Below are 144,179 nucleotides of genomic sequence, written 5' to 3'. Positions count from 1 at the left end.
CTTTGTCATCTTGTTTATTGCATCGTGTTTTCATGTAACTGAATGTGTGTGGGTCTAGTTTCCTCCATTCGAAAACATATTATATGAATTTGTGCGTCTTTTCATTGTGCCTCGATGGTCAGCACAAGGCTATGTGTATAGTAGATGCTAGAAATAGATGCTTTTCCAATTTTGGGTGATGTATCAAGCAAGATATTGGCTTGGCTACCAAGAGAGGCCAAAAATAACAGTGGCTTAAAGAAAGTAGATGTTTTAATTCTCTATTATTAAGGATAAGTAAGTTTTATAATTACGGATGTCTTTGTTTTAGCTGGGGAGTGGTCCAGGGCAACTTTACCACCTGAGGGTAACCATGGACCCAAGGTTCTTTTATTGTTGTCTCATCAAGCTGTTGGTTTTGTCAGCATGGTCAAACTGACTTGCTTCTGAGATTGTGGCATCTGACACTTGGACAGTGGGAAAGAAGGAGTGAAGAGCAAGCAGCTTCCTTTTTTTACGAATGTGATCTGGAAGTTAGTTAGACAAATCATTTCTCAACTAGAATTTCGTCAAATGGCCACACTTAGCTCAAGGGAGCCTGGGAAATGTTGTATTTAGCTTTGTGGCTAAAATTTGGGATGACTGTTCTGAAAGGAAGAACAGAAGAGTGGATGTTGAGAGACAGCCCTCTGACACAGAGGGCTTACAAATCTAGCTTTACTTTGAATAACATATGCCATTGCAGCAGATCTGAATAGTTAAAATATTAACACATCCCATTTGCTTATTCCTATATTTCTCACAAACGCAATTAGTAATTACATTATGCTCAGATACAACGTGTAGAGGAATAATATTTGAAATTTTAATGGAAGTGTCTTCATTCTTGCTAATTAATCTACAGTCTTTCCTCCACTAAAATTAGACCATGAGGCGGGGGCTTATCTCCTCAGGAGTGAACTGAAATGTGGAGATAGAAATGAGCCAGTGCTCAGCTTTGAGTTTTGAAACAGACTTTTGACGCTCCCGGCAGATGCAGTAACTTTGAGAGATAAGACTTTTAAAGTTCTAGAGTGCTTGAATACCAGAAGCCCAAAGTGTATGCCCTAACCAATAATTTTTGAAGGAGTACATGATGATAAAAGAAATTGTTTTCCTACCCAAAAGGAAATATGGACTGTAGGAGAGGTGAGGAGGAGAGAGATACCTAGAGAGGGGCAATAGAGGAAAGTATTGGGGTAGGCTCTGAGCAGAGATTCTGTTTCTTTCCCCACCCCAGGCAGATTCCTGGTTTGGGGAGGACTCAGAGATGGGGTCATCAGACTGGGTGGTGGAGCCAGACCACCTGGTTTGAATCCCAGTTTCACCATTTCTTAGTTTTGTGAATTGGGCAACTTGTCTCTGTGTTTTAATTTCCTATTCTTTAAGATGGAAATAGTAACAATAATAATAATATCTACTTTATGTTGTTATCGTGAGGGTTCAATGAGTAAGTACCTGTAAAACACGTAGAGTCTGGTACATAATAATCACCAGTTAAATTTATTGTTATTATTAATACCTGAGAGAAGAGGGATCTGTGCAGGGTTTCACTTTGTCTCTAATTTTAAACATCTCTAATATCTAACATTTCTTCCACATTTTTTTTTGGTTACATATGATTCAGACTTTTTACATTTGGGAGTTTAAAATTTTATTAAGTAGTACTACTCATTGCTCTTTAATTATACAAATAAGCACTGAGAATGAAGAAATTCTTACAAACCCTGAGTACATTGCATGAGATCCAAAATCTGTAAATCATGTTTGATGATATGCTTTGTAGAAATTCTAGATATAATTTCAAAAAGATCAAGTGAATTAACATTCAAAGATGAACGCGATTATTATAAGCAGTCACAGCATCCCTGTCACCTGCCATTAGCAACATTTACAGGCAGAATACACATGCTATTCATCCATCTGTGGATACCTGCAGGTTTATTGGACTGAAAGATTATGAGGCAACTATATCCCGATAAAAACTTGGAGGAACCACACACTGAGGAGAAGATTTCCACAAGCATAGAGCTAATGCAGACAATTTGAAAAGGATTGGCTTCATACTGTTATGAAATTACAATTGCGATTGACTCTGGGGGAACACTTGAGTGGACTTGAGGGAAATGGCTTATGGGATAATCCCAGGGCCTTAGGTGGATTGACTAGCCCCTTCTTGGTAGTGATGTCATTCCTTTCCTCTGTGCTACACACATTCATGTGCAAACACAAACATATCCCACACTCCAACAGGAAGCACAGTTCCCCCAAGTGCAGCTGCTTAGGTTACCATAGCAACCCTTGTAGCCAAGTTCCCAGCTGAACAAGTTTCACAAGACACCAGAATGTTTTCTTGCACTGCTCTCCCAGAATTGGGCTGAGATGGATCCAAGAATGGCCTGCGGTGAGGACAGTGGGAAAGGCCCCCGAAAACACCAGACTGACATCAAGTGTGGCTACAGGGAAGGAAGACTGCCTGTGTACTTGGAATGACTTACCCGGGAAGGGTGAAATTACACATCCAGCCCCTCTCAGGGCACTCTGCAGGACTCATGGTTCGAGGAGGTGAGGATGGCTCTGTGCAGAACCATGGCTGCTAATACCCACGTTCCAGCCTGCAGATAGGTGCTCGCTTTCAGCCTTGTGGTTGGAGGGCTTGAGCTGAACAGAAAACCCCCATCTGCTTCTAAAAAACAAAACAAAACAACCTAAACAAACAAAACAAAAAATCTCTAATGAAATTCATGGTCAAAACAGATGATTGTCCCTTATACCTTGTCTCAAGGTTTATTGCTGCCAGTTGCCTGTTACTGATTTAAACCAACAGTCACCCCCTCAATTCCCAGCACATTCATTCTGTGAACTTGACCCTGGGTATGGGGACTTGGCACAGGAACTAGAACAAGGTAAAGGAGTTCACTGTGAGATCATGTATTCCATGGCCTCCTTATACTCAGACCATGATCAAAATCTATTTAGGCCTCTTTAGGGCTGGCCTATACCATCTAAGAAGCTATAGTCTTGTGATAAGGGAAGCTCTGTAAGCTCCGCAAAGTCATTTCCCTCAACAGTATCTTATTTAAACCTAGTAAGAAGTTTGCAAGAGTAGGGAAGATTTTCTTCTATCTGCTTGATGGAGAAACTATCCAAACTTTGGAATGAAGCCTAAGTGATATCTGAAGAAAATTTATACTTTTATTGGAAAACTTAAAAAGATTTTAAATAAATGAAGTAAGCTTTCTATTTAAGAGGCTAAAAAATAACAAGATAAACAAAGATTTTGAGACATAGGATTGAAATCTTGGTTCTGCTATTTATATTGGCTAAAAGACTTTTGGACAAGTTAATTCACCTTTTAGACCTAAGTTTCCTTAAATGTAAAATGGATGCAATAATAAAAATATCTATCTTCATAAAGTAATTGAAGAATCAAATGACATACTATATGCAAAAGTGCTTTGTAAATGGCATGAAATATTAAGGATGTTTATTGACATAGAAATGCAAAGTTTATATACATAATCCCACTTTTGTACAAAAAAACAGCATGCATTGGAAATTTTTACAAATATATAACAATATATTAAAATCTATATCAATGGCAGTATTTCTCAATTTTTTTTTTTAGTTTTCTCCTCCAAAAAGCCTTTTTACACCATTTTTCCTAATCTTATTCTCCAAGGAAATTTTTACCACCAATATTCTGTATATCTATCTGTTTATGTACGGTATGAACATTTGTGTTTTATATACATAAAGAATAATTTTTTTCTCCCCATGGGGACCAATTTTTGTCTCTTGGGGTTATATCGCCTCCACTGGGAATGTGTGTTCTATGGGTAATGGAAAAAGAGCAGATTGTGTGCTTCTTTTGCATTTGCTTTATTTCTCTTCTTCTTTTTTTTTTTTTTTTTAAGACAGAGTCTTGCTCTGTCACCCGGGCTGGAATGCAGTGGCGTGATCTCGGCTCACTGCAACCTCCACCCCCCTGGTTCAAGCAATTCTCCTGCCTCAGCCTCCTGAGTAACTGGGATTACAGGTGCCCGCCACCATGCCTGGCTAATTTTTGTATTTTTAGTAGATACAGGGTTTCACCATGTGGGCCAGGCTGGTCTTGAACTCCTGACCTCAGGTGATCTGCCTGCCTTGGCCTCCCAAAGTGCTGGGATTACTGGCGTGAGCCACTGCACCTGGCTCTCTTCTTATTTTTTATTGTTCTCTTCCTCCTTTTTCTTTCTCCTTGTGTTCTAATTCCAAGTAACCTGTATTCCTTGTGTAATTTAAAATATTGTAGCGATTTCAAAAAATAAAGGTGGGTGATAAATGTACAGGACAATCCAGACCCCTTCTTTAAGTGTTGAAAGTTAATTCAGTTTAAAAGCACAGAGTACCTAGAATCAGACTGCCTGGATTTGAATCCGGATCCCATCTTATGCTGTGGGACCTGGAGCGTGGTGCTTAACGTCTCTAAGCTTCAGTTCATTCTTTCGTAAAACAGCGATACCTGCCGTATACCTTCCTAAAAGTGACTGATGTTAAAACCTTATTCACGCCAAGATAGTGCATACATTTTCCAAGGCAGAAAATGCACATAACTGAGGCCTCCTGGATAAATTGCCTTAACCTACAGGATGCTCTAAGGAACAGAATTTTAGACACTACAGCAAAAAAGGACACTTGTCATGACTGCATCAAACCATGTAGGCGCTTATTTGCCTACTACTCTTCCATCCTTCCTCAGCCTTAATTAAAAACCTAATTTCTCTATTACCATAACAATGAGTGAAACAACAACTGATTTGTTTCACCAAATTAATTCTCTTTTTGGGAAACTGGGAGAACAATATTTATCAGAGCAGCAGGCAGAGATTTAAAAATGGGAACATTTTTCCAATATGTATGCCAAATTCAGAAAATAACAGGATGAATATTTCCAGGTTTGAAGGCATCTTGGAGATTTGTTCACTGCTATGTCCCCAGTGCTCAGGACAATGCTGGCACATGGAAGACCTGCAGTAATTACCTGTTGAATGGGTGAGTGAAATTAGTGTCACTAAGATCTCACTTTTCATGAGTTTTTGCTGTTGCTTACACAAAGTACTGTATTTACAAGCCAGAGCAGGAAATTAATTTGTTTTGACATTCCATTATATGTTTCATGTATTATCTTTTACTGGCAATTAAGAAAGAACAGGCTTACTTTTTCACGCACAGTCAAAATGAACAAACACCTCTAAATCATTCTATTTGCCTGTGATGAAATGTTTCCAAAGAACTAAAAACATATATTTCCAATGTAGGTTCTAAAGTCCCTCTTTTTTCCTGAGGAAACATGACTGTGTCATGCGATATGACCTTAGGAATAAACAGGCATGAGATGGTGAACTCACTAAATATTTTTAAACTTAAGGTAAATATTTTGATGGTTTGGGGGACTTCCCCACGTATTCATTTTATCCTTTAAAGGATCAAGAAAATTTACCTCAACCTCCAAGTTGTACCCAGAGTGAGAGAGGACTAGATACTTTTAACATCTCATAATTTCATCTTTATTTCTCATTTTTGCATATCTTAAGAATTATTCTGAAGAATTATTGAATGGAAATGAAATAAAAATATATACCACCGATGAAGAAAACTTCGCAACATGGGAACCAACACCTACTCACTTTCTTTTATTAGCCAAAATCTCCAGAGAAGGAAAGAGTGATGGGGGTGGGGGTGGGGACCAGCCGCAATGCCTACTTTTCTGTGTGTCATCTCTGATGGATAGATTCAGTAATTCTTATATTTTTGTGACTAGATCTTTCTGAGCTGGAAATTGCTGCAACCAGCTATGTTTGGGCCTTTGCTTCAGGCACTCTTAGGGTGTGATTTAGGAACTATTTTCAGTCCTAATGGGATAATTTAGCACCCAGTCCCCAAAACCACATGATCTGCAGTTCTATGTTGAAGCATTAGAGACTTTCACAGCTGAGAGTTAAACAAAAAAACCCCTCAAATTATTTAATCCAGCAGTATCCAAACTTTTTTTTAAGCAGCAGAACCTGTTGTTAAAATGAAAGTTTATCTGCAATTGATAGCAGATAATGTTGGTGCCCCATCCAGGGCCCATCAAATCCCCTTGCCATGGCTTAGGCGCACTTTTATTTTCAATGGCCAGCACTTACAGTTGGGCTGTTAGAGCTCACTTTGCCCACACTAGTGGAAAGCTGGAAAGGCCTGGGAATTTACATCCCTCTGGAGTGGCCCTGAGCCAATGATTCATCAGTACAGGAAGATGAGAGCCCACTTCTCTTGTATCTGGGTCAGGACAACTCTGAGATGTAACTTATACTCCAGAGCTCCCCATGGGATCAGGCAGAGGCCACCCCAGAGGGACTTTGCCTGAGATAACATCCTTCCTTATCTTCTTCCCCTTCCAAGTCTTGCTTCTCCATCTTCCTTATAAGTCTCCCTGGGAGTATTTCCTTACTAAATGACTAGCACATACAATTCTTTGTCTCAGGATATCTTCTGGAGAGCCCAGCCTGAGACAGAAGCCTGACATGAAAGTGGAATGTGGAAGTTCCCCAATAGTGGTCTGTAGACCACTATTGTGTCTGACTTTATTACTTTGTCCTTTCTCAATTTCTCACTTTCTCTCTTGAGAAAAATCAAGACCAGGGTGGTAGAGGAGAGGTTGGAGGGGAAAACTTAACATTATGAAGGCTCAGGGTAGAAAGGGCTCTTCCAAGCCCAGAAAAACACTTTATTATTCCAGGAAGTTTGTTCGTGACAGCAGGTGCTGCCAACTCTGATGCTATATCACTTCTGCCACCCTGGAGGTTAACTGTAGCTTCAGTTGATGGTTCCTGATACCCTGTTTATACCCTGGTGCCTTCTTATCTTGAGCCGCTGCACCTCTCTCCACCTGAAGGCTTTCTTGGCCACAGAAGTAACTTGCCAGCACATGGAGAGAGTAGGAGTTCTGAAAATTAACTCTCCCAAGATTAATCCTTAGGCCTAGTGGATGAATATCTCAGCCTCTTCCCTTCTTGGTGGCTCAGTTTTAAGGGATATGTTCTATACTGTCTCTCTGAGGATTCCTGGCCAGATTGAGTTCCAGGTGCCTGCAGTGGTAACCTGCTCATTAGCCCATGCTTTCTAGACTTTTCTTCCCTTCCTGCCTCCTTTCCCTACTCTCTCATTATGCTTCCTTGGATAATCTTCCAACCAAACTACCTTCCCCCTGGTCTTTGCCTCAGGGTCAGCTTTTGGCAGAAGCCAAAGCAAGACCTCCAGTTTGGAGTTGGCACAGTCCAAGACTGAAATGAAGGTCAAGCCCTAGGGACTGGACCTTGATTTCAGACTTGGGCTATGTATATGCCCAGTGGGGAGGAGGGAGCCTGGTAATGGGTGTATTCTCAGCAAACAAGAGCAGAAACCTCACTAGGGACTGAGTAGTTATGATTTTGATCACAGAAGGTTGTAGTTGGTTGACTTCAGAGCAGTAAGGCTAATTCCTGATACCATCAACTGGTGGGCTGGAGTTCCTAACATGTCCCTGTCTGGATCAGAGCTCACTCTGGAGCTGGTGATGAGACCTGCAGGCCCCATGCTAAGCAGAACTAGAAAGGCAGGAGAGACAATGGGTGGCACCCATGCACATGAGAATGCAGGCTTTTTAAAAGGGTGGGAAGCTGGATGGATAGCTTCTCCCGGATGAGAAGTGGGGGGAGCACTGGAGCTAGGGCTGTGGAGTTTGAGATCAAGAGCAGATGCTCTAAGGAGGCATTGTAAAGAGGCAGGGACACCTTCACCTGCTGAATTAGGCTTTTTGTTCTTATTGAGGGCAAGTCATCGCATTTCTCTATGGGCTCTGGAAACCTTCTTCTGTACAGGTCAATATCAAACTATTTAACAACCAGTGAGACCAACCAAAAGGACCCTTGTGTGATTGGCCAGAAGGCCCTATGAGTGCGCCTTTGATGGGCACCAGTCCTGCTCAAAGTCCAGTGGGGTCAGTTTCTAAAGTAAGATCCATTCACAGGTAGTAGAAGAATTTCGGTGGGATAAAGCTTTCTAGGTGCACAAGAAGTCACCGTCTCTCTCTTCTGCAAATTATTGGCATGATTGCAGGAACAAGCTCACATTATCTGGCTTTGTTGCCCTCTCTTTGAATCTCCACACTCAGACCCAGGAGAATGGAGCATGGGAGAAGGGAGGAGGAGGCTCTAACTTGGAACCTTCAGTGTTCCCGTGTGCAAACTGTGAGAGCCAGTTTCCTTAAATTTCTCCGTTTTCTCATTTGACGTGTGTGTGCGTGTGTGTGTGTGTGTGTGTGTGTGTGTACATCAGAGCATCAGAGTCAAGACTAGGGCAAGTGTCTAGGTTGCAAAATTTAATTAGGCACTCCTTCTCAGATTTGCACAGACCTGGGAGTGATTTTGCACCCTAGATTCTCAGCTTGCCTTTTCCTAATCCTGACCCTGGTGTGTGTGTGAGAGAGAGAGAGAGAGAGACAGAGAGAGAGAGAGAGAGAATGAGACAGACAGAGTAATGGTGATGGGGCCTTCCTACTCTAACAAGAATACTTATTGCTATCATTTGTGGAGCATTTACTATGGGTCTGACACGGTCTGAAGTGCTTTTCTTACATTATTTCCCTTAGCCCTCACAACAACCTTATTTGGTGGATATTATTCCTGTTTAACAGATATGAAAACTAAGGCTCAGCTAGAAAGAGATTTGCTGCCAGATACTGAGCACACTTAACCTCCGAAGCACACAGAGCCATAGCACTTTGTTTCCACAAACCTCTGTGGGTCTAAGTCCTCATGTGATGTACAACCCATCTGCCTCTCTTTAAGGAGAAGCAGAATGCCAAATTATAAACTAACATAACAGATCAATAAAGAGTGGATGATTTTATTTTGAAAGTATTCTCCAGTTTATGGAGCAATTCCCATAAGAAATTTTCCTTGTGAACCAAATTCAGAATCTGATGTGCAGTTCTGTTTCCATGGGACTTTATTTCTATCTCCCCTATCACTTATTCAAAGCAATAAGAATGATTTTTATATATGGACCTGTTTTGAGAAGAGTAGAATTTTTCACCATTTCTCCTCAAGTCTTCAAGCCTTCCTTCCATGCAGTGGTTATACTCCCCATTTAACAGATAAGAAATAGAGGCACAGAGAAACAAAAGGCTCAGACCAGTGAATAGGGGCAAATCTGGACTTAGAACACACAGATCCTACATACCTGCCTGAGCACCCATGGACTCTTCCTGGCTGCCTTTCCTAACCTAAGCCTTGAGGAAGAAGAAATTTCATTTGAGAAAGTTCCCTGAAAGTCTGCGTGGTCAGCATGGAGTAGCTGCCTGTTTCTCTTAAACTCCTCAAGGAGTGATTTTTCTAGTGCGCAAAGGGCATTTGTTTCTAGCTCAGCTTCACCCAGGCTTCCACCTATTCACATTTCCAGAAAGCTATGAAAAAAGGCTGGGATGTAGCATGATTTTAGGCAGCTCATTGGTGCTTTCCATCCCAATCTGCAGGAGAAAGCAAGCCTTTAGGGGGCAACTGTGAGTCACCCAGGAATCTTGATGTGTCTGTGCCTAGGAAAATCACAGAGCTCCAACTGGTGCCTGAAATTCTCATGTGGCTTTAAGAGCTGCTCCCCATCATTGCACATGTGGTTATGGCTTTCCTCCATGGGCTGGTTTATGTTCTCACTGGCGCCCTGTGCTCCAGGCAGCCATTGCTTTAGCCACTGCTAAAAGAGCATGAGCTGTTTAGTGCAAATTCTGCCCCTAACAAGCACACACCTTGCTCACAAAGGCTTGGGAGCACCCTCATTGAATAAGAAACTAGTTTTCAGTAGGGAAAAATGTTGTAAACAATGGCACCTTCTCTCCTGTGAAATGTATCTGCCCAAGCACCAGATAGGCCAGAGCAGGTGTCATTATTATTCTTACATAAGCTTTGTGATCAGCTGCAAATCAGGGCACTCCACCGATTGGTAGATTGTGACTTCCATTAAGGCTTAATGTAATAAATGGCCATCTGTGGAACGTCTTGGTATTTCATAGGATTACCCACAAAGACATGCTCCACAGACTTTATGTATTCTTATTTTGTGTCTATTTTTACATACTCAGCCTCATTCCACAGTGGAATTGAGTTAACATACGAAAGAAACACATACAATAAAATTGTAAAATATAGCTTAGAGTTAAAAATTCATGTCTAAAGAATATAAACAATCACCTCTTTTTCTTTTTCTTTTTCTTTCCTATTTTTTGGGTCTCTAAAAGTGAGCTTAATTTTTTTTGTGGACAATCGGGGCATAAATAAAATAGGCAGAAAAGCCAACAAGACCTGATAATAAGAAGTCAGGAATAGGAAGGAAAGAAATTCAAATACACAGGCTATCAGTGTCTCCATGTAAGTGCTGGAATCTTGCCTCAATTCTGGCTCTGAACTTTATGACAGCCCAAATAGAAAGGGAAAAAGAGTCAGTCATACGTTTCTTATTTATCAGAGAGAACATAATATATATCTGTTTTTTAGGAGGATAAAGATTTTGGTACTTGACTCTAAAAGAAATTTCTCAGGTGTAAGATTTCAGAGGTATCATTTACTGCTGGGGTGGGCAGCAGCTTCCCAGAGCAATTCTTTGGAGGCCAATGGAGGACAGGGAGTGGGAGCTGGGGACAAGATCAGCTTTCTGGAGACTGGTTTCATTCAAAGATGTCAGAAGCAGTGGGGAAATTCCAGCTTGTTTCCATAAATGTCTCTTGTTCTGGGGGGCCCTGGGTGGAGGTTGGGCAGCTCCAACTGGCTGTTGGAGGCAGTGTTCTCTGAGAAGGGCCTGGAGGGCAGGGTCATGCTTATGCATAAGGGTGGAGCCTCAGAAATGGAGGCAGGTTGTGGACCAGCATGGGCTGCTGTTTTCATGCCCCAAACCAGAAATGCCACAAGTACAAAAAAGAAGCGTCTGGATTTCAGGAACCAACACAGACGGTAGGAGAAAACCCTAGGACAGTGAAGGTGGTAGGGTCCCCGTGTAGGGTAAAAGTGGCAGGGCTGGGGCCACAGGTGGCTTTCCAGCAGTGCCCTTTTTCTCCCGCATTTCCTGGGTAGGGGATTGCTCACTGGGTCCCTCTCCCACAGGGCAGCAGGAAGGGATCCTGCCAGAGAGAGATTCTAGAGTGATAGCAGAGCAGTGGATGGTCCCCCAACCCAGCCCTGAGGGTCATCCATTTCAGCAGAGGGTGATCTGCTGGGGCAAGCTTGCCTGGGGGTTAAGCCCAGAGTGTGCTCTACAGACTCTACCCTGAAGAGGTGCCCTGGAGGAGCATTGGTGAGTGTTCTCCATTCCCAGCCAGGTGGTAGTCCTAGCTGTCAGCTGACAATCCCAAAGTGGGCAGGGTAGGTACTCTCAAGGAGACATCTGAGAGGAGTGTGTGTGCTATTAAGACAGCCAACAAAAGGAGCAACTTGTGCAGGAGGAGCAGAAATAATGGAACAAATAGAATAACAATTTAAAAAAAATCATGAATATCCTCAGGGAGATCAGGAAGTAGGAATAAGCAGTTATAAAGAAAACTAGGCCAGGCGTGGTGGCTCACGCCTGTAATCCCAGCACTTTGGGAGGCCGAGGCGGACGGATCACAAGGTCAGGAGATTGAGACCGTCCCGGCTAACATGGTGAAACCCTGTCTCTACTAAAAATACAAAAACTAGCCGGGCGTGGTGGCGGGAGCCTGCAGTCCCAGCTACTCGGGAGGCTGAGGCAGGAGAATGGTGTGAACCCGGGAGGCGGAGCTTGCAGTGAGCCGAGATTACGCCACTGCACTCCAGCCTGGGTGACAGAGCGAGACTCTGTCTCAAAAAAAAAAAAAAAAAAAAAAAGAAAACTAATTGGAGGTAATCGAGACAACAGTAGAATTAGCACTCAATGGACGGGTTGAAGAACACAGGGAATTCGACAGCAGCACAAATTAGTGAGACAGACATGTAGGTCATTCATCTTACAGAAGGTATCAGAAAGGCGTGGAGATGGGAAAAGATGAGAGAAAACAATATGGAGGTTAGAATTAGAAGTGTTTACTTTTTTTTTCTAAAACTTCCAGCAAAAGGGAAATGAGTCTATGAAGGGAAGAGAATACATATTTGAGGAACTAATGACTGGAGATTTTCCAGATTTAATGACATAATTGAGGCCTCTGATTAGATAGGTGGATGGTGCACCAAACAGGACAGAGTTACACACACACACCCTTAGACATATTATATTGATATTTAAATACATCAAAGACAGAGAAGTTTCCAGAGACAGAATGCAGCTTCATGCAAAATACTTCATTTAAAATAGATAATAAACTTGTCAATGGCCACCTGGAAAGCAGAAAGACAATGGAGTGATGTCTCCAGAGTGTGGAAGGAAAATATCAGCACATCTAGATACATATATACCTAAATGGTCACTTAAATGTGAATAGAAAAAAAGGCATTCCCAGAGATACAAAGTCACAGATACACACTACGTAAAGTGCCTTCCTGAAAAAACTTGAGAAGGTGTCTCCAGGAGGAAGCAAGGAGATGTGGGAGGAGTAAAGGTAAAGAAATAATCCAGTACAGTTTATGACTGCCTAGGTAAGTAATGACCTAAGCACATGTCCATAACATTGTGGACCTAAAATGCTAGACCACACCAACATTGCAGGGGTGTTGGTGTGGGCTGGAGAAGGGGGAGAGTGGGAGAGATCAGAGGGAAGTGGGAGAAGGTTAAGTTGCTGTCTTATTCCAATGGGACATACTTGTGGACATGTCTGTCCATGGAGTGCTCATGAATTGCAGCCTCAGGCAGTAGCCAGTTTCCACTCCCTAATCCTTCACCAAGGCACCTGAAGCAAGGCAGGCTTTCTTAACAAACACCAACTATTATGGACTGCTTGTGTCTCCTCCAAATTCATATGTTGACATCCTAACCCCCAGTGTAATGGTTTTAGGAGGCTCGGCTGTTGGGGCTATTAGGTCACGAAGGCAGAGCCCTTATGAATGAGATTAGTTACTTTTTTCCCAGTAAAGACATGAAAGCTTGCTCTCCCTCTCTGCTCTCTGCCATGACAATATACATTGAGAAGACAGCCATTTGCAAACGAAGAAGTAGGTCAGACACCAGATCTGCTGACACCTTGGTCTTGGACTTCCTAGCCTCAAAAACTGTGAGAAATAAATGGGTGTTGTTTAAGCCACCCAGTCTATGGTAATTTGTTATAGCAGCCCAAATGGGCTAAGACACCAGCCATAACAAGCATCATTACTCTCTTCTTCCTCCTCAATGACAGTGGCTCTGAATCATGCTCCTTAAATAAGGAAGACTCCAGAACAAATCCGTGGATTCCCCAGAATTGGGGCTGGGAAAGCCTCTTTTGTGATTAATTGGATTATGACATTCTTACTAGGTGAGGGCTGGGCCACTCCCTGCCTATCCTTTGCATCCATTCCCGGGAAGCTTAGAGCTTAGTCGTCTGGCTGAATGCAGTCCCTCAGCTTGGCTTCATTTTTCTAGGGTCATTTTTTCTCTCCACCCTCTCCATCCTCACACCCTCTCTGCCCAGCCCTTCTCTTCTACTTATCCCTGGACTTCACTTGTAAAAGTTGTTTTTTGACACACTTTTGAAGACTATATGAGGCAGGGCTAAATTAGAATCTGTGTCTACAATAATGTGGTCAGAGACTGGGTTTTGGAATCTTACATGTGTTGGCTGTGTGATCTCAGACGAGTTAGCCCCCTTCTCTGTGTTCCAGTTTCTGTGTCTGTAAAAGGAGGAATGCAAATAAACCTTATATCAGGCGGTTGTTGTGGGACTGAGATCATGCAAGGAAAGGGCTTGGCATAGTGCCTGGAACATGTTAAGTGCCCAATAAATGTTAAGTCAGGAGCCAATACCATATTCTTTCTCTGTCTTGTCTTTTGTTTTTCCCTGGTATGACAAAACAATTTTAAAATATGCACCAGTGACCATATAGAAGTCTTGCTGTTGGGTCTTTCTCCGCAAGATGGAAAGTGGTCTTCTCCATATTTTAGAGAAAAAAAATACACATATACACATATACGTATGTGTGTGTGGTTGTGTATATACACACACATATACACATACATTTTACATATGTGTGTGTGTATAGAAAGAGGGAGAGGTGGGGAGAAAGAGACAGAGCTGTGAGTTTGTGATAGTTGGCTGAAGTTGATACTTTGGCTTGGAGCCATCCACACATTCAGTTTGCAATTGAAGTTGTTGCCATGCATGAACCCACTAGATAGCATCTTGTCTTCCCAGCAAGGGCATCTTATTTTCATGCTAGTGGGTGCTTTATGAGGGACATCCTCTCCAGTCCCCCAAGCCTGTCCACCTCTCACTAACATGATGCTGGCTTTGGGCCACTTTCTCTGCTTCTCAAAGCATCCCCTTTATCATTCTATGATGAGGAATAACTTTGAACTTTGAAAAAGGAACATTAAACAACCTGTTTTAACTTCCTTCTGGCTTCACAGGGCTGTGGTCCCCCTCCGTTGTGGCCCCTCCCTCACTGCTGGATGTGGACCTCCTGGCAGGACCCAGATCTGGCCCTGCTTCTGAGGCTCACAGTCCCCACCACACACCACTTCCTCTGTAGCCTCTAGGGGCATGAAAGCTGGTCCTAGGCTGGCCAAGTGTGAGCACCGAGGCCCTTTGGAGAAGCTCCCATTGTGGTAGGGGCAGCAGAGATGAGTAGAGATGCAAGTTAAAAGGTGAGAGGGGAGGCACATGAGGCTTTGAAGGCAAAGGACTGCCTGCCCAGCAAATGTTCCCTCTCCACCTGCCAAGTGGAATTTGCTCAAACATATGGAGGCTACATTTGGCTGCACAGCAGGCTTCCTGGCCAGAATCTCCTGGAGAGTGGAGCCAGACTTGCCTCCAAATTGTACCAGTGTAGCTACTGCATCTCTGCTTGAATGTGCTGCAGGCATTTCACGACCCAACATGTGCAAACCTGAGCTGCTCCTCCTCTCATCATCCGCAGCCTTGTAGATGCTTCCCAGCACAGCTGATGGTTAGCTCCTCCGTGGGCAGGGTCTCACTGGAGCAGGAATCCAGCTGTTCTTGAGAGAACTACCGAAACCAGACTGTTTGTTGTGATTTCAGGGAAGCCAGGTATTATATTCCAACACCCAGAACAGTGCCTAGCAGGTGGCAGGGGCTCCATAATATAAGTTGAGTGAATGGGGAGGGCTTTACAGAAAGCAGGATCTCTCTTCTGTTCTCAGCAAGTCTCTTCTAGGTGGAGGCCTGAGAGAATTAATGTTTGCATTTCCCTGGCAATGGTGGCTGTGGTTCTCCCCTCCTCTAGCTACTGTGAGGGGCTATGATGACTCATAGCAGCCCCCCTTCTCTGGAGAATTACCCTTGGGCCACCTCACCCAGGAGGTATGCACACCCTCATCTAAGGCAGCCCACAGAGGCCAACTTACTGATGTTAAAGGGCTACAAAGCCCTTAACTGCCTCTGTGGTGGGATTTATGTTCCAAAGCCCCCTTAGACTCAAGCCACGGCTAAATTTTTTGAGACCAGATGTGTTTGGCCCCTTCCCTTTCTGTCCTGCTTCTCTCCTTCCCATGCACCTGAATCACCCTCTCTATCTCTGCTTCCAGCAAAACCCACTGGAGACATCCCCCCCAAGCGACTCCTGCCCTTACTCTGAGCTCAGAACTACTGAATTGGGAAGGGACTTTAGAGACCAAACTCCTTTAGTTGGAAGGCAAGGAAACTGAGGCCCATGTTTGGGGAAAGCCATGTGGTTGGCTAGGAGTACAGCCCATGCTGTGTTTAGTCTGGCAACTGCTCAAGAGCTCAGGGCATGAGAGTTCTTACTCTATCTCATAAACCTGTATGCTGTGGTGCTTGGGGGAATTCCCTCACTCCCCAATCTGGCCTCATCCTCTTCCTCACCCCTCAGGGTTGCCAGGGCTGGGAAGCTCCACCCTCTGTACCAAGACAGCTAGAGGGACTCTGTTCACAGCAAGGAGACACTGTCCTTGTCCTGCCTCTGCCTGCAGGAAGGATCCTGTGCACACTGACAAGGCTGTTGGTGTTTCCTTGACAACCTTGAGGAAGAGGTCAGGTCCACCCCTGGGTGACTGCCCATGGGGGGCCATGCTTGGGAGTGGGGCAGATCTTGGAGCACTCTACCTTTCTTTTTTTCATTATTAATATTGAAATTCTAAGTATTTCTGTTTATAATTATGCCCATAGTGGACTCCTTTCAAGTGTGATCCCTTTGGTGGCTGCTACAGTTTGGCTGTATCCCCACCCAAATCTCATTTTGAATTGTAGTTCCCTTAATCCCCACGTGTCATGAGAGGAACCCAGTGGGAGGTAGTTGAATCATAAGGGTGGTTACTCCCATGCTGCTGTTCTTGTGATAGTGAGTAAGTTCTTAAGAGATCTGATGGGTTTTTTTTTTTTTTTTTTTTTGACGGAGTCTCGCTCTGTCGCCCAGGCTGTAGTGCAGTGGTGCGTTCTCAGCTCGCTGCAAGCTCTGCCTCCTGGGTTCACGCCATTCTCCTGTCTCAGCCTCCCAAGTAGCAGGGACTACAGGTGCCCACTACCACGCCCAGATAATTTTTTATATTTTTGGTACAGACGGGGTTTCAACGTGTTAGCCAGGATGGTCTTGATCTCCTGACCTCATGATCCATCCACCTCGGCCTCCCAAAGTGCTGGGATTACAGGCGTGAGCCACTGCGCCCAGCCGAGATCTGATGGTTTTATAAGGGGCTTTTCCACCTTTTGCTTGGCATTTCTCTTTGCTGCCATCGTGTGAAGAAGGATGTGTGTGCTTCTCCTTCCACCATGATTGTAAGTTTTCTGAGGCTTCTCCAGCCATGCTCATCTGTGAGTCAATTAAACCTCTTTCCTTTATAAATTACCTAGTCTCGGGTATGTCCTTATTAGCAGAGTGAGAATGAACTAATACAGTGGCCCTGCCTGACTGAGATGCTGCGGGCTCAGAAAGCTTTTAGGGAAGAACCTAAAGGAGGCTGATATGGGTTATATTATGGCCCCGACAAAAGATATGATGAATTTATAACCCTAGTACCTCTAAATGTGACCATATTTGGAGCTAGGGTCTTTGCAGATGTAATTAAGGTGTAAATTAGGATGAGGTCCTACTAGACTGGGCTAGGTCCTTAATTCAATATGACTAGTGTCCTTATAAAAGAGGAGAAGAGAGACATGCAGGGAGAGCCCCGTGTGACAAGAGAGGCAGAGGCTGTAATGACACAGCTGCAAAGCATAGAGATGCCAAGGGTTGGCAGCCACCACCAGAAGCTAGGAAAGAGCAAGGAAGGATTCTACCCAGTGTCTCAGAGGGAGCACAGCCCAGGCGACATCTTGATCTCAGGCTTTGAGCCCACAGAACAGTGAGAAAATTGATGGCTTTGACATACTTAGTTTGTGGTACTTTGTTACAGCTGCCCTAGGAAATTAATAAAGGTTGTTTCTGGAACCCCAGGTTACCACATACTCTATTATCTTTTGGGAAGTGGAGCATCTGAATGGGAACCAGTAGGAGAACACCAGTTAGCCTTTGGTTCCACTTTGGACCCATAGGGAAGTCACAGTTTTCAGAACAAGAACCCAGGAATGAATGTTCTTGCTTCTCTCCATGGAAATGTTCTTGGGGATTGTTGTGAGGAAAAGGGGCTGTGGAGCAGAGTAGGGAGGAGGGTGCTGGGTGCTGTCTGGGAACCAAGTTGTCTGAGTTCTAATACAGGTTCTGCTACCAGTAGCTGGGGCCTTTGGGTGAAACCCTTCATGCCCTAGACTGCTCTCAGTTGTAAAATGGGGAATTGGGTCAAACATGTCCATCTGACTTGCTTTCTCTGGGACACCAGTGAGTTTGGTAATGAACTCTGATATCATAATGAACTCTGGTATCATAACATTCCCAAGCCCCACATTTTCCAGTTTGTCTTAAAGGACTTCTCCTGCCCTGCTCATCTTCTTGGGACCTGTAGGTGAGGAAAGACAAATGGTTCCCAAGAAGTTTTGAGTTCAGATTCTGAGTAGCCAGTGTTTCCTTCCCTACACTCAGTTCTGCTCCAAACTTCAGCTCCTTTCATAACCAGCCTCTCCACCTGCATTTGTGCCTCAATGGAGGGTTCCCATGAGGATCCTAAAAGAATCTCAGCCCTTCATTTTTTTTTTTTTTTTGAGACGGAGTCTCAAAAAAGCAGGGAGGCTCACTGCAAGCTCCGCCTCCCGGGTTCACGCCATTCTCCTGCCTCAGCCTCCCGAGTAGCTGGGACTACAGGCGCCTGTCAACACGCCCAGCTAATTTTTTGTATTTTTAGTAGAGACGGGGTTTCACCATTTTAGCCAGGATGGTCTCGATCTCCTGACCTCGTGATCCGCCCACCTCGGCCTCCCAAAGTGCTGGGATTACAGGCTTGAACCACCGCGCCCGGCCTCAGCCCTTCATTTTTAACTTTCCCACCTTTTTAAGCCTGGTGAAGCTGTTGGCTTATCAAGCTGTTCCATGAGTTCTATATAAAGATCTATGGAAAAATTGTCCCTATTATGCTTATTAAAATGTTTTTAACCAAAAGACATAGAATGGCTGAATTGATTAAAAAATAGATCTATTGATCTGTTGCCTACAAAAACACACTTCACCTATAAAGACACACTTAGACTGAAAATAAAGGGATGGAAAAAGATATTCCATGCCAATAGAAGCCAGAAAAGAGCAGGAGTAGCTATACTCGTATCAGACAAAATAGATTTCAAGACAAAAATCATAAGAAGAGCCAAATAAGGTCTCTATATAATGATAAAGGGGTTAATTTAGAAAGGGGCAATAGCAATTGTAAATATATGTACACCCAACACTGGAGCACTCAGATATATAAAACAAATGTTATTAGAGTTAAAGAGAGAGATAGACCCCAACACAATAAGAGCTGAAGACTTCAACATCCATTTGCAGCATTGGACAGATCGTCCAGATAGAAAATTGATAAAGAAACATCAGTCTTAATCTGCAGTATAGAACATATTCTATAGTGCAGGTAATATGTTACAGAACATATTCAATGACTGTGGAATACACATCTTTTCCTCAGCACATGGATCATTCTCAAGGGTAGACCATATGTTAGGTCACAAAACAAGTCTTAAAACATTTTAAAAATTTGAAGTAATACCATGTATCTTCTCTGATAATAATGGAATAAGATGAGAAATAAAATGCAAGATAAATTTTTGAAACTATACAAATACATGGAAATTAAACAATATACTCCTGAATGATCAGTGGGTCAATGAAGCAATGAAGAAGGAAATTGAAAAATTTCTTAAAGCAAATAATAAAGGAAACACAATATACTAAAAGCCTATAAGATACAGCAAAAGCAGTACTAAAAGGGAAGTTTATAGCTATAAGTGCCTACATCAAAAAGAGGAAAAACTTCAAATAAACAACCTAATGATGCATCTTAAAGATCTAGGAAAGCGAGAGCAAACCAAACCCCAAACTAGTAGAAGAAAAAAGATATTAAAAGTCAGAACAGAAATAAGTGAAATTGAAATGAAGAAAACAGTACAAAAGATTAATGAAACAAAGTTGGTTTTTTGAAAAGTCAGACAAAATTGACAAACCTTTAGCCAGACTATGAGAAAAAGAGAGAAGATACAAATAAACAAAATGAGAGATGAAAAAGGAGGCATTACATCTAATACCATATGATCAACTATATGCCAATAAGTTGAAAAATCTAGACAAAATGGACAAATTCCTAGACACATGTAACCTACCAAGATGGAACCGTGAAGAAATCCAAAACCTGAACAGTTCAATAACAAGTAAAGAGACTGAAGCCATAATTAAAAGTCTCCCAGTAAGAAAAGCCAATGGCTTCACTGCTGAATTCTACCACTTAGAGAAGAGATAATACCAATCCTACGCAAATGATTCCAACAAATAGAGGAGGAGGGAATGCTTCCAAACTCATTCTTTAAGGCCGGTTTTACCCTGATAGCAAAACCAGACAAAGACACATTTAAAAAGCAAAGGAAACTGTGGGCCAAATATCTCTAATGAATATTGATACAAAAATCCTCAACAAAATACTAGCAAACCCAATTCAACAATACATTAAAAACATAATTCATCATGACCAAGTGAGATTTATCCCTGGGATGCAAGAATGGTATGACATACACAAATCAGTCAGTGTAATACATCACATCAACAGAATGAAAGACAAAAACTGTATGATCATATCAATTAATACTGAAAAAGCATTTGATAAAATTCAATATTGCTTCATGATAAAAACCCTCAAAAAACTGGGTATAGAAAGAATAGACCTCAACATAATAAAAGCCATATATGATGGACTCACAGCTAGTATCACACTGAATGGGGAAAAACTGAAAGCCTTTCCTCTAAGATCTCGAACACAACAAAGGATGCCCACTTTCCCCACTGTTATTCAACATAGTATTGGAAGTCCTAGCTGGAGCAATTAGACGAGAGAAAGAAATAAAGGGCATCCAAATTGGAAAGGAAGAAGTCAAATTATCCTTGTTTGCAGATGATATGATCTTATATTTGGAAGAACTTTACTCCACAAAATTCTTAGTCCACAAAGAACTGATAAACAAATTCAGTAAAGCTGTGGCATACAATATCAACACATAAAAATCAGTAGCATTTCTATAGGCCAAGAACGAAGAATCTGAAAAAAATTTAAAAAGTAATCCCATTTACAATAGTCACAAATACAATTACGTATCTAGCAATTAACTTAACCAAGGAAGTGAAAGATCTCTATAATGAAAACTATAAAACACTGAGAAAGAAATTGAAGAGGACACCAAAAATATGGAAAAAATATATCATGTTCATGGATTGGAAGCATCAATATTGTTAAAATGTCCGTAACTACCCAAAGCAATCTACAGATTCAATGTAATTCCTATCAAAATATCAATGACATTCTTCACAGAAATAGAAAAACAACCCTAACATTTATATGAAACCCCAAAAGACCCAGAATGGCCAAAACTATCCTAAGCAAAAAGAACAAAACTGGAAGAATCACACTACCTGACTTCAAATTATACTACAGAGCTACAGTATCCAAAACAGCATGGTACTGGCATAAAAGCAGACATATAGACCATATGGAACAGAATAGAGAACCCAGAAACAAATCCACATGCTTATAGTGAATTCATTTTCAACAAAGGTAACAAGAACACATACTGGGGAAAAGACAGTTTCTTCAGTAAATGGTGCTGGGAAAAATGGATATCCATAAGCAGAAGAATGAAACTAGACCCCATATGTCTCACCATATACAGAAGTCAAATCAATATTGGCTGATGACTTATGCCTAAGGCTTCAAACTATGAAACTACTACAGGAAAACTTTGGGGGAAACTCTCAAGAACATTGGTCTGTGCAAAAATTTCTTGAGCAACACCCCAGAAGCACAGGCACTCAGAGCAAAAATGGACAAATGGGATCACATCAAGTTTAAAACCTTTTGCACAGCAAAGGATAAAATCAACAAAGTGAAGAGACAACCCACAGAATAGGAGAAAATATTTGCAAACTACCCATCTGACAAGGGATTAGTAACCAGAGTATATAAGGAAGTCAAACAACTCTACAAGAAAAAAACCTAATAATCCAATAAAGAAAATGAACGAAAGATTTAAATAGACACTTCAAATGGCAAACAGGCACATGAAAAGTTGCTCAACACCATTGATCATCAGAGAAATGCAAATCAAAACTACAATGAGATATCATGTCACCCCAGTTAAAATGGCTTATATCCAAAAGACAGGCAATAACAAATGCTGGTGAGGATGTGGAGAAAAGGGAACTCTCATACACTGTTGTTGGGAATGTAAATTAGTACAACCACTATGCAGAACAGTTTGGAGGTTCCTCAAAAAACTAAAAATGGAGCTACCATATGACTCAGCAATCCCACTGCTGGTTATAGAACTAAAAGAAAGTAAATCATTATATCGAAGAGATATCTGCACTCCCATGTTTGTTGCAGCACTATTCACAATAGCCAAGATTTTGAAACAACTGAAGAGTCCATCAACAGAAGAATGGGTAAAGAAAATGTCATATTCATACACAGTGGTGTACTATTCAGCCATAAAAAAGAATGTGATTCTGTTATTTGCAACAACATGAATGTAACTGGAGATCATTATGTTAAGTGAAATAAGCCAGGCACAAAAAGACAAACATTGCATGTTTTCACTTATTTGTGGGATCTAAAAATCAAAACAATTGAACTTACGGAGAGTAGAAGGATGGTTACTAGAGGCTGGGAAGGGTAGAGGTGTGGTGGGGCATAGGGAGGTGGGGATGGTTAATGGACACAAACGTTAGAAAGAATAAATAAGACCTAGTATTTGATAGCACAACAAAGTGCTATAGTCCAATAATAACTTAATCGAACATTTAAAAATAACTAAAATAATATAATTAGATTGTTTGCTGCAAAAAGGATAAATGCTTGAGGTGATGGATACCCCATTCTCCATGATGTGATTATTATTCATTGCATGCTTTTATCAAAATATCTCATGTACCCCATAAATATATCCACCTAGTATGTACTGACAAAAATTAAAAATATAAAATTAAAACATTTAAAAAAATTTTAAACTTTCCCAAAGTTATTTTAAAAATATTACTCAGTACAACTAACAAAGTAATACAAAGTAACGCATATATAGAGATAAAAGTTTAACCATTTTCACCTGCTTGCCTCTCCATTCCTCCCTTCTCTGACAATGTCACTTCCTTATTCATACTTCAAATCAACTATTAACTATTGTAGAGATTGCTGAAGACTTCTCAGTATCCATTCTGACTCTTCATCTTAGTTTAACAAACCCCGTATTTTTAGCTGGTACATTGCTTCCCAAATAAAAGACTACGTTTCCCAGCTTGCTTTGCAATATCATATGGTCATCTTTCTAAGTTCTGGCCAATGAAATGTAAGTGGAATTGTCACTTGGGGCTTCTCAAGCCCTCCTTTAAAAGCAAGACTTTCTTTCTAGCATCTTTTCCTCCTTCTTGCTTCTTTGAATGTCAATATGATGGCTGGACTCTAGCAACCATCTTGGACCATGAGGAAAATAGCCAGGCCACGAGGATGAGGACTATATCATGGGACTTTGCAGTGGTGACCCCAAAGAAGCCCTATCCCTGGTGACTTTGTAGAGCCACTATACTCGACTGCCTGGCTTTAGGCTTCTTTGTCATATGGAGAAATGAGCTTCTGTCTTGTTTATGTCACCTGTTGTTCCAGTCTCTGTTGCTTATGATCGAACCTAATTCTACTTGATAGCAAATATTGGCAACCTTGGTGTTTCCTTTCACATATTTCTGCAGGCCATACAAACATGTACAAACACATATACATATACGTAAAATTTTTTATGCCCATTGTTTAAAAATGGAGTCAATAAATGTCTCTGCTTCTAGCTTTTCTCTTTTGATAATGCATCGTAGATATTGAAGTATTGCTCAAGTGGTCCAGAAAGAAAAAATAAGCAAAACTTGAAACAACTTGAAAGCCATCAATAGGTGACTGATTGAATAAATTATGAGCCATCCGTACTATAGAATATGCCAACATTTAAAAGAATCAGTTGTATCTATATTTATTGATCTTTTAAAGCTTATCTCCCTTGATAAAACATTTTTTGATCAATAAGGTTCTAAAAGACCCACGAGGTTTCACTTTTACCACCATCTCAGGAAGCTCAAAGCTCCTGATTAAAGCAACTCTCTTCCTTGGTAAATGAAACAATGATCCTCTTTGTCCACATAATACCCAGTATCTTTCTTATCTTTATTGCAGTCTTCCCAAACTACCCTGTGTGCTTTTATTGTAAGTTCTTTTGAATCTTTTGTGGGAGCAAGTGGAACACAAACAATACATTAACCAGTAATTCAGGCGTTTAGTTTCCCACTGAAACTCTCCAAAGCAATTGGAAAGATCAATTGCAAAGTTGGGTGGATGGAGATATCTTTTCACTCTTGTTCTAAGAAAGTGAATTGGTTCATAGCCCTGGACACTCTACCCTGGACTCATCTGTTCATGAGATGAACAGTTCAAGAATAGAATGAAGAATTTTGACTCTTGGATATGGCCAATACCACAGTGGTGGTTCTCATTGGGAGGGTGGGATGCCTATGCATCAGGAGCATTTAGGAGTCCCTGCCTTGCCTGTGTGAGATTCTCGTTTGTGTCCCAGCTCTTACCTTGCAGAGAACCACTGCTGTAGTATGTTTTCCAGATGCCAAAAGAACAAGCTGAGGGCTTTTAGCCTGCCTCTTCATTCCCTCCTTCCATTCCATCCCTTCTTTATCCTCAGGCTCCTCCTGAAACTTCTCTAAAGAACCAGAAGAAGTTATTGTCCTCAGAGAGTTCTAGAACCAGAGCAGGTGGTCTTAGCTTGAATTATCAAGCCCATCCATCTATGTGGATCAGATTGACCAAATGCTTGCTGGGTCTCTGAATTGGTGAGGCTCAGTGGTTAGCAGAACACCCAGGCTTCTACATTGGCTAAGCCTCCCTTATTGACTCTGGACACTCTTCCCAATCTTGAGGATATTGGGTTACAAGATCCATTCTTGCTCCTTCCTTGGAAAAGTTGAAGTTTTGATCGGGTCCTAAAAGAATATACAAAGGCTGATAAGAAAGAAAAATACATGTGATCATCTCTAGTAAAGATTTTTTGATTAAAAAATTATTTTTATGAAAAGAGATGTGTTTGGCCCTTGGAAAGAAGAGAATTTAATTGATAGATCTGTCTAAATGGAGGAAAAGAAAGGCTTGAAGAAGAAGAAAAGGATTTTAGTGGGTTGATAGGGTGTGACAAATGCTTGATTAACTGAGTTGAGGGTTTCCAGAGATCTAAAATCAGCAGCTGCTAACTCGACATGTGACTCAGAGTAAACCACTTTCCCAGTAGGTCTCACTTTGCCCAAAAATATAATAAGAGGATCTCTTGGGACTCTTGGCTTGAATACTGTTGGGTTGTGAGTAAGCTGGACTCATTTCAGGACTCTGAGCAGAGTTCTCAGGTCTGTAAGCCAAGCCACTTCTGTTTCTCTTTGGGTTGCTATAAAGTACAGATGATTCTACCAGCTTTGATACAAATGCCCAGCTGCCCCCAGTTCAGTCCCACAGAGAAAAGCCTTGCAGGATAGGTTGAGTTTGTGGGTGGGCATGGGGTAGAAGGTATCATCTCTTCTCTATCAGTGACTTGGGTGATACTTCTGGCAACAAAACAGACAGGTAAGTGCTCCTAATTTGGTGTGATGTGAGATATGTCTAGGTATGGTGGGACCCCAGAGGGGATGCTGAGGATATATGTGCTGCCTCAGGGGAGATGGACCAGCTCATGAAGGGCTGTGCCAGCAATGGACAGAAGGGGTTTTCTTGTTGAGGGAGGCAGGAAGAGAAAGCAGTAGCAGGTTCACGACTGGGGCTCTTTGTTGCATATGGCAGAAATAGACTCTGAGTGATATGACCAGGAAAAGAAATTCACTGAAGGAATATTGAGTAGCTGACAGGATCCCTGAGAGCTCTAGAGACTCAGGCTTGGGGGTGTATGTGGATAGATGGTGGCTTCACTGACAGAACCACAGCCAGTTTTGTGCCACAGAAATAGGTGTGTAATGGGGGATGCCCCTGCTAATGTGAATGGATCACTGGCTTCTGAATTCTGCATTCACACCACCTCCACCATCATCAAAAGAAATTTTCCTCTGTTTCTGCTTCTTTGGGTGGCCAACTTCCAACTGAAAGTCTAGACAGTGTGGGTGACCAAGCCCTGACCACCTGCTTGTGCCCTACCTGCATGGCTTATTGGCTTCTATTGTGAGAAATAAAATGGTGGAGAAGACCCTAAACATAGGACAATGAGCTTGGGACACTCACAAGCTTTCTTCCTCCCAAAAAGAGAGAAGCGGCATATAGTTATTAAACATGTTAAGTTAACATGAACTTAGAAGATCTTTCAAGGTTTAGAGGAAAAAAAAATTGGAAGAGAATAAAGGTCAAGTTACAAAGAGGGGAAAAAGTGATTTTGAGGGTCCTCAAGTTTCCATACATTAGTGTCTCCTTAGTTCGGATTTAAAATCAGAGCTTGGATATAAAAATGTGATCAAACCTTGTGTCCACCAGTGTCCTATATGACTAGGGTGACACATGTTTTGAAAGGAAGTATGACCTGGGGTGCATTCCTGTTTGAAATGTTAGGGAATTAACAAGGGTGACCTGGCACAGGGACCTGTCATCACAAAACTTGGGGGACCCAAGACAGCTTGGCAGCAGGTCAGGTGTCAGGCAAGGAACTTTCAGCCACTTTCATGGGGCAGGAGGAATGAAGTAACTTCCCATCCAAGGGGCAACCAATCACATGCTTATAAACAGATAGCACTTTTATCAGAAGCATGACCCCAAACTATGCCTTTCTCCTAACCTTCTGATAGTGTGGGAAGGTCTTCAGGCACTGTGCTCAGGTCTCTTAGCAAAAAGAACCACACATATGTGTATGTGCCTCTACACACCCACACACATACAGCCAGGTCTACCAAGGTGGCCAGGTCTACTTCGGGACAAAGGAAACACGAAGATGGCAGGTTAGGTCACAGGATGACCTTGAAGGGCTGTACTCATGACCTTGGACTCCCTACTCACTCTCTGGATTCCTGAGACAGAGGAAGAGGACCTCCAACAAAGAAGACATCTGGTCCTGTCCAGGAGAACATGGATTGGATTAAGAAAGGTGCTATCTGCAAGTGAACCTTGAAAGAGGACAGGATATTTCTACTTGAGGGAGCAGGAGAGATGGTGGACCACATTGGGGGATGGGCATGGAAAAACTCCAAGTCCCCTGCCCTTCTCTTACAGTGATGTTCGGTGAAGGTCTGGGCCTTCCAATTATTCACTGAAATAATGAATTCCTGCTACTCTGATGGCTCTCCGCGCTATGATTTGAAGACAAGTTAAGCAATAAAAGGTATTTATGGCAGCATGAGATTTTATACTCGGAGTTGTAAGGGAAATCTTAAAAATGGAAGAGGTTGCTATGAGATTTTCCAAAGCACCTCTGAGTTTTCATGAGTCAAGCATGGTGATGGTGTGGCCCTTCCAGAGATAAGGGCTGTACCAAGAGAATTAACAGATCCAGAATCTTAATCCTGGGATTTTCTGCCATTTCTCTGAAGGGTGATATAGCAGTGGGACTCAAATTGTGGAATGTCCCCACTGGAAGAGGCCCCTGAGAGGCACAGCAGGAGTGGAGGTCTTGGAGGGTGGGGGTCAGGATTTTACCTAAGGTTACGCAGCTAGCTGTGGCAGGAGCGGCTATAATGTGAACACAAATATGCTAGACCCAATTCTTCTAGATGCAAGACACAGGAAGTCTTGAGGAAAAAAGGTTATTTGTTGGCTTACATCCCTGAAAAGTCTAAGGGTAGGCACAGTTATCAGGGACAATTGGATCAAGGCCCTTGAAAAATGTCCCTAAGAAGCTGCCTCTCCCCTGCTCTTGGCTCTGCTGCCTTTCAGATTGCATTCATTCTCAGGCAGGCTCTCTCTCATGGTGACCCCTGGAAACTTCACATGCTCATCCTTACAGCTCCAGGTTTAGCATAAACAAAGTGTCTCTTTCATGGCTGACTCAGTAGAAGTCCCAGGATAAACTCTGATTTGATAACTTAGGTCATGTGCTCATCTCTGAGTTAGTCATTGGTCTGGAGTTATGAAATATGCTGATTTGGCTGGGATCAGGTGGGCCTCACTGTCTCAAACCTTTGGGATTAAGAAGGGGGAGGTGTGAGATTTCCAAGGAAAATTTGGGAACTGTTTCTGACAAAAGGGCATCTGGCTACTTAGAAGATAAACCCATAGATGCCCACTACATTAGTTTATCTGCGTGTGAGCCTCATGGATTTCCTCTGTACCAGCTGCCCTTTCCAGTACCCTGGGAAAGCCTGGGTTTACTTTTTATGACCAGGTGCCCAGAAAGTTCAACCAGCTGTCAGTGGTCATTGCCAGGCTGTTCAGGGAAAGGGCGGGAGGTAGGAGAACAATTAAGTCTGCCCTAATGCATCATCCTACCCCAAATGAAGAGCTTAAGCAGCTTATTGTTTTAACTGCATAACTCATTAAAAGAAAATGCATAGCCCTCCTTGATTGAGACTACGTGGCTCATTAATGTTTGATACACCTGCCAAGGACTTAGAGGGAGGCAGTGAGCCTGGTGCCTCTGAGCCAGTGGGCTGAGAGCCCCACCCAGGATGCCCACCCTAGGGAGCCTGAGAGCAGTGGAGCACACTGCTTGGCGCTCTGGGGCAACACTTGCCTGAGCAAAGTAGCACCTTGCAGGGAAAGACTGGGTAGGGGCAACAGATGTGAACATTGGTACTTTCTCAAACCTCTGCTTTCTCAGAGCTCTGGTTGGGGCTGAACGTTTTCACAGGCTGTGACTGAATGTGGTAACTTGGATTTAATTGTCAGGCTGCAAGGCTTTTGTGGACAGAAAATTGAGATTTTCAAGACAGGCATGACCTTGGAAATCTTCTAGCTGGGGTCCTAGAACGGGTGAGAGATTTGCTTGAGGTCACACAACCATGAGTGCAAGAGCAGCTGGAACACTAGTGCTTTTTTGTCACTATGGTTTAGTGTTCTTTCTGCTTCCCTAACTAGGGTATTATGATCTGGGGCCACAGAGATACTCCGTTCCTTCAGGTGGTGTGGCCCCAGCACTCTCTGTTCTCTGACGCTCTGTGGCTCCTTACAGAGGTGCCTGAGTGCTCCCTCTGGCTGCAGGGCTATGCATGGTGAGTACACGAGGCACCAAGGAGTTAACCATCCCAGGAGCAGCCTTCAGCCAATGAGAGATGAGAAGTGGCAGATGAATATGCAACTCTTTACCCCTAGGCAGGACCACTCTGAGGCATGTGCTTCACTGTTACTCTCAAAAGTACGGTCCCAGGGCCAGCAGCATCAGCATCACCTCAGGACCTGAAAGAAATTCAGATTTTCAGGCCTCACTCACTTCAGACCTACTCATCAGAAACTCTGAGGGTGGGGCCCAGCAGTCAGTTTCAATATCCCTTCCAGGTGATTCTGACGCATGCACGAGTTTGAGGATCTACCCTTTACAGTCTCCAGCGCTTCCTCAAAGCCCTGTTTGCTCCTGTGATAACCTGCTTATTTATGTACCCTGCTTGTTCTATCTGCTTCTCTTACTTCCGTAGTTTTTCACTGGTGCTTTCTGAGATCATTTCCTGAATAAACAACTTTCCCTGAAATCCTTGTTCCCCTGCTTCTGCAGGAACCTGAATAGTACCAAGGGCTCCAAACACATCCGAGGTTTCTTTTTCTTTATAGCCACAGCTGGTCCTAGAAGCAATGCAGGCTGATGCAAAGCCCTTGATAAGTCATATCGTCTTGGGCCAGTAACTAAACCTCGTTGAGTTAAAGTTTTCTAACCAAGAGCCTAAATTTTGGTGACTGAAGGCCTAAGAATCAAAAGATGTGGGTGAGTGGAGTACAGTATTCTTTTCTAGTACACTCAGTATTTAGGGACTAAATGATGCCTCCTGGAGGAGGGCAGATCTCCTTTCCTAATACATTGCTGCTGCAAAAATTTTCCCAGAGGCCATGAAAACTCTGGGAGAAAGGGACTGGGATGCTGGTCACTCACTTGACATCGAGTTTCAAAGGTAAATCGAATTATAGGAAAGTAGTTACAAGAGAGGGCAGCAGCCTCCCTGAGGGCTTAGGACATCTATATCAGAAAACCGCATTCCCTTAAGGGTTCACTGGAGAGGACTGCTGGTCCCAGATATAGCATATGCCCAGATCCACCACCCCAAGGGCACATGCCAGACCAAATGGCCACGAGTGTATACTGTAATTGTTGTAACCTGTGTATGAGCTGTGACACTAGGGGCTCAGGCGGTCAGCTGTGGAGCACCCCTCCCCGAGGATGATACAGAGGGATGAGTGTCCTGTTTCTCACCATGGGAAATCCTCAGGATAAGAAAGAAGAGTCTCTACCTGAGCTTTCAGAAGCAGGCAGCTTAGCAGTAAATGTGGGGTTGAGGAGTAAGCTCTCAGTGCTAGTGGGAGGGGATGGTTTGGTAAAAACCAAATTCCTGTGATTCTGCAAGAAGGTTTAAAAAGCACCACAGATTGCTGGCTCTCCCTTCCCCCCAGCAGACTGGCAGACACTGAAGTAACTGAAGCCAGAGGCTGGCAAGGATGTTGGGAGCCAGAAGTTGCTGAGCTCAGTTTCAAATAAGGCTACCGCCATCCAGCCCTTCTACAGGCCAAAGCAGTGAGCACTTTGTATTTTGGAGAAAAATTTATGAGAATTTCTGGCAATAAAGTAGATAGAGTTGTTGCAATTTGGAATATTCATGTATACATACACACACAATATACATTCATGTATATATATTCACACACATACACATATATCTGCATGTATACATACACAACCCCACTGAGACCCTCAATAGATAGAAAGGCAGACAAACCTCAGCTGGCTGTAGTGGGAACTGAGTAAGTTAACAGTAGTGCAACAGCTCAACACAGTGCCTGGCATAGAGGAGACAATGTCAGGAGTATTTCCATAAAGGCAGAGGGGCAACCATATGGAATACAGTGAGGAGCAAGAATGTCTCAGACTCATGGATGCAGGAATCTGGAACACAGACATCCAATCAGCCAGTCTGACCTCTCAGCCCCCTCCCTCAGGTCCTCCATGGTCAGCCCAGCAGGCTCCATTCACAGATAAGGAATGCAACAGGCGCTCCTGGAGCGTACATGTGGTGACCTGGGCCCCCAAGATTTTCCACTTTAATCCTGGTTTCACTCTCCACTGGAGACACAGGATTCCTGGTGTTAGGTCAATGGTCATTGCTATCAAAGCCAAGAAAAAGGAAAGCTTACAGCTTCTCAGTGTTAGCCTCTAAGACCCTGAAGATACACTTCATATCTCCCAGGGCTGTAGTAATATGCTATCCCACATACTAACATTGAAACTGGCTGTTCCAACCAAAGGCACCAACCAGTACCAATGTGTGGCCAGGCCACTCTGAAAAATGTACCAGGGTCACCAAACCACAAAAATCACTTCCTTTAAGCAACAACAACAATGCTGGGCGCGGTGGCTCACGCCTACAATCCCAGGCCGAGGCAGGTGGATCACGAGGTCAGGAGATTGAGACCATCCTGGCTAATAGAGTGAAACCCTGTCTCTACTAAAAATACAAAAAAAAAATTAGCCGGGCGTGGTGGCGGGAGCCTGTAGTCCCAGCTACTCGGGAGGCTGAGGCAGGAGAATGGTGTGAATCCAGGAGGCAGAGCTTGCAGTGAGCTGAGATTGCGCCACTGCACTCCAGCCTGGGTGACAGAGCGAGACTACGTCTCAAAAACAACAACAACATTGTGAACAATGAAGAGTTGCTTTGTCACATTTTCAATTACAATTAAATGAAGAAATGGAATCAGCCACCACAAAATACTAACTATAAACTTCATATTTGCAGCCCTGCAAGTGTTGCTCTTCCTCAAAATACAACCTTGCTGGAATTTTCCCCTTCTCATCCTTCATTGGCGAGAATTAGTGATGGAACACTCCCATATGTTACTGACAAGAATGCAATCTTCTAAAAGGCTAGTATTCGGCCAGGTGCAGTGGCTCACACCTATAATCCCAGCACTTTGGGAGGCCGAGATAGGTGGATCACATGAGGCCAGGAGTTCAAGATCAGCCTGGCCAACATGGTGGAACCCTGTCTCTACTAAAAATACAAAAAAATTAGCCGGGCGTGGTGGTGCTTGTCTGTAATCCCAGCTACTTGGGTGGCTGAGGCACAAGAATTGCTTGAATCCAGGAGGCAGTGAGCCAAGATCGTGCCACTGCCCTTCAACCTGGGCAACAGAACAAGACCCTGTCTCAAAAAAAAAAATTAAATTAGCTAGAATGGGGATATGAGAATGAGGGTTTCTGCTGCACAACTGAAGTCCAGTGGACTCAGTAGCCCTGGGTTGGTATAAAAATGCTAATTGCCTTGATTTATTGAGTGTCAGACAGGGTGGTACATGCCTTCATACAGTATTGCTAGTTGTCACAGCAGCCATGCAGACTGCTAATTCCTTATCCTGTGATCTTAGGGTATGTAGGAGTTTCCAGATCTCTAACTCTGCTACTAGTGAGAGCCCACGATGTGCCACCCCCTGTACCAGCTATTAACAAGTGGTACTTCTAATATTGACCAATCTCATGGCTGCCAAACTGTAGTCTTACAAATGAGGAGAATAAAATGGAGCCGATATTAACTGTGTTGCTGATGAATGGTTACTGTAGAGGAAAGTTGTCCCTTCTATTTTTTCAAATCAGTAATTACAGGGCATACATTTCAAAGGAAATAAACTAATATGAATTACTTCCAAATATGATTGGTAAAATAGACAATTCTTTCTAAGAAAATATATATTTTGTAATCTTGGCTTTTTAAAACAGCTTTAGCAAAGTATATTTTACATATCATAAAATTCATACATTTCTGGTGTATAATTCAATGCATTTTTAGTAAATTTATAGAGTTGTACAACGATCACCATAAATCAATTTTACAAGGTTTTCATGCCCCAATATGATCCCTTGTGCCAACTTACAATTAATCTCCATTCCCACCCGAGCCCCAGGCAACTACCAATATACTTTTTTTCTCTGTAAATTTGAATCTTGGCTGTTCTTTACTGCAGTTCTTGGCCTCTGTGTTTTCATTTGTCCAACTGAAGATTAGACAAGAGGCAGCACAGGGTGGTGGATAAATCGTGGACCAATATTGAAGCAAAGATCTGCTCATCTGGGACACTCACCACGTAAGTGAGATTGAGAAGGGGACTCCTATTGGATCTTAGTTTCTTCACTGACTAGCAGGCATTGCAAGACCAGTTTTCCAAGGCTGTTGAGAGTCAACTGTGCAAACATGCTGTGAACTAGGTAAGTGGCATCATCCTTATTTATAGACGAGGCGATCAAGGCTTAGCAGGTTAAGTAATAGTCCTAATGTCACTCAGTTAGAAAGTGATGGTGTTGGGATACGCACTCAGTCTTTCTAGCCTTGAAGCACGTGTGTTTTCTAGTATACCTCACTGGTCCCCAAAACTCAATCCAATACTGAGCTGAGTGAATTTTCTCAAGTCTCTCAGCTGTATGGAGTAATTCCCCCTCAGCTTACTTACAGTCAACCGTCAGTGTGAACCAGAGACTGCTGCCTCCCCAACAGCTCTCATTGGCAGCACCCCTGGTGATGCATGTATGCAGACAGCAAGCACTTCGAGTCTCTTCTAGGTTTACAGCTTCATCCGTGGGTTCTCTAGGGTCCCAGGTATGTAGCTGCAGACCAGGCATCCAAGCTGCCTCTCATCCAGCATGTTTCTTCCCATCACTTGGAATTTCCATTTCAAAGTGGGTTCATGGCAACTGTTCCTAATCAAGGAGAGTCACTATTCTCATCTTTGACTCTCCAGCTCTGTTATCCAAACATACAGGACTCACCTTCCCACAAGCACAGGCAACTCTCATAAGAGGCAGACTCACATCCTGCAATTCTGACCTTGATAATCGGACTCTAAAGTTGTTCTGCTAATAGTCATTTGCCAAGGAGTCAATCAACAGGTTCTGCCCTGGGAAACAAAGGGGCCATGGCTCAAGGTTTCTGGGACTTGAAACCTCCAAAATGACTATTTGGCTCATTTCATTTTCCAAAATGGTTACCTGAAAAATATTAAAAGCCCTAGACTCAAGGTCTCCGTGAAATTCTGAACTTGCCTGCAAGGAGTAAGGTAGGAGGTGCTGAATTCTGCTGTTGATTCTATACTAATGTGCACTTCTTTGCAAAATAAGTTTGGTCAGGTCAGTTTTTGTTATTTTGCTTTGTTTAAGTTATTTTTCATAGCAATTTGCCCTCCACCCACCAACCCACACTTACCAAGTTCTGTTTTTATGCATTTTGTATATTTGGGTTTTATGTAAGACTTTATTCAAAAAAGAATTCCACTACAAAAAAGAATGGAAAAACACTGGGTTTGTTGCCTCCAGCTCTAACAAATAATTGAAGACTTTGTAAAAGATTTCTTTCAAAACTGAGAGCCATCCCTATGATTGATGTGAAGTAGCACTTAGTTGACAAGCATTCTATTACAGCTTTCTTTACAAACAGTGTTTTAGGAATTCACCAATCCGTGATCCTTCAGGAATTTTACTTGGAACAACAGATAAAGTAATAAACACCATGGACCTCTGTGCAGGACATTCAGCCATCACATTTGTTAATTTGTTTTGGTCCTGTCTCTTATGTGCAGGTTATTGAAGGAGGACTCAATAACAAGAGAGTCTCGAGAAAGCCAGTGGAAGGGATATAGCACAAAAAGCAGAAGGCGCTTCGATAAAGCTGTACTCATGTTTAAGCTAGGGACCTTGTTTATTTCTTCAGATCCAAGTTCATACACTTTCAGCCACAGGTGTGTGCAGGACTCCCTTACAGGATATCCTGGCTGTGCATGTGTGTATGTGTGTGTGTGTCTGTGTGTGTGTGTGTGTGTGCACATGTGAGACACAAAGGCAGACAAGGCTTGGGAAGGAGGGAGAGAGAAAGAGAGAGGAGAGTAAGATATGGATAAAGGCACAGAGAGACAGAAAAATATTCACAGAGAGATAAAGTTACACAGAAACAGACACAGACAGACAGAAACCAAGCCTGCAGAAACGAAGATGTTTATAGAAGGGAAGACAGAAAAATAGAAAGACACAGAGAAACAGAAAGAGATGTGGTCAGCCAAAAAATATTTGGTGACGATAGCCTAACGAGACTTATGAACACAACACAATGTATGAATCTTATTTAGATGCTGATCTGAATGAACAAACTGTAAAAAAAAAAAAAATGGAGTCAGTTGAATAAATCTGAAGCACTGATTCAACGTTTGATAATAGCAAGAAATTATTGCTAACTATTGAGTGTGTTAATGGTATTGTTATGTTTTAATTGAGCCATTATCTTTTAGAGACACTGTCTGAAATGTTTAGGGGTAAAATGATACAATGCCTGAGCTTGTTTCGAAATAACATGCAGGGAGGGGTGGGTGAGGATGTCAATGAAAGATTATTAAAACTGGGTGATGGGAACATGGGGGTTCCTTATGTTATTCTGTAACTTTTGTGTATATTGAAAAGTTCCATAATATGAAGTTTAAAAAATTGTTAAATGCCTGCCATGAGTCAGGCAATAGTGTAGGGAATGGGAAATAGGTTGAACAGGATAGAGGCAGAGATGAGAGGGACAGACAGTGGAGATGGAGGGATGGTGACAGAGGCAGACAAAAGTCCAAAGAGATAAAGGAGAAAGGGAGGGAGGGGGTGGGGAGGATGAAGGTGTGAGTGCTGTGCTCACAGCCATGTACAGAAAAGAGGCTTCATCCCAGTGATATTAGGGTAGTGACAAATATTTCAGCATTCCAGGAACCCCAGGGTTAAAAATGAGACTTCAGCAGAAATCACTCCACCCACCACCAGCCATGACAGGAGTTCGGGTCCTGTCAAAGCCTCCCATATTGTATTTATTGGAGTCTTTTGGGAGCTCAAGCTCAAGTCCATTCAGCTACCACACAACGTTCCCCCAGGCTCCTTTGTCTCTTTCTCTGGCTTATGGTCCAGGCTGTGCCTCTGCAGGGCTCTGCTTTTCTTTCCTCTCACTGGTCACTGGGGTTTCTCCTGGTCACCACTCCCACTTCCAGTGGGTCCTTCTCTGCATAGCCGGCACCTTCATCCTTCCCTCCTGCTGGGCACCGCAGCCTGTCCTGTGCACTGCCATGCTTGCTGGGCATGGCCACCTCTTCCATGTTTTGCTTCTGCCCCACACTGATAGCTGCCACCCTAGCCAGAGAAAGTGCTAGAGCCTTCCATATGACAAAATGCATAATGGCCTGTGGCAACATGGAGAAGATGAAGGCACCTCTCCACTCTGCCTCACACGGAGGCCAAGGACAGCCAGAGCTGGGTTGCTCATGCTCCAGCGCCTAGCCACTCTTCATTCAACAGCCCTTTCCATTTTCCCTCACAGCACTCTTTCTCGTAGCGATTACATGAATCCATGGGACTGGGTGGGGCCAGACCCAGGGCCAGCCACTACACTGTACTCCACATCACTCTGCTTCTACTAATCACTCCACATCACTCTGCTTCTAATAATCAAGGCCAAGCATGACCCACCCTGCAGATGGAGTAGTAGTCAGGGTTCTCTAGAGAACTGGGACCAATAGACTGTATCTAGATATACAGAAAAAGATGTATTAGGAAGGATTGTCTCATGCCATTATGAAGGCTGAGGAGTTCCACAATCTGCTTATTGCAAACTAGAAGCCCAGGTCACGTAGGTCCAGTCCAAACTTAAAGGCCTGAGAACCAGGAGAGCCAGTGGCATAAGTCCCAGTGTGAGTGAGAAGGCTCAAAAACTAGGGGGCACTGATGTCTGAGGGAAGGAGAAGATGGAAGTCTCAGCCTAAGCAAAGAGCAAATTCAGACTTCCTCTGCCTTTCTGTCCTAGCAGGGCCCTCAATGGATTGGATGATGGCACATTGGTGAGGGGAATCTTCTTTACTCAGTGTACTGATAAAAATGCTCATTTCTTCCTGAAACACTCTCACAGGCAAACCCCAAAGTGATGTTCTACCAGCTATCTGGGCATTCCTTAACCAAATCAGATTGAGATAAAATGAGCCATCACAGATGGCTTTCCTCCCTTGTGGTTCTGTGGTCTTCAGAAGGCCTGCCCCACTACTTACCATACCAAAATGTCTCCAGACATGCAGAGACCATGCTTGGCAGAAAGCAGGTCCCAGTGTTTGTTGCACATCTTCTATGTGCTAAGCATTATGCTAGCTTTCACATTCTATGAGATGAATATTATTTTAATAATAGTAATTATTATTACAGCAGCTAGCATTTATTGAGCATTTACTATTTGCCAACTGTTGTGCAATGTGCTTTACACACACTATTTAATTTTCATATAATCTGAAAAGGTATATACTTTTGTTACGCCCATCTTACCAATGAGAAAATAAGGCTTGGGGAGAACTATGAGTCCCAAATCCCACCTGTGTCAGTGCCTTATTGCTTTGGTCCTTTAGAACAGACGGTTTGCTATTGTGGCTCAAAGGCTCTGGATGTTGTGGCAGCATAACTCTGAGAAACCTGTTATGAGGCTGTGATGTTATTTGTATTTTTGAAGGCACTGACTAGCTCTGAATCAGAAAGGAAATAGGCAACGAAAAGGATTTCCCTGTTGTAGACAGAGCACGTCAGCTGTATTTGAAACACGGAGACACCCTGAGAGGAGGAACCACCTTTGCCTCATCCCCCTCATTGCTTGAGCACCCTGAGATCCCATGGCCCTCTTCAGGCCAGACGGTTTTTGACAATCCCAAATAGGGCTTTATGTCACTCAGGGTGTCAGCGTAAGACTGTCACTATCCTTAGCATCAGGCAAAGAGCTGGAAGGTAGGAGGTGATTTCCTGCCATGTCAATTTTCGTACCCAAGCTTTGAAGGGTGAAGTTTATATTTTACTCTATCCCGAATTCAGACACAATCCCACTGACCACCAGATCTCTCCACCATTGAAGAGATTTCCCAAATGCATGGATGGGACTTCTATCTCAGCAATCCCTTCAAGACCTAAAAGTCCGCAAGTCCTCTATAGACCCTCCCATCCTATCTCCTTATTGTTTCTGCCCATTCAACCAGGGAGAGGTACAGGGTATCATTAAAGACTCTTAGGCCTGGCTACTTCAAGTATGGTCCATAGATCAGCGGAGTCAGCACTCCTTGTTGGGCCTCCAGAATCTCAGGCTGAATCAAAACTTATGTTTTTAACAAGATCCCAGGTAGTTCACATATATATTAGAGTTTGAGAAGGACTGCTAAGCCAGTGGTTCTCAAACCAGTGGTTCTCAAACTTGGCTGCATGCTGGAACCATCTGGGGAGTTTTTTTAAAATACCAGTGCCTGGTCCTACCCCCTGGAGATTCTTATTTTCTTGGTTTGGAGGTTGCTTGGGTAAAGAAGTAGTGAAAGGTCCCCAGTGATCCCAGTGTGCCGCTGGGGTTGAGAACCACTGGCTTAGAGAATTGGGTAACACCTACTTCAGCTACACTGATGAAATCTAGATGAGTGACCACCTTGCGGGCGTCCTATCACTTAGAGTGCCGAGGGTGACTACCCTCCAGGACTCTGATTCCAGAGTCAGCCCTGCCTCCTCTCTCCCTGGCAAGGAGGAGCAGGGACCTCTCTATTCTGCAACAAAGGGGGCTTCTTTGGCTTGTTTCATGGGAAGATGGGAGGTGAGGGAGCAGCAGTTTCCAGCTAGAGTGCTTTCATTGCCCTGTGGCCAGGTAGCCACAGTCTCTGTCAAGAAAGAAGGCATTACTGGCCAGTGCATCTGAAGGTCAAAAGTACTTGAACACCTTTCCTGAAGGATGGAAAAGCAGTGAAAGGAGTCAGACTTGGCTGCTGCCTGGCCTTGCTTTTATGGGAAAAACAGAAGTTATGGGATGGGAGGAGCGTGAAGAGTGGGTGTTGCCGGCCCTCCTGGCATCACAGCTTGTGAACCGTAGCAGTGATGGGCAGTCTGCTCTCTTCACTGGCCCTGCCAGGTCCGGAGATCCGTGTAGGGGCGCTAAGAATTCACCCACTGCAGAGGCCCCACCTCGAGGCAGTTTCCTGTGGGCAGTTATTTTGGGAACAGGAACTGGATGTTTGGGAGGAAGAGGGGTAGCCAAGGGCCTGGAGGCAGGCGGTGGAGAGGTGCGGCCCAGCAGCTCAGCAACACTGAAAGGGCCCCAATGTCCAGACACCCAGGCAGCTTCCACTTGCCTCCACCCCCGGCACAAAGGCGCAGTCACGTGGCCGCTGGGGCTGCGACTTGAAAGAGCTCCCATTGTCCACGCTGCCTCAGGTTTCAGGGAACCAGACGCTGGGAGGACGGACTTTTTCTTCTTTTTTCTTTTTTTTGTTGTAAAGTAACAGGGGCGAAGGCCAACAGCATTTTCGACTCCGGAAGTGGGGTCTACACATGCACACACGCCAAACAGACTTCTCCAAGTTTGTTTTTCTAACACATTGGAAACCACACAGTTCAGGAGAAAATTCATCTCACATGCTGTAGCCTGCTTTCCCGGAACGTGTCCAGAGACTGCTGTGTCAACACTGCCAAACTCAGCAAGCCGCCCTCCCAACGGAATGGTGTGATTTGCCAAGGAAAAAACTCAACCCAGAGCCTGGAAGGAGGGAGCCGGGGGCAGGCGGCTAGGGGGGATTGCGCATAGTTCAAAGGGAGGGTGAGCTTCCAATTGGACAAGGCACTTCCCCGATTACACAGCTGTCACCCCTCCAAAGGCCACCGCTGCATCCCCTTGGGCTCCCTGTTCCCAGACAGGGCTGCATTTGTGTGCTCAGCTGCTGACTGTCCTACTCTTAAAGCACTCAGGGTGAGAGTGTGTGGAGGGAGGAATGAGGCTGGGGTTGAGGATGTTTCTCAGCCTAAGTTCTGCCCCGAGGCAGCTTGGCGGAAGAGGAAAGGGCTTTGGCATCACTGAGACCGGATATTAATGTAGCTCGTAGGTCCTAGCTGCATTTCCCCAAAACAAGGATGAGCTCTTCGTCTTTGCAGAGATATTACAAATAGAAAAGACGCTAAGGATGGCGAAGGTGTTTACTACAGGGCAGGGACATAACAGGTGCCCACTGAATATCCGTTTCCTCCCACCGGTTTGTCCCTGGAGGTTGAGTGTGGGGTTCTATCTCTCTTACTTGGCTTTCAGGAGATAGAGGACAGCTCATCCATAAAGGGAATGTCTTGGATATGGAATTTCACAGTTAAAGCAGCCCCCCAGACACCAAGTACAGTGACGAAACTCCTTTTCTTTCTCCCCATGGAATGTAAGCCCCAGTTCTACTGGGTGGCAGGAAACATCATCCAGTTTATGTAATGACTCCAGTCATTATTAGGGTTAACTTAGGATCTGCAATTTGCAATTTGGTCACAGTCTAGTCCAAAATGACTATGGGATTTCTTGCCTCTCCCCCTGCTTTTGTCCTAACTTAGTCTCTGAGGAGCAGGTGGTGAATGGAGGTCTTCGTTACTGGATGTGTGGGAGGGAGCAGCCACCTTGACCTCTTCTACTTTGGGTGCCTGCATGCAGGGTGGTAACCAGCTTCTCCATGCAGGTGGACTGGACGTGGGCAGCCTGCTGAGGAGTGTTGCTCATGTCATTCACACTCTGGGTGTGGCAAGTGGGTGGTCTGGTTTCCAAAAACTTCTCTTAGAATCAAATCAGTCATGCTTCCTTTCCTCTACCCATCCCAACCACCATATAAGCTGCACCGTTTTTTGGTGTTTGTCTCCCTGAATTTACCTCACTCATCTGGCAACTTTCAAGAGCATGCTGACTCTTTCTGCTGGCTATGTGGGACCTGCAGAGTCTCCTCCACACCACTTGGGGGCTGAAGACAGCCTGATGCCTGCCTCCTGTACCTCTCCTGTACCAGCTCTCTGCTGGCTCCAATGAGGTAGTTCCATGAGATTGCCACTGTCAGAACCCTCTGGAAGAGAAGCAGAGGCCTTCCTCTTCCCTCTCAGCTGTCCTCAACCCTCATGAGGAACCCTCTCCCATTTCTTGCTCCTTCCTTTGATGATGATGATGACAATGATGATGATGATGGTGATGATGACAACTTCTGTGTGTGTATGATGGAATATATTGCTCCTCATTCTTGATCTTTAAACTCTTATCTCCTCAGGCAGAGGGAAAACCTGTCTCTTGCTACCTCTTTGCATCAAGTCTGTCTAGTCTCAAACTCAGAGCTGTGTTCTTTAGCAACTTTAGTGTTAGGAGTCTCTGCTCTCAGTGCTGGGGGGATGTCTGCAGAAATGGATAATCTTGATTTTAGTTTCTATTTGGTGGAGAGTCCCAACAAGAAGCCACCAGGGATCACGAAGGGGCACATTTAATTAATATCTCACTTATCAACCTGCCAGTTACGTCATTTTAAAATTGACTGGTTTCAGGTCCCCTCTCAAGTTGTTCACTAGCTACTGGCAACCATCTCATGGTATGACCTTGAGCACATTGCTGCAGATTTCTGAGCTTTGATTTTCCAAGGCTGGATCATCTATAAGTCCCCTTCCAGCTCCAAACTTCTAACATGTATGTGTTTGAGATTCTGGACAAGCCTCTATGTGCTGAGCTCTGGCATCCATATGAAATACAGAGAGTCCCCATCAGACTCCAATTTCTCTAGTAATAGAGGGGAGGTCTGGTATAGATTAAATATAATCCACTGATAATCCAAAACCACACGTTAGCCTTTGGTTTTGATCTCATGTATTAGAGGAGCGAACAAGCTACAAAATTGACCAATTTGAATTCTACCTGTCCCTTCCCCTTCTATCCTCTCAAAGACATGCTAATTTGATCTGTAATGTGGCCAAAGGGCAGACAGTAGAAGGGAGGGGAAGCCAGAGGCATGAAAAATCCCCAAACTGGATCATCCATCCCCTGGATAATGGGCAGCTGCCTGAACAGAATGCTCAATGAGGGCTCATCTTTTTTCAAGCCAGCCCTGTCCCCATGCTGCAATAGCTATAATCTCCATGGCAAAATGCATTAAACCGTTGAGTTCCTTAGACAAATTCCACCATTCCTCACTCAATTCACAGGCAGGCTAGATTTATTGAAATTGAGAAACTGGTTAATTGTCATTTGGAAGTAGCAGACTATTTAAAAGACCTAACCAAAATGCCCATCTGGGGACCCAGGAACCCAGTTTTCTGCTATCTGGATAAGTACAAGCAAACAGAAACTTGCATAAATTTTTCGTGATTGCCTCCATAATTATAAATGTTTTTCTATGAATACTCCTTAAGCTGTAAATGTACCCGACTTGTAAATATTGCTAAAATCCCATATGACCTCCTCTGGTCTCTCTCTACCCCATAATCTCTTTGGAGTGCTGGGAGTACCCATTTTTGCTAACCGTAATCTCTCTATATATATCTCAGTTCATATCTTTGAAGGAGGAAATTTGATTGGCTCTTGGCTTGACAATGGATAGGCTGCCTTTGGGTCAGAGGAGGATATATTTATTGCCTGCTCTACCCACAGACCCTGCCTGGACAAGGCTGCTCCATGTACCTTAAAACTGTGACAACAGTTACTTATACTAGAAGTGGACATCTGAGCTGGTCTGTGCTTACAAAATTCTTGGACTCTATGGCAAGAGACTAAACCAGCATGTAGCAACATCCTTCCCTACTGCGAAGAACAAGTTAGACTACATGAGACTCTGAAGGTCCCTCAAGTTCGAATGTTCTATAATTTCTTTCCTAAGCCTAAAGATTCTTACAGCCTCTTGAAAACTGATCCCAGCAGAGATGAGGACTCACCAGGATATAGTGCCTGCCATGGAGCAGGCTGGAGGCCAAGAGACTCTAAGCCAAGGTTAAGGTGGTAGACTGGGAGTTAACAGGAATGCATACAAGTCAGGGCCAGAACTGTGATGACTGTGGCCCTCAGGAAGGGGGAACAATCAAAGATCAGGTCAAAAAAACTGGTGTCACAGGTGTCTTGCTGGGGCTGGACACCTGTATGCTTCTGGCATATGGAATTGGATATCCCTGGTCTCTATCCTCTGATTTATCTGGAGGTTGAGGAAACTCCTGGAAAAAGATTCAAACTCTGCTCACAGTTGAAGTTAGACCCCACTCAGATTTCCTTTACCTGCTTGTGCACTCCTCCCCCAGCTCCTATGAGTGGCTCGAGAGAATTGCCTTTGGCTGAACCAGAGGTTTCGCATCTCAGCCCCAAAATGCAGCATAACTAACTTCCATAGGGCTACAAAAGGCTAGCTCCCAGCCCATTTTTGGGACTAGACTGAGGCTGGTATCCATCTGAGACCACATCCTTGATTAGCTGCTTTCTCACTCCATCCTGTTCCCTTTCTCCTGAAGAGCTTCTTTCAATAAATTGTGTACCTCGAAATTTCTGTCTCAGCTTCTGTTTCTAGAAATCCTGACCTAAGTGATATTTTGTTGTTTAATACTGGGGAAAACTTGTATTTGAGAAATTCTAAGGAGACCACGTTTTTAATAACTGCTTCTTTTATGTCTTTGGGATCTTTTATTCTAATAAGGGGAAAATGTGTTAATTCACCAAAATGGTGGATTTGTTGACTGTTACAGAATAAGATAACCACTGCTCTACAAAGTTAATTTATTTAAAGCAGAAAGATAATTTTTTTTTGGTGTTAAGGGATGTTTTAATTTAGTATGCAGTAACAAAAATTTGTACACTAGCAATTGAGTTTAAAAAAAAGCATTTGTGTTATTTTGAATTGCTTCCCAAACACACAAATTAATAGAAATTGCTTAAAGACTTTAATACGGGCATTTGTTTTTTTGACGGAGTCTCGCTCTGTCAACCAGGCTGGAGTGCAGTGGCGCGATCTTGGCTCACTGCAACCTCTGCCTGCTGGGTTCAAGCGACTCTCTTGCCTCAGCCTCCCGAGTAGCTGGGACTACAGGCATGTACCACTACGCTCAGCTAATTTTTGTATTTTTAGTAAAGACGAGATTTCAACATATTGGTTGGCCAGGATGGTCTCGATCTCTTGACCTCATGATCCACCTCCCTTGGCCTCCCAAAGTACTGGGATTCTAGGCGTGAGCCACCATGCCTGGCCCTGTATAGGCATTTTTATTGTGGACACCTTCTTTTTTGTTTTCCTTATTATCCCCTTCCCCTCTCCTTCTTCTCCTCCTCTTCTTTATCTTTCTGTCCTTCAGGTTAGCTATTACTTTCTTATTGCTATACTCATCTCAAAAATTTCAGCTCCTTGAGTCATCCCAGTTGTATATTTTCTCACAAAAGTCCTGTATTTGCATCTCTTCCTTCAAATAGTGATCTCAAGCATAGTTCTTGCTCTTAAGAAAGAAGCCCCCTTTCCTGACTCACCCCACCAAGCTGCTGCCAAGCGTTCCGACGACTGCTTTGGGTTCCGAGTGGTTCCTCTGCTTGTGCAGCTGTTTCATCCAGTTAGCCAGTGCAGCCTTACTCTGCCTCCCCTTCCTCTTCATTTCAATCCCCTAATCCTGCCTCATACCCAAGGCTTTTCTTCCTACTTGGTTCTCCTTATAGTGGTAACAGCTGCTCCTTGATAGTCATTGGTGACCATTGGTGAGAACAAGTGCAAACAGGTCTAGAATTGCTTTATGGGTCAATGTATCAGTTTTCTATGGCTGCATAACAAATTACCACAAACCAAAGGATTTAAAATATTTAGGTTGGTGCAAAAGTGATTGCAGTTCTTGCCATTACTTTTAATGGCAAAAATCGCCATCAATTTGCACCAACCTAATAACACCCATTTGTTAGCTCATGGTTCTGTAGGTCAAAATTCCTGGCCCATCTTGACAGAGTTCCCTGCTCAGGTCCCACTTTAAGGGGTCCTTCTTATCTGGAGGTTCCAGGGTGGCGGGGAGGGGTGGGCAGAAATCCAAGCTCATTCTCATCGAACTCATTGGCAGAATCCAATTCCTCAGTTACAGGACTGAGGTCTCCATCTTCTTGCTAGCTGTTGACCAGGACTTGTTCTCAGCTCCTAGAGGCCAGCTGCCCATTGCATGCCATATGACTCCTTCATCTTCAGGTAGGCAGTGGAGACTCTCCCTTGCAATGATTCCCTCTTATATTAATATATTGGGTCTCTTAAGTCCCCTGTCTCTAATCTCAAGACCCATATTTAAAGGGCTCATGAGATTAGGTCAGGCACACTTGAATAATCTTCCTTTCTTAGAGTCAACCATGGCATATAATGCAACCTAATCACATGAACAATACCTGCAATCTTTGCCTGAGGACTTCAATCAGTCCATGTGGGAACAAGCAAGAAGTGTTAGGGACCCCCAAGAGCAGCCAGCAACCAATAACAGATGAAAACTCCAGCTTTCCTGCCCTTCAGTTCCTAACAGGGCATGGACTGGTACTGGTTTGTGGCCTGGGGGTTGGGGACCCCTGACCTAGGGTATCAGGTTGAAGAAATGGTTAAACAGCAAAGGATTCAAGATGTGATCTGGCTGCTTCTAATGGCCTAAATCAGATACAGGAGCAAATAAATGAGTTAAAGTTGGAACTTAAAGTTAAAAGAGAAGGAGAATATAAAAATTTGGAAAATTTGCAGACTGGCCATGTGATAGAGAAGGAAAAATCATTTTCAGGAGAGGAATTCAAGCAGTCTGTGGAGCAACCACTTGCTGGAGAGATCAGTGTAACTAAAAGGGAACCAAGTGTTAATATCCAAGACAGTGAGGAAAAGACCTCAAAGGCATTTCAGAAATCTTGGAGGCAACCCTTCCCATCATAGGCCCAGAGGCTTAGGTGGACTGAATGGCTTCCAAGGGCCAAGCCCTGGGTGCCATTGCCCTGAGCCGCTTTAGGAGGCTTCCCTCCCTATCCCTGCTGCTCCAGCTGCAGCTCAAAGGGCCTTAGGCACAGCTCAGGCTTCCACTTTGGAGAGTAATCCTTGGTGGCTTCCATGTGGTGGTAAGCCTATAGGTGCACAGAATACAAGAATGAAGTAGGGTTGGCAGTTTTTAATGTAAATTCCAGAGTATGTATGAGAAGCTTGGCTGCCTAGGAAGAAGCCTACAGCAGGGTGGAAGCCCCCACACAGAATCCTCACCAGGGCACTGCCTAGTGGAGTTGTGGGAAGGGAGCCATTGTCCTGCAGACCCAAAAATGGTAGAGCCACCAGCAGCTTTTATTCTGATCCTGGAAAAGCCACAGGCACTCAACTCCAACCTGTGAGAGCAACCATGGTTGCTGCACCCTGCAGCTACAGAGGCAGTGTTGCCCAAGGCCTTGGGAGCTCACCTTTTGCACTAATGTGCCCCGGATGCAGGACATGGAGTCAAAGGAGATTATTTTGGAGCTTTAAGGTTTAATGTCTGCCCTGCTGAGTTTCGGACTTGTATGGGGTTTATTGCCCCTTTTATTTGGCCAACTTCTCCCATTTAAAAATGGGGATATTTACCCAATTTCTGTTCCACCATTTTATCTTGAAAGTAAATAGCTTGTTTTTTACTTTACATGCTCATAGGTAGAAGGAACTTACCTTGATTCTCAGATGAGACTTTGGACCTTAGACATCAGACTTTGATTTGATGCTGAAACAAGTTAAGTCTTTGGGAAACTATTGAGAAGGGATGGTTGTATTTTGCAAAGTGAGAAGAACATAAGATTTGGGGCCCCAAGGGAAGAATGATATAGTTTGGTTTGGATGTTTGTCCCCTCCAAATGTCGTGTTGAGTTGAAATATGATCCCCAATGTTGGAAGTGGGGCCTAGTGGGAAGTGTCTGGGTCATGGGGGCAGATCCCTCATGAATGTCTTGGTGCCCTCCTTGTGGTATGAGTGAGTTCTTGCAAAATCTGGTTGTTTACAAAGGGTGTGGCACCTCCCCACTCTCTCTCTGTCTTGCTACGTGGTATGCTGGCTCCCTTTTCACCTTCTACCACGATTGTAAGGTTCCTGAGGTCCTCACCAGAAGCCAAGCAAATGTTGGTGCCATGTCTGTAATAGCCTGCAGAACTCTGAGCCAAATAAACCTCTTTTCTTTATAAATTACGCAGCCTTGGGTATTCTTTTATAGTGATGCAAAATAGATTAAGATACCTGCTGAGCCACCAGCTTGAGCAATGTGGATGGCCAAGCTCTACTTTCCAAAGGAAGCACTTTATTATAAGACAGAATTACATGCTAGAAAATCCTTCTTTGGAATGATCTGAAAGCTACCTTCCTGCAATTTCTGCTTGTTGGTACCAGTGCTGTGCCCTGGGTCAGAGGGAGGGGCAAATCTGTGTCCTCTGCCACACAGTCACTAGAGAAGACCCTGAAGTGCTGAGGGAACAATGTATTTAATCTGGGTAGCATCCCTTCCCAAGCATGTAGATCCTGACTGACTCTCTACTCTTCCATGCCATGTGATTAGCTGCACATAAGTCCCCATTGCTTTAAGTTCCTGGCTCAGATAATGAAGTTAATTCTTCCCTGGAAGGAGAGACAAGAAGTCATCTAATCAGGAAGAGGGAATTGTCTTTGGGTCCTCTGGAGAGGCAGCTGCAGAACATAGTGTGGTAATTAGACAGGAAATCTCAGTATCCCTAATGCCTAAAACAGCTAATTGAGGCAAAGGTGTATTTACTGAGCCTTAAATTATATACTTAATTTTTTTTTACCACTACATAGTAAGTGTAGACTTGGTCAAAATAATATATAACCTCAAGAGACAAAAATAATTTAATAAGCAATTTTAACTTTGTTATCTCATTTAAACCTTTTAACAACCCTGGAAGATAGATTGAAATATTTTCATTTTATAGGTGGGAAAAATCAACCCTCAGAAGGCAAGTGAAATCAGCATACTCTCAGCAAGCTAGGCCAGCCTTATTCTGGGCAAGCCGGAATACAGTGCCCACCTGCCCCTTGTGGAGAGGAATTTGGGAGAAGACCTGGATCCAGGGTACTAATCCATGTTCCACATGGACCATGCAGGGTAAATGGTGGCAATAGTTCCAGTTTCACTGTTGTAATTTGGACCTTTGAATATCGTTGATAGGCAAAATAACAACCCCTCCCCCCAAATCCATTTCCTAATTCCTGAAATCTGAGAATATGTGATCTTCTATGGCAAAGGGGACTTTGCAGGCATGATTAATTTAAGGATCTGTGAATAGGAAAATTATCCTGGATTATCTGGATGAACCCAACATGATCACAAGAGTCCTTATAAGAAGGAGGCAAGAGCATCAGAGAGAGAGAGATTTGAATATGCTATGCTGCTGACTTTGAAGAAGGGGGAAGGGATCAGAAGCCAAGGAATGCATGTGGCCCCTAAAAGCTGGAAAAGGCAAGGACATGAATTCTTCCCTTAGGCCTCCGGGAACAACAACAGCCCTGCCAATACTCTGAGTTTAGCCCAGTGAGAACTCTGACCTACAGAACAATACATTTATGTTGTTTTAAGCCAATTAATTTATGGTAATTTGTTACAGCAGCAATAGGAAACTAATACAGTATACAACCATGGTTCCGGCTTGCTTGGTATGAACCAAGGCACACATGAACAGATAACACATGTCAGCTTGTGTCTTTGTCTGGGTTCTGCAGAAGCAGACCCTCAAACTTATGTGGATGCAGTTGCTTATTTGGGAGTGTAAAGAAGCAAAGAAGACAGAGAGGCAAGGAAAATTATTCTTTCTGAGCAAGTTACCACTGTGGTTAATTGGGGGTGACGCTGATGGAGGGTCTTTGGGAAATAGTGTGGGATAGGCTGCTGAAATGTGCCACCTGAAGGGCAGGAAAGCTGGAGTTTTCATCTGTTATTGGTTGATGGCTGCTCTTGGGGGTCCCTGACACTTCTGGCTTGTTCCCACATGGGCTGATAAAGTCCTCAGGCAAAGAGTTGCAGGTGCTCACATTAAGAAGCCATTGGTGTACAGGGGAATGCTGAGTGCTGAGGCAATATGGTGGGCCCATTAAAAGTCTGCCGAGGCTGATTTCATTGAGAGTTTGCCAGAAAAAGACAGGCTGCTCCTCATTCTGCAGATTCATGTGGATCCTTTTGGAATTAACTTGGAATGTTGCCTTGGAGTCTGAAATCTCAAAGAACTGAAGGGCTTGGCCGGGTGCCATGGCTCACGCCTGTAATCCGAGTACTTTGGGAGGCCAAGGTGGGTGGATCAAAAGGTCAAGAGATCAAGACCATCCTGGAAAACATGGTGAAACCCCGTCTCTACTAAAAATACGAAAATTAGCTGGGCATGGTGGCATGCGCCTGTAGTCCCAGCTACTCAGGAGGCTGAGGCAGGAGAATCACTTGAACCCATGAGGTGGAGGTGCAGTGAGCTGTGATCGCGCCACTGCACTCCAGCCTGACAACAGAGTGAGACTCCATAAAAAAAAAAAAAAAAAAAAAAAAAAAAAAGAACTGAAGGGCTTGAAGGCTCAGCACTTTTACTTCTTCCACCTGTCATACCTAAGGAATAACTGGATCATGTGGGCTGTGAACAGCTGACTCCAGCCACCAGCAAGGAGAAGGCATTTTTTTTCCTGGACTGTGACCTTTGATGACCCAGCAGGGAGTTCCTGGCTAGGGATAGGGGGCATTTCATGAAGAAGAAAGGTGTTTCATAAGGACTTGCTTAAAGAGGGAGCTAGACTGTGTCTTGACCAAGGGAGGGAGGAATAAAGCTCAGGGAAAATCAAGATGACGTAAAATTTTAATGTAAAGAGGCAACAAGAGTCTCATAAAATATACTCAGCTCTGGTGAATAAATCACCTGAAATACAACTAGAAGGACACTGTGTTCAGAAGAAGGGCAGACAGAATCACACTATAGAAGATGACCCAGAAACTCATGGATCCATGTAGAGAAACACAGTGGAGACTATTCTGGTGAGACTAAAATGTGGGAAGAACAATTGTTTTAGGGGTTTTAGCAGTGGGGCTGGGGCTGGGGCTGAGGCTGGCGTGTCAGCTCTCCGGCATTCTGCACAAACCTCATTCTGCTGAAAACAGGGCACATTCCTACAGTGCCCTGCTGACAACTTCCACCCCTAGACAGGCAGGGGAAGCCACAAGGGAAGAAAGATTATTCTGGAATTGATTACGACCACCAACAAAAAAACTAATTGGTAAAATGGAAGCGATAAAAGCTTTGCATAAAGTGACTGTTTTACCCCAGGATTCATAAATGAAATATTGAGGATGGTCAGAAAATGGATTCTAGACTTCAGAAGGCAGATTTCCAAAACACTCCCCAAAAATGGATACAATCCTGTGTCTAGAAAATCTAACTGGTGATATGACATAAGAAAAAATGGAGACTTTAAATCTAAAATTATTACAATCCAAGAATATGTCACCTCCAGAAAGAAATGTGCCTGTACATCACACTTTCAGATAAATTCTACTCTAGAGTATATAAGGAAAAGCTAGAAGAAGGGGCACAGCCAAGGTATATGACAGAAGTAAGACATGGGCCAGGAGGGCTTCAGGGAGACTAAATTCCAGGAAAACTGTTGACTGCCCCACATGCTCAAAATAGTAATAACAACTGAACATTTATTGATCTCCTTCTATATTCCAATGACTGTGCAAGCATATTATCCCATTTTATCCTCATATCAATCCTATGAGGTAGGAAGAGGAAACTGAGGCTCCGAGTGACCAAGTGGCTGGTTCAAGTCACACAGCTAGTAAGCAGATTAAACAGAAATGTTGACAAGTAAGATGGACTGACAGCTGGTTCAAACTGGCTCAAAGGGCACTGCTTCCTGCCTCCACATGAACCTGGAGAAAGGTTTCTAGTAGTTGCCAACAGGCTCTGTCTTTGGCATAATTGTGGCTAACATTTGAGTAAATGACCCTAATCTACATATCATAAAGCCAGGAGGCACAGAGAAGGAATGTTGATAGATAAAGATTCAAAATTATTGCAAGCTGGACTTCTTAGACAAAAGTAAACTGGTGCTCATGCACAGGTTGAAGGGCCTCTCAGGAAATTTCTGGGGTGGTTTCCAGCGGGGGCCTGATAACCACAACCTCACATGAGACAGGGTGTTGTGGCTAGTCTCATGAAGGCCTGGTGGTCTGAACATCTGCTTGGAGCTCCTGCACTCACATTTGTGACAGGGTCACTTAGGCCTGGTGGTGGCGAAGAATGTCTGGGGTACCCCATGTGGTAGCTCGATGGCAGTATCCCAGCTAAGGGTCCCCCTTCTTGCTCCTGGATTCCACTATGTTGGTCTGCATTCTGCCTTCCCTTTCTGCAGCCACACTGTCTTGCATACCCTCCCTCCTGTCTTCCTTTTCAGTGTGATCCTCTACTTTCTGTTGTTGGTGAGTTTCTCATAGCTTTTTGTCCATTGCAAACCCCTCTTCTTATTTTTTAATGTGTTTATGTAGATATGTAATATATTATTTTTATGTTTTCTATCCTTTCTAGGATTTGGCCTAGGAAGGGCAAAATGTAATGTTTGCCCAGTCATTGAAAGCAGAAGTTGTTGCCTAAAATATACTGTTCAAACTGTCTCTGAAGTCTCTGAGAGCCATGGAAAATGGGAACATTAAGTTATTTAATTTCAAATCCAACTCACAAAGCACAGAGAGCTGCTTATGCTCATTGCTCAAGTGACAGCCTTTTTAACAGACCCACATAGGTGCCTCTCTAGTCAAAGACTGAAAAGACAGTCACTACAATATTTCATCGAACAACTTCTAGACCTGGGGCAAATTTTTTCTTCATGAAATCTTGGAGGAAGTATTGAAATATCCCCCAGAACAACTTCTTATAAAATATCCAGTGAAATTATAGTAACTGGAGGCTGCAAAAACCAATCACTTATTTTGATGATTACATAATGTTTTTATTTTGAAACGTAGATTACAAAAGCCAAAACTTAATTATTTCTGCAAACTTGTTTGAGCTATTAAAACTTCTTATAAATGCCTTCTTTTCCTTCCTTCATTCCTTTTTTCCTTCGTTCCTTCTTTTCTCTTTTTCTTTCTTATATTTACAAGAAAAAAATAAGAAAAGGGAAATTAAATCAAGCCTTCCTTATCTCATCTTATTATCAAGAATATGTTCTACAAATATAATGTGACATAGTATCCAAATGTGGTTTTGCAGTTAGTGGAACTAGCAACATTCCCAGAGTCCAATTTCATCCTTTGATATAAATTTCAGGAGATTTTTTTAAAAAGACAAAACCACCTTGGATAGCTAAATTCATCAGAATCAACCATGAAGGATAGGTAAGGAAATGTGGATAATGCAGTGAGGGCCAGAACTCTTGTCATGCATACAAGAGTTTGAGAACATCTCACAGTGTGGAGAGGCCTCTTGTTGCCTGCCCAGGATTTAAGGTTCTTGATGAGCCAACATCAACTTGCCTTTCAGGCTTATCTCTCATTATTTTATCTTGCTCTCACTTTTTCTCACACACTCTTTTTCTCTCTACTTATACGCGTGCGTGTGCACACACACACACACACACAGAGAGAGAGAGAGAGAGAGAGAAAGGGGAAGTTAAACAGTTCAGAGAACAGTCCTACAAATTAGGACCATATCTGCATTATGAGTATTAATATTCTGTGACTGTCATTAACCTTACTCATTTCAGGGATAAGCTGAAGTTCACCAAGATTCCCAAAATATTTTCATAGTTGATGGCAAGGCTGGGGTTGCCAGATAAAAATACAGGGTGCCCAGTTAAATCTGAGTTTCAGATAAACAATGAATATTGGGAATGGTTTATACTAAAAAAAATTATTGTTCATCTGAAATTCAGTTATAACTGGGCATCCTGTCTTTTGATTTTGCTAAATCTGACAATCCTAATAGGGGTGGTATGTCAATCAGGGTCTTGCCAGAAAAGAGATGAAACACTTAAACAGGATAGTTTAAGGAGGGTTTTGAAAAGAGATTATTTACAAAAGTGTAGTCAGCCCCAGGAAAACAAGGGATGATGCAGTACTTGGAGTTAGAAACAGCAGGTTCAGTTTCTGTTCCCACAGGAGCAAGGAGAGGGTGGGGCTTTCAGAACCGGAAGACAGGGAGGCTCCATGGGGACGGCTGCCTGAAGAGCAATGACCTCTGCATGAGAGGCTGGACCCAACTGGTGGCCAGCTGGAAGTAAGAAAACCCTGTAATGTGGCTCACAGAGATCAGTGTCTTGGCCAGAGAGCTGGTAAAGGCAGGTGGATATTGGATCTAAAGAGGCAAATAAAACACTTCCAGCATGAGACATCTTGGGGGCTCTGGACATCCAGATGACATGGATCCAGCATATAATTAGGCCACAACACTGGGGGTAGAACCCACTTGACTGTGAAATGCCTGCTTGGGAAGGATCCCTTTGCTCTGGGACAGCCTCAGGGTCCCACTCCATGGGTCTGTGTTTCTTGGGTTTTCCTTTTCTCTCTCTGTGTGTGTGTGTGTGTGTGTGTGTGTGTGTGTGTGTGTGTATGGAGTCTGGCAAATCCAAAATCTGCAGTGTGGGCTGGAAGGCTGTAGATCCAGGAAGAGCTGATGTTTCAGTTCAAGACTGAAGCCTGTCTGCTGACAGACTTTCTTCTTGTTGAGGGGAGTTCAGTCTTTTGTTTTATTCAGCCCTTAAACTCTTTGGAGGTTCACCCACATTTGGAGGGCAATCCATTTTAATCAAAGTCCACCAATTTAAATGTTAATCTCATCCAAAAACACCTTCACAGAAATATAAAAAGTAATGCTTTACCAAATATTTGGGCATTGTGGCCCAGCCAAGTTGACACATTGTGTTAGTCCATTCTCACACTGCTACAAAGAACTGCTTGAGATGGAAAGAGGCTTCATTGACTCACAGTTCAGCATGGCTGGGGAGGCCTCAGGAAACTTACAATCATGGCAGAAGGGGAAGCAGGCACATCTTACATGGCAGCAGGTGAGAAAGAGCAAGCAAGAGCAGGGAAAACTGCCTTATAAAACCATCAAATCTCATGAGAACTCACTCACTGTCATGAGAATAGCATGGGGAAACCGCCCCCATGATCCAGTCACCTCCCACCAGGTGTCTCCCTCAACACCTGTGGATTACAATTCAAGATGAGATTTGGGTGGGGACATAAAGCCTAAAGATATCACACATAAAACCATCGCAGCTGACTTTTAGTGTAGCCTTGGTCAGATGCGCAAAGGTTGTCCTTGTCACCCTCTTGTGGTCCAGCTCAGCTACCAAGGTTGAACTCTTCCTATATGGTTTTGGGGACAAAGCAAGAGAAAACCTGCATTTTTTTCACCCTGACCTCTTTCTTATCTCTCCTACAGTAGGTGCAAGCAAGTGGCCAAGGAATGGGGGATTAGGAGTCTTGGTCCTCTCTTCCTCAATTTTAAATAAATCAGAGGAATTTTGAATAAGAATCTGCCATGGTCAAAAAGCTTTATCTGAAATGGTTGTTATGACTTCTTGATCAGAGAAAATATTAGATGCCAGTGTCGTAAGTCCACTGGCATAAGATATATGCCTTGTAGGTGTTTGCAATATTGGGGTTAATAATGGGACATCAAGCCTAGGGTTTCTCCAAGCTTTCATGTGGACATTTCCTAGAAGGACCACTTGTATGATGGCTAGACTAACATGGTGAGTGTCTTTTGGAGAAAATGTGATGCTTTGGGGGCAGATATAAACTGGTTCTGATATTTAAGAATGACTCAAATCCTTTGTATTTGAAATAATATTCAAGTGACATTATGAACCAATTTTGGATTTCACAGAATTAACTGTGCAAAATGATCACCCTGAGAATATCTAAATCTGGGACATGCTGTGACCTTCAAAGTTTTATATTAGGAATTCCTCCTCTAAGTGTGTCACTAAGTCAAAGGATTTCAGCATTGCATAGATCACAGCAAAAATTAAAACTATGGCATTTTCTTTAGATAAAAGCTTGTGATCGGTGCTATCTGTAGTGTTCCAGTTGTCCCAGGAGCTACAGATGCTTTTAACTACTGAGATGAGAATGAAGGTTTACACTGTGTTCCTGAAGAATGAATAATGGGAGCTACATTGTCATTCTTACATTTTGTGGCAGGAACTTCCTGCCATCTTGCCATGAGCTAATTATTGGTTTACCTCATGAATGGGCAAAGTCAGTTAATACATTCCCAAAAGATGGTACCCTCCACCCCCTGCCAATATTCTAGATGGCAGGATGTTCATAAAGTATTAGAAATCCCAAGGTCAGTAAAATTCCAAATCGAGAACTCAGACTGTAGTATGTTGAGTTTGATTGTGTTTTCGCAGTAATATCATTAATAATCAGCTGTTGATAAGCTTAGCCAAGTCACATTTTACAAAGATTTAAATTCCCCAACAAGATCAGCAAGAAGTTCAATGACTCTCGGTAAAGGTAATGTGTAAGTGTCTCAGTTAAGTTGTATTTTCAGTCTCTATAGAGTCTTACCTCACTCAGACTAGAGTGCTGGAATAAAGTATGTTACCAGTTCAAGGGCATCTTGTTTGATTAAATGTTCAATCAATCTCTCATACATCGCAAGAGCTCCATTTATAGATTTCAAGGGAATTGGCAAAATCATTATTGAAGGCTTTAAGCAGAGGATTGACATGTTAGATTTGTATTTTAGAAAGGTCTTTCTGACTGTGGTGTGGAAAAAGGCTTGGAGGGATAAAGATTAGCAACAGGGAGACCAACTGGGGTTCTATAAAGAACGGAAGGGTCTGAACTGGGCCAGGAGCTGTAGAGTTGATGAGGAGCTACGTACCTGGGCATCAGTCTAGACTCACAGCTCCCGAGTTACAGGGCACATAATGGACCATGGGCACTATTGCTGTGATCTAAATCCAACCTCACGTTTGTGTTAAACCATGCTTCCCATGAACTAATGTCAGCCAGTTACCAAGGGTGGGAGTAATACAAGTACGAGGATGTTTCTGGGAGACCCAGAGCTCCCCTAATGGTGTTTGTGGCTTAAAACTCCCCAGTGGCTTTGTGGAACATTCCTTGCACTGCACAACAGTGTGACACTTCCACCCAACCTTCTCTCCCTCTTTTCTTCATTCGAGGCCACACTCATTGTGAGCTTCTTCTGGCTTCCTCCACATTTTCTCTCATAGATATTTTTCTTAACAAAAATCCTTGCATGTTTAACCTCACCTTGGTGTCTGCTTCTTAACAAAACTAGAACAACACAAGGGCAATTTCAAAAAAATTTTTTGTGTGTGACGGTCTTGCAATATTGGCCAGGCCTCAAGTGATTCTCTTGCCTCGGCCTCCCAAAGTGTTGGGATTACAGGCATGAGCCATGGTGCCCAGCCAAAAATATTTTAAAAGTAGAATTGGCAAAGGAATGAGGGAGAAATGAGTCTACTACCACTCCCCTGTTTCTGAGTAGCAGGAGGGGGGATGGTAGAACCCAAGAGAGGAGCAGATTTAGAGTTGAGGGTTTCTTTATGTCTCTATGGTTTCTGTGATGACAGAGGAGACACTAATGCCCGAGAGACCACTCTTTGCCTTTTCTTACTTCTAAAATGTATAAAAATGTTGCTGTTGCTGCTTCTTCATCACCTGAGGTTTGACTGTAATGGTGCAAGTATTACACTACTGTTATTCATTAACTTCATTCCACCCTTCAGTTGTAATCCCTGCACTCTTCCAAGAGCGTAACCATTCAGGTCTCCATGCTTTTTCTCTTGCTGTCCTCTATACTTTTTCTAGGCTGTCCTCAGCCTGGAAAGCTCACCCAGAATTGCCTTCTGAAATATTTGACTTGCTGGAAGTGGCTGTGTAGGAGAATGGGAAAGCATAGGGTTTCAGTCGCGAGCTGGGCTCTTCAGCTCCAGCTCTGCTGCTAAGAGAGGCAGCTGTGTTGGTCCTGGAGAGGACTACAGGGAGTCAAATTCTTGTTCTGTCACCCATGAGCTATATGACCTTGGACAAGTTGTGTCATCTGTCTGTACCTCAGTTTCTTCATCCATAAAATGGGGATGGCAAGAATCTCCATCTTGCAGGGTTCTTGTGAGGTTTAAGAAGTCAAGCTTACAAGATCAGGAGATTGAGACCATCCTCACTAACACGGTGAAACCCCGTCTCTACTAAAAATACAAAAAATTAGCTGGGCGTGGTGGCAGGCACCTGTAGTCCCAGCTACTCCGGAGGCTGAGGCAGGAGAATGGTGTGAACCCGGGAGGTGGAGCTTGCAGTGAGCTGAGACCACGCCACTGCACTCCAGCCTGGGTGACAGAGCGAGACTCTGTCTCAAAACAAAAAAAGAAGAAGATGAAGTCAAGCTTAACAATGACTGGCACATGGTCTGTGGTCAATATGTGAGTGGAGAATTTTTAACCTTTTTTAACCTGTCTGGGTCTTTAGTTGTAAAGCAAAGGTGTCAGACTAGATGACCTTATCAGATGGTAAAACCTAATTCACATGCTGCCTGTCCTGCTCCCTGACTCCCACTCTGAGAGCTCATCATTCCTTCCTAGGCCTTCCCACAGTGTGCTGGGACACCTGTAGTTGGTTCTCTTGCCAGTTTTGCTTTATGTTTTACTTGGTTGTGTGCAAATATGTCTACTCCACTGGGTAGGAAGCTGTTTGAGTGCAGGGAATATTTTTCCTTGTAACCCCAGAGTGACCAGCACAGCAGGAACACAAAAATTCTTGTGATTAATTAAAGGATTAAGAATGGCTTCTAGAGAGAGATGGTCAAAAGTAGGATTCTTTTTAATAACAGATAAGTTGATTAAATTTTCACTTGTACTAGTCACTGTGCTTGAGTACTTTTTAAACATTATTTCACTTAACTCTCATCAGCCCTAAAGATAGGCATTATATTCCCATTTTGCAAATGAGAAAAGAGGCTCACAGAGATTTAGGAACTTGCTAAGTGAGTGGCAAAACTGGGATAGAAACCCAGCTCTGTTGGCTTCTAAAGACCATGTTATTCACGCTACCTTGCCAGAGTCTTTGATGCTAAACATTCCACAAACTCTTGTAGACTAATTTGTGTTCGTTATGGTCTGAATGTTTGTGTCCTCCCAAAATTCATGTGTTAAAGTCCGAATCTCCAGTGTGATGGTATTTGGGAGTAAGGCTTTTGGGAGGTAATTAGGGTTAAAACAGGTCATGAGGCTGGGGCTCTTATGATGGGATTAGTGCCCTTGCAAGAAGAGAAAGAATCTTTCTCTCTTTCCATGCTCATACACGGAGGAAAGAACACGTGATGACACAGCAAGAAGGTGGATGTCTGTAAGTCAGGAAGAAAGTCTCACTAGGAACTGAATCTACCAGCACCTTCTTAGACTTCCCAGCCTCCAGAAATGTAAGAAATGTCTATCATTTAAGCCACCCAGTCTATGATAATTTGTTATAGTAGCCCAAGCTAAGACAGTGTTGTATTTCACTTCCACCTTGGCCACACACTCAATAAACACTGTGTTGTCACCTGCTTGCCAATTGCACACCTCCCCATCCATCCCTGGCAATTTTGGTTGTCATTCCAGGCTGGCTCTCTCCAGTGGTCCATGCACTAGACCTCTCCCTCCCCATCAAAAACATCCTGTATGCTCAGAACCTTGCCAGTTGGATGCGTTAGTGCACATTAAGGTGTTAAACACTTCAAAGGGTTGTTTCTTTGGGACAAGACTCTTGCTCAGGCTGTTGATAACTTGAACCCCACATAGCAGCTCTTTGAGTTCAAGGCGGGCTGGTGGGGAGATACAAGGGGAGCAGAAGGGCCTTTTTGTCCCTCCTGAATAAGAGCTCAGCTCTCAGACACTGTTACTTATGCAATTCCATCAGTTTCTTGAGAGAAGTATGATCCTGGGGGGAATCTGTTAATAGAAACATAAATCTAGGAAGGCCTCAGAGCCTCTCATTTCACAGTTAGGTAACTAAAGCCCAGCAAGGTTACTCACAATGACACATCCAAAGTGGCAGAGCCAAGGCCAGAAGGAAAGCTCCGTCAAGGAAGGCACATCCTTCTTAGAGCAGGGCTCACTCATGTATGTGTTCCCTGCTTCCCTTTCTTTCTCCTCCTCTCACATACTTCCTTGTTGCTTTTGTTGAGCAGGAGGGCTAAATCACAGCCAGTTTTCAGAGGTCAGTTTCCAGGGTAGGTAGGTGCTGAGGTTATGCAACTACATGGTGAATCATTCTGGAAGGACAGCTCAAGCACATCCTCATGTGGTCAGCTCCACGGGATGTGGCATTTTTCTACAGCTGCAGAGAAGCCAGAACAATCCTATCTGCAGGATAAAACCCCTCTTAAGAGTTTTAACTGTTTTAACCAAGCCTTTGAGGAGCTCTCCATGCAGCAACTACAACAATCCTTTGGGCAGCCACGGGGGATGCAAAAACCCTTTACAAAGACGATTTAACCCCCAAGTTTGGGTAAATAAAATGTGGATCTACCAGGAGAAAATAAATATCCAGGAAAGGAGCCATTCCTTAGAAAATTATAAGTGACCCAAATTGCCTCAAAATTAGAAAACCTGTTCAGACCAATAATTATGGAAGACCCAGAAACGTTGTCCAAGAATTAACTGAAAGAAAAGTCACCAGTTCCTGGTAGGAATATAATTGAGTAATTTAAAAAAAAACTTTTAAGGAATCATTTTTTGTTACTGTATAAATTATTTTAGAACATAAAAATGTGAAAAGCTCCTCTGATTGATTTCACAAAGCAAATTTAACCCTGGTACTAAACTATGACAACTGGCATTCCCAAAAGAAAATGCTGAACCAATCATCTCATTTACAAGTATAGATATAAAAATTCTAAATAAAGAGGCTGCCACTCAAAAGTATAGTGAAAAGAATATGCAGGTATGCAAGTAGGGTTCAGGGTACTAGGAATGCAAGAATGCTTCAAAATCAGGAAAGCTAGAAATAGAATGAATCACGTAAGTAGACCACAGAGCATTAACACAGTCTACATCTATTCCTGATGCTTAAATACGAGTAGAATGATATTTACTTGAGGTGCTGGTTATTCCCAGTTTTTGCTCCCAGATTTGTTTTTCTCCTCCCTTTTCAATTCCTGTTTTGTGTCCTTCTGTGGCTGACCTCCACAGACCACATCTTTCAGGCTCTCAGATCCCCTGTCTTCAGACTGTGCTCAGCCATTGGGTATGGGCAGAAGAAGGAAGGTGAAGGGAAGGATGCTTGGAGTGTTTGTCCCCTCTTTCATCCCCTGCGGTTTCAGCAGTGGCAGTGTTCAGCAGTGGATGTGTTCCTCCTCAACTGCAGCTCCTCTAGGCAGACCTTCTGGCATGGCTCTGACTCTCACAGGCTCCAGTGATATTTTTCCCTCCCTTTGTTCCTTCAGGTTTACGGGTATTGACAGATTCCCACAGGTGCTATTCCCTGGACACCTCACCATCTTTTTATGGTTCCCTTAACCCGTCCAAATCTCTATGCTTAGTTTCCTTGTTCAATTCTGTTTAGTTAAATATTTTTCGGCATATTGTCTTACTGCCAGGATCTTGACTAACATATCCAGCATGATGAATACTATTTATCATAGATCAATAAACAATATTATATTTATTAGAGTAATTAAATTATCTCATAATGTAATAACAGATGGAAAACCCTGAATTTTCCTCTTTGACAATTTTTGGGTCAATGAGAAAATTGAAGCTGAAATTTCAAACTCCAAGACTTAGCAATAATAAAATACTGCATGTCAAAATTAATGAAAGATGGCCAAAGCTGATTTCACAGAAAAATAAAGCCATAAACACATATATTAGACATTACAAATGAAAATTTTTAAAAATGTGCTCCAGAGGCTAGGAAAAAATATCACAGGTAGCATATGGAGAGCATAAATAATAAAGTAAAAGCAGAAATTAATGAATTACAAGACTGAAAAAGAAGAAACAAATTTTAAAAATTTGAAAAGCTCATATTAGAAATAAAAAATAAAAAATTAGAAAGAAGAATTAATGAAATATACAGAGGACATTCAAAAAAGTTTCAGGAAATGTTTGGCAAACCTGGGTACAAATTAAATTGAAACTTGGATGAAATAATTAAGTGTCTTAGAAAACATAGAAATTACCAAAATTCACCCTAGAGAAAATAAGAATTCTAAATAGACCAATAATCAGAAATTGAGACTAAAACATCCCCTAATCACCAGGCCCAGATGGTTTCTCAGGTAAATAATTTCAAATGTTCAAGGAACAAAGAATTCCAATACTTTAAACTGTCTCAAAGCACAGCAAGATAAGAAGAGCTTCCACGGGAAGCCAAAAATAACACCACCACTCAAATCAGAGTACAAGGAAGATGACCAAACTCATTTATGAATATTGCTGTTAAAAATGTATGAATAATAAAAATTAGCAAGTAGACTGAACAGATAAAAAAGAAAAGGTCTCTGTCATGAAAGCAAAAAAGAAGATGGGATACCTCAGGAATAAAAATTCTGCAAGTTACTGGGATCCAAGCAGTCCATTTTGATACCCAGAGATTTGCAACAGCTTAAAAACTTGCAGATGAATCATATGGCCTACAAATATGGAAAAAAATTAAGTAAAAGTTAGGTATATAATCAATGCAAAAAATATATATAGATGGTAGTCTATTTTTATCATTTACTATCATAAATTATGCTCATTTATTATTAAAAGTTTAAATTTATCAAAACTTATGCATAACATACAGACCAAACATGGTGCCTTTTGCAGTTGAGAGAAATGTAAATATACAATATTAAATCATAACTGCATAAACTTAATTATGACACATACTGTACTACTGTAATAATTTTGTATTGACCTCTTGTTACTATTGTGTCAGCTCCAGTGTTGGGAGTATCTGCTTAAAACACCATGTGCTGCTAATCATCTCCTTGTGAACAGTTTGTCTCTCCAGTAAATTGCATATCACATTAAAAAATGATCTCTTGTTGTTTGCATGTATTTTTCATATTGCAATACCATAAACCTTGAATAACATCATGGGACCCATACAAACGTGCCAGTACTTGAAGTGCTCCCAAGTGTCAGAGAAAAGTCATGACATTACAAGAAAAGACAGAGTTGCTGCATATGCACCATCAATTGAGGTCAGCAGTTGCAGTTGTCCACCATTTCAAGATAAATGCAATCAGTGTAAGGACAAAGAAAGAAAGAGAAAGAAAGAAGAAAGAAAGGAAGGAAGGGATGAAAGAAAGAAAGAAATGAAAGAAAGAGAAAGAAAGAGGAAGGAAGGGAAGAAAGAAAAAAAAGAAAGGAAAAGAAAAGGAGGGAAGGAGAAAGAAAGGAGAGAGAGAAAGGAAGGAAGGGAGGAAGGAAGGAAGGAAGGAAGGAAGGAAGGAAAAACAATTTCATGAAGCCATCACTGCATTAAAAAAAAGTACATGAAACCTTGCACTTTTTGTGAAGTACTTTTTATCACATATTGAAAATGTGGCTTTTCTGTGGGTGCAGGATTGCTATAAGAAAGGCATACCTTTATATTCTAATATGATTCAAGAAAAAGTGAAGTCATTATATGAAAACCTAAAGCAAATGGAAGGCAAAGAATCTAAAGCCTGAGAATTTAATGCCAGAAAAGGTTGGTCTGATAATCTTAGAAAAAGGCCTGACTTTTAAATGTTAGACCTAAAACCATAAAACCCTAGAAGAAAACCTAGGCAATGCCATTCAGGGCATAGACATAGGCAAGGACTTCATGTCTGAAACACCAAAAGCAATGGCAACAAAAGCCAACATTGACAAATGGGATCTAATTAAACTAAAGAGCTTCTGCACAGCAAAAGAAACTACCATCAGAGTGAACAGGCAACCTACAGAATGGGAGAAAATTTTTGCAACCTACTCATCTGACAAAGGGCTAATATCCAGAATCTACAAAGAACTCAAACAAATTTACAAGAAAAAAACAACAACCCCATCACAAAGTGGGCGAAGGATATGAACAGACACTTCTCAAAAGAAGACATTTATGCAGCCAACAGATACATGAAAAAATGCTCATCATCACTGGCCATCAGAGAAAATGCAAATCAAAACCACAATGAGATACCATCTCACAGCAGTTAGAATGGCGATCATTAAAAGGTCAGGAGACAACAGGTGGTGGAGAGGATGAGGAGAAATAGGAACACTTTTACACTGTTGGTGGGACTGTAAACTAGTTCAACCATTGTGGAAGACAGTGTGGCAATTCCTTAGGGATCTAGAACTAGAAATACCATTTGACTCAGCCATCCCATTACTGGGTATATACCCAAAGGAATATAAATCATGCTGCTATAAAGACACATGCACACATATGTTTATTGCAGCACTACTCACAATAGCAAAGACTTGGAACCAACCCAAATGTCCATCAATGATAGACTGGATTAAGAAAATGTGGCACATATACACCATGGAATACTATGCAGCCATAAAAAAGGATGAATTCATGTCCTTTGTAGGGACATGGATGAAGCTGGAAACCATCATTCTCAGTAAACTATCGCAAGGACAAAAAACCAAACACCACATGTTCTCACTCATAGGTGGGAATTGAACAATAAGAACACTTGGACACAGGAAGGGGAACATCACACACTGGGGCCTGTAATGGGGTGGGGGAGGGAGGAGGGATAGCATTAGGAGATATACCTAATGTAAATGACGAGTTAATGGGTGCAGCACACCAACATGGCACATGTATACATATATAACAAACCTGCACATTGTGCACATGTACCCTAGAACTTAAAGTATAATGAAAAAATATATATATATAAAAAATAAAGAACAAGTGAAAAATTATGACATGTATAAGGTATTAATAAAAGTGCTTCTTAACACCAAAAAAAAAGAAAGAAAAAGGCTTGACTTTACAAATGTCAAAATAACAGGAGAAGCATCTTCTGCCAACTAAGAGGCAGCAGACAAGTTCCCAGACACCTTCAAGAAAATCACCAAGGAGAAAGAACATTTGCCTGAACAGATTTTTTTTTTTTTTTTTTGAGACGGAGTCTCGCTCTATCGCCCAGGCTAGAGTGCAGTGGCGCGATCTCGGCTCACTGCAAGCTCCGCCTCCCGGGTTCACGCCATTCTCCTGCCTCAGCCTCTCCGAGTAGCTGGGACTACAGGCGCCCGCCACCGCGCCCGGCTAATTTTTTGTATTTTTAGTAGAGACGGGGTTTCACCGTGGTCTCGATCTCCTGACCTCGTGATCCGCCCGCCTCGGCCTCCCAAAGTGCTGGGATTACAAGCGTGAGCCACCGCGCCCGGCCCTGAACAGATTTTTAATGCAGATGAAAGTGCCTTATTCTGGGGGAAAATGCCACAAAAGAGATTTATGAGTAAGGAAGAGAAGTAAGCACCAGGATTTAAGGCAGAAAGAGATAAGCTAACTGTATGTTGTACAAATGCATTCGGGTTTATAATTAGGACTGCCTTTATCTACAAAGCTGCTAACCCCTGGGCCTTGCATTGAAAAGACAAATATGAGCTGCTTGTCTTTTAGTTATTCAACAAAAATGCATAAACAATGAGAACCCTTTTTCTGGATTACATCCACTGATGTTTTGTCCCTGAAGTAAGGAAGTACCTTGCCAGTAAGAGACTGCCTTTAAAAGTTCTTTTGATATTGGACAATGCCTCTGGCCACCCAGAATTCCACAAGTTCAATACCAAGGGCATTAAAGTGGACTATTTGTCCCCAGACACAATGTCTCTAATTCAGCCTCCAGATCAGGGGATCATAAGGACCTTTAAAAAATCATTACACATGGTATTTTATGGAAAGGATTGTCAATGCTATGGAAGAGAACCCCGTTAGAGAGAACATCATAAAAGTGTGAGAGGATTACACCACTGAAAATGCCATCATTGTCACAGGAAAAATCCATGAAAGCCATCAAGCATAAAATAATAACTTTCTGCTGGAGAAAACTGTGTTCAGATGTTGTGCATGACTTCACAGGATTTACAACAGAGTCAGTCAAGGAATTCATGAAAGAGATTGTGGATATGGCAAAAAAAAAAAAAAAAAGTGGTGGGTGAAGGGTTTCAAGATACGGATTTTGGAGAAATTCAAGAACTAGTAGACACCACACTATAGGAATTAACAGATGATGACTTGATAAAGATTAGTGCTTCTGAACCAGTGCCAGATCATGACGAAGAAGATGTAGAAGCACCAGTGCCAAAAACTAGACAATCTGACAAAAAAGTTTTAATTATTCAAGAGTACTTACGACTTCTTTTGTGACATGGGCTCTTCTATGATACAGGCACTGAAGCTAAAGCAAATGGTGGAAGAATAATTGCTACCATATAGAAACATTTTTGAAGAAATGAAAAAGCAAAATGTCAGACAGAAATTATCATGTATTTCCACAGTTACAGTAAGTGTGCCTGCCTCTCCTGCTTCCCCTTCCACCTCCTTCATTTTATCTGCCTCTGCCACACCTGAGACAGCAAAACCAATCTCTCCTCTTTCTCCTCCTTAGTCTATTTAACCTGAAGACACCAAGGATAGAGACCCTTATGATGATCCACTTCCACTTAATGAATAGTTAATATATTTTCTCTTTCTTACTATTTTCTTAACATTTTCTTTTCTCTAGCTTTATTGTAGGAATACAGTATATAATATGTATAACATGCAAAATACATATTAATCAACTGTTATGTAATCAGTAAGGCTTCTGATCAATAGAAGGCTGATAGTTAAGTTTTGGAGGAGTAAAGAGTTATAAGCTGATTTTCAACTGCATGGAAGGTCAGTTCCCCTACCCACTACATTGTTCAAGAGTCAACTATGTATTAGTAGAATAAGTATCTAATTTTGGAACACTTTCATCACCCCAAAAGAAAACCTGTACTCATTAGAAGTCACTTTCTCCATCCCATTCCCACATACCCTAGGCAATCACTAATGTACTTTCTATCTCTGTAGATTTGCCAATTCTGGACATTTCATGTAAACAGAATAATACAATATATGACTTGTGACTGGCTTCTTTCATTTAGCATCATGTTTTCAAGGTCCATCCATGCCGTAGCACCTATCAATACTTTATTTCTTTTAGTGTTGAATGATATTCCATTGTATGACTATACCACATTTTATTGATCCATTTATCAGTTGATGGACTTTTGGGTTGTTTCCACTTTTTGCCTATTACAACCAAGGCTGCTATGAATATTGCTATTTGTGTACAAATCTGTGTGTAGAAATATGCTTTAATTCTCTTGGGTATATACCTATGAGTGAAGCTGCTCGGTCATATGGCAACATTGTATTTAAACTTTTAAGGGAATGCCAGACCATTTTTCAAAGCAGATGCAATATTTCATATTCCCAGCAGCATTGTATGAGTATACTGATTCCTCTACATTTTTGCCAACATTTACTATTTTCTGATTTTTTAAATTATATCTGTCCCAGTGAGTGTAAAGTAGTATCTAATTATGGTTTGATTCACATTTCCTTGATGGCTAATGGTGCTGAGCATCTTTTCATATGCTTATTGGCTATTTTTTGTATATTTTTGTTAGATAGATGTTTATCCAGATCCTTTGTCCCTTTTTAAATTGGGTTATTTGCCTTTTTATTATTGAATTATGAAGGTACTTTATATGTTTTGGATACAAGAAGCTTAGATGTGTGAGTTGCAAATATTTTGTTTTAATTGATAGATTGCTTTTTTTACTTTCTTAATGATATTCTTTGTAAAAAGTATTTAATTTTGATGAAGTCCAATTTATCTTTTTTTTGCTTGTGCTTCTGGTGTCATATCTAAGAAACCTTTGTTTAACTCAGGACACAAAGATTTACTTCTATTTTTCTGGTAAGAATTTTACAGTTTTAATCTTACATTTATGTTTATGATCCATTTTGAGTTAATGTTTGTGTATAGTATGAGGTAGAAACTCAATATCATTTTTCATATGTGAATAACCAATTGTTCCAGTATCATTTATTGAAAAGATTTTCTTTCCTTATTGAATGTCTTGGCACCCTTGTTTAAAATTGATCACAAATGTCAGAATTTCTTTATAGACTCTCAATTCTATTCCCTTGATCTGTATGTCTATTCTTATACCACTACCTATCTGTCTTAATTACTGTAGCTTTATAGTAAGTTTTGAAATAAAAATATGAAGACTTCAACTTTGTTTTTCCTTTTCAAGATAGTTTTGGCTATTATGGATGCATCATATTTTCCTGTGAATTTTTGAATCAGCTTGCAAATTTCTGCAAAAAAGTCATCTGGGATTTTAATAGGGTTTACACTAAATCTGTAGATCAATTTGGCAAGTATTGCCTGACTAACAGTGTTAAATCTTCTGCCACATAACGTGAGTGCATTTCCATTTACTTAGTCCTTTATAAATTTATTTCAACAGTATTTCACAGTTTTCACTGGGCAAGTCTTGCACTTTTTAAATTTAATTCTAAGTTTTTAATTCTTTTTGATGCTATTGCAAATAGAATTGTTTTCTTAATTGTATTTTCAGATTGTTTATAAAATTAACTTTCGTACATTGTTCTTGTATCCTCCATTCTTGCTGAACTTATTTATTAGTTGTAGTAATGCTTTGTGGATTCCTTGGGATTTTCTATATACAAGATAATGTCATCTACAGATAGAAATAATTTAGGTTCTTCCTTTCCAGTCTGGATACTTTTCATTTCATTTTTTTGCCTAATTGCTCTGGCTGGAACTTTCAGTACAATGTTGATTGATAAGTGGTGACAGTGGATATCATTGTCTTGTTTCTGATCTTAGGTGGAAATAATTTAGTCTTTTACCATGAAGTATGATGTTAACTGTGGGTTTTTCATAGGTAATCTTTATCAGGTTGAGGAAGTTCTCTTTTATTCATAAAAGTTGTTGCTATCTACTTAATCATCAAATGGGATTGGATTTTGTCAGATATTTTCTCTGCGTTTATTAAAATGATCATGTAGGAGGGTTTGGTCCTTCATTCTATAATGTACACATTAATTGATTACACTGATAGAGTTTTGGATGTTAAAACAACTTTATATTCCTGAGATAAATTCCACCTGGGAATTTATATTCCTGAGATAAATTCCAACTTTTACATGTTGCAGGATTCTGCCTGCTAATATTTTATTAAGAAATTTTACATCTATATTTATGAAAAATATTGGTCTGTAGTGTTAGTTTCTTGTGATATCAATTTTGTTTTGGTACCAGTGAAATACTGCCCCATAGAGTGATTTGGAAAGTGTTCCCTCCTCTTTTTTGGTAGAATTTGTAAAAAAAATGAGCATTATTTCTTCTTCAATTGTGTATTAGAATTCACTAATGAAGCCATTTGGGTCTTGGCTTCCCTTTGGGGACAACTTTTAAGCTAGTAAATCAATCCTGTTATTTGTTATAGGGCGATTCAGATTTTCTCTTTCTTCTTGAGTCAGTTTTGGTGTTTTGTGTCTTTCTAGAAAATTGTTCATTTTATCTAGGCTATCTAATTTGTTGGTGTACAATTGTACATAATATTTCCTTATAATTCTTTATATTACTCTAAGATCAGTAGTAATATCCTCTCTTTCATTTTTTTAGAGACAGAGCTTCACTCTGTTTTCCAGGCTGGAGTATAATGGCACAACTTTAGCTTACTGCAGCCTCAAACTCCTGGGCTCAAGCTGTCCTCCCACCTCAGCCTTTCTTATTCCAGATTTTGGTAATTTGAGTTTCCTCTCTTTTTCCTTGGTCAAGCTAGTTAAAGGTTTGTCAATTTTATTAATCTTTTCAAAGAGCCAACTTTTTGTTTCATTGACTCTCCCTGTTGTTTTTCTGTTATCTATTTCATTTATTTCTGCTTCAATATTTCCTTCCCTCTGCTTGCTTTCAGTTAAGTTTGCTCTTTCTTTTTTCATTTCTTAAGGTGGAAGGTAAGGTTATTGATTTGAGATTCTTCTTCTTTTTTAATGTAGATATTTATAGCTATAAATTTCCCTGTGAGCACTGCTTTTGCTGCATTACAAAAGTTTTCATTTGTTATGTTTAGTTACATGTATGTCAAAGTATTTTCTAATTTTCCTGTTATTTACTTTTTGATCCATTGGTTATTTTGAAGCATATTTAATTTTCACATATTAGTACATTTTCAAGTTTCCTTCTGTTACTGATTTCCAATTTTATTTTATTATGGTTAGACAACATACCTTGTATGATTCCTTGAAAATTTATTGAGGTTTGCTTTATGTTTATTGTTTATTCTGGAAAATGTTCCATGTGTGCTTGAGAAGAATGTGTATTCTGCTGTTGTTGGGTGGATTACTTTCTATATACATCTCTTAGATCTACTTGGTTTGTAGTTTGTTCAAGTCTTCTATTTTCTTATTGAGCTTCTGTCTATTGTTGCATCCATTATTGAAGTTGGGGTATTGAAGTCTCTGTTATTGTTGAATTGTCTATTTCTCCTTTTTATTCTGTCAGTTTTTCTTTCATATGTTTTTGGGCTCTGTTGTTATGTGCACATATGTTTATAATTGTTATGCTTATCAGATACGTTGAAAATTTATCATTATAAAATTTCCTGTTTTGTTTCTAGTAAAAATTTTTGTTTTAAGATGGATTTTGTCTGATATTAATACAAACATTTCTGCTTTCTTTTGGCCATTATTTGCATGATGTGTCTTTTTCTGTCTTTTTTCCTTCTAACCTATTTGTGTTTTGAATCTACAGTGGAACCTTATAGCCAACAGACTGATGAATCATATTTGTTTAAAATCCATTTTCCCAACCTCTGACTTTTAATTAGAGAGTTTAATCCATTTACATTTAATATAATTGTTAAAATAGGATTTATGGCTGTCATTTTGCTATTTGTTTTCTATATGCCTTATGACTTTTCATTCCTCTGTTCTTCCATTACTGCCTTCTTTTGTTTTAAAAGGATATTTTCTGGTATATAATTATAATTCCATTTTTAACCATATTTTTTGAGTTATTTTCTTAGTGGTCGCACTGAGAATTATAATTAACATCTTAACTTAAAACATCCTACTTTGGATTAATATTAACTTAATTTTATTAATATCTAGAAACTTGGTATCAATATTGCTTGATTTCATCTGTACTCTTTTGTGTTTTTATCACAAATTAAATCTTGATATAAGCCCACCCATACAATGTTATAATTGCTTTGTGAAACTGTCTTTTAAATCACATAGCAGAAGAAAAGATTACAAAAAGTATATTTATACTGTGGTTTGCGTTTGTCTATGTAATTATCTTTACTGGTGCTCTTTATTTCTTTGTGTGAATTAGAGTTACCATCTAATGTCCTTTCATTTCAGCCTGAGGAACTCTCTTTGTTATTTCTTGTAGAGCAGATTTACTATTGATAAATTTTCTCTATTTTAAGTTGTCTGAGAATGTTTTAAATTCTTTTTCACTTTCCAAGGGTAATTTTGTTGTATGCAGAATTCTTGGTTAACAGACATTCTCTTCCCCTCACCCTCTAGTACTTTAAATATGTCATTTCACTGTCTTCTGGCCTCCATGGTTTCTGTTGAGAAGTCAGCTACTAATCTTATTAAAGATTTCCTTTATGTAATGAATTGTATTTCTCTTGCTATTTTCAAGATTCTATATTTGACTTTGGCTTCCAACAGTTTGATTATAGTATCTCCTTGATAGTATGTTACTTAGTGTTTGTTCAGCTTCTTCAATGTGTTGATTAAAGATTTCTGTTTCTCCTCTCCTTCTGAAATTCCCATTATATGTATTTTAATGTGTTTGATGGTGTCTCGCAAGTCTCTAAGGCTGTGTTCATTTTCTTCCATCTTTTCCTTACTATTCTTCAGACTAGATAATCTTTGTTGAATGATTTTCAAGTTTGTTGATTCTTCTGCCCACTCAAGTCTGCTGTTGAAACCTGATAGTATTTTTTCACTTGAATAATTGTATTTTTGCTCTTTTTAAAAAACAATTTCTATTCATTTATTGATATTTTCTACATAATGAGCCACTGCTGTCACACTTTATTTAATTGTTTGGCTATAGTTCCTTTAGTTCTTTGAACATATTTATAAAATTTAATGTCTTTGTCTGGTAAGTCCAACATCTAGTCCCCCTTCAGGGATAATTTTCATTAACTGCTTTCTTTGCTTTGTATAGGTCACACCTTCTTATTTCTCTATGTGTTTCACAATTTTCGTTGAAAATTGGGTACCTTAGATAATATTATGTGGTAATTTGGGGAATCATTTTCTTCCTTTCCTGAGGGTTTGTTGTTGTTCATGCCTTTGTTGCTATTGTCTGTATTCTTTGTGGCTTATGAAGCGTCTGCTCAATTAGTTTAGTGATTAGATGATGTTTGGCCAGAGATTTTTTTGTTTGTTTGTTTGTTTTTTTGCGATGGAGTCTTGCTCTTGTCACCCAGGCCGGGGTGCAATGGCATGATCTTGGCTCACTGCAACCTCTACCTCCTGGGTTCAAGTGGTTCTCCTGCCTCAGCCTCCTGAGTAGCTGGGATTACAGGCGCCCGCCACCACGCCAGGCTGATTTTTATATTTTTAGTAGAGACGGGATTTCACCATGTTGGCCAGGCTGGTCTCGAACTCCTAACCTTGTGATCTGCCCACCTCAGCCTCCCAAAGTGCTGGGGTTACAGGCATGAGCCACTGTGCCTGGCCAGTCAGAGTTTTTTTTTTAATGCCTTGAGCCAATACATCTTCCAATTTTTGCTGAGGGACTCTGTGTTTGTAAAATCATGTCTTTCAACGCTCAGACAGTTTACACCTTTACCTTAGACTTTACTTTCTACTAGCTCAGGGCCTCAAGATCAGCCAGTGAGGAGGGATTGGGGTATTCTCAGGTCTTTTCTTCAATGCATATAGCATTGCATGGCATGCATCCTTCTAGGTCCCCAGAAATATGTTAGAGATTTTCAAGGTCCTTTCTGGCATATTGCTCCCTAGATCTCCCTTTTAATTATTGGGCAGGTTCTTGTTTACCTCAACTGGTATTACAGCTTTGGGAAGGTATGATGTTAAATAATCGACACTGATTTTTTTTAAAACTTTTTCATTAAAAACTTTTTAACTGACAAATAATAATTGTACATAGTCGTAGGGTACATAGCAATACTTTCATACGTATAATGAAGAATATTCAAATCAGGATAATTAGCATATTCATCTCATTTATCATTTCTTTGGGATCGTTCGATATTATCCTTCTAGCTATTTGAAACTATATAATATATTATTGTTACTATGGCTACTGATTGTTTTGACAAACCTTCTGAAGACAGGGCTTTTCCTATAGGGTGAGCTCTGAGTTAAGTAATGACAGCATGTTACAAATGGGGTTTCTCCAGGGAACTATGAGGTAGACCACATAGTGACAATGCCCTAGGGTGGGGCTTTTTGAGACGCTCCAAACACGGTACATGTTGACTGAATGGCTGCTGATTTTCAAGGCTACTGCAGAGCTGGGAAGACAGGAATGAGAGTAGGTCAACTTAAAGTGCCATGAACCCTGCTGTTCTTACTGAGGTAAGCAGTTTTCATCAAATGAATGGTCTTCACGTTGTTGCAAGGCTTTGGTTAATCTTAGAGTTCTGAAAACTTTGATTTAAACATTTTTGTGACTGTTTTATTCCTTTTTGGAAGAGCAGACTTATGGAGGCCTTTTAGCAATTTGGATGTCCGATCTTGTTTAACTTTTTAATATTGTGAGTAGTGTGATTACATTTTCCAAGAGTTCATATAATAAAAATGAGAACAACTGCAGTACAAATGCCAGCATAACCTAGACATCGCTGGGAAAACAAAAGGCTCATTGACTGTGTAATTTTAATGAAGGGTGTAAGGACACATGTAACTGGACTAAGGAGATAAAGAATCAAAACACAGCATATTATGTGATATGTGAAAAAAATGTTGAATTGTGCCTGATGAGGAAGGAGACATGAAAACAGATGGACACTGAATCTCCCAAATCCAGAAAGAGATAGATACGTATTTCTAAATCAATCAAATAATTTTTCATCTGCAAACAATACAATAAAGCTTAGCTGAAAATAGTACCTGCTGAATTAACTCGAGATAACCACACAAACATGTATTATCATGTAATTCCCTTGTTACCTGAAATTGAGTGAAATTTCCTTTCTTGATTAAAATAGCAATTAAACACAATTATAATGTCCTGTGTGTGAACCAAAGGGAAAATTTTGGTAACAGATGTTGGTGTTGACCCCTTACAGTGTAGCACAGATTTTTTTCAGCTCTTACTAATGGTCATACTTTCTACCATATATCAAATAATGCGTCTTATCCTGAAAACCAGCAACAGCTTGTAGGAATTAGTTTCCAGATATCCACAAATGTCCATCCATTTGGTAAATACAGGCTTGTTTTGGAGAGCTGGAAACTAATTCCTATCAATCTAAAAACCTGCTGCTGCTAGTAAGTAAAATATTTTTATTATTCAAAAAAGCATTATTGGAAATGAAAAATCAAGGGTAAAAATACCCTATTGTATCATGGAACAAAAAGAAAAATTTTGTTATTTTTTATTAAATATAGGTAATGTCTCTTTAATAACTACAATTGTATTATCTGTTTCTTTTCAGAAGTCCAACATTTATGTATGCTAAGAATACACAATATAGCCTATAAAATTTGAATATTGATTTAAAAGCTTTTCTTAAAAAAGAGTTTAAATAAGTTGCTCTATCAGAAGACAGAAAAAAATATAGAAATGTTATATTTTATTACATATTTATTTCATTGGTCCTATGATTTTTGCTCAATGCCACTGTTAGCTAGTCCTATTGTTGTTTTGTTTAAATAATAGCCTTTCGTTGTAGAAAAGTAAACAATACAAAATAATATCTAGTTTCACATAAATATTTATTGTTCATATTTTATATTAAAATAGTAAAACATGTATGATTATTACATACATTATTGTTATTTTTTTATTTCTCATGACTGTGTTCTGAGTTGGTTCTCTACAAAGTGGATACTATCCACAAACTACACAAAATCCTGGTTATTTTAGGGGCTTGAGTGCCCCAGGGTTGTTAGTGAAACAGAGACAGGAACCCCGCCAATCTGTTCCAAGAGCCTGGAGTGTCCATCTAGAGGCCAGGACAGCAGCAGAAGTTGGTGGGAAACTCTTGTGCCCAGAAAGAGATTACAGGGCTGTACAGTGCCTACAGGAAACAAGCCCATGTGATACTCCCTGTGACTCAGAAATATTGGGTGGCTAGGAGGCCTTTGGAGAGGAACCTAAGGTCTTCTATGAATATGTATGGTCAAGTGCTGATAAATCTGGGTAATTAATGTTAATATAACTGTATTAGTTACCTTAGGCTGCAATAACAAAATATTGTAGGCCAGAAGGCTTAAATGACAGAAATTCATTTTCTCACAATTCTGGAAGCTGGAAGTTCAAGATTAAGGTGCCAGAAGGGTTGGTTTCTCCTGAGGCTTCTCTCCTTGGCTTACAAATGGCCACCTCCTCACTGTGTCCTCACATGGTTTTTCCTCTGTACACATGTGAAGAGAGAGCACTGGTGTCTCTTCTTCTTCTTATAAAGCCACAGTCCTACTGGATTAGAAGCCTATCCTTATGACTTAATTTACCTTAATTACCTCCTTACAGGCCTTATCTCCAAATTATAGTCACACTGAGTTTTAAGGCTTCAATATATAAATTCGGGGTAACACAATTCAGTCCGTAACAATGGCCCTCATTGGCACCCATAGGCAGGCAGAGCCCCTAGAGCAGAAAATAGAAATGAGATAAAAGAAGAAAGGGGATCAACTGAAGAAATATCAGTGGTTACACTCTCCTGTTTAATTATACAGACTCTATCTGAGTCTTTGAAAGATTATGCAAACCATTAATTATGGTAGAGAGGATTTGAATAATAAATCAATAAAAATTATTTAATAAGTATCCAAGGATCTTTGTGCTCTCTAAATAGAGAATATATTTTTTTATTGCATATAGAATACGCACACACACACATACACACACACACACACACACACTGTTCCACACTCTTTGTTCATAATGCCACAAGCTTTAAAGTAATAACAAAAACCTCTAAATACATGGGAATTTAAAAAATGCTATCCTTAAAAACTCTTGGGTCAAAGAGAAAATTCAAACTATAATTAGAATAATAGGAATAATTAATAACATAGCAACATTTGTGGAATGGGCCCCAAAGCATTACCAAATGGGAAATCAGTAGCCCTAAATGCTGCCATTAATAAACAGACAGAATGAAAATAAATGAGCTCCCGATTCCATTCAATAAGCTCTAAAAAGAACATCAAATAAAGAAAAGAAATTAATGATGATAAAATGCAGACATCAATTAATTAGAAAGCAGAAAAGCAGAAGAACTGATAAATACCTTTAAAAGTTGGTTCTCTGAAAAAGGCAAAACAATAAAATGAAAATATTCTGACCAGTTTAACAAAACAAAAGATAGAAAACACAAATCAATGAAATTGTGAATGAATAAGTGATGTAACCAAAATAGCTTGTAACAATTTGATTCTAAAACTTGTTAGAAAGGCTGTGACTCTCAATCTGCATGGAAATCTAGTTTGTTCATTTAAATTGCAGAATTCTTTTCCAGCATGTGACGACTATATCACAGTATATTTATCTTCTCTGTCAATGAATATTTACATTGTTTTCTGGTGCTGCAACAAATAGTACTACAATAAACATGGTTGTACATATACCTTGTGCATATGCGTAAGAGTTCTGCAAGGGCATTGATTTTCAAAATGTGGTTCCTGGACCAGTAGCATCATCTGCGAACTGGTTAGCAATGCAAATTCTTAGGCCCCACTCCAGACATACTGAATCAGAAACTCTAAGGTTAGGTCCCACGACTTTGTGTTTTAATAGGCCCTTCAGGTGATTCTAATGCATGCTCTAGTTTGCAAAGCACAGCTCTAGAGTGTATATCTAGAAGTAGAATTGTTGATTGCAGGGTTAAGTGCAACTCAGTTTTTATAGGACATTGCCAATGACCTTCCTAAATGCTATGCCAATTTACACTTTAATAAGCAGTTAATAAGATTTTTGTTAAGCTGTAGTCTTGCAAACACTTGGTATTAAAAGACTTAAAATGTCCAAGTGATAGGTGCAAAATAGTGTTTCATTGTTTTTGTTTGCATTTATTCAATAACTGGTGAAGTTAAACACCTTATCCTAGGTTTTTTGATCCATTGGTTTTCTCCTATGTTCATTGCCTGCTCATATTTTTTGCCCATTTTTCTGTTGGGTTGATGATCTCTTTCTTTTTTTTTCTTTTTATTTTTTTGAGACAGAGTCTCATTCTGTTGCCCAGGCTGGAGTGCAGTGGCACAATCTTGGCTCACTGCAAGCTCCACCTCCTGGGTTCTTGCCATTCTCCTTCCTCAGCCATCCGAGTAGCTGGGACTACAGGTGCCCGCCATGACACCCGGCTAATTTTTTGTATCTTTAGTAGAGACAGGGTTTCAACGTGTTAGCCAGGATGGTCTCAATCTCCTGACCTCGTGATCCACCCGCCTCAGCCTCCCAAAGTGCTGGGATTACAGGCATGAGCCACTGCACCCGGCTGATGATCTGTTTCTAAATGACATGCAGAAGTTCTTTATGTATGTCAGTCATGCATATTGCAAATATCTTTTCCCACTCTCTGGTTTGTCCTTTTACTTTAATTAGGGAGATTATAATTAAACAGAAGTTTGACTTTCTATGGGATAATAAAATTCATCACTTTTTCCTAATTTGTGCTTTGTGGGAGGTCTTGGTCAAGAAATCTTGTCTGACTGCAGTGCCATAAAGAACTTCTCCATATCTCTCATAAAACAGAGATAACCTGAGAAGTAGTGCATAAGTGTACACTTAATGAATATGCCAGAGTTCCAGAGCCATTGCCCACTGGCCTTCTTGAGCACTTCTCCATGAAACAAGAACAATTGTCTTCTTTTTGTAACTTTATAGTTCCATCCCTCTCCTCTGTCACCACCTTGCTTCTGTTACCTTGTCTTTCCACTTATAGGCAGAGACTGCAAATCCAAGACACTAACTACACATAAAGCATTGATGGCTGCTGATGATGGTGGTGATGAAATTTATAATGGAAATTAGGTAACCAATTCTGAGAGGTGTAAACACCAGAGAAACACCACTGGCTGTACAGAGAACAGAAAATAAACCTAATAAATGTCTACCTATAGAATTATTGTTTTCACATGATACATGATTTAGAACACAGATAACTAGGCAGGTAGAGTGTTTCACAAAAGGCTTCCTAAAACTGACACTGGCCGTGGCTGACATTAACATGTCCTTCAGACAGAGATTTGAAAAAAAAAAACATTTGGGAGACCAAGAAAATCTATTCACCCTCATATTGATGGATCTACCCTTTTTGAGGATAGAGAGAAAAATACCAACATGTGGGTTTTTCAAAAAATTACTGAAGGAAAAGGAAATGGAATTGCATCTAGAAGATTCAAGGGAAGAGCACCCTTCTGAAGATGATCTGTTATAGGACTCAGAGGGGAAAAACCTGAGAAATTAGTTAGCATTCTGAATAGAGTGCTAAGTATGGAGTCTGACATGATTTGGATGTTTGTCCCCTTCAAATCTCATGTTGAAGTGTGATTACCAATGTTGGAAGTGGGGCCTGCTGAGAGGTGACTGGATCATGGGGGTAGATCCCTCCTGAATGCTTTAGCACCATCTCCTTCATGAGAAGTGTGTTCTTGCTCAGTTAGTTCATGCGAGATCTGGTTATTTAAAAGAGTCTGGGACCTCTCCCTTCTCTCACTTGCTCTGGCCTTGCTACGTGATGTGCCTGCTCCCACTTCATCTTCCACCGTGATTGTAAGCTTCCTAACACTCTTATCAGAAGCCAAGCAAATATTGCTGCCATGCTTGTACAGCTTGCAGAACTGTGAGACCATTAAATCTCTTTTCCTTATAAATTACTCGGCCTAAGGTATTTCTTTATAGCAATGTAAGAATGGACTAACACAGAGTCTGTAGGAATCAATAGCATAAAGTCATAGAGAGCAGGCTAAGGTGATAAGGCAACAAAAACAGAAGAAAATAAAGTGAAATAAAAGAAATGAATGAGAAGGAAGTATTGCATGGAAACTAAAATCTCAGCAACAAAACCAATATCTCCATTGAAATTGGTAGTTATGTTATATATTGTTTTATATTACATACTTCTATAAAGAATTTCTATACTTCTTTATATTGTTGGTATAGGGAAGTTATGTCGAGGGAAATATAAATAGTAACATGTTAAACTAAAGATACTCTCCCAGAATGCAAAGAAATGTACTAAAAAGTGACACTGAAGGAAAAAAAATCATAAATATAGAACAATGAATACAAAGATAATTGGTTTGCTTGAAGAAGACAAGACACAATGAAACAGAAACAATACTAGTTCACCCATTGATTCAACATGTATTTATTGAGCTATCTACCATGTGCTGTGCACTGTGCTATGTGCTGCATAGGCTGCAATGAACATATTAAATGTGATTACTTCCTTCAATTAAGTTTCCATCTAATTAGATAGTACAGAAGCAAATACACAAATAAATATGTACTTGCAGATTTTGGTAAGCATTACAGAAGAATGCAGAACAATAATTAACAACATAACAGAATAAAACATTAGTGAGTTGAGGAAAAACCTCTACATGGGGCTTGAAAGTGAGCTTTCCCTGTCAGGCAAAACCAGTAAATCAGAACTATACCAGCTAGATAAAGACAGTATCTAAATTGTCATTTTTTAATTATAAGAGAAACAATTCATAAGGGGTCATGCAGAATAATAACAACAAAAATACCCTAACAGGACTCATCTCTTCAATGCTAAATGTCAGAAACTTCTGGAGCATCTTATCTAGACACTTTGGAAAAAGATCATGAATTTCATACCCAGTAAAGTGTCTTCCATGTACAAAGGCACGTGATTTTATCAGATAAACTCTTCAAAATATCTCTAATCCATGTATTCTTCTTGTAGAAACTATTAGTTCAACCAAACAAGAGGAGGTGAAAAAGTAAGAGCTCAAGTATGAAACTAGTTTGAAATGAGATAAAACTAAATTATTGATGCACACAAATTAGAAAACTGAAACTTTGAGGAACCACAAGTCACCCAGTGTGGGTGAAGTGAAATAGAAAACATGGTAGGGAAGGCACAGGCTGCACACGTGTACTTGGGCCAGGTCCTACAGACCTTGCAGGTCATGCGCTTTTTTTTTTTTTCCTAACCTGTTCCTCTTTGAAAGAAGTATGTCTACTAAAAATACAAAATTAGCTGGGCATGGTGGCGCATGCCTGTAATCCCAGCTACTTGTGAGACTGAGGCAGGCAAATCACTGAACCCGGGAGGCGGAGGTTGCAATGAGCTGAGATGGCACCATTGTATTTTTAGTAGAGATGGGGTTTCTCAATGTTTGCCAGGCTGATCTCAGACTCCCGACCTCAAGTGATCCGCCTGCCTCAGCCTCCCAAAGTGCTGGGATTGCAGGCATGAGTCACTGTGCTGGCCAATTTTTTAATTGTTTGTGCCTTTTGGATCAGCAATTCCATTTCTATGAATTTTCCTTAAGGAAATGATCAAAACGAATGCAAAAACAAATACAATTGCATATGTGTGTGTATATATATGAATGCTAGTTGTTGCACTGTAATAGAAAAAAGTAGGAAAACACATGTCTGCTAACAGGGTATTTAAATACATTATAATACATCTGAAAAAAAAAAGAAGTATTTCTAACTTCCTCTAAAACATACTACTCTGATAATTGAAAACAGGTCTCTGCCTCAAATTATACAAAGCTTTCCCAATTCTATAAAATAAAGGTGAATACTCCAATAGAAAATTTCTAAAATATGAAAAGACTGGACCAAAAAGGAAGACAAAAATGTAATTAAAAATGCAAAATTAAAAAAACAAATATTTTTAACATATCAAAATAAAGATAGCTGAAAAAAGGATACTCTGTAGTGTTGGCAAGGGTAGGAGGAAATATACATTGCTTATGCAATGTTTGTAGAAATGTGAATTGGAATGATTTTCCTGGAGGGCAATTTGGCAACATATGCCAAATGCCTTGCAAATATGCTACTCTTTGACTCAGTAGTTTCACTTCTAGGAATTTGTTCTTGTGACTTTCCTTCATAGCATTTTCCTCAGATTTTTAAAAATAAGTTTTTAATTGTATACTTGTTTGTGTGATCATATGATTAATGCCTGTTTCTGTAAAGGCAGAGGTTAGTCGTTTTGCTTATTATTGTAACCTAGCATGCAGTATATTCTTGAATACATGAATTAGAATGTTTTGAGAAAACATACACATACATACGTACATGTTATTGGAAAATTTTCAATGAACTGGGGCATACTAGAGCTGTCTTCTACCAAGTATCCTGAATCTTGATTGTGGTTATGGTTACAGATATTTATACATGTGTTAAAGTTTATTAAGCTGTCGATTATAGGGTATATGATTTTTAAAAAATAATAAAAAGGAAAAATGTAATATATACTCAAAATTAATTACTTATTATGTTTTACTATTTCTATGCTTTTGAGGTGATTTATGTGAACTTATGGTGAACATGCTGCATGATCGTGTGCTATGGCATTTTTATTTCCAACACTTTGTTCACTGACTTCATATGGTAACTTAAAATTGACCACGTGGGAGTATTTACACCACAGAAAGTGACAAATGCTAACAACTTAAGGTCTTTCTCTTTGGAGAGCCAGTTGTTAAATATTTATCAGCTCTCCCTTCTTATGGAGCCAGGCTTTGTAAGCAAATGTGCCATGAGCATTTGGAACTTGGATACTGCTGAGGAGAGGAGATAAGAGGGTGGGTGGGCATAGAGCCTCCATCTGCTTATTTTTCTGAGATCCTAAATGTATACAAGAATAAAACTCTCTGAGGAAATGTGAAGGAGGTATAACATTTTCCTTTTTTAGGCAAAGTTATTAAACTATGTCTGAAACACAGGGATCATTGTGATGGAAGCCACCTGTTAGAAGAGGGAGCAAGACCCCTGTAGTGAATATTGTTGGAACACCCATATCCAGCTGCTGAGAGTATTGGGCTGCTGATGGCTCACAGTTACCCCCTTCTTCAGAGAATTGCCCTTGACTGACCAGAAGCTGCCTTGCCTGGAAGGTTATGCTTCCCACTCCTCCTCTGGGGAAAGTCCATAGCCGATGACTAGCTTGCATGAGGTATAAAAGGCTGGATCCTTGAACCTCCAGGTGGGACAACTCTGTGGTGCAATTAACTCATACTGAGACCACATCCTTGCTTAGCTCCTTCTCCTCCCCTGCCCTGCTTCCCTTATTCCCTTCCCCTGAGAATCATCTTTAATAAATTAATTTATCATAAATCCCCAATTTCAAGCTCTGTTTGTATGTATCCAGGCCTCAGATAGAACAAGAATGATTTCAGTAGGAGAGTAGGTGAAGACTTGACCAAGAACAGAGGCATGTGTTGGCTTCCAGGCCTGTCCTAGTCCTGTCCCAACAGTCATTCTGTTCACAAGTGATGCTCTCAAAAAGTGGACATGTGGATGAAACTAAGATCAGAAGGTTGAATGACCAGGCACTTTCAATCACGAAATGCCCTTATCTATACAACACACTGAGGTGGGAGCATACTCACCACCACTCTAGGACCCATGCAGCTTGGACAGAGACTAGGAAATGCAGGATCAGCAGGATTGCTGTCTCCGTAGATTCCCTGGGTCCAGTAAGCAGTGATAATAAGCCTCAAGATTTGTAAAGACTAGTGGAGGCAAGATCCAGAGACACTCAAAATGGCAGCCAAGTTGGGATCTTGTCTCTGGCCACTGTTATGTTAGGCTGTTAACAAGAAGTGGATGAGGCTCCTGGCTTCATCAAGAATAGAGGAGACAATGATGGGAAGACGTTGCAATAGTGTTGATGGCTGCACATGAATGGCTGAACTTCTCACTTCCCAGGGACCCAGTGGAGTTTCTGTTTCATTGCTAAAGAGTTAAAGGCAGCAAGAATGAAGAAAGAGTCCCTAGGGAGTTTTGCATGTATTCATTCAACAAATATTATTGAGCTAACCACTTGTCAAGCACTGTTCTACATTATCTTAGATTATGCTCCCTGGAAACAAGCTGTGTGGCAGAAGTTAGCCTGCAGGAGGTTTACTGGGGAGTAATTTCAGAATAACATCAGTAGGGGAGTTAGGGAAGGAGGATATTATAGGCCCCAGCCAATTCCACAGAAAGCTTTAGATTTGGAATGGCCCTTTGGAGTTGTTCCAAGTTATGGTGAGGGGGCTGGGCCTTTAGGTACCCCCAAAGCTGTAGCTCACTGGATGTGGGCTACCTCTGGAGAAGATGTAACTTTGGAAGAGTAGCTCCCTTGGCTGAAGGCTCTTCTGAGAGAAGGATTCATATGCGAGCCAGCACTCGGAGCAAGTTGGGTAATAAGTATCTTGGTCCTGAGCGTGTGATCTGGAGAGTGAACCGTGCCATCCATTAGCGATACGAGGATGCCACAGTGATAAAAAGAGATAAACTCTTGCTTTATGAAGATTACATTCTAATGGAGACAGATAATACATAAATGAGATTCTCACGAAAATGCTATCACAGTGATCATTTCTGATTGGGTAAGTTCACGAGGGATTTTAATTTTTCCTATTCTTACTTGTGTGCATATCCTAAGTAGCCAATAAGAAGTATGTATTACTTGGATAATTAAAACATAAACATTATTTTAAAAATCTTCTAGAAGATGGGCCAGGCACGGTGGCTCACACCTGTAATCCCAGCATTTTGGGAGGCCAAGGCGTGTGGATCACCTGAGGTTGGGAGTTCGAGACCAGCCTGACCAACATGGAGAAACCCCATCTCTACTAAAAATACAAAATTAGCCAGGCATGGTGGCCCATGCCTGTAATCCCAGCTACTCAGAAGGCTGAGGCAGGAGAATCGCTTGAACCAGGGAGGCAGAGGTTGCAGTGAGCCAAGATTGAGCCATTTGCACTCCGGCCTGGGCAACAAGAGTGAAACTCCATCGAAAAAAAAAAAAAAAAAAAACTCTTCTAGAAGAACGTATGGATAACAATAGCCAAGATTAATTTTGATCATATAAATCATAAGAGGCATTTGTCCTATCAGCTGTTTAAATAATAAGATGCAAGTCTGTACGAACAGATCAATGGAACCAAACAAAAATTTGAGAAAGGAACCATGCTTAACATAACAATTTGGTCTGTGATGCACGTGGCATGATAGTAAGATGTTTAGGGGAATGGACTGTTGGGAATCAGAGTGTGTGTTGCTGGCTGTGCCCTTGCTCAACCTTTCTGAGGCTCAGTCCCCAGATCTGCACAGTGTTCTGAGGTTTAAAGCAAATGATGTATGCTAATGTGTGTAAAAAGATTTAGCACAATTCCAGGCATGTAGCAAGTACTGAAAAGTGGTAGTGGAGATGATTATTAATAAAATCATTAATATTCACTCTAGATGTGTTAAAGATTTTACGTAAAAAAAAAAGAGGAAGTACATTCCAGGAGAATTAAATAATTAAATGTAAAAAACTATTACTACATTCAAATGAGTTTAATAATTTTTTTAAAACTCATGCATTAACATTTAAATGTACCCAAATCAAAAGTCTTAAAATTGTAGCTTTAAATGCAATTCAAGCAAAAACATTTTTTTTTGAGAAATGGAATTTGGGCATTATTAGAAGTCTCCTCACGATGGCTGGACTTTTCCCTTGCAGAATCAATTTGCTTCCCTCCACTCTGATAGAAGTAGGAACCATGCTTCTTGTTTGGAAATTCCTTCCAAGTATCTATTTAGAATTCTGCTGTTGCAGCCCACCATTTTCTCTCCACCCTCTGCCTTGTATTTTACATCATCCAAAGCTCTACTAGTAGGAGCCATCTCCAGAGACATTATCTGACCTCCTCTACCTGAGATCTAATAACTCTGAGAGTTTTCAGATGTTTAAAGTGTCAGGCACACCATTATCCAAGGAAATATTTTACCTAGCCATTTACCAAGTTTCACAAAATCATTTTCCCAAACACTAACAGTGCTTTGTGAAGGATAAGTAAGTATAGAAAATTGCGAGGATGAACCAAACTTCCAGTGATTTTATAGATGGATCATTGCCAGAGCCTCAAACTTGTTTATCTTATTAAAGATAAATTAGTTAGAAATGAACAAAATGGTTTTGACAAAATAACTGTATTGGCATATGTTTACTCTGACCTTCAAAACCACTCCAAGTGTTTCACATTTTAATATTCTGTTTTTTCACTAGCTCTTCATGCTCAAGTAACATTAAAAATAATTTTGTATATTACTATTATTTTATTTATTGATTGTTGCTTTTTAAATTATGATACTTGTATATTATAGAGAATTAGGAAAATAGAGAAAAGTAAAAGAGATGGAAAGTCAATATTAACCTCATGAAACAGATATAACCATAACATTTTAAGATATTTCTTTCATGTTATTTTTCAGGTATATACAGAGATATAGCAAAATTGGGATTATACAGCATAAAAAGTTTTATCTCCTTTTAAAAATTAAAGATTATGTAGTAAATTTATTTTCACATCTTTAAATGATATTCAGAAACCTTATTTACCTAATTTACCTAAGTGATTTCTTCTTTTTGGACATACAGGTTATTTTCAATGTTCAGTATAATATGTAACTTCTTTGTATATATCTGTCAATAAATCTATTTTTGGATTTTTTTATTTTGTCAAGCTAAATTTCTAGAAATGTAATTACTAGTCATATGGCATGAACATTTTAAAGATTTTTCACATGTTAATTTAGCCTCTCTGTATCTCAGTTTCCATATTGTAAAATGGGATAATATTAATGCAAACCTCACATGACTGTTGAGAGGATCTAGTGAGATAATTTATTGTCATTTTTTAGCAAATTATAAAGTAGTATATAGTTTATTATCATTAGTCATTCCATTCCATCCCATTCTAATTTATGCCAGTTGGTTCCCAGGCAGGCTAATTAGCTGCATCCTATTGCAAGCTTGCTGAACACAAAGGCAGACTATTAATAAATTCCTGGGTAGCCAGTGGCTGCTGGAACCTGATACTAGCATTTTATTCCATTGCAAAGTCACCAGTGCTTTTTGTTCCATTTCCCTACCTGTAGTTATATGCTTTGTATGTAACATAACTACATGGGATATGCATGGGCTAAAACAGACCAATATGAGGAGTGGTAAAGAACTTGCCCATTTTTTGCCATTCTATACCCAAAGGTTCAGCCTGGCTCCAAGAAGTTTCATCCCAAAGCTTCACTGTTTTGTGGAATCATGAAGAGTAACTAATAAATATAGTGTTTTATTTTTTAATGGAAAAAGGTAACTTCCTGAATGTGTTCCTAGAATCCATATTTATAGTCATAGATACAAACACACACACACACACACACACACTCCACACAGACGCATCATATGCCTCATTACCAGGTTCAACATCCAATTTTAGGGAAATCGTCAGGGACAAGGCCAGCATATCCAGGTTCATTCTGGGTGGCAGCCTGAGTCTGCACTAGGGCGATGAGAAAACGAACCCAAGAAAGCACTAGCTGAGTCCCTCTGAAGGCCCAGAGCTCTCTGACCATAAACTGTCAAAGGGATAATGAGCTTCAAGTCACAAAGTGAAGCAAAATGGAAGAGAAATTCAGGCCAGTTAAATAAAGTTGAAGTGACTGGTATGCTGAGGGACAGCAATGGCTCACAAGGAGAATCTCATTTCATCATTAATTTGCATATGGTGAAGATTGATTTTCTACAGCTAATCCAAATTTATGACACATCAGGTGATATTTAAAGGACTCAATGGAGCATTTAATAGCCAAACATTTTTCCTGATTAGTACCCACTTGACCTGGTGGCCCAGAGATGAATGCTGATTACCCTGTCCCCCTCCTCCTTCCAAGTGGCTCTAAGCAGAATAGCTGCCAATCAGGCAGCAGAAAAACACAGCCAGACTGTAGTCAGAACATCCTGACACTTAGAAGTTAGGAACTCTCAAAGTGTGGAAGGGGGTTGGTGGAGGGGAACTGATGGGTTTGTCTCTTTTCAAAAATTACACTTGTCGGGGACTTTATAGCTTTCACATCCCAGCCTCATTTATGCAGAATACACTTATAGGGCAGTCATTAGATGCTATCACTTTTCTGATAAATAATCTCAACAATCTTGATAGATAAGGATTCTTAATCTCAACTGGCAAATCAGAAGACTGAGTCTCAGAGAAGTTAAGTAATCTATTTGTCCAATCACCTAGTTAATGAGTGGTGGGACCAGGATTGAAACTTGGTTCAGGGTGACTCCAAAGCTTAGACGCTTTCCAGTTCTGCACTGCTCCTTGAAGACTCCTGGGTCACTGCCTCAGTTGGTGTTGGATCTGAGCAGAAACTATCAGGAGTCTAGGTCAAGGCATGGGGGTGAGAGTAGGAAGAGCCAGGCCAGAGGTCCTTGCATAAATCTAGACACCAGATATCAGAAAATTTTGATCATGGCTTTTATTTCTTTGCAACAGTCATCCAGAGGTTCTGAAGAGAACTCACCGGTTGTAGAGTCTGTGTTAATCACCCAGCACTGATATTTCCATTGCTCCATCATCAGGTATAAGCCTGTCAACAGTGTTCTTCTCCAGAAGTAAACTTGCTCAACCTTTAGTTTCACATCAGTGAAGGCGGATTCTTTCACCAAGACGGACTTGTTTGTTCTCAGGAAATCCATACAGCCCTGGTTGAAGAGTTCAGAAACTCTTTTTATGCATAAAAAGCACCTACACAATTTGATGGTTTAATACAACAAGTTTTTCCTCATAATTCTATGGGTCAGCAGTTTGGGCTGGGATCAGCTGGGCTGTTCCTCTGTTGGTTTTCCTGAGGGCACTCATGTGACTGCTATCATCAGGCAGTTCCACTGGGGCTGGGTGATCCAACATGACTCACTTACATGCCTGGCTATGGGTGACAGCTCTTCTCCGGACCTTACTCGCCACAAGCTTTCTCATCCTCCAGCCAGCTGGACTGGACTTTTCCACACAGTGTTCTCAGGGTCTTAAGAGAGCGAGAGCAGAATCTGCCAGGCCACTTGAGGTCCAGACTTCGAACTAACACCATCACTTCTATGCAATTTATTGTTCAAAGTGGGACATTAAGCACCCCTATTCAAGGGGGTAGAGAAATAGACTCTACCTCTTGATGGGGGAAGCAAAGGCACATGAAAACAGAAGCGGGAGAAATCTGTGACCATTTTTTGCAGTCTTTCACAAGGAGAAAATCTTACCTGGACAAAGAAAAGACTTCGCCCCAGTGTTCTTTCAACTTTAACATGAACATGAATCACCTTAGGAACTTGTTACAATGCAGGTTCTGATTCAGTTGGTCTGGTGTGGTACTGAAGGTATTTCTAACAAGCTCTCGGGTGATGCTGATGCAACTGGTTCACAGAGTATTGTTGGTGAACCAAGGTTCTAATCACTGACATGGGGTAAGTCCATTCCCTTTTCTCTACCAAGTGGGGTGAGTGCTGGCCTGCCCAATAATGTACTGGTTCTTCCAAGGGTAGAGAGCCACCCAGCCTATGCCTATAATTTAAGATATGCAGCCAGTGAACTCAGTTAATGCAGTGTGTATATTACAGGTCTGCTTTAAGAACCACAGTGGCCTGACACAGATCACATACCTGCTGGAATTACTTCTCTGTTAGCCCTGTGTCTGTGTTTTCCAGTGTGGTTTTGTGATCACATTGGGAAAGATCCACAAATGTCAATATTAAAATGTTCACTTTGACTTTAAAAAATGCCATCATTGCTTTCTATAGGATTTTAAAATTAGATTTTAAATAGTTTCACATTTCAAGCATTATTATAACAGATTGCTTAGGCCAGATGGATGGTTCTCTGAGGTCTTTACCAGAACTGGTAAAGCTTGTCTAATGGTATTCAATCACAACTCTCTCACATTTTAATTCCTCTTCCATCAGAGGTTGTGCATACTATCATGTCAGGAAGGGGCCCAAGCTTGGGGACAGATACTCAGATAACAGAACCTGGGTTAAAGTTGTTAAAGCCTGGGGCTCTGGTCACTAGGAACCCAGAGTATCTTTCTCTTTCTGATATGAACTGATGATGCAGTTTGTAATACAGCTAAGGTGAATGTCCTGAGTGTGTGTCTGTTTCTGGCTGATGTGGGAGCAATAAGGCATTTATACACAAGAGTGGCCAATAATTATATTTGTTCATTTTTTTTTGATGTCACCAAGCCATTCTATTTTTGTCCTCCCAAATGCTGATCGCCTGGGGGGAAATTGAGGCAATGCGTGTAGTTCTTCTTCCGATAGTATGGTGCTGCAAATTTGAAAAAAATGATAAGAAACACAGACATAGATGATGGGCCACAAACATAGTTATCTTCCTCTCTGAATGAAAACAAATAAAAATCAGGGATCAGGTCAACACCAAGAGACAGTTGTTTGTTTTTAACGGTTGCCCAGTTTCCTTTCAAGATGGAGGATTGAAGTCTGATACTGTTAGATAAGGAGAAAAAAAAGGTCTAGTTATAAATTAATAGAATGCTAGCATTCCAAAGAACCACAGAAATCAATTAATACAAGCGTCTTACTTTACAAATAGGAAAACTGGGGCCCAGACAGATGACATGACTTCCATGAAGCCATGAAGCTTGCCCCTGGTCGTCCAAATTCACTCTATTGACTCCAGCAAATCATGAAGGAGATTTTACACTCTGAAGTTGCTGTCATGCTATTGGTCCTGCTTCTATGATTTCTTGCACCTTTACTGGAAAATTCTGGTCTTGTATTTGAGATTTTCCAAATTATTTGTTCAAAATCATGAGTCTGATAAAACCCCTGTTTTCTCCTTATGGCCTGTTCCATTCTTCCCTGGAAGTTTCTCATTTCACACTATCACATTTTTATTAAAGTCATGCTGACAAATGAGGGAAATAAAACCCTTCTGAGGGTTGCTTTCCAGCAAACTTTCTCTCTCTTCTGTGCTTTATTAAAATAGAAAGGACAAGAAAAATCTCATATTATACTACTCTGCAGGCTTTCTGGAATTATACATTAAACTGGCTGCTTCTGTGAGGGTCCATCAGGATTCGTGGGGGAGGAAGGGGAAGAAATTTTGTGTACAATGCTGGACACTTTTTATATACAAGACCATTTAATCCTCATAACAACTTTCCTCTATTTTACTGGGAAAAAGAATTGAAGCTCAGAGTAGTTCAATAGCTTGCCCAAGATTACACTATTAGTAAGGAGAAGAAGTTGATTTGGAACCCAGATCTCCAAACTCTTTAGTCTTTGTTCTATACCAATGGTTCTCAAATGTTTGTCCAGGTTGTATTAGAATCATTGTGGAAATTTTCAAACATAAATTCTCAGGATTCACTCTCTGGCATGATCTTATAAATCTGAGTTGGGATCCAAAAATTCTATTATATATCTTTGTTTCTATTTTATTTTCTACTTCTATATCTGCATGTATCTCTATCAGTTAGTACTTGATACATAATCACTTGTCCTCAGAAGTTTAATATACACCTTTATTTAGCTCATGATTCTGTGACTAGGGAGTTGGAGCTGTCCTCAGCTGCGTGGCTCTTCTGCTGGTCTTGCTGGGCTCACACATCCATGGTTGGCTGCCAGGTTCCTGGGGACTGGCTGGTCTATGATGGCCTCAGCTGAAACAGTTGATACTTGCTCCATTTGTTCTCTCACCCTCTAGCAGGTTAGCCCAGGCTTTTTTACATGGTAGCAGTAATCAAGGGTCCCAGCAGCAAAAGAGGGCAAGTTCCAATACATAAGCAATTTTCAAGCATCTACTTGTATCACATTTGCTATTGTCGCACTGACCATAGCAAGTCAAGTGACCAAGCCTGGAGACAACGTAAGCGTACCACACAAGGGCAGGGATACAGGGAAGACAATTATTATGACCATTTTTGCAACCAATACATGTCTCTAGGTAAATATAGATATTTGCTGAACATGCATGGAGATAAAAGTTGGAACAGTACTTAAGGATATGGAAATATGTGTGCACTTCATCTAGCCCCCTTCCTCATAATCCTACTCTCCAAAGGATCCTGCTTTTAACTATGTTTTTAGCTAGTGGTGTATAACTTTTTTACTGTTATTCAACAATTTGAGAAAATATTATAGTTATATGAGTAAACTTAACTTACAGAGTCAAATTCTTCAATAAATTTTGTTACAAACAACAGAAGCTTCCTTCTCATTTTGTTCCCCTCAGAGGCAAATACTTTCAATTCTTCTGGCTGATTCTTTTGGTAGTTACCTCCATATTACTAAGAATTCTTTTTTCTGTTTTTGCTTCTCAACTTTTCAGTATCTATTGTTTTTCTTCAGAAGATGAGAGCCCAGACCTCTTTTACCTCACCTCTGCCCTCATCAAACCACACACCCTTTGCACCCCATCCCTGTCAGTGAAGCTGTCTTAGAACTTTCTCTACTACCAGCCTGGGATTCAGCTGTCCCAGGTCAGTTGAGAGTTAGTCCCAATCCATTTGCTTCCCAGCTTCCAAAATTTTTCTGATGTTACACTTTACTCTTTCCTTTTGTTCCTATGGGGTTTTTTTTTGTCTTGTAAAAAGCCCCTTTACTGTTGTTTTGTTGGGATTTCAAGACAGAGTAAAAATATATCCATGTGCTCCATCATCTTGATCTGGAAGTCCTATAGTATTTTTTCTTGATTTGTCAACATGAAGAAATATCTATTGACGCTCTCCTTTGAAAAGCAAGCATTTTAGGTCATTTATACTATCCCTTTCACCCTCTTTTATTCCTTTTGATTTGGATTAGTTATATTTATATTTTTATTTTTATTTTATTTATTTGGGTCAGATCCTATGCAGTAGGGACATAGCAATTAAAAAAAATAGTCAAAGTCCCTGCACTCTCAGAGCTTACATGCTAGTAGGGCAAACAGAGTCTAAATTATATATACATACATATACATGTAGTTATTACAAACATAAAAGTATAATGTATAAAATTATAAACATAAAATATATATATAACTTCTGGGCCTTCTACATCTGAAGTCTTGTGTCTTTCTCTAGCTCTGGAAAATGTCTTCTATTGTTTTCAAGATATTTTCTCCCCTATATTTTCTGTTTTCTCTTTCTAGACTTTTACTTAATGGATGTTCCCCCTCCTGGTTAGACCTTTCTCCCAGTTCCAGCCCTGCCACGAATTGCTTTCTCATCCCCCTTCTCTCTCCTCTGCTCCATCCCTCTCTTGCTTAACATCCCAGGAAATTTTAAATTATAGCCCCTGCATTCAATGTTTAATGTAGTGATCATATTTTTAATTTTCCTAATTGTATTTGTGAACTTTTGTAAACTATTTCTTATTCTCCTATTGCTCCTTTATATAGCCGTGTGCCCTTGTTTAAATGGAGCAGTAGCCACTCAACTTTTTCTGGGAGGCAATTAGATTTCTTTGAGGTTTTCTTCTTCTCCAAAAGTTATTTCTGCTTTCCTGGGGTCACTTGTTCTATTTGATCATATCATCCCATCTCCTTTGTTTCACTTGTTTGCTTCAACAGCTAGTGAATCTTGGTAATCCTGTCATATTTATGAAGGAATAACTATAGCAATTACCATGAGTAAGTGGCTGGAGTTTTCTCTACTATTTTATTATTTTATTTTGTTTTATTTTATGAGGCAGGATCTCACTCTGTAGCCCAGGCTGTGGTGCAGTGGCTTGATCACAGCTCACTGCAGCCTCAACCTCCTGGCCTCAAGCAATCCTCTTGCATCAGCCTCCCGAGCAGCTAGGAACTACAGGCACATGCCACCACGCCTATCTAATTTTTGTATTTTTGTGTAGATATGGGGTCTCTCCATGTAGTCCAGGCTGGTCTTGAACTCCTGGGCTCAAGTGATCCACCTGCCTCGGCCTCCCAAAGTGCTGGGATTACAGGCATGAGCCACCATGCCTGGCCTTTCTCTACCTTTTTAAATGTTCATTTTTGTCACAGGCTGCCTATGAGTGGACCAGATGGATAAAGCAGAGACCTTCACTTTAAGGGGTCCAGCAGATCAGCTGACCACTTAATGTCCCCTGAAATGTCAAGAAAAAAAGAGTCCAGCCCAAAAGTTCAGTCTCTCCATCAGATGTCTAGGTAGGCATGTTGATTATTGATTTTGAATCCTTCTCCTAGGACCGAACTTTGACATGACATATGCTCAGAGCAAGGGTCATCTGAGGGAGGGATCCCTTGTATCTGGATTGACTATGGAAGTCATGGAGGAGGTAGTGTTTAAGCCAGGAATCCCTAGGCCAGGATTATCAATTAGGAATCTTAGGTTACATACAACAGAAAACATCACTCAAAAATTTATTGACTCAAGTAACAGAAGCCCTGAGTTAGGACGGCCTTCAGGGTTGATAGATCCAGTGGCTTAGCAATCTCACTGAGGAATTTCCTCTCTTCTATTCTCACTCCCTTGCACAGTGCCGACTTTGTTCTAAGGCTGGTTGGTTGACAGTTGACAGCAGCAGGTGGTGCCTTTGTTTCCCCTTTTGTGTCCAGTGGGTGAGAGGCAATGCTTTCGCCCCAGTGTTCCAGGCAAGAGACCTTAATTCCCATCGACAGGATGGCTTACATCACATGTCCACTCCTGGACCAATGACTAGATTCAAAGGGTATAACGTTCCGATTGTTCTGAGTCAACCGGGGTCTGCCCCTGGTGCTGAATGAGGTGGAGTCAGCTTTCTGGAGTGGGAGGGTGGATAACTAAACAAGACTGTGGACACTGATAGGGTGGAGAGTGGGTGCGCGAGAGTCAACAGGCAATATCTACTGCAGCAGAAAATCACAGTTTAGACAAGCCATCAGTAGGAAGAGAGGGCTGAGACTGAGCAGTGTAGTCTGAGTTTGGGGGCTGCTGAATATCCCAATATGACTACATAAAAAGTAGAGTAGCATCTTTGTGCCTATCTTTACCTGGTGTATGACTTTCCTCTCTAGGTCTTTAATTTGCTTTCCACAACTCTTCAGATTAGAGACCTTCATGTTCGAGTCAGTATCCCAATAACTCCACTGGACAGACTCAGGAGATCTGTTGATCTCATGCAATTACATGCAAAGCTGGATGTATTTGCACATTTTTCTGGGACACAACAGAAGGCTGGCACCCTATCGCCTTCTTGCTGATCAGCCTACCCTGATCCCTGTGATTCCTGCCCACCTGTATCCTGGACACAAACACATACCTTTCTTTCTGCTTCTACCAATTTCCATGGGGTTGACCTAGTATATACTTGATCCTTTCACGTTCGTTGACTTTAAACCAATGAGGAAAGGACAGATGGTTGATAAATGGAGTTGGGTTATCTAGCTAAATATTTAGAAAAGATAAGCCTTGCAATTTCTACACAAAAATAGATTCCATATGGTGTAAGAGAATAAATGTAAGAAGTTTTACCAAGAACATACTAGAAGACATTACACTTGAATAACAATATAATTTTTAAGGTATGAAAGGAATTCCTTAACATAAGCTCAAGGGCAGTTATCTTAAAAGAAAATTATGTAGGGATTAAAAACCTCTGAACATCAAAAAGAAACATAAAAGATTAAAAAGCAAATAAACTAAAAAAATATGAAACGTGTGTGGCCAAGGATTAATATAATTAATCTATAAAAACATCCTTATAAATCAGTAACAAAAGATGAATTCTCCAAAAGAAACCTGCGCTACAGACATGAACAGTTAGTTTACAAAAGATGAGTTACAAAGTACTAATAAAAACCTTCCATCTTACAACAGAAGTAAGAAAATAAAAACAATGAGATTTTTCTTTAAAATTATAAGAGTCAATAAAAGAAAGCTATAAGGAAATGAACTGGGGTATAGTCTACTGATGGAGTTTAAACTTAGCACCACATTTTTTAGACTGCCATGGTAGTTTTTAGCTTATAAAACTATAAAGTATCAAAAACCTTAAAAATGTGTGTTTTTTGATTTAGCAATTCCCCATTTGGAAATTTAGTGTAATAAAATAGTCACATAGGCAAAAATGTAGGTTCAAGGATATTTATTATAATGCTCTTTGTTTAGTGAAAAATGGGAACATTCCACTATTTACCAAAAGCATGTTGATTGAAGAAATTATGGCCCACTTTTACAATGAAATGCTATGGTTAAAGAAATATGTCCAAAGATATGGAAATATGCTGAAATACATTATTGAGTGAAGAATGGGAGTCATGAAATAGAAGTACCATGATCCTTCTCTTACAGTGTGTATTTATATACAGAGATACACAGAAAACTATCTTCTGAGCAACACTGTCCAACAGAAATATAATGCAAACCACAAATGTATTTTTATGTTTCCTAGTAGCCACATTAAAAGGATAAAAATAAACTAATATAACAAATAATATTTTTTATTTAACCTAATATATTAACAATATTTTAATTTCAACATGTAATCAATCCTAAAATTATTAATGAGATATTTCACATCCTTTTTCCATATTAAGTCTTTAAAATCTGATGTGTATTTTCCTCTTACAACACATCTCAATTCAGACTAGCCACATTTCAAGTGCTTAATAGCCATGTGGGACTAGTGGTTATTAATTTGGAGAGTACAGATCTAGAGTTATATTTACCAAGCTGTTAATAGCAGTTGGAATAATTAGTGTCCTTTTTTGTTTTTTTTCTGTTATTTGTATTTTCTGGAATAATCATGAACTACATTTTTAATAGGGAAAAATGAGCAAAGAAACTTATATACTTGCTGAAAAGAGGGAGTAAAAATAATAGTTTTAGTATCAGACCAAGCAGAAGCAGAAAAGAGAATCCACTGCATTGATTACATACTCCCAAAGAGTGGAACAGAGCTCCTGAGATCTCCACAGGTAAACCCCCAGTATAGTACACCCCATGAGGGTGCTTAGTTATTTCAGGGAAATTGGAATTTTGTTCAAGTAAAATTACTGATTTTAAAAGTGGCTATCACCTAAACTTTGGAAATGAGAGTAATTCTACAGATGTGTGATGAGAAAAACATGTGAAACCTTTCTCCATGCGGATGGTAATCTTAAATGAAGAACTGGAAGAATCCTGCGATACACTTGTCCATTAAGCCAGATTGGTGGGTGGAATTATTCCAGAAGAGATAACATAAAAATAGAATCATTATTTAATTACAATTCAATTATTCAAATCTCTTCACACCATGCATACTTTAAAGGAAGAGCTAGAAACAGCTTATTCTAGTCATTAGGATACACATGTAACACAGGTAGTGATTCCCCTCCAGCTGTAAGCCTGTGAAATCCAGGAAGGGACCCACATGAAGCAAAGTAGGTAAGCTGAGGAACTAACAGCATTCTTGCGAGTAAGCTTGTTTTGCCAATTTTGGGCCTGCCAATTAATTTTCTTCAACTATCCCAAGGGTTAAAGATAAATAAGCTGTAAATTCCATATTTTATTTGCTGGTGCCTCCACAAGGTCTAGCAGAGGACCTAGTATATGATAAAAGCTTGTTACTAATTTACTTAATAGCACTATTTAGTGACTATCTATTCCATGTCAGACCCTGTTATGCTTGGAATACATCAGGGAACAAACAAGACAAAAATCCTTCATGGAGCTTCCATTCTAGTGAGGTGAAATAGATACTAAAAAATATACATGATAAATAAGTAAATTACATAATATATTATAAAGTGATAAATGCCATGAAAAAAATAGAGGTGACTACACACTCATGTTCGTTGTAACATTATTCACAACAGCTAAGAGATGAAAGCAACGTAAGTGTTAATTGATGGACAAATGGATAAACAATATGTGAGTAGATAGATAGGTATATAGACACATATATATGTACAATGTGTCAGTCTGTTCCTGCTGCTATAACAAAATTCCTTAGACTGGGTTATTTATAAACAACAAATTTATTGCTCTTAGGTCAGGAGGCTGAGAATTTCAAGATCAAGCTGCCAATACATTCAGTGCCTAGCGAAGGTTTGCTCTCTGCTTCAAAGGGGGTGCCTTTCAGCTATGTCCTCACATGGCGGAAGGGGCAAACACTGTGTTCTCATATGGTGGGAGGGCAGACAGCTCCCTTCAACCTCTTTTATAAGGGTATTAATCCTATCCATGAGGGCAGGGCTCTCATGAGAATCATTTTCCAAAAGCCTCCACTTCTTAATACTATCATATTGGATATTAGATTTCAACATATACATTTTGGGGGAAATACCAACAAGCAGATGAAAGCATTCTGGCCCCCTGGGTTTAGTCCTTCTCACATGCAAAATACATGTATTCCATTCCAATAACCCCAAAAGTCTTTGTTTCAACATCAATGCAAAAGTCTAAAGTCCACAGTCTCATCTAAATATCATCTAAATCACATAAGACTCAAATGTGTGATTTATCCTGAGGCAAATTCCACTCCAACTATGAGTCCGTGAAATCTAACAAGTTATGTGCTTCTAAACTACAATGGTGGGATAGACATAGGGCAGGCATTTCCATCCTAAAAAGGAGAAACGGGAAAGAATGGAGGGATAACAGGTCCCAACCAAATTTAAAACTCAACAGGGCAAACATTAAATCTCAATGTTCCATAATAATCTTCTTTGACTCCATGTCCCACTTTCTGGACACATGGGTGGGGTTTGGTCTCCCAAGGCTCTGGGTGGCCCTGCTGCTGTGGGTTCCTGGGTGTGGCAGCTCTCACAGATTGGAGTTTTGTACCTGCAGTTCTTCCAGGCTGGGGTTGCACAATGGGGGCTCTATAGTTCTGGGGTATTGGGAATAGCCCTGACCCCCATGGCTTCACCAGGCATTGCCTTAGTGGGGACTTTCTGAGGTAGTCCCACCCTCAGGGTTCCACTGGGTATTGCCCTAGTTGGGGCTCATTATAGTGGTTCCACCCTTGGTGTGGTTCTCTTCCTGGGCCTTGAGGCTCTTTGGGGCATCCTTCCAAATCTAGGTGAAGCTAGCCATCCCTTCACAGCTCATCCACCCCTGCACCCTGGTGGAGATGGAACCTCATAGATGCTGCCAAGGTTTACCACCTGTGCTTTCTGGAAGGGCTGGACAAGCTTCACCTGCTTGAGTCACAAGTGGAGTAGCCAAGGAGTGCTGCCCTGCAGTCAGGGGAGTGGAGCCTTGAAATCATTCTGCTCTCAAGGCCCTGATATTCTGGGCCTGTGATGGGTAGGACACCCCTCAAAGATCTCCAAAATGCCTTTGAGGTCATTCTTGCATTGTCATAAAGAATAGCACTAGGCTTCTGCCCACCCACATTAATCTCTTTATCAAATGGTCACTTGGCCATGCCCTTGGTGGTATCTCCGAAACATGCTTTTCCATTCTTTACAATATGGCCAGGCTGAGAATTTTCGAAATCTTTAAGTTTTGCTTCTCTTTTGATTATAAATTCCATCTTTAATTTTTTTTGTTTCTTCTTCCATTTTACTATGAGTAGTCAAGAGCAGCCATGCCACACCCCCAACACTTTACTTAGAGATTTCTTCCACCAACTCTTCTATTTCTGCACTCACAAGCTCTGCCTTCCACAAAACACTAGGACATGAATACAATTTAGCCAAGTGATCACTGACCCTTTATAACAAGGATCACTTTTCCTCCAGTTTTTAATAATATGTTTCAATTTCTGTCTGAGACTTCGTGAGAACGGTTTTTAATCATCCATATTTCTACCAATATTCTAATCATGATCTCTTAGGTAATCTCTAAGATTGAGGCATTCTCTACGGCTCTCTTCTTTTTTTGAGCCCCCACTCTAATCACCTTTATGCTCTATTCACAGCAATGTAGGCTTTTCTCGGCATGCACCGCCAAACTCTCAGTCTCTACCCATTACCCAGTTCCAAAGCCATTTCTACATTTTTACATTTTTAGCTGTTTGTTATAATAGCACCCCACTTCTCAGTACCAATTTCTGTCTTAGTTCAGGCTACTATAACAAAATACTTTAGATTGAGTAATTTACAAACAACATAAACTTATTGCTCACAATTCTAGAGGCTGGAAATTCCACGATCAAGGTGCCAGAAGATTCAGTGTCTGGTAAGGTTTCACTCTGCTTCATAGATCTGGCCTTCTGAATGTGTCCTCACATGGCCTAAGGGCAAAGCAGCTCTTTTCAACCTCTCTAATTTATAGGGACACAAATCCCATTCGTGAGGGTAGAGCCTTCATGATTTAATCACTTCTCCAAAGGACCCATTTCTTAATACTCTCACACTGGATACTAGGTTTCAACATATGCATTTTGGGGGTCACCAACATTCAGACCATAGTACAGTGGGGTATTATTCAGCCTTAAAAAGGAAGGAAATTCTGACACACACTACAACATGGATAAACCTTGAGAAAAATATACTAAGTGGAATAAGCCAGGCACAAAAGAATGAGTACTATATGATTCCACTCATAAAATACCTGGAGTAGTCAAATTCATAGAAACAGAAAGTAGAATGTTGGTTGTCAGGGGCTGGAGGGGGAGGAAAAGGGGAGTTGTTGTTTAATAGGCACAGAGTTTCAGTTTTGCAAAATGAAAAAGTTCTGAATATTAGTTAAAACAATGTGAGTTACTTAACACTACTGAACCGTACACTTAGAAGCGGTTTAAGATGGTACATTTTATATTAAGCACTTTTTGCCACAATTTAAAAATATTTGAAAAATAGAGAGTAGGACCGGGGTGCTGAGGGCAGGGGGCTCAGGGAGGTCTCAATTTTAATGACATGGTTAGGATAGGCCTCATTGTGAAAGTAACATTTCAGTGAAGATTTGAAGGAAGGAGGGGATGGCCACGTGGCTATCTGGAGGCTACTTACATTCCAGGCAGAGAGAACAGGCAATGCAAAGGAGAGGCCTTGGCCTCATATGTGTGAAGAATGGCAAGGAAGCTGATAGGATTGGAGAGGAGTGAGAGAAGGGGAGAGGGAGATGAGGGTAGTCAGGTGATGGGAGCCAGGTCATGAAGGGCCCTGTACAACATTGTAAGGACTCTGGCTTTTTGTATGAGATGGAAGCCATGGGAGAGTCCTTAGCTGAGGGGTGACAAAATCTAACTCAGGTTTACAGGGGATTGCTCTAAACAAGGGAAAGGGTGGAAGCTGGGAGACCATTTAGGAGACTGTTAGAATGGTAAAAATGTTGCTTTAGTAAAGAAATGAATGAAGAAACAGATAAATAAATGGAAACCATAAAATTAGGGAATTTTGAAGCTGTTATGTATTATTGTGTAGTGAAGAATTAACTTTACCCGAAGCAAGTTCTGTTCTTTGTCCTCAACTGCTAGAAGCTGATCTCTAGGTCCCTTGAATGTCTTGTTTGGTAGAAGTATTTTTGTTTGCCAAGGGTTTTTAGCCACTGGACAGCCTAATAATGCAATATGATGGGGACTTTGGCACATGCCATATCAGTTCTGATCTTTTCCCAGTTTCAGTTTAAGAACTGGAAACGAAAACTTTCAGCCCCAATCTCTAGGAGAGGCAGAGGGACTAAAGATCAGCTAACATGGGCAGTACGTGATCAAGCCCCAGTAAAAACACTGGACAATGGAACTCAGTTCAGCTTCCCCAGTTGGCAGTACTCTTGAGTATTATTACTAATTGTAGTTGGGAGGAGGTAACATTATCAAGGACTCCTCAGGAGATGACTGACAGTTTTCTGTTTGGGACCCTCCCAGATCTTGGCCCTATATATCTCTTTCTTTGGCTTGTTCTGACTTGTATCCTTTTGTTATAATAAAACCATAATTGGAAACATAGCTCTTTCCTAAGTTCTGTGAGTAGTTCTAGCAAGTGGTCATGCCTGAGAAAGTCTGTGGGTAGGGACCCTTGAATTTGTAGCCAGTTGGTCAGAAGTGAGGGTGGCCTTGAAGCTCTCTAAACTTTCAGCTGGTATCTGAATTTTGAGCAGATGTGGTAATTGTGTTGGAAGACTGTGCCCTTAACTGTGAGTTTGGCAAACTCATTGCAGCTATATATTTTATTACAGTGGTTACTGAACTATATTGTATGCATTCTGTCACAAATTGTCACTTCCTGGATCAGAAGTTTGCTAATTACAGCTCATAGGCAAAATATGGCCCACTGTCTATTTTTACAAATAAAGTTTTATTAGAAAACAGCTATGCTCATTCCTTTATGTATTGTCTGTGACTGCTTTCATGCTACAACAGCAGAGCTGAGCAATTATGGCAGAGATGGTACTGTCTGCAAAGCCTAAAATATTTACTGTCTGGCTCTTTATAAAAAAAAATTTGCCAGTTCCTTCTCCTGACCTGGACCTGACCTTGACCTGGGAATTGGGAGTATGAACTCAGTGGGTCACTAAATATGGGCATTGTCTTTCACAGGACTACATTGTCATGGTGGTTCATACAGGACAAGGAAAGTGAGGCACAGTAACTGATTCAGCAAAAGAAGGGCAAATTGCTAGTTAAGTGTGGCACTATTGCTCTATTAATGTAAAATGACAGCTGTCAAAACTGGCTTCCACCTTGACTTCTGTCATCAAAATATATTCTATAGGCCAGGTGCTGTGGCTCATACCTGTAATCCCAGCACTTTGGGAGGCCAAGGCAGGTGGATTACTTGAGGTCAAGAGTTTGAGACCAGCCTGGCCAACATGGTGAAACCTTGTCTCTACCAAAAATACAAAAACTAGCTGGGCATGATTGTGCATGGCTGTAACCCCAGCTACTCAGGAGGCAGAGTCAGGAGAACTGCTTGAATCCAGGAGGCAAATGTTGCAGTGAGCTGAGATTATGCCACTGCACTCCAGTCTAGGTGAGAAGAGCGAGACTCCATCTCAAAATACATATATATATATATCTCCCATAGAAGGATTCTTTTTTTGGTCCCCATGACACACATCTCTAATTTTAGGCTTAGCAATGATAATAATTTACATTAAATATTCTACAAATCTTGCCAACAACTAAGATAATAGGTGTTCACTTCTTTTAAACAATGCCAACTAGAGTCATTGCATCTGAAGATTGGCTCAAATTCCATTCTGAATCCTGTAGAAAGTGAAATGCTGCCCTGATATTCTACCAGGACTATGGAAGTTATGTCCAGAGGGTCACTCACACCGAGCACCTGTCTCTGCTGAACTAGTTATGTTCTGGGCTTCTCTTCCCACCTGTGTATGTTGTTCCCAGCCTGCCTCCTTGAACCATCTCTGACACTCATCCACTTTTAGACTCACAGAAGATTGTTTCAAGTTTATAAGAATATGCTGAAAGTTAGGAAAGACAGAAGAACTTGACGTGGCCGTCAACATCAGCGACTTACAAGTAAATACTACAGCACTATGTTTCCCAAACTGTGTGCGGAGACACCTTGAGATGCCATAGCCAACTTACGGAAATGCTATGAGAGGGCCGGGCATGGTGTCTCACACCTTTTTAAATCCCAGCACTTTGGGTTTTTTGCCACGTTGCCCAGGCTGGTCTCGAACTCCTGAGCTCAAGCAATCTGCTGAGGAGCTTGGGATGAGCCTGGGCAACATGGTGAAGTCCCATCTCCAAAAGATACAAAAATTAGCCAGGTGTGGTAGCAGGCACCTGTAGCCCTAGCTACTAGGGAGCATGAGGTAGGAGGATGGCTTGAGCCCAGGAGGTGTAGGTTACAGTAAGCTGAGATTGCACCACTGCACTCTAGCCTGGGCAACAGAGCCAGACTTTGTCTCCAAAAAAACAAAAACAAAAACAAAAACCGAAAGAAATTCTATGAGGTATTTTACATTTTCAAGGTAAACAAAGCGATATTCGTATCTATCAGGTACTGCAGCAGAAGTTACTAGCTCAAAGTAGTTCACTGTTTCAACAGTAGATTGCGCCACATCCTTTCAATGATATCTTTGTGAATCTGGATGTTCAGGGTTACTGAGATAAAAAGCAAGCACTGAGTGAAAATCAACATGGAACAGGAAATGAGGGTGGGGGTGTCCAGTCTTAGTCCAAAGTTTGAGAGGTGTGCACATCCAAGGTACACACATCTGATTAATAAATCATTATAGTTATTTAACAATAAAATAACATTATTTTTATTTAAATTTACATTATTATTTCAAACTACAGTTAAGTTGTTAGGACATATTAAGCTGGTTGGGTTTGCTACTTAATAAAGGAACTGTTCTTTCTTGTGGCCCAGGGGACACTATGAAAAAATGCCAGAGGCACCAAGGGAGCTGTGAACCAAGAAAGTTTGGGAACCCACTGTTACAGTAATTAATACTGTTGAAAAAAATTCACTGGGTGATTTCTACCATCTTAGGTGTCAGCTCCTGGCTAAGGGGCTAGGTGTTTATTTTCTTTCTCTGCTGTGTTTCTATTTCCCAGCTGCTATTTGCTTCCCATGCAGAACCCTTTAGTCATCTTTTCTGTTTCCCTGCCTCCTTTCAGACCGTGCCCTCAGGGCGCTGCTCCCTTCTACCCTCCAGCAACTTTTCAAGGTATTTCCCTAAACAAAGACAATTTCCTCTCTAAAAGAAATTCTTTTACCAGCATAAAAAAAAAAAAACTTACTCTTCTAGTATAAATAGCTGTTCTTTGGGCCTTGAATCACCAGAGCACTGGCACTCAAGGACAGGGTGAAAGGAAGGCCAAATCAAAGGTAAAATTGGTGAATAAAGGCAGAGAATAGGCCTAAGAAAAAGTTGATTGCTTCACACTTTTACTGTGACCACAAGCTGTGTGCCCAAAACACATTTAAATCTGTCCAGAGTCCAAATACAGAGCATGTAACAGATAAAATCTTTTTCCTTAACTCTGTAAACTGAATATTTGTAACCTCAAAAGGCAGGATTTTATATCATTGGGATGCTTTATTTCTTCCTGTAATTAAATATACTGGTATAAGCTGTGAGAGCAAAAGCTGGAAATTTAGTCCAGTAGATATGTCTGTTTTCTCAAACATTTTAATGAAATTTTTCTTGATCATCATCCTTGGGCTTTGAGTATACACACCAACCACTCCTTGCTTTATCCTTTATTCCATTCTTATTTCAGAAGAACATTATACAACTTTGCCGATCTGGGAGTGTGGGGGAAAAACAACTGATTCTTTTATGAGAGCAGATTGGTACTGGCATTTATGAAGCCCTGACTGCACTGAGGTCCAATGAATGAAAATATCCGTGTTCTCTCCACCTCCGGCTAGCTGCAGCAATATCCTCTTCCACATCCATCACTGTCTCATGCCTGACAGAATGATAGACACACAAAATCATTCCTTATTGTAGTAGAAATCTCTCACCCAAACGGTTTTCTGGTAGTTACTCTGACTCAACTCTGGCCAACAGGCTCCTGTAAAATGGGTTCCACATTCTGCTCTGCATTGCAAGAACCACCTGTTTCTAGGTTTCTTTGCATTTATTTGCATTAACCTCCATGGAAAGCAGGACCTCTGCACTGCTTACAACACTCCGAGAGGCCATTTACATAAGCCTTTGCATTTATTTGAGGCATAGATTTAATGGATGAGGATGAATGTGGCATTCTTGGTGCTTCTGTTGGGAATGCTTGCTAGGAATTATTTCTGGTTCATCAGTCTGAAGGACCCAAGATCTCCTGAAATTTTGGGTGGAAAGTCCATGTCTTATTTCCTAGCCTAATGTGTCTGGAGATCTCAATCTGATCTCTACCAAGCATTTTTTTTTTTGTAAATAACTCCTACTTAGTCCTACTTAGTCCTTAGTTAGGCACCAGACTAAGTGCTTATGGTAACCCTTCTCCAAACATGGCCACCATCAATTCCTTCCCCTCCTGGATGCACATGGTTCCTCATTTGAAAAGATGAAGCTTATTTCTCCTTCCCTTGAATCTAGGCTGGCCCTTTGAGTTTCTTTGACCAATAAACATTGGTTGAAATGACACTGTGCTGGTTTTAGGTCTAACCTTTAGGAAAGCTGGCAGTTTCTGCTTCCCCTCTCTTGGGAGCCGGCTGCCAAGTAGGGTGACCAAATACTCTGATACTATCATGCTGTATGAAAGCCCAGTTAAGGCTGGGTGTGGTGACTTTGGGAGGCCAAGACAGGAGGATTGCTTGAGCCCAGGAATTCAAGACCAGCCCAGGCAATACAGTGAGACCCTATCTCCATAAAAAATAAAAATAAAAATAAAAAATTAGCCAGATGTGGTGTGCACTTGTAGTTCCAGCTACTTGTGGGGCTGAGGTGGGAGGATTGCTTGAGCCCAGGAGGTCGAGGCTGCAGTGAGCCATGATCATACCACTGTACTCTAGCCTAGGTAACAGAGCAAAACTTTGTCTCAGTAAACATGAGCAAGAAAAAAAAGAAAGGCCAATTACCAAATCACAGACACACACACACACACACACACACACACATACACAGAGAGAGAGAGAGAGAGAGTGCACCATCTTAGATGTTTCAGCCCCAGCAGCCACCACACAGAGGAGAGGAAACACCCAGCTGAGCCCAGCCTAGATGGCAGAATTATGAGAAATCATAACTGTTGTTTTAAGTCACTAAGTTTCAGAATGATTTGTTATATAGTAGCAGATAACTGAAACAGTGCTTAATAAGTATTATTTAAATTAATAAATATAACAATCAACTCTGTTAGGTATGAACTACTCCCCATATTTCACAAATGAGGAAACTGAGGTTTTACGAATTACATGACCTGCCAGATGTCACACTGCTAGTAAATGACTGAGCTGACACATGATCCCAGGCTGCCCGATTTCAGTCTTCTCATTTAACCAAAATATGCTCATTCCTCTCCACAGAGAATCAGGACTCCCATGTACATGGTATATAATAGTGGTGCCCTTTGTTCAAAGGAGATATGTTAGAATTCTTGGATTAACAGATGCTAATGGCTCCTGACTACCGCTTTCCTTCATGGTTCCCTAAAGAAGCCCCTATGTCCGTCTTTTTACAAAGATAGATGGTGGCCGTGTGAACCATGTCTGGGAATGACAGCTGCTGACAGGAACAAGAGGACAAGAGGACAGCTGGGAAAGGAAGTGGCATTTGTTGAATAGCTGCCATGTGCTGCTATCTGTACATGATTGACTGATTAATCCTTAGGCAACCTAAATAAGGGCAGCATAATTATCTCTGCTTAATAGATGAGCAAACTGAGACACAGAGAAGTTAAGGAACTTGCCCCAAGTGACCTAGAAGTAAATAGCAAAGATGGGATTTGACCTCAATTCTATCCCTCTCCAAAGTCTGCAGTCTTTCTGAGTTAACCAAACCAAAGACCTGGGCTTATGACCCAGTTGTATAAGATTGAGACTTGTGATTTTTACTGTTGGAGGTAAGGAAGTTTTCAGGTTTTAAGCTTTATTTCTCAATGTACTAATTTTGCCACAACAAAAAGCCAACCTGGGGGTAAAAACAGAGGAAAAGCAACAACAATGGGGACTAATTAAAATGCAAACCTGTGTGGGAAAGCAAAGTCAAACAGAAAGAACTCTTGACTGCAGCCTTCTGAGATAACCAAGCATTGGGAGGGTTGCTGCTCCATGGAAGGTCTTGACATCAGATAGATGGTGGGGCTAATCCTCACAACAGGGTCCTCATGCTCACACAGAATGATACCCAGTTCATTCCTCTGCATCAACACCTATAGCAGAGACTGCTAGTTGCTATAGTGAGTCTCTGAGGAATTTAAAAATGTCTTGAGAGGTTAAATCAATCTCTAAAAATTGCCTTGCATGTTTTATGGCTTCAAGGTACATTAGCAAAGATTCTAGAGTCCACAAGAACTTCTGCAGCCTTGTAGTTTCTGTCCACTTAGAGAAACCCTAGCTCAGTAGCTGAATTCTGGGACAGTTTGTCTATCTTTGTGAAAACACACACACACATATACACACACACAAATACAGCTGATAAGCCTTACGGTGTGGACCTTTATCAGCAAGCCACGCACTGTTCTAGCTTCCTTTGGATTTCCTAGTTACTTAGGAGTCAGTCTGGATAGCTCTGTCTCTCTCTCTCTCTCTCTCTCTAGCTCACTTGCTGGCTTTGTCTGTCTTCTCTATCAGAATAGAGGCTGCAGGACCAGCTGAGCATTTTCTGTGTTCCCTGTAGGCTGCACTAGAGACACGTGCAGTCTGCCCAGTCTGTTCCTGCATTCTGTTTCCTTCTGCCTTCATCCCTAGCACACAAGGGATGCAGGCATCTTTGGAATTCTCCCCCTTACCCAGACCCACAGCAGGTGCTGAGGCTCTGGAAGTCTGTGGTTACTGACTATCACTGTTCCCTCTGGGATTGCCTTGGGAGAGGAAGCATGACCAGCCACCCACAGGCTGTGGGGGTCCCCTACTCCTCCTTGTAGCTAGATCCAACTAGGAGGCTGCAGCAGGGAGTCTGGAGGGGCCTTCCCACCTCTAACATTGTAAGACCAGACAGTCTTTCCCCATTAGCAGACTGCCATGCTGGGAAGGGCAAGCCTTTCCTTCCCACTCTCAAAGGCTCAGCCCTGCCATGCCCATGTGGGGAGCCCTTCTAGGGTCATTCTTGGAGGTCAATGCATGGATGAATCTACGAGCTTATGTGGGTTTTGCTCTCCACACATAGGACTATCTGCCTATTTACATAATAAGCGGGAAGCAGACACACATGTGGGGTTGCCTTAGTAATTAGACACATGGCTGGTCCCTTCTTTTGTTGCCAAGTAATTGCAGCATCTGGTTTACCCCAAGAATGACTCTCCTATTAAAAAGCAGAGGGGAGGAAATAAAGACCTTATAAACCCACGCGTATCTGCTGGTAGAGCTGCTGGAGAAGCAGGCAAATTAAGAGCCTCATTTTGTAATTTTGTTTAAAGCAAAGCAGCAATAAGCACCACTCCTGTCACCCCTCTCCCCATCTCATAAATGCTTCCAAAAGCTTTAGACAACTGGAGCTTATGAGAAACTGACTAACAATATTTTTGGAGCTATGAAGTCATCTGTCACACCACCAGGAGGATTGGATCTGGGGCTCCGGGCTCCATGACCATATATAATATTAAATCTTGCTTGCTCGTCTGCACACTGAGCTATAAGATCATGTTTATTGTCCTCTCCACAGCTGCATTAAAATGATCAGTGAATCTGTCTGAAGAGGTTCTTTGCTCGTCACTGCAGAGCAGGGCTCAGGCTCATGTCTGAACAGGGAGGCACACACTCTCAGATAAAAATGGTAAAGTATGGAAGAGAAAAGACTCAGATATGGGATTTCTGAGTTGGAAAATGACTTTGGCAAGTCATGCAATCTTCCTGAGACTCAGTTTTCTCATCTAAAAAAATGGGAATAAGAGTAGCTAGCTCACCAGGTAGACAGCTAGATATTTGCCTTGCCTGTCTCACAGGGTTATTTTGGGGCTCAAATAAGGTAGCAAAAATAATGCGGGTTTTTAATCACTATAGAAATATGAGATGCTATTATTTGACCCAGCCATACTGCAAGGAGAATTCTCAAGGCAAACGTGGAGAGGAGCCTGCCTTGATTGTGTCAGCTCGGAGTTACTCTTTTAAGGACCCTTGTCCTTATGATCCTTCCCAAGGTATAGGTTGATTTTATTTTCTTCCTCTGTAAGAAGAGGAAATGCAGCCAGGTGTGGTGGCTCACACCTGTAATCCCAGCACTTTGGGAGGCCAAGGCAGGTGGATCACTTGAAGTCAGGAGTTTGAAACCAGCCTGGCCAACATGGTGAAACCTCATGTCTACTAAAAACCCCAAAACTTAGCCCGGCATGGTGGTGGACGCCTGTAATCCCAGCTACTCGGGAGGCTGAGGCAAGAGAATCGCTTGAACCTGAGAAGTGGAGGTTGCGGTGAACCAAGATCATACCACTGCACTCCAGCCTGGGCGACAGAGAGAGACTCCATCTCAAAAGAAAAAAAAAAAAGAGGAAGAAGAGGAAATGCACATCTAGGAAAGCTTATAGAATTCCCAGCCCCAGGTCTGTGAAAGGCAGAACATGGTAGGAGCATCTGGGAGCTCTAGCCACTTTGGGATGGTTCCCAGATGACAGTTTTGGTGGTTTCATCTCCAGAAGGAGGGAGGCACTCGTGTTCCAGGTTCTCAACTCATTCTCAAAGTCATTCTACCTTGACATCAATACCAAATAAGTACATGTTGAATTGGTTTAATGAGATGCTAATTAAAGCAATATAAAGTAAAATGTCATTGGGGAAGGATTATCTTAGTTAAGTGACAAAGTTTATAGAAAAAGACCAAGTAGAGAATGATCAGCTCTGCCCACCTAAACTGAGGAGTTTCACAAGGTCTTCATGCATCTCTGAAAGCAGAACTGCCGCAGATCAAAGTGGATAGGAGTCAAAGCACTTTGGAGTTGGAATCATGTTTAAGGATTTTCTTCCTTCAACGCTCTTTTCACAGATAAGCAAAATGAGTCCCACCAAGGGAAAGGATTTGGCCAGAGTGACAAAGTAGATAAAAGGTAGGGCTAAGACTAAAACCCAGGTCCTCTATAAACATTATATTTCCAATAAATGCAGGACTATAACTTCAGTAAAAAGTAGCCGAAGTTCTAGGCCCATATTTTCAGTTCTCGATGCAGGGTACCAAGCTATGCACCAAGCTGTGGCTGATTCCTTCATGCTTAATCATAGCCTCTTATATAGCCAGATACCAGGGTCTGGCAGAGCAGACTGTTGAGGTCTCTCAGGCACTGAAAATATATCACAAGGCTGCAAGTGACCCAGAAAGATCTGGAAGGATGTAACATGTCATCTGGACAGTAGATAGGACAGAGTATCCTGGTAGAGGTGAATTAACAGCAAGATGTCTTGGCAGGAGGCAGAATGGGAGAGAGAGGGAAAGACAGGGAGTGTCAGGGAGGTGACACAGAATGGGTAAGAGTGAGAAAGTTCCTGTAGGAACTAAGGCAGGTGGAGAAAGAAAACCAAAACCAACCTGCTGGAAGTAGAGTGTAAAACAGCAGCTTGCTTCCAAAAAACAAAAATAAATCAAGCAAAAATCCCCAACGGGATGATGCCCCTGGTACAAAGCATGCAATACAAGACCAACACAAGTCTTGTGTGGGTAGAACAGAATGCCTGGCCTAGAACCCCATTAACGACCTTAGGATCCAGGAGTCGGAGGGACTAGTGAGAGTGTCTCCAGTTATAGAGACTAGAGGACTACAGCAGATGAGAAAGCAGGTGGATCCTGTTCTTCTCTGCACTGCACCCAGAACCTATTTCATCTAGAGATAAAGCAAAGGAGACAAAAGGCAGCTGAGTTGATACATAAATATTTCTGAAACATTTGCTTCCATAACACAGTCTTTTTTTAAATTGAGAAATAGTGACAGAAAGATCTAAGGGGTGGAGCCCTTTTTTATTGAAGTGACATTGCTCAGATCGTCCTACAGTAGATAACCAGGATGGGAAAGCAGAGTTTTCTAGACGTGGCTCTGGATGGCATCTGGAGGAAAGCCAAAGCCACTGGGTCTCTTCCCACTTCCGGTCTTCAGTATATTTTTGGAAATATATGGTGTAGTTAAATGTCCCATTCTCATAAAGATTTTAGCCTTGAAATCTTTGGCTTTATTCTCAGCTGGACCTAGGCCCGGGGTGACCATCACTTAAGTGATTCCATGCCTTGGGGAGCCTAAGTTAGGGCTTTCATGTTCAAAGGACAGGGTCCATTGAAGACTTGGAATATGGACTTGCTGTGATCTTCATAGTCTTCAGTTCTCAGAGCCAAAGCAGGCTGACTTTAAAAAGGTGGCTTGTATTCTCTTCCTCTCTTCCCCACCCCCCATAGTATCAACTGTTCAAGGGCAGAGGAAGATAATGGAATACAGGATTGGAGGAGCTGTGGCCACACCAGCAGAATTTAACTCTTGGGCTTTTCAGAGCTTTTCTCCCCAATAGGCAAACCTTTCCTAAGACGCCCTTTTGTCATGAAAAGCAAACCATGTCAGCCAAACTTTTCAACCAGACTTTGAGGGCTGGATCTGAAATAAAAGGAAAATGGTTTTGAAATCCGTATTCAGCCAGCATAGTTTGATATTCCAAATTTGCACAAACTCAGAGGAGGGTGCAAATTCTTTCCTTTCCTTGGGAGAATAATGCGGCGGGCGGGGGCGTATGGTATTAATGATTGTTCCAGGTCAAGGCATCAATTTGAGCTGGTTTAGTTGAGATGAAGAATAGGTTCTAACATTTGAGACAGTCACACCGGGCAAGGAGGGACCTGCACCATTGATGAATGGCATAACACTACAGGGTGGGGAGAAGGCACACACGTAGTGACAGAACACACGTTAAAGTGGCATTGCTTGCTAGTTTGTTAGAGGCCTTGTGTGTCAGATGGGGGATAAGAAAATAGAATTGGTGCTGGAGCAGTTCAGAAAGTTCTGCAGAGGCATAACTAGCATAGACACTTAAAGTTCACTCCAAGGGGAGAGAGCAGTGCTTCCTGTGGGAGAAAATGTGATGAGAGATATGAGAAGACTAAAGACTAATTGGACATCCCATGTGAAAAATTCTGTGCTAGGCACAGAATTACATGACAAATACAGTTTTTCACTTAGATATCCATCCACAAGCTAAATAATGTTTCTTACTTTACAGAAGTGGAAACTGGCTAAAAGACCTGTTAGAACTGTGTGTCCAGGCCCCAAAGGCCTGGGCTAAGGATGGTGCAAAGACACCAATGGACATGAGCAGGAACCACTGTAGAGAACAGCAATGGAGGAGAGGATGGATGGGGCTGGAAGGTGGTGGGAAAGAGTGGTGAAAGCACAGTGGGCCAAACCACAGACAGTGTTAAGTGGCAGACAGATTTTCAGCTGGAGAATTTTAGAAGAGGTGTGATGACACTAGTGTTTTATGATCAGGCTAGGAGGTACAGAGGTTCTAGCCTCTTGAACAGAGGCTATGTGGAAGGAGGAGAGATTGGAAATGGGAAATGATGAAGAAACTGACACGGCAATCCAAGAATGAGACCATGTAGATCCAAACTAAGGTTTCTTAACAGGAGTGGAGAGGAATAGATGCAAATAAAAATCCCAGGAATAACCCATAGGACTTGTTTTTACACTGTATAATAAGGAAAAAAGATTTCTTGTAGTAATAGACCATATTTAACTGTTTCAAATCTTCAAGGAGAGACCATGCAATGTAAAGCTACCTCCACCTTTAGGCAAGGCTGCACACAAGTCATCCCAGCCAGATGTTTTATTCTAAATGTTTTCCCCATCTCTCCGGAGAGAGTTTCAATGTCTCACAGCCACTGATAGTAGATGTTTTGATGACCTTCCTGCACAATGGAAGCATTGTAACTTCCTGCTGGCTACAGTGCTAATGCATGATGATTGCATGTCACTTCTATAGGGTTCCTCTCTTTTGGGAAGTGGGCTTTGGTTGAGGAAGGAATGCAGAATAACCTTAAAAGGAGTTCTTTTGACTTGGTGCAGTGGATACTACAGTGCTCTGCTTAGATCATCTTTACCAGACTAGCACATCCACTCGCCTAGCTGCAACAAGTGTTGGCCCCTAAGAGCCCACAGCTGTCTTGTTCATTGGTCTTGAAACCAATGGAGATTATCAATCCTCCACCCACCCATCCTTGAGCAGCCTTTGGCTGACTGACCTAGACTCACAAAAACCCAGTCCCCTTGCCTCCAGGTGGAATCAGGTCTGTGGTTCAATTCATGCCCCAGAGAGCCTAAATCAGACTCCAGCTGAGACCCACATCTTTGATTAGTTCCACCCCTTGCTCCATCCTACTTCCTTGAGAGCTCTGTCCCAATAAATCACTTACTCAAGAATTCATGTCTCAGACTCTGCTTCTAGGGAAACTGCCTTTAAAACACTTGGGACTCAAAAAGATTTAATTCATAACAACTGAATCCACACTGTAGATCGAAACTTGTACAGTGTTGGAAGAGCTTTAAACGAGACAGAGATACAAATTAATGATTAGAAAGACCTAACCACCCATACAGCTGGACAGACAAAGGGCAGAGATGGTGCTTTCCCATTGGTTCTTCCCACTGGTTGAAACTAATAGAAATCCAGTGGACAAGGGAGCCTGGGAAATGTAGTTTTCAGGGAACTGACGTCACATGGAGCAGAACAGAAGGACAGGGAATGAATCCAAGGTGAATAGGTAAATGAACAGCATAAAATAGGGAGAAAACTACAAGTAACACATATAATCAACTATGCTGAGAAGCATGTCAACTTCCCATCCCCCTGTTCATAAAGCACCAGGGAATCCATCTGCAAGAAGAGTCCAGGAAAAGTCTCTGGGCTATTTCTCTTCTCCTCCTTTCTTATACATGTCATCTTTGGATCATTTTCTGGGACCCATGCTGATCATTGGGCTGGTCACTTCCTGTAGTAGGCCTGATCACTGATATACTAACTGCAGAGAATTCTGCAGTCTCCTTTTCCCAAACTTCTCACTCCAGGATTTGCAGTAGAACATTTTTATCAACTCTATTTACATTTCTTGCTGTCTTTGCTCCTATTTGGTACTACGCTATTTAATGCAAATGTTAGAATTGAGATTCACCTCTAATTTTGTACGTAAAATTGCAAAAAGTTCAGAAATGCCACCTGCCCTTTGCATTATTGTGATCAAATGGGTTGATAGACTTCTCAGACTTCAGTGGGAATGGGACATCCTCTATTTAATCTTGATACTAGGGAAAAATTGTGCCCTTCCCCACTCATTGCTTTTAGAAATACTATGTGTTTGCCTCCTTGTGTCACTGTCCACCCTCCCACCACCTCCATCAAGCTGCTACATTTGCTATTTTTACCCTTTCATGTGTAAGGTAAAAATAATAGATTTTTGTTACATTAATGGATTAATCACCAAGTGTGAGCCTCAAGTCCCTTTTATTCCAGTTGGCAAAGCAATTCATCCTTCACCTTTCAGCTGAGCTGTCTTCCAATTTATGGGTCAGATGGGCCCCCTTTTTCTGTGTCCTAACCACATAGCAGGGCCCAAGAGGCTCTTTCATTTCTTAGGCCCCAGGGATGGTTTTGCCACTGAATCAGAGCTGCCTCATTGTGTGCTCACTGAGATGGTGCCTTGCATCCAGAGATGTGAATGTCTTTGAATTCAGTTCGTAAACAAAGGTCCTTTAGGGACATCAAATGTTTTACATGTGCCTCATGGGGTTCTTGCTTGGTAGTCTTATTCATTCATTCAACACATATTTATTGAGCACCTACTCTGGGTTTGGCTCTGGGCATGTGATGGCGACTGCAGGCAAATGAAGGGCAGAGAGTATGCTATAACTTGACTGATCTGCCCCCACAACACTAGCAAGACACCTCGATCAGAGCTTTGCTTAAATATTCTCATTCTGTCTTTCAAAAAATTCTAATTGAGAGAGGACTGCATGCTAGGTACTGTGCTAGGCACACATTTGATGATTATTTGGTGAATAGTATTATTTGTCTATGATTCTTCTATGCTTCTGGTGGTTTTCTGTGGGTGAAGCTCACTTCTCCATCCCATTTACTCTGGACCTGGCTGTGATACTTGCCTTGGCCAATGAAATGTGAGCAGAGTGGACAGGGTATAAGTGCGAGGCTGAGGCCTTAAGAATCATCACATACTGTTTCTCCCTCATCTTGGAGCTTCTTACCTCCCCCATGGGAAGGGACTTCTTCAGGAAGTGGTTGGGCTTTCAGGTGGGATGCTGAGAAAACCAAATGGAAAACTAGAAACGTGGAGTCTGGAGATGCACCTAAGTTGCAGCTGACCCACAGACTCATGAGTGACAGATAAATGCTTGTTGTTGAAAGCCACTAGGATTTGGGGTTGTTATACAATAATATTGCAATTTTTAAAACCTGCCTAATAAGGTAACTGCTCCAAACTTTGGTTGTTTTCCATTAACAGTAGCCACTTCTTGCAGCTCCTGGTTCTATGAGTTTCAAAGGAAATACCATACGTAAGATACTAAGTATAGCATCCAGCCTATATAATAAGTGCTTCAAAAATAGTGGCCTTGTCATCGTCATTAATATTAATAGCACTACAAGATTCATGTATTGGGTCCTTTTCAATGACTGTGGTATACACACTTTGCAGTAAGTTCCAGATTAATCTATGGCCTGGTTTATAAAGCCAGATCTCCCATGACACCTAAATCAGCTGGGCTCAGATCATAATTGCTCTCTGAGCTGACAACATTTTAACTTGAATTTCCTTTAATATACCAAGTGAATACTGTATGAATTGCAGGTGCTAAAATTTATTACCAGATCACTTGATTTGAGATCTGTGGGCCAAGGGAATACACCATCACAATCTCTACACATCATTAAAGAGCTGGTTTTCTCAAGAATGTCAGGTGAGGTGAGTAATTTAACAAGAGCAATAACAGACTTCCAAATAAAAATTCAGGTTCTGAGAATTAGGTCATCCTAAGTGGAACTCAGAAACCTGGGCCTAAAAATAGACTAATTCCATGCAGGGTAAGAGATGAAGCATTTGGACCTATATGAGACAGAAAGTTAGAACTGGAATCTTTGTATAAATCCAGAATTCTCAAATGTCCCACACTCACTGACATAATGTGATGATTAATCTTGTCCATCAACTTGGCTAGGCTATGGTGTCCAGATATTTGGTCAAACATTATTCTGTATGTTTCTGTGAAGGGTCTTTTAATGAGATTAATATTTAAACCAGTGGACTTTGAGTGAAGCAGATTACCCTCCATAAGGTGAATGGGCCTCATCTAATCAGTTGGTTAATTAGGAAAAGACTGACCTCCTTGGAAGAAGAGGAAATTTTGCCAGCAGACCACCTATGGACTCCAGCTGCAACTCTTCCTGGAGTCTCCCACCTCCTGCCTACGCTGCTGACTTTGGACTTGCCAATCCTTCACTATCATGTAAACCAATTCCTTAAAATAAATCTCTCTCTCTCTTTCTCTCTCCCTCTACACACACATAGACACATAAACACATACCCTATTGGTTGTGTTTCCCTGGAGGACACTGACTAACATACACAGTGAACTAGAGAAAGTCTACTTGCCCTCAAAACAAAATGGCCAACAAGCTTGAATCTCTCTTAACCACCCTTTTTTTTTTTTTTTTTTTTTTTTTTGAGACGGAGTCTCGCTCTGTCGCCCAGGCTAGAGTGCAGTGGCGCAATCTCGGCTCACTGCAAGCTCCGCCTCCTGGGTTCACGCCATTCTCCTGCCTCAGCCTCTCCGAGTAGCTGGGACTACAGGTGCCCGCCACCGCGCCCGGCTAATTTTTTGTATTTTTAGTAGAGACGGGGTTTCACCGTGGTCTCGATCTCCTGACCTCGTGATCCGCCCGCCTCGGCCTCCCAAAGTGCTGGGATTACAAGCGTGAGCCACCGCGCCCGGCCTCTTAACCACCCTTTTTAATGAAAATGAGTCTACTTAGGAAATTTGCAAATGTATCGCAGGAGACCCCAAACCTAGAAATTAATAAAAGGTTATTCTCAGTAGGCAACATCTCTGGAGCATCTGGAGGGAAGCAAAACTAAAACTGTTTAGGAATAATATAGGAAGCTTCCACCCTAAGATACACAGGACATTCTCAAATGAAGCCCATGAAATATGAACTCACAATTTCAAATTATGAAACATATCCTGGAATAAAATGCCGTGAGCTATAGTCAGGGGACTCAATTAACAGCAAATTTAGACTTTTAAGAACTTTAGACAATAAGAGTATCAAATTCAGAATATAAAGATAAATCATTTATCATATCGAATTTACTTCACTGTAAAATTTTAGGCAAGTTACTTAATCTCTACACCTCAGTTTCCATATCTGTCAGTGGATCTCTGAACTCTGCATTTTCACAGGACCGCTAAGGGCATCTGATGCACACTCGGTCTTGGAATCTACTGCCCTTGGTCATACTACATCAGGAGCATTGTAGGACATTACATGTTTGCCTGCCTTCTGGATGGAGGTCATTCTTTCCATTGCCTGCTCGCTTTCCTCTCACCCTGCACACTGGTAGGATCACTTCTTCCTGAGTGAAAGGGACATGGAGACTCTGTGTGGTGCATTTACTATTTAATACATGCCTATTACTACCGAGAAAAATGCCATTAGGTTTGGCTGGGAACCTTGGTTGCCAACCATCTCTGCTGAAGATAAGCAAAGAAATTGAGCCACAGGATCAAGAGCACAGGTGGCCTCAGAACCAAAATATGGTAAGAGTACCAGTTAGCCACCACTATTGTTCACCACAGCAAGCAACTGATTAAATTATATTGCTACCCTAAGGTATCAGGGGCTGCAAGAAGGGGACCAACTGAGGAACAAAACTAAGGATAGCACGGTAGGAACAAAATGATCCATACTAAAGCTTCCCAGTGTAAGATTTGATTCTTCAACAAAATATGTAGGGGAGTGGAGGAGAGCACACTAAGGTTGTTCAGGTTAGAAACAACTGGCTATTTCTCCGAAGGAGGATAATAAGAAAATTGTCCTCATGTGCGCAAATTTCAAGTGTAGGTGGGGTCACTTGACAAGGGACAGGAAAGGGGGCGTTCGGGAAAGGTGAGTCTGATGGTGGATGCCCTTGGGTTGTGGCAAGAAAGTAGAGCCTTAATTGAGGAAAACAGAGGCAGCCACAAGAGAGGGTGGCCCCGGGGGGCCAGGGAGGCAAACACATTCCCATAGCTTCAGTGAACACCTGCATGATGATGTTGGAACCTAACTACACACGCAGGGATGGCCCAGAGGTGGACAAGAGACAGAATCATTAGAAAATCACACCCTGGGAGAAAAAGCACAAAGGAGGTGAGCAATTCACCCAGGGGCCCTGCTAACACACGTACTCAAGGAAGCCAGGAGAGAGAGTCACTCCCTTAGTGACTTGGGTGTGTCCACCCAATGAAAAGAAGTTGCTCCCTTGACACAGGGATGCACAAAGGATCGCTGGCAGGAGAAAATGCAGCAGGAATGGACTATTCAACCTGGTTGTACATGCTGACAGCTGTTTTGCCTCCTTTTTTATTTGTCTTATTAGCCGGACACTATCCACTTTGGGAGTGGAGGGGACTTCCCACCCACCAGGGTGGTATGTACCTATGTCTCACCTCTTGCTGGCAGAGTTTAAAGAGTAAGCTCATCTTGCCCTCAAGGAAAGGGGAGCCAGTTTTTATGATTGCTAAATATCTGGGTTTTAATGAGCCAAAGTTAATTGTGAAAGAATAAAATAGAGCTTTTGTGTGTCAGAACCGGAAGGAAGACTGTGGGAATAGGAGCAAATAGGATCTGGGGTAGAGCCTGGAAGCTCGAGACGTGCCATCTGAACACCTAGAGGGGAGGTTGGTGGGGGGCCCAAGACCCCTAGTATGTGATAAGGTTAGTGATGCCTTCTTTACTTTGGCGGCATTACAGAATTAGGGTGGAAATCCCCAGATGCTAGCTTTTACACCAGAAGAAGACAACTTATTAGCCCTTCTAGGGATGTGAGTGGCATAACCAGGACACCAGGGGAGACAATCTGTTATTTCATAGCAAGTTGCTGACAACATCTGCTACTGACCTATCGTGCACAGGCTTGTCTGGAGGGCGTATCCAGGCAAACAAAAGGCCCTAAACCCACTTGCGGCTTTACCTCTTTAAAGGAGATAGCACAGCAAAAAAACATTCCATCCTGTAAAACAACAATAACCCAAGTAGAGCCAAGGGATACACAGGCCTACCTCAGGCCTCTTGCACTTGCTGTTCCCCCTGCTGCGGACTCTTTCTGTAGATATTTGTGTGATCCCCTCCCTCACTTCACTCCATTGTCTTCTGAAATACCAGTCCCTCAGCCAGGCTTTCTATGGCCATCCCAACTGAAATAGCACCACCCTCAACCCTAACTCTGCCTGAATTTTCTTCAGAACACACGTTACTCTTCATATCATTCCCCATATTTATTTATTTATTTTCCGTATCTCTCTCTCTCTAAGATATAAGCTTCAAGAGGGCAGATAATTTGTTTATTTTGTTCACTGCTATATCCCAATTATCTAGAGCAATGCCTGGTACATTATAGGCATTCAGTTAATATTAGTGAGTAAATGGACCATCAAAATAGGAAAATTAGCCCCTGCATAAATACTTCAGTTAAAACATAGGTATATTCATAGGGGTTTTATTTCAAATCAGTGGGGTATCATCCTAGCCTAATCTTTAGCTGCTACAAGCTAAAGAAAACCAGATTGTCTTACTAAACCACTCTGCTATTAAAAAAGAAAAAGTTGTCTAGAGCCTGACTCTAGACCTGTTGGGCTGCTCCGTCAATTGATTTCTCAGCCATTGATTTATCTTTGTGTAGTTGTCAGAGCTTGAGAACATCAATCAGCTAATGGCTGTCACTAATCCACAAGCAAGGAGATAGGGTCTGTCCAGTCACTTCTGTTCTTGGCTTCATCGTTTTCCTTCTTTAATGTAAATGTAATTCAATTTCCTTCTTTAAATGTAAAGCAATACAAGGATGATGTAAAATAAATTCAATGCAAAACAGTATACAATAACAAGTAAATTTCCTCTTAACATCAGTGACCCTTGGCCTCCCTCATCAGGAACATCTATTGGTATCTCATTGTGGTTACAATTTATACTGCTCTCATTACAAAGAAATTAATCAGCTTTTCATGCTCTGTTTTGTGTTTTTTTTTTTGGCCATTTGTATATCCTCTTCTCTAAGTGATTTGTTCTAAGCCCCTTGCCTATTTTTTCATTGGGTTTTATGCCTTTTTCTTATGAATTTGTTGAACTTTACATTCCAGATACAGGTCCTCTGTCAATTTTGTGTTCCAAATATTTTCTCCTACTCTGTGGCTTGCATTTTTAGGTTATTTTTGTGAACAGAAGTTACTGATTTTGAGCCCGATTTTGATAACCGTTTCCTTACGATAGTCAGTGTTTTTGTTTCTTATTTAATCCAAGATAATGAAGATATTTTCCTACATTGTCTTCCAGAGAATTTATTTTTTTGTCTTTCACATTTATGTTTAAAATTCACCTGGAATTTAGTTTTGTGTAATGTGAAGTAGGGATTCAGTTAAATGTTTTCATGTTGATACCCCATTGATATCCCATTGTTTCAGCACCATTTATGGGAAAGTCTTTTTTCTAATATTCTGTAGTACTGCCCTGATTTAAATGAAGTTTCTACACCTGTATAGGTTTGTTTCTTGGCTCTGTATTCTCTATAATTGGTGTATTTGTCTAGATTTTCACCTTAGTCATCTATACTGTTTTTTTGTGTGTATGAGACAGAGTCTCACTCTATTGCCCAGGCTGGAGTGGAGTGGCACAATCTCGGCTTACTGCAACTTCCACCTCTTGGGTTCAAGTGATTCTTGTGCCTCAGCCTCCCAAGCAGCTGGGACTATAGGCATGTGCCACCACAGTCTGCTAATTTTTGTGTTTTTAGTAGAGATGGGGGTCTCATCATGTTAGCCAGGCTGGTCTTGAACTCCTGGCCTCATGTGATCTGCCCACCTTGGCCTCCCAAAGTGCTGGGAGCATGAGCCACTATCCCAGCCTAGACCTTAATTATTAGACCTTTATAATAGTCCTTGTTTGCTAGAGCAAATCATCCTGCTTTATGTTTATTCTTCAACAATGTCTTGGTTATTCTTGGCCCTTTGCACTTCCATATAAATTCTAGAAAGAACTTATTAATTTTCAGAAAACAAAAACCTATTCATATTTCATTTGAGATATCAATTTAATAAGAATCTTTTATGATATTGAGTTTTCTAATCTCTGAACGTGGTGTGCCTTTCACATACACATACACAGATATGTAATTTTGGGGGGAGAGGCTTTCTAGTTTACAAAGTATTTTATACTATTATACAGACAATTTATTTTATTTATAATTTGTTTATCGCTAATACATGTAGAAATGAAATGGATACAAATGTAGGTTGATTTTGCATTCTACAACATTGCTATTAAGTCTGATTTATTTTTAATACTCTTGAATGTTCTGTGTATATGATCATAGCATATCTCAATAAAGGCAATTTTGTTTCTTCCGTTCTAATCACTATGTATTTTATTTATTATTCTTGCCTTACTGAACTGTTTAGGACCTCCAGGAAAATGTCGACTAGAAGACGTGATAACTGTACCAGTTATTTCTTGTTGCTAATCCCAAAGAAAAAGCCTTTACTATTTCATCATTAAATATAATGTTTCTGCAGTTTTTTTAAATTAGATACTCTTTAATTGAATAAGGAATTCTCCTTCTCCTCCTAGCTCATTGTTATTTTTAAGATTATGAATGAATATTGAATTTTGCCAAATACGTCTGCATTTTTTGAAAAACATGATTTTTCCATTCTTATTTCTTAATGTGGCAAAACACATTAATGGGTTTGCTAATGTTCTACTAACCTTGCATTTGCATTTCTGGACTAAATCTAAGTTGGTTATGATGTATTTTCTATATACATATATATGGATGTGTGTGTGTGTATGTGTGTGTGTATGGCTGGATTGTGTTTGCTAACTTTTTAAAGGAATTTTTAATGTATGATCACGAGTAAAATTAACTTACTTTTGTCTCTTATTCTGGTCTTGTCAGGCTTGGTATCAAGTTATACTAGCATCATAAAATGAATTGAGGCATTTTTTTTAAATAATTTTCTATTCTCCAAAAGAGTTTGTTTAAGATTGGCATTATTTCTTCCATAAATTTTTATGGAATTTAACAATGATAGCTTTGGGGCCTATAGTTTTATACAGGGGAAGTATTTTTTTTAATTATGGATTTAATTTATTCAATAATAATAGGATTATTCAGGTGTTTAAAATTCTTGCTTCCTGTCTTTTTTGTAAGTTGTATTTTTCTAGGATTTTGTCCATGCATTTAAATTTTCAAGCTTTTTGGCATAATGTTTAAAACATTCTTTCATTGTCATTTTAATGTCTGTATAATATTATTACCCTGGTCATTTGTGTGACTTTTTCTCCTTTTTTGGATCAATCTTACCAAAAGTTTATCAATTTCTTTCCTTCCTTTCTTCCCTTCTTCCTTCCTTCCTTCCTTCCTTCCTTCCTTCCTTCCTTCCTTCCTTCCTTCCTTCCTTCTTTCTTTCTTTCTTTCTTTCTTTCTTTCTTTTTCTTTTTTTTTTTTAGATGGAGTCTTGCACTGTCACCCAGGCTGGAGTACAGAAGTACAGTGGCGTGATCTGCAACCTCCACCTCCTGGGTTCAAGCAATTCCCCTGTCTCTTAGCCTCCCAAGTAGCTGGGAATACAGACCCATGCCATCACGCCCAGCTAATTTTTGTGTTTTTAGTAGATACAAGGTTTCACCATATGGGTCAGGCTGGTCTCGAACTCCTGACCTCAGGTGATCCCCCTGCCTTGGTCTCCCAAAGTGCTGGGATGACAGGCGTAAGCCAGCTCACCTGGCCGGTTTATCAATTTCATTAAGCTTTCCAAATAATCAAATGTGTTGGTCCTGTTGATTTTTCTCTTTCATATGTTTGCTTTCTATTTTATTAATATCTATGTTTTTCTGAATTATTTCTTTCCGTTTATTTACCTTCTTTTTGTAATTATCTGAGATGAATGAATCTTGGCTTGGTAATTATATATAGAATTACTAATCTGAGATTCAGAGAAGAGGGATGAACCTGGAACTTGGAGCCACTTTTGCCCAGGAGATAATTTATATATACATGTATATATATTCAGTGTATGTACACATAAATGAGGGGGTTTGGCTGTAAGCAACAAACACTCACCTCTGCATAACTTAAGCACAAAATAGCCACTCACAGAATGGAAGGAAGGGCTGAAGAACCAGGTTTCAAAGAGAATAGGTGCGAGGGCAGGCTAGGGATCTGGGAAGCAGAAACTAATATTTTTTTATTACTCTGTTCAAAAGTCAAATTCCAAGAAGCAAGCATCTGATCTGTGTCAAGTGCCCACCTCTTGGCTAGGAGCAGGTAGGGCAGACTGCATGCAGTGAGAAAGACTGGTTCCTCTGAAGCAAATTCAGAGGCTATTTATCAGAAGATTTGGGAATGAATAATGGGCAGACAAAAATAACAAATGTTCACTGTAGATAGAGAAAAAGAAATATAGCAGGAGAGACACAGAAGCAAGGAAGCCAAAGAGAAAGAAAGAAAAGTGGAGAGAAACTGGTAAAATGAGGCGGGGTGGTTTGGATCAGTGTGAGCCATCCGAAATGAGAGAATGTGCCAACCATCAAGAAAAATAATTGAAGCTCTTCCCCTATCCAGGGACACATATGACTTTTGTCAGTCTTCATGGGCCCCTTCCTCCATTAAAAACAATAAAAATTGGCCAGGCGCGGTGGCTTACGCCTGTAATCCCTGCACTTTGGGAGGGCGAGGCGGGCAGATCACGAGGTCAGGAGGTCGAGACTATCCTGGCTAACACGGTGAGGCCCTGTCTCTACTAAAAATACAAAAAATTAGCCAGGTGTGGTGGCAGGCGCCTGTAGTCCCAGCTACTTGGGAGGCTGAGGCAGGAGAATGGCGTGAACCTGGGAGGCGGAGCTTGCAGTGAGCCAAGATCACACCACTGCACTCCAGCCTGGGTGACAGAGCGAGACTCCATCTCAAAAAAAAAATAAAATTAAAAATTATATTTTATGATGGTATTGGTATAAAGACAAATATAATTCAGACTGGATTTATTGTTATGCATCACGATTATTATATTAATGTTTTTCTTCTGATCTTAAAAGGAATCAAAAGACATTTTCATGAACCCCGAAAAGTATTGTGGGCCCTAGATGCTCTGCCTACTCCTTCTCTTCTGTAAGATGCAGCTTGCATTGGCATTTACTACCATCTCCATGCACGTCAGTCCATCTTCCAGCTGCCAGCACCCAAAGCACTTCACCTGAGAGCTCTCTCTGGCTGCTGGAGGCAGCTGAGATTTGACATCCTTATCCCACAGCTCTTAAACAATAGGTAATGGGAGATGGTATTTAAATACCCCAAATCCTTACCCCTCAGAGGCACATGTTCTTCATTGACTCTAAGAGGACCTAAACAAGATTTACCTCTAGTCCCCCAGTGTGGTAACTTTGTTAGTATGAACTTCTGTTGGCTACTTTCCCTTTCCTGTTTCACTCCTCCACTGCCCTGCCAGTGTTTTCCGGGATCTCCTGCCCCCCAAAAAAACATTCACACTCAAATCCTTGTCTCAGTCTGCTGCTGGGAGAACTCAAACTGAGACGCTACAGAGACCGTTCAGATATGAGTCCCTATCCAAATCTCATGTTGAATTGTAATCCCCAGTATTGGAGGTAGGGCCTAGTGCAGGTGATTAAGTCACAGGGGTGGATTTCTCATGAATGGTTTAGCATCATCCCCTTGGTGCCATCACTACTCGTGATAGTGAGTGACTTCTCGAAAGATCTGGCTATTTAAAAGTGTGTGGCACCTCGCTCTCTCACTCTTGCTCCTGCTTTCACCATGTGACATGGCTGCTCTCCCTTGGCCTTCCACCATGAAGCTTCCTGAAACTTCTCTAGAAGCCTAGCAGACATTAGCACGATGCTTCCTATAAAGCCCACAGAACCAATTAAACCTCTTTCTTTATAAATTACCCAGTCTCAGGTATTTCTTTATAGCAATGCAAGAACAGCCTAACACAACTCCACTTCAGGTTAGCTTGCACTGGGGCATGAGGAAACAAAGCTCTCTAAAATATCAGCCTTATAACCAAATACAAAGGGCTAGTGCCTTCACTCTGCAGAGAGGGGAAGGACAAAGAGTCTTCTACTAACTATTTTCTTACAGAGCTGTGACCTTGTTGGGAGGGGTAATCTGGCCTTGAATATTTCTTTGGTTCACTGTTGTGAAAATATTATTCCAGAAGTTTTTCTGGTCATTAGACTTTCTTAGCCTGGCATTTGTTCTTGTTTCAATTTCATATGAAAACTTTAGTGTTGGCCAAAGAATGCTGGACTATTTAATTCTATCAAAGCCTGGTGAAATCTTTCTTCCTGGTGTTTTGGCTGGCGGAGTTACTTAATTTGTACAAACCAACAGCAACAGGGCAAAGCACTTTGACAATATAAAGGGTTATGGAAGGGATAATTCACATTAATCATCTGAGTTATGCTTTCATTTGCTTTAATGTGGTGGATTTGGCCATGGGGGCAGTAGATCTTATGACTGCCCCTCAAAATAAAAGTTTAAAGGAATGTGTATTTCTGGAAAATCACTTTTCTGTAACACACCCAGCGTTCTTTTAAAGATACTTTAGTTTGCAAAACTTCAAATGAAGAGCCATTATTTACTTTATAATCCAAGGCAGAGCCAATGGGAAACCCTGGGAGAGAAGAAGCTGGAGGAATCATACATGTTTTCATGGTGGAACTTTGCAACAAATGTAATTTATTTTTTCTTTAAAATAGTTCTTATGGTTTTTCCCACATTGTTACATGGGCAATTTTCATCTCTGGTGTTCCCAAGGAGTCAGATCACAAAACAGCATAATGCTTAACAACATTAGCTTCAAACTCAGAAAGATCTGGTTTTGAATCCTACTACTTGTGTGTGACTTTGGACTGGTTACCTAACCTCTCTATACCCCTGTAGATTGAAGATAATTATTTTACCCTCCTCATATACATATGAGGTTAGTGCAAGTATAAAAAATAATGCACAACAGTACTTAGCATGCACTGAATGTACTATGTACTAAATATTACTATTTTTTGTTTCTTGATCTTAGCCAATGATCCCTTAACCTGAATCCCTCTAATAACTTTTCTAGACACTCATAACATCCTCAGGAACTACCAAGCAGCTTCCACTCAAGGCCAGCATGTCCTCTGCATGGCTGATCATCTGGTGTAAGATCTAGAGCTACAAAATCCTGCCCACACCTTCGAGTCTCCTGGGAGCCTGATCCCAAGCTTCTGTCCCCTTGTCCACCATGTCAGATACTCTTTAGGATTAGGTGACTAGGGTAGGACTTGGTCAAGTCTGGTGTTATGATCTCTAAAGGCCACTAAAAAGCTAACTGACCACCTACAAGGGATTTGAGGGCTTGCCTCAACCTTCTCGCCTTAGTTAAGGCAAAGTAATTAGGTGACAGAATCAGCAGAGGCCTGGAGCACTGAGAGGCAAGAAAAGTAAACTTCAGTAGGGGATATTGAGGGTACATCAGAACCCCAAGACGTCCAAGGCAACCAGGTCACACAGGGAAAAGATGAGTGTAGGCCGTGGTCACAGCTGTCCGGATGGAGTCCAGAAGTGAGATGGCCACCAGAGATGAGTATGAACTTCGACATCCTAAACAGTCAACCCAGATGACCCAGGAGCTGAAAGTAACAACCACAAAAATAGTAACACATTCTACTGGTCTTTTGCTTTATCTCTGATATGGTTGGGCTGTGTCCCCACCCAAATATTATCTTGAACTGTAGCTCCCATAATTCCCACATGTCATGGGAGGGACCTGCTGGGAGGTAATTGAGTCATGGGACAGGTCTTTTCTGTGCTGTTCTCATGATAATAAATAAGTCTCATGAGATCTGATGGTTTTAAAAGGGCAGTTCCCCTGCACATGCTCTTCCCTGCCACCATGTAAGACGTTGACTTTGCTCCTCATTTGCCTTCCACCATGACTGTGAGGCCTCCCTAGCCATGTGGAAATGTGAGTCAATCAAACTTCTTTTTTTTTTTTTTTTTTTTTTTTTGAGACGGAGTTTTGCTCCTGTTGCCCAGGCTGGAGTGCAATGGCAAGATCGCAGCTCACTGCAACCTCCGCCTCCCAGGTTCAAGCGATTCTCCTGTCTCAGTCTCCCAAGTATCTGGGATTATAGGCATGCGCCACCATGCCCAGCTAATTTTGTATTTTTAGTAGAGACAGAGTTTCTCCATGTTGGTCAGGCTGGTCTCGAATTCCTGACCTCAGGTGATCCACCTGCCTTGGCCTCCCAAAGTGCTGGGATTATAGGCGTGAGCCACCACGCCTGGCCAAACTTCTTTCCTTTGTAAGTTACCCAGTCTCAGGCATGTCTTTATTGACAGAGTGAGAACAAACTAATATAATCTCCATATCTGGTAGAGTGCTAACCAGTGGCTGCTTCATGTAATAGTCACCAACATCCATGTGTGTTTCTGGGGCAGAAGTGCCAAGGCGGAGCCCGCAGTCAGAGGTGGGAGATCTGGGAAGAAGTCTCCACCTCAGCCCTTCCATTCACAAGCTGAATGACAAGGGCAAACTACACAGCCTCCTGAATCTCAATAGATTCACTCTGCTGGGCAGGGGGGAGAGCCAAATGAGGCAGGGCACATGAGCTGCTTTGTAAACTTTAAAGGGTTGTGTGAATAATATATGACTCAACTTACAGTGCTTAACCCAGGGCCTGGCACCTGTAGTAAGGTGTTAATATTGAAATTTCCACAGACACAATGAAACACAATAGTGTGAAATTCCAAAGCCAGATCTCTCATGCAAAAATTATAAGGAAAATTGTGAGGAACTGGTTTCATAACTTCTAAGTCCCCTCTTACCTACTCTGGGAATACAAAAATAGAAGAGAGAGAGAGAATGAGAGAATTTTGAACATGTGTGTGAGTATGTGTGATGTATTCATTTTTCAGAGAAAACTGTGGTCATGTCATGGGGCTTCCCACTCCACCCATGGGAAAGAGGTAGGGAGTGCCATCTTTGCCTCAGATTTAGCAAGGAGGCTTCCACGAGATCACTCAGAAAACTGTGAAACGCATTGCCTGCATTTGAAAGTGTGGAAGGAAAGATCAGTGTCTTACTGTGCAACTGACAGAGATAAAATGGCCCATGCTTTCAAGGTTGAGGGGGTGGGGCTGGGTGGAAGTGGACCCTGCAGGAGAGAGGAACAGAGTGAGATTTGCTTGGGTTCATCTCAACAGGGGCGCCAGGAGCTGAGGGGAGATGCTGGATCTCTAGGGGCTGTGGAAGAAGCCTCAACTGACTCCTGAAAGAGAGAAGCATCTGTCAGGATGAAGGGAACACTCAGTGAAGGGCCAAGAGGAGACCTTCAAGGAGCCCCCAGATGCTCCCTAAGAAAAATGATCAGCTCCAAACATCTGCCATACCAAGAAAAAACAGATCTAGTTTCGTTCACAATCAAGCAGATTTTTCCTGCTCCTACATCTTCATTCTCCCTCTGTAGCTACCCCTGACAGTCAGCAACTGCCCACCATGTTGGGCTCTGTACAGTCTGATGGTTCTGTATTGTGAATATACTCTGCCCAGAGACACTGTTCAACTGCAGAAATCTGCCCCTGTGCCTTTAGAATTCACCAGCATCCTGGGGTGAAAGAGATCCAAGGGAAGTTTTACCTTTCTCTCTGCCTCTTGGCAGGCAATCTGGAACAACACTTAATGCATGATCCCAAACCAGACTAGCTACATAATCTGTGGGGCCTAAGGTAAGATGAAAAGGTAGGGACCCTTGTTTAGAAATTATTAAGAATTTTAAGACAGCAACAACAGAACATTAAACCAAGAGGAGGGCCCTTCTAAGTGTGGAAGGCCTGTAAACTACACAGGTCAGGGGCCCACGAAGCTGGCCCTGACCCCAAATTATCTCTTCCATTAGTAAGCACTTATAGAGGAGTCCAGGATGTGGCTGCCTTTGAGGGAGATCTTCCTTAAACTGCACCCTTCACGGTGAGTTAAACAAGCATCAGCCAGTGGTTCTCTTCTACCTCCTTCAAGCAGGAAACTAAGGCAATGGGAGCTGACTAGTGGCCGTTGTAACAGGGGAATTCTATGAATGCAAGAAAGTCTCAGCCCAGCAATGTGGCCATGGGTCCCGGGGGAAAAAATTCCTTGGCAGGTAGTCTCCATGTGAGAGCTGGGGAGGGCTGGAACATTTATTTACCTGCAATCATGAGAACTGAAGAGTGACTCTCAGCTCACAATAGCATGGGCTGGTCCCGAGCTGTTCAGGATTTTGTGGGCTGGGTGGTGTAAATCCTGGCCAGATTCTCCTGGGAGGCAGCCATATCCCCTGTGGGCAGGAAAGCCTTCTGAGAGACTAAACAGGGCAAGCTTTTCAAAAAACAAAATAATTAGTAAAAGGAGGAGTGAGCATTTTCAAGGGGTCCCCTTCGGGGTCCTCACGCCTTTAACCACCCTTCCCTTCTTGGCTCGCTGGTGAGTGTCAGCCCAGCGGGGACACAAAGAGATCCCAGCTGCATCTCAGCAGCTCCCAAAGCAGAAGGAAGGCTCTGGTGTCCAGGCTTACTCCTGTTGCTTCATCGTCTTAGAAACAGGGACTTGGAGGCAAACAGTCCCATTACAATGACGAAGACTACTCCCGACATGATGCACCCAAATGAACGCATTTACCAGTTTGATGTCTGCCTTTCCTCCTGGTTTGTAAGCTCTATGAGGGAATGGGCTGTGCCCACCTGATTTCTTGTGTGCCAGAGTGTACAAAACATGTTTCAATGTATTTGTTGAATAAATGAATGAATTTAAAAGGGATAAGTGAATGGAAATTTTGTAGAGATTTGTCAGGGCTCCTTAAAAGGTCTGGCTCTATCTCCACTTGTCTTAGATTGCATTCCATAGAAGTAGATCCTGAGAAGATGATGAAGTGCACACGTCTGTTGAGAAAATGCTCTCAGGAGAAGGGGGGAAGATAAGCCAGGTGCAGCAGAGGACTGAGCAAGGTTGGGGTCTCAGCTGGACACTTCTTGGACCTGTTCCCACGGGAGCTCTGGAGCATGAACTGTACCACAGAATTGTCTCACCTAGAGGTAAGGGGCCTGCCTTTTGTACCCTATGCCAGTCATGGATTGCATGCTGCCCCTGGTGGGAAGGCGGGGAACCTCCCAAGGACGGTTCTCTGAGGAGGGCAGCTGTGATTTCCTTAGCAGACAACACTCTCAGCAGCTGGGAGATGGGTGTAGCAACCACTTTCCATGAGACCACCCATTCTCACCCCCTCCAACAGCAAGCATGCCTGAGCAGGTGCGTCCCAAGATCTATATTCTCAGAAAAATTGGGAAACTAAGCTTTAGTCTGCTAGCCTAACCAACATTCACAGCCTGAAGGGTATCTTGTCCTTTCCCAGCGATCACAAAAAGGATGCTTTATTTTCTGTTTGGCTGCTAGTTCTTTTGAACACAGAAAACTCTGTCCGGGACCCTGGAGGGGAGAAGCAAAGGGAGTTGGAGGGTTACCAAAACCTTTCTCTCATTCCACATTAGACACTGCCTGTGTGGAGAGAGGTGTGTGATACAGAGAAGAGTCAAAGTGACTCAAAGTCTCAGCTGAGAGGTGCTACTAATGGACATCAGCTCCCACAAGCCACTGCTGGAAACCCTCCCTGGCTTTGGACAGCACTTGGCTTAGATTCCAAACTCTTCATCCCATCGCCAAAGCCTCACCTCATCTAATCACTGGCCACCTCTCTAACCTCATCTCCTCCCACTCTCCTGTTATCATGCTCCAGCAGCTCAGGATCTTTTCTGTTTGGGGCCTTGGCTCTCTCGGGGCTTTGGTGCTTGCTGTTCCCTGCACCTGGAATAGTTTCCTCCCTGATTGCCTCCCTGGAGAAGCCAATGTTGGTCACTCAGTCCAAAGAGGTCCATACCCCTAACCCATCACCACTTAAACTATCATTTCCTGCTGTTTCTCTTCTTCATTTATTGCTTGTTTATTGGATTCTCTCACCCCTCTCTAAAATGCAAGCTCCATGAGAACACAGATATTGGCTAAATTACTTGTGGCTGCAACATCAGTGACTACAAGTAGGAAAGTCAGGGAAGGGAGCTATTTGAGAGTGAAGGAGGAGGAAGAATCATATATAATATTTGGTAGAAGTTGTGATTGATGTTCCAGTGAAACATGTGGATGGAAATGCCCAGGAGACAGCTATAGATGCCTGGCTAGACCCAAGAGAGTTTGAGCCTGGGATACATATTTCGGAGTCCTTCCCATAAAGCTAATAGCTAAAGTCTGGATATGGAAGAGAAGACAGTGAAGAGCAGAGCCTTAGGCAACACCCACATTCTGGAGATTTATTTTATCATGTTACCTAGAATGTTCCTCCATCTCCTATTAAGCACCCCTCTCTCGAAACTGAAGTTGCAGCTTAAGAATTACTTGCCTCTTTCCCCACATTTATAATCCCTGCCCCGTTACAGATGCAGAACAGCAACCCAAGTCCCTTCTGGAAGCAGCCCTCTCCCTCCTGGCAGCTGACAGAAGTCTCTCTGGCCAGGCCGGCCTTTTGGCTGCTCTGCATATGGAAGTTCAATTACTGTCAATGGGAGGCCCATCTGCAGGGTGAGGGCAGAATACACAATGGAGATCGGTGTACCAGATAGGCGCCTAGATCAAAGAAGAACCCAGAGTTTGTGAAGTCCTTTCATCCTCCCTGATGAAAGGTGATACATGAAGGCAAAATTATTATGATTATTTCATTGGGTTCCAATTGGAGATGGGCTATAGCTCACTAGTGCGGACAATAGCAAGCAGCCTGCATGGATGTCTCTATAATATATACAGCCAGGCTGGACACAAATTCTAATTGTGTGTGTGTGTGTGTATTCATCAATAACATCACCTAAGCACTCCTTATTGTCAAGAAAGCCCTAAAAAGAATCACAGACTTGAACTCCCTGAGTCCTACAGACAGACATACCATGAAATATACATACTTTGTAAATGTGTACAGAAAAAGCCATAAAGTAAGGGACAAAGAAAACAGTAAGGACATTTGAATTTGTCTCTCCAGAGAGAGCCCTGAGGATATACCATTCTTAGAATAAAGCTTTCATTTCACAGTGCATCAGTAGGAAAATTAACAAGCTCCCCTCATCCTGTTCCATAATTCATTCTCTTTGTTTTAGGTATTGAGCTGAGCTGGTGACTTAAAACCATGAGAAATAGCTTTTAAATACAGATCTGGTCCTGGCAGTTTTTCCTTGCCAATGACAGAAGACCAACTTGTCCCATCATTAGGGAGATAGACATAATGTCACTTTGTCATTCAAATTCCTTTTCGATTTAACTCCGTGTCCTTCACTGGTGCTGGCTGCTGTGCTGCAGAGGTTGTGGTTTCCAGGCTGAACATTTTCCTGCCATCCCAGGATTGCTACTGTGGCTGGATTTAGAGGTCCTTAGCTTGGGGCGAGGATAAGATGTGTCTGTGGGAAGAGGGAAGGGAGAGCTTTCTCTGGCCCTGTGTTTACCTGACCTTACACACAGCTTTTTCTTTCTCAGGGAGAAGCTTACTGCTATTTTCATGGCTCTGCATGCCTGGGGAAAGAGGAAGGCCACAGGAAGGTGACAGCTGAGGCAGGGTATAACAGCAGGTCCCCAGGGTGGGTCATTCACTGGGCTGACAATCCAGTTGATGCTTGCTTGGGTTGGGGCTCTGTGCTAATTTGGATGCTGACAGCCTGGTGACAGCAGCAGAGGGAAAGTAAGCTGAGAAGCAGAGAGGGGGAACCTTGAAATGATGCCCCTAAATGATGGTTGACTTGTTTGTGACATCACACCCCTAAGGCATAGCTCTTTCCCCTGGGAGGGATGCTGAGTGGCAAGTAGGCAGGCTGGGTACATTTCCTTTTGGGATGTGGTAGTGACAGTGTCCTACAGAGTCAGACTGGTGGCTTTAACATCACAGGGCTTTGTCCAGCTGGATCCGGATATCCATTTGTCTAGATTCCATTTTCTCTGGTTCCTTTTTTATTCCAGTAGATATAGCAGGCTTTCTTCCTGTAGCCATGCAGAAGAGATACAACTCAGAGGTGATTCCTCTCAAAGGACATATCAGATTCTTGAAGAGAGTCTGACAGGTTTAAGTGGGTCAGATGCCATGACTCAACAGCTTCCCCTTGATCCTTTAATCTCACATCTGAAGCATAAGACCTATCCAGGTTACTTGGGGCAGCACCACCATTGTACCATTAAGGCTTCTCTTTCAGAAGGTTGAATAATCCATCTGCAGCACTATTTTACACTCTAGTTCAGTTCAAGACTCTGAATATGATTTGTAAGTGTGAGATATTATTTTAAGATCAACCAGGGTTAAGCCAGGGAAATTCTGTCCTCTGGTAGGGGGCCTCAATGAACAGACCACTGTAAAGCCCTATGAATGCCAAGAACTCTGAAGAAGAAAGATTCACCTCTAAGTGAGTTGGAGGAGGCAAAGACAAAAAACAAAAAACAAACAGTACAGGCCTTAGACTAAGGAGTGTGGGAATGAGTTTCACCTCCATTTCCAGCAACTGCTACACATAGAGTCTCTTCCAAAAATGCCAGTGGCCTCAAAGAAGAGACAGCTGCTTCCCCAGCCCCTCATTCATCACCTGCCTGCTGGCCTAGGACTGATAAGACAGATCCAGATCAAATTACCTGGCAGCTGGGAGAGCAAGGAGATAAGGAAAGGCAAGCTCAGTAGTTCAGTAGAGTAGCAAAGATCAAATTGTGTATTAAATTTTCCAGGAGCTAAAACCTTGCTCCCTCTGCAAACCTAGGGGAGGGACCTCCAATCAGTCAGCACCAAACAGGGTTCCCAGGAGAAAAGCAATGCCTTCAGCTTCTACTAGGAATTAAGAAAACAGAGTACTGAGACCAATTTATTATCACACAGTTGGATGATAGGAAAACGAATACAAAGGTTAGAGGTGAACATTATAGAGGAGCCGAGTGGCCAATGGCCAGAGAAACTTCAGGCAACAGAAAGAACACTGGGCTGAGCAAAAGACTTGGATTCTTGTTCTAGCTCCATCTGTCTCCCTTTGAAAATGCACTTGAACCCCTCTGGGCTATTTATTTATTTATTTATTTATTTATTTATTTATAAAATGGTGGGGTGAGAATTTCTTCAAGCTAAGATCTCCCTGGCTTGAAGCTCTTAAAATTTCTTGTTACTGCAGTCTTCCTAAGACATTCCATCTGATGGTTTACTCTTTTGACTCTGCCATTTTACTCAACTAAACCTCAAAATTCTTGACTATGGAAGCCTCCAGAGGTGTTGTTAAAGCTTTAACTCTTTCATTAAAAGCCATGTGACTTGCTTTATCCAATGAGAGGTTAGTAGATGTGACACAAACAAATGCTCGAAAGAGTACTTGCATGTTTCCATTTACGCTTCTGTTCTTGCCTTCTGTCATCACCATGACAACATGCCCAGTGTGGCTCCTGGAGGATGGGACACACAACATGGGAACAGGCAAGTCACCAGAGTCATCTCAGCCAAGATCAACCAATAGACAATTACTAGGAACGTGAGAGAATTCTGATACCAGGACTGCTCAGCCACCTCTGCCTAAAATACCAACACACAGAACAGTAAAGTGAATGGATGTTTATTATTCTAAGCCACTATATTTTGAGATTGTATCTCATGCAGCACTATTGTGACAATAGGTGACTGATATAAAAAGTAAGGATTATGAGTCATAAGAAAAAGATGAACCAAGGAAAGAATCAGCTTTGAAGAGGTGGTAAACTATGGGAGTTGGGTATGCTTTTCTGCAATGATCTTGTCTTATTTTCTTTTTTTTAAATGAAGGCCTATCTGAATAATTCTGTTCGGGAAGATAAAAGCAAGATTAGAGTGAGACCAATTCAGGGAGGTGTCATTTTGTGAGCAGTTCATGACTATACCCAATAATCAGGGTCTCTCTACATATCTGAATTTTAATCCTTACATATACGGCCTTAGATGAATTAAAATAATTATAAGAAGTTGTGTCATTGTAGACTTCTATTAATAAACATATACCTACATGTATACATGTTTATGCATAAGAATCAGCCTGTATAGGCATATTTACCTAGGCATATTCATTGCATAGTGCTCTCATTGTTGTGACTTGGGTGGGTGTGGCAAAGTGACAGGCCAGGATCTCACCACATAGGAAGAACTTTGGTCTGGCCAAGACAGGGCCAGATAGTGGCCTCCCTGCCATCAGCTCTGTCTGCCACCCAAGACAGAAGAAGCCAACAGTCCAAAGGCACGTAGCAGCTTCATTTTGGTTCTAGTTAGTGGTGCCATAGGAGAGGAACAGGCAGATAGGATCTCATCTAGGCCATGAGACAAGCAAGAGTTCTCAAGAAGGGTAGAATCTTAGAAACAGGAGGCCAGTGAGACATGGATCTAAGAGGCATAGCCAGGTAGGAGCAGGCCTAGTCAATGGCTAGAAGTATAATATCCCAATAAAAGAGGCGTTGTTAGAAAGCTGGGCAGCATCTCAGGACCACATATGATTGGGGAAAAGGGGTTGGTGAGGGGCAGACCCAGCCAGTTAGGCCTGTAAGTGCTGGGACAGGGTGGGGGATGTGTTGTACCCACAGAATAAAGCCATAAGGGTGAATAGCAAGAGCCACATTGTGGATCACCCTGGAGCAGGTGTCAGAGTGAAGCCTGACATATGGAAGCTCTAGGAACACAATGGTAACCAGGGGATAGAGGAAAAAAGAGAAGTTTCAAGGCCTCAATAAAGCTGAGACTCAGAAACAGCAGGTGTGCACAAGTGCTAAGTGGTCTGGATTAATTCATGAGCTGGGTGCCAATGCCTGGCTCAGCTTCTTTGGGCTCCTGGAGGATCTTTAAGAGGTGATAAAGTTCAGGTAAAGACAGTGGACTGGGACCAGGCAGAGCCTGGGATCCTGGGGTCATATCCAGCCCATTACCAAATCCTGTCAATTAAACTTCCAAAATGTCTCTGAGATCTGCCTGGGGCTCTCAGCATCTTTCCCACCATTGTCTCTTGTCTTGATTTAGGCAGTGGTCCTTACTTGTCTTCCTGTATGGCTGCCAGAGTGGACTTTTAAAGATATAGTTTGGATTGCATCGTTCTCCCTGTTTAAAACCCTCCGAGGCTTTCTGGATTCTTTCCCAATGGTTTCAAACACTTTACTCTGAGCGTCTTTGTCCCATGCATGCCATTCTCCCCCTTTCTTGCAGCTGCAGACAAAGTGACCAGGCCTTGGTTGTATGATGCCTCCAGCTCGTTTCTAAGTCAGGACCTTCACTTTTGCTCTTCCCTTTACCTGTAGGCTCTTTCTCTCACTCCTCATGGGGCTGCCTCTTTCTCTTCATTCAGGCCTCAGCCTCAGTGCTACTTCTTTAGTGACGTCTTCCTGGGTTACCCAATCTGAATGAGTTTTTTTAGCTTCCTATTCTACACATTTATATAGAAATAGAAGTGGCTTAGAATCCCAGGCCTTCCTCCCTGCACTGATCCCATGTCCTGGGTCTCCATTACTCTTCAGGTTAGGTTTGAGAAAACTGGGAGGCAACAAGACAATATGTGTGACCTAGACTTCATGGAATTAAATAAACATCAAACATTAGCAAAGTCACAATTTGTGGTCAGAGAAAAATTGCTAGAACCAGAGGGACATTCAATAGTGGAAGACCTAAAGTGACCACAGGGGTAAGGGCCTTGAGTGATCAGAATCCTGTTGGCAACTGGCAGCTTGGATGATATTCCTTGTCCTGCTTGTCATCAGGGAGGCTCAAGCCCCTCCGCCCTGCCACCACCTCTGCAGGGCTGAACACAGGCACTTTGTATAGGGAAACTTCAAAGACATTTTTCAAAAAGCAAAACCAGAGTGCACTTATATTTCAGGAAAAATGAGCTCCTCTTGAATTTCCAACATTTCACAGATTTATGCAATCACACTTAGGTACCAAAATAACAGAGCAACAGAAATAGAGTTGCTGAATTGTAATCAAGACAGAAAGTCTCCATATTTTAAATACTGGACATTGAACAACTTCTGTATTTAGCAACCCAGCTCAGACACAAGAAAATGATCAATCCAATGTGAGTTTGTTTATACTGATTTGGGAAAAGCCCCTTCATGGACTGTTGAAGGAAGTAAGATAAAGATGGAACCAGGGCAATGTGAGGAGATTCCAGAGCAGACATTTATCCTCAGCCTCTTCTGTCAAAAAGACCCAACCATTTCTTAAGAAGGAGGGATGGGGAGTAACCACTAGACCGATAGGGGTTAAGCCTACACATACTTTGTAATTTGCTTACATGTATTTATGCATCTTAATGTGGGCATAATTATGAATTGAATACATGCACTTAAATAGAATTTTCTGAAGACACTGCTTTAGTGACTCTTAAATACTGGTTCCAACAGTAGGAAGTCCAAGCGCAATGGAAGGGCAGTAAAGGGAGACACTTTGGAAGTGGACAGTATCTTGCACTGTTATTGATACCATCTCAAGGAAGCAGCCTTCTAGACTGCTGCTGGATAGGGCCAATTCTGCTCAGAATACTGTATAGTATATTGCAAATGGGATTAGTCTGCTGAAAAGCTAACCCCATGTTCCAGGAAATTTGACTTTCCATCACAAATGATGCTAAGATCAGGCCCCATGCCAGAGGGAGAATGGCCTGAGTGCCAGGCATTCACCCGAAGGACAAGGTCTTTGGAGGCTGCTGCACATTCCACAGGGCGGAGTCAGAGCCCTTGCTTGGAAAGGAGACTTCTGAGCCCTGGCCTTGGGTGTGCCCCACCCCACCCCCATTCAGCTTGCACCTTCCCTCCCCCATCTCCTAGTCCCAAGGCCAGGCATCTAGAAAAGCTCTCTCCTTGTTTTATCTGGCAGAACTTTGGGACAATAATTGGACTGAGTTCAACTGGCCAGGAAACCAAAGCCCAACAGAAAAATGCCTCATGAGTCCTGCCAACCTCCTGCTCCTTGCCAGGCCCAGTGCCGGACAAACAGCCCTGCTAGCGTTTGGGTTTGCGAGGGGAAGTACATTCCGTATGTGGAAGCTACATAATGGAAGTTATGTACTTTTCGGGAACTGTATAAGCAAGCACAACTGCTGCTCCCATTATGTGGCTCATGAAAGGGTTTTCACCTCCTGGGCTGGAAGGGAGTTGGTCTGTCTGCAACAAAGGCGTTTGCCTCTGTGGCTTTCTGTAAAAGAATGCGTGCGCTTGTCAAAACAGAACTTTCCTGCGTACTTGGAAGAGTGGGCCTGTCTGCCTGCCAGAAAGGAGCAAGGCTCAGTTTGGTTAAAAAGGGAAAAAAATTCCACTAAGCAGCCCCATTAGCCACTGCTCAGAGCAGCCTTCTTCTCTCACAAAGACATTTGTTCACTGTTGCAAAGCCGGCTTCCCTAGCAATTTCCCACTACTGCAGTTTGACTCGGCTGGAAGGTGGAGAGCTGGCATTGGGGATGAGTGTTTTCCCATCATGGAAAGGTTAAACAAAACTTTTCTCTGTGGTGGTCCAGAGCCCCAGGGCTCAGAGAAATATGAATACTGTGTTTGGTAAATGCTCTCACTATGTTTTTCCAATCTTTTTTTTTCTCCAAAGTAGGCTGCTGTTATTCCTCTAATGGTAGTGGAAAAACAGATGCAAAGATAACCTGACCTGGAGCGAGGCTTTGAAAACCCACTTGAGTTTTAATCAGCTGACTGTGGCAATGTGGCCCTCCTCCAGAAGTTTCCTCTTGGTTGACCCCTGCCTATGCAGCCCTAACAGTGTGTTCAACCAAAGCAAAGCCCAGGGTTCAAATCAAGTATGACTCTATGAGTAAAGTAAATCACACCAATTTTTTCTACAAAGATGTTGTAACTTCAGCGTGACTGGCAAACATTCACTTCCAGGACCTGATAGCTCCATTTCCTTAGTGGCTGCAGGTTCCCAAGGGAGTCTTCATGAAATTCAAAATTGGACCTAGAAGAGGCCATCCCATCCTCCTCTGTGAATGGATCGTGTTTTCTCAAGACAGGTCTCCACAATAGAACAATTGAGACTACATATTTATTTTAAGCCCTTGATTGTGAGAATTGCATCCATTTAATTTGAGTAGTTGGGTTAACTTTCTCCTAGCCAATGAAAATTACCTCCCTGGTTCCTGGGTAGAAAGGAAGAAGGCAAGCAGAACCTGGGGCTAACCTCACAATTACCTTGTTCTTTGTAGTTGCTTTGAGATGCCACAGCCCTCAAGCAACTGCCTAAATTTCACCAATGAAAGTCCTGGTAGCATGGAGGACATTTCAGATTGAATTCCCAAAACTATCACTGGGGGCTCCAGGACAATAATTAATATTATTGCAGCTGAGAATTATTGTTTAATCAATTTACACAAACTTGCTTAGATGCACCTGGGAGTTTCTGTTAAATAATACATGCAAACTTACAAATGGTTTATCAGTATCAATAACTCAGACCTGTGAAAGTGATTGCTTTGCTTTGTAAGCACATGCCTGATTCCTCGGAGCTCTGAGGACTACATGGAACACAGTACCTGGCCAATGCCATGGACTATTTTATCCCAGGCACAACTTCATCTCTACTTGAGAGGTTAAAAATCAACAACTGGGTATAATGATAATTAGGGACAATAAATGGAACTTCGGGAATAACCTCCTGTGTTGTACCTGCTGATCTCCAAGAGGTGTCAGATGCTTGGAGTACCCTGTGGTTCATGACAGTTTTTGGATAAAGCATAAAGTCGATAGTAAGAAGCTACAATTGGGGCCAGATTATAATTCAAGAAAAGTATGTTAAATTTAAGAAAAACAACAGCATGCATTTAGTAAGTATGCATTTAACGTGAGCTAAGAAGATGCTGTGAGTACTAGGTGTCTCCTCAAATTAGTAAGAACACAACATTCCCTAAGCAGTGTTCTTTCCAGAAATAATTAAGCCTGGATTTAATCATACTTCTAGATCTAACTACCAGTTTACAGGAAATTCAAGAGATAGAGGAACAGGCTAAATAACATTATAAGGAAGAAAGAAGCCAAAACCACAATATGAGGAATTCTATGGGACGGAGAACTTGACTCTTTCAATACAGGCATACCTCAGAGATGCTGTGGGGTCATTTCCACACCCTTGCAATAAAGCAAATATTGCAATAAAGCCAGCCACACAAAATTTTTTGTTTCCAAGGGTATATAAAAGTTATGTTTCCAATATATTACAGTCTATTAGGTATGCAAAAGCATTGTCTAAAAAGGACATACTGGGCTGGGCGTGGTGGCTCATGCCTGTAATCCCAACACTTTGGGAGGCCGAGGCAGCTGGATCACCTGAGGTCAGCAGTTTGAGATAAGCCTGGCCAACATGGTGAAACCCTGTCTCTACTAAACATACAAAAAATTAGCAGAACATGGTGGCACACACCTTTTGTCCCAGCTACTTGGGAGGCTGAGGCAGGAGAATCAGTTGAACCCGGGAGGCGGAGGTTGCAGTGAGCCAAGATCGTACCACTGCACTCCAGCCTGGGTGACACAGTAAGACTCCATCTCAAAATACATAAATAAATAAATAAAAATAAAAATTACATACATTATTTTTAAAATGCTTTATTGCTAAAAAAAAAAAAAGTGCTCACGACTGTCTGAGCCTTCAGTGAGTCATAATCTTTTCACCAGTGAAGGGTCTTGCCTCCGTGTTGATGGCTACTGACTGATCAGGGTGGTGGTTGCTGAAAGCTGCGGTAGCTATGCCTATTTCTTTTTTTGTTTTGTTTTGTTTTTTATTTATTTTATTTTATTTTATTATTATTATACTTTAAGTTTTAGGGTACATGTGCACAATGTGCAGGTTTGTTACATATGTATCCATATGCCATGTTGGTGTGCTGCACGCATTAACTCGTCATTTAGCATTAGGTATATCTCCTAATGCTGTCCCTCCCCCACTCCCCCCACCCCACAACAGTCCCCGGAGTGTGATGTTCCCTTTCCTGTGTCCATGTGTTCTCATTGTTCAATTCCCACCTATGAGTGAGAACATGCGGTGTTTGGTTTTCTGTCCTTGCGATAGTTTGCTGAGAATGATGGTTTCTAGCTTCATCCATGTCCCTACAAAGGACATGAACTCATCCTTTTTTATGGCTACATAGTATTCCATGGTGTATATGTGCCACGTTTTCTTAATCTAGTCTATTATTGACTAAGTCTTTACTATTGTGAATAGTGCCACAATAAACATACATGTGCAAGTGTCTTTATAGTAGAATGATTTATAATCGTTTCGGTATATACCCAGTAATGGGATGGCTGGGTCAAATGGTATTTCTAGTTCTAGATCCTGAGGAATCGCCACACTGTCTTCCACAATGGTTGAACTAATTTACACTCCCACCAACAGTGTAAAAGCGTTCCTATTTCTCCACGTCCTCTCCAGGATCTGTTGTTTCCTGACTTTATAATGAACACCATTCTAACTGGCATGAGATAGTATCTCATTGTGGTTTTGATTTGTATTTCTCTGATGACCAGTGATGAGCATTTTTTCATATGTCTGTTTGCTGCATAAATGTCTTCTTTTGAGAAATGTCTGTTCATATCCTTTGCCCACTTTTTGATGGAGTTGTTTCTTTTTTTCTTGTAAATTTGTTTAAATTCTTTGTAGATTCTGGATATTAGCCCGTTGTCAGATGGGTAGATTGCAAAAATTTTCTCCCATTCTCTAGGTTGCCTGTTCATTCTGATGATAGTTTCTTTTGCTGTGCAGAAGCTCTTTAGTTTAATTAGATCCCATTTTTCTATTTTGATTTTTGTTGCCATTGCTTTTGGTGTTTTAGCCATGAAGTCTTTGACCATGCCTATGTCCTGAATGGTTTTCTTCTATGGTTTCTATGGTTTTAGGTCTTACATTTAAGTCTTTAATCCATTTTGAATTAATTGTTGTATAAGGTGAAAGGAAGGGATCCAGTTTCAGCTTTCTACATGTGGCTAGCCAGTTTTCCCAGCACCATTTATTAAGTAGGGAATCCTTTCCCCATTTCTTGTTTTTGTCAGGTTTGTCAAAGATCAGATAGTTGTAGATATGCGGCGTTATTTCTGAGGGCTCTGTTCTGTTCCATTGATCTATATCTCTGTTTTGGTACAGCTGTTCCTTAAAATCAGACAGCAAGGGAGTTTGCTGCATCAGTTGACTCTTCCTTTCACAAAAGATTTATCTGTGGCATATGATGCTGCTTGATAGCATTTTACTTACAGTAGAACTTCTTTCAAAATTGGAATCAATCCTATCAACTCCTGCCAGTTCCTCATCAACTAAGTTTATGGAATATTTTCAATTCTAAACATTCTGAATCCCTGTTGTCATTGCAACAATGTTCACAGCATCTTCACCATAAGCAGATTCTTTTTTTTTTTTTTTTTGAAATGGAGTCTTGCTCTGTTGCCCAGGCTGGAGTGCAATGGTGTGATCTTGGCTCACTGCAACCTCCGCCTCCTGGATTCCAGCAATTCTCCTGCCTCAGCCTCCTGAGTAGCTGGGATTACAGGCGTATGCCACCATGCCCAGATAATTTTTGTATTTTTAGTAGTGACAGGGTTTCACCATGTTGGCCAGGCCAGGTCTTGAACTCCTGACCTCGTGATCCATCCACCTAGGCCTCCCAAAATGCTGGGACTACTGGCGTGAGTCACTGCACCCGGCCACCATAAGCAGATTTTATCCCAAGAAACCACTTTCTTGGCTCATGCATAAGCAGCAACTCCTCAGTCATTCAACTTTAATCATAAGATTGCAGCAATTCAGTCACATCTTCAGGCTTCACTTCTAATTCTAGTTCTCTTGCTATTTCTTTCTTTTTTTTTTTAAATAGAGACAGGTTCTCACTATATTGCCCAGGCTGGTCTTGAACTCCTGGGCTTAAGCAATCCTCCCACCTCAGCCTCCCAAAGTGCTAGGATTACAGTCATGAGCCACCATGCCCAGTCTAGTTCTTTTTTGCTATTTCGACCACATCTGTAGTTACTTCCTCCACTGAAGGCTTGAAACCCTCAAAGTCATTCAAAAAGGTTGGAATCAACTTCCTCCAAACTCCTGTTAATGTTGATATTTTGACCTCCTCCTATAAATTATGAATGGTCTTAATGACGTCTAGAATGGCAAATGCTTTCCAGAAGACTTTCAATTTACTTTGTCCAGATTCATCAGAGGAATCACTATCTATGGCAGCTATAGCCTTATGAAATATATTTCTTAAGTAATAAGACTTGAAAGTCAAAATTACTCCTTGATCCATGGGCTGCAGAATGGATGTTGTGTTAGCAGGCATGAAAACAACCTTCATGTTCCTGTACATCTCCATCAGAGTTCTTGGGTGACCAGATGCATTGACAATGAGTAGTAATGTTTTGGAAGAAATCTCTTTTTCTGATTCATAGGTCTCAACAGGGAGCTTCAAATATTCAGTAAACCATGCTATAAATAGATGTGCTGTCATGCAGGTTTTGCTGTTCCATTTATAAAGCATAGGCAAGTAGATTTAGCATAATTCTTAAGAGCCTCAGGGTTTTCAGAATGGTAAATGAGTACTGGCTCCAACTTCATGTCACTAGCTGCATTAGCTCTTAACAAGAGTGTCAGTCTGTCCTTTGAAACTTTAAAACCAGGCACTAACTTCTCCTCTCTAGCTATGAAAGCCCTAGATGACATCTTCTTCCAATAGAACATTGTTTTGTTTACTCTGAAAATCTGTTGTTCAGTGGAGCCACCTTCATGATCTTAGCTAGCACTTCTGGATAACTTGCTGCAGCTTTGCATCAACACTTGCGGTTTCACTTTACACTCTTATGATGTGGCGATGATCTATTTTCTTAAACCTCATGAACCAACCTCTGCTAGTGTCAAGTTTTTCTTCTGCAGCTTCCTCACTCCTCTCAGCCTTCATAGAATCGAAGAGAGTTAGGCTTGCTCTGGATTAGGTTTCAGCTTATGGGAATGTTGTGGCTGTTTTGATCTTTCTCCCAGACCACTAAAACTTTCTTCGTATCGACAAAAAGGCTGCTTCACTTTCTTATCATTCATGTGTTCACTGAAGTAGCACTTTTAATTTCCTTCAATAACTTTTCCTTTGTATTCACAACTTGGCTAACTGGCACAAGAAGCCTAGCTTTTGGCCTGCCTTGGCTTTTGGCCTATCTTGATGTGCCTTCCTCAGTAAGTTTAGTTATTTCTAGGTTTTGATTTAAAGTGGGAGACATGTGACTCTTTCTTTCACTTGAATGCTTAGTGGCTATTATAGGGTTATTAATTGGTCTAATTTCAATATTGTGTCTCAGGGAGTAGAGAGGCCCAAAGAAGGAGGAGAGATGGAGGAACAGCTGGTCAGCGGAGCTGTCAGAACACACACAACATTTATACATTGAGATTACCCTATTCTATGGGTGTGGTTCATGGCATACCAAAATAGTATCAACAGTAACATCAAAGATCACTGATCACAGATCACCATGACAGATATCATAATGAAAAAGTTCAAAATATTGCAAGAAGTACCAAAATATGACACAAAATATGCTGTTGAAAAAATGACACAAATAGACTTGTTCGTCTCAGGGTTACTACAAATCTTTAATTTGTAACAAGTGCAATAATCTGCAAAGTACAATAAAGCAAAGAACAATAAAGTGAGGCATGCTTGTACCTAAACGGCATTGAAAAAGTGAGAAAAGACACTTACAGGTTAAAAGAAACTTGAGATATATTTTAAAAAACAATGCATGGAATTCATTTGGATCATGATTCAATCAAACCAACTATAAAAACTTTTTTTGCGGTAATCTGGGAAATTTGAACAGAGATAGTTTATTAGATAATCTTAGTGATAATATATTATGGATATGTTAAAAATGAAAGTTTATCTATCTATTTAATATACAGCAATGAAATAACTGAGATTTTCTTTTAAATATTTCAGCAAAGAAAGTGGGATATAGATAAAACAAGATTAGCAAAATATTGATGTTTGCATAATGTGTACATGAGATTTCGTTATACTATTCTGTCTACCTTTGTACACATTGAAAATTTCCAGAATGCGGTTCCAAATTAATGGAAAGAAAGTGCTGTGACAGTTGCAGCTTTCTGGCAAGGGAATCTTGAACACTTGCTGCTGTCTTGCTTTGGTGCAGGTGGGGTTGTGCAAGGCAGCAGGGTGATCACAAAGCCTGGGACTGATGGGCACGGCTGGCCTGTGGGAAACATGCAGCAAGCTGGTTTTCAAGGCAGCCCACGAGGCTGGCCATTGCTTAAGATCTAGAATCACAGAGCTTGACGCCTCCCCCTGCCCTCTTGGCTTACTTCTCATCCTCTCTTCCATTCATCCTTAAAACGTACATCGAACACCTAACACAATGTTTCCTGGGGAAACAGAAGGAATAGGCCACGTGTCCCACCCTTAAGGGGAGGACACACAAATACTCAGAATGAGAGAGTTAGTTCAACAGTGCTAACCCTTAAGCATCTTTGACCACTTGGACC

General features: G+C 41.4%; 1 long non-coding RNA gene across 2 annotated transcripts; it reads left to right on the top strand.

The window, feature by feature from the left end:
• The first annotated feature begins 32,973 nt into the window (after positions 1-32,973).
• On the top strand, positions 32,974-102,188 carry LOC134731717 (uncharacterized). Of its 2 annotated transcripts, none has more exons than XR_010114214.1 (3): positions 32,974-33,021; positions 91,932-92,075; positions 102,126-102,188. It is a non-coding gene; the product is annotated as an uncharacterized lncRNA (long non-coding RNA). The 2 variants fall into 2 exon arrangements; XR_010114215.1 differs by lacking the exon at positions 32,974-33,021 and adding an exon at positions 72,213-72,317.
• Positions 102,189-144,179: the final 41,991 nt, after the last annotated feature.

Source organism: Symphalangus syndactylus, chromosome 1 (assembly GCF_028878055.3).
Source record: "Symphalangus syndactylus isolate Jambi chromosome 1, NHGRI_mSymSyn1-v2.1_pri, whole genome shotgun sequence".
Lineage (NCBI taxonomy): Eukaryota > Metazoa > Chordata > Mammalia > Primates > Hylobatidae > Symphalangus > Symphalangus syndactylus.
Note: the sequence above shows the minus strand (reverse complement) of the source record. Positions and strands in the feature narration are given on the sequence as shown.